Genomic DNA, 141,624 nt, shown 5'->3' on the forward strand with positions numbered 1-141,624 from the left:
GCAAGCTTGTTGTAGGCAGGGAACGTTCTACCAACTCTGTTAAATTGTTCTTTCCCAACAGCTTAGTACAGTGTTAGGCATTTATTCATTCGTTCAATCGTATTTATTGAGCGCTTACTGTGTGCAGAGCACTGTACTAAGCGCTTGGGAAGTACAAGTTGGCAACATATAGAGACAGTCCCTACCCAACAGCGGGCTTACAGTCTAGAAGGGGACAGTCTAGAAGGCACACAGTAAGCACTCATTAAATACCATGGATTGAACAACTTTGTTATATTATACTCTCCCAAGTGCTCAGTACAGTGCTCTGGACACAATAAGCACTCAATAAATATGATTGATCGAGTGACTTGTGTAAAACTGAAAAAAAAATCCCCCCACTTCAGTTTGGAACCTTTCCTGCCCAGATTTTTTAATTTTGAAGAACCAGGCTCGGCCTCTTTTAGGAGATGGGAGGGAATGGCAAACTGGTTTCTCAACTTGTGCTTAGGAAGTGCTCTGCACCCAGTAAGGTGCTTAATAAACATGATTGATGGATCGACTGTCCCAATAATATGTAGATTAAGGGCAAATTAGTATTTTCATTTATGGGGAATTAGAGTGCAAAGGGCTTTATAAGCTCTAGCTGCAACAAAAACTTCATAGCGATATCTATTATTTTCATTCATTCAATCGTATTCATTGAGCGCTTACTGTGTGCAGAGCACTGTACTAAGTGCTTGGAAAGTACAAATTGGCAACATATAGACAATGCTTTTGGTGCATTCACATGTTTTCTAAGACTGCATTTTTGAAATTTTTCACTAAATGAACTAAGACAAATTTTAAATTTCTTTATAAGAAGGAAATTATGAAGAAAAGAGTCAAGCCTTATGCTGAAACCATCATTTCTTCCTTTGTCGTCTTTGTGCTGCCATCTACGGAGAAAAGCAAAATGTTTGTTAAATGTCCTTCTAAATCATCGGTCTTCACCTGGCATCCAAAGCTCAGTCACGTTAATAAATTCTCGTTTTCCCTTTATGAAAAGATAAGCCAACAGCCTAGCCAATCATCTTCAGTGGAGTGCAGTTGGTTGTATTTGCTGTGCCCTTGCTTACTGCATGACCTTGGATAAGTCATTTAACTTCTCTGGGCCTGTTTCCTCTTCTTAAAATGAGAATTAAATATCTGATCTCCCTCCCCAACAGACTGTGAACTCCATGGCAGGACAAGAGACCACACCTGACCTGATTATCTTCTACCTATTCCAGCGCTTAGTACAGTGCTTAACATATAGTAAGGTCAACAAATACCCCCACGATTATTATTATTGAATTCTGTCAGAGTAAAATTTCTATGAAGACCTAGCTTGAACCCTCATTAGTCCTGAGATACTGAGGAGCTAATCAAAGGAATTTTTTCTTTTAATTCCAAAAGGAAAAGCATCGGCAAGATATAAGTTCCATTTAGATTTATGGCAAGTAGTTAGAGTTCAGTAAAATTTAAACACTGATTTTAAAATAATGAAATATAGGAGTAAACTTTGGGATTATGGTTGACCTTCTTTAGAAATTCTTCATTAACATTTTGGAATTTTACTCTGAAGACAAAGTACATTTCAAGAAAAGCTCACTGTTGATACAAACCTCATGGCTTTCCTCATCCACTGTAAACACTTCAGTTTTTTTGGTGTTTTTTTTTTTACTACACCAGATTAATAAAGGATCATTTGAAATCCTGCCTTAAATATACATTCTAACTGTAATGTTTTGTAGCCCACAGAAGCACTGATTCCTCTGAACTCTCGCCTTTTTCCTTCTTTCAAACAGGTATGATTTGGAGTGAGATCATCAAGGTCACATGAACAAAAAAAAATTATGTTAAAGTACTGTAGAGCGGATGGTTGAGTTCAAAATCTGACACACTAGCTTTCCTCTCAAATGGGAATTGTGTATCTGAAAATACTAGACACTCAAAGGAGATCCACAAACACCACAAGTACAGCCAAGAGAACTGTAGCAGACAGCTCTACTGGATACTGGAGAACGCAATCACACCTTCCCTTTCTTACACCTAAATTCACAAGCTATACAGTTCAAAAATGCTCTTCTACAAATTCAGAAATCATTCAGAAAGACTATGACTTAGAATGTACAAAGGGTGGACACCAAAAGGTTAATATTATTTTATTTTGGTTTCTGAATCCCAGCTCCTGGGCACACTGGCTCTCTAGGCAGAGAAAACCGAATGGCAGGTGAAAAATATCATACAGAATTCACGTTTCAATCTGGCCCCATTAGCCACTTAAAGGTAGGGGGAACTTGATATCAGAAACTTTGGTAGCAATTCAGGTTGGTAGGATTCAAAGGAATAGGGGTATTTTTTCTGAGAGATTGTGCTCTTTGCCATGTGTGTTTGCCTGATTGGCAATGCTGCACCATTCAGCGTTGTGCTCAGTAAATATCACTGATTAATTGATATCCACTTCACCGTTAGCTTCTCTCCCGTCCCCCGACCCCCAGCCCCTGGTCCCGGAGAGAGGGGTAACAAACCTATCAATCAGGCGTGTGAGTCCCACACAGGACAGGAACTGTGACTGATCTGATTATAGTGAGTGCTGGGGTAGATGCACGCCGATCAAGTCAATCAGTGCTATTTACTGAGCGCTTACTATAAGCAGAGCACTGTAATAAGCACATGGGAGAGTGCGCTACAGCAGAGTTGGTTGACACTTTATTATGGCATTTGTTAAGTTCTTGCTCTGCGAGGCACTGTACTAAGCTACAGTAGGTAGAAACTAATTAGCTTGGGCACAGTTCATGTTCCATATGGGGCTAATAGTGTAAGTGGGAGGGAGAACAGATATTTAAACCCCATTTTACAGATGAAGGAACTGAGGCCCAGAGAAGTCAAGTGACTTGCCCAAGGTCGTACAGCAGGCAAGTGACAGAGGCTGGATTAGAAACCAGGTCCTCTGTCTCTGGGGCCTGTGTTCTTCCTTTTAGACTGTGAGCCCACTGTTGGGTAGGGACTGTCTCTATATGTTGCCAACTTGTACTTCCTAAGTGCTTAGTACAGTGCTCTGCACACAGTAAGCGCTCAATAAATACGATTGATTGATTTCCATTAGGCCACACTTTTTGTCTAAGTACATTTGGGCAAAAACATGGATTTTCCGAATAAAGATTCTTTTAAAAAAACATGTTGGCTCCTCACTGACTACCGCCACAGCGAAAGATAAATACGCATGAGTTTATTCGACTTCCCTCACGCACCACCAACAAAACCTTCCAGTAACCCTCACTACAAATCATACGCTGCTCTGCATGTTAGCAAACATTGCATCAGTCTTTTGTTTTTGTTTTTTTTTTTGTTAGTATGTTTGGTTTTGTCTCCCCCTTTTAGACTGTGAGCCCACTGTTGGGGAGGGACTGTCTCTATATGTTGCCAATTTGTACTTCCCAAGCGCTTAGTACAGTGCTTTGCACACAGTAAGCGCTCAATAAATACGATTGATGATGATGGTCTGATGAGAGTCTTGAGCCTAGCTCACCAAGTTGCTGAGGCACAAGAAAGCCAAGGAGGCTGCTGCAGCTTTGGTTGTGGCTGTTGAGTTTCATTCATTCAAATGTATGAAGTGTGTGCTTACTGTGTGCAGAGCACTGTACTAAGGATTTGGAATAGTACAATACAACAATAAAGAGTAACAATCCCTGCCCACAATGAGCTCACAGTCTAGAGTAGGGGGGGAAACAGACATCAATACAAGTAAACAGACAACGATACAAATACATAAAATTAGAGATACATACGTAAGTGCTGTGGGGCTGGGGAAGAGCAAAGAGAGCAAGTCGGGGCGACACAGGACGGGGCAGAAGATGAGGAAAAGTGGGGCTTAGTCTGTGAAAGCCTCTTGGAGGAGATGTGCCTTCAGTAAGGCATTGAAGGAAAGGAGAATAACTGTCCGGAAGACTTGAGGAGGGAGGGCATTCCAAGGATGGAACAAGGCACAAGCCTTGGAGGGGGTCATTTTACCTGATGTAACTACATTGCTGTTCAGGTTCTAGGAAATTGCCTTAGGCTAACTCTCTCAATGCTGTAATATAGTCTTTAGTGATCTACTTAAAAGATTCTCATTTCTACGATTCATCCACCTGAAAGCATTAGATCTCGCTTAAGTCAGCATTACTCGGGTTTGTTCTCGAGCACGCTCGTGTTTGAAATGGACAGCACCCGAATTGGACAAGCTGACCTGGAAGAGAAGAGAGAGGTGAGGGAACAGCAGACGCACGCTTAAATCACAAGCCATGCTGCAGATATGAGTCACATGATCAACTGGTTAAGAGAACTGTATCACAAATGGAAAATAAATCCTACATAATAATCTATAAAACAATTAACTATTTCTTCTTATTTAAAAATCTATACCGGAGGGATATTCTTAGTTATAACCATCTTAGCAATCAGGAGGTAAGAGCACTCTCTCTGAGATAAACTGCAACATCTAAACCTCCTCTCCCTTTGAAGTATTTTGCCTGTCTTGAGAATGAATAAAGCCTATTTCCAATTAGCAATAAAGATAAGGATGGATCTATTTAGGAGAGATAATGATAAACCTGTTAAGCGCATGGTGCCTTTTTTCTGACTAGGGAGAGAAAGATTGCACTTTGAAAATTAAGCCTATGCACAGGCACACAAAACAAATTTAAAATTTTTCATTATAGATACACACTTATATTGCTCTTTGATCACATAATTCTGTATATTGTGATTTTTTTTGTCTGCTGTAAAATATTTACAGTGCTTTGATCCATTCTGTTAACTTACAGGCCAACTCGATAGTCAACAGGTCCAAACTTCAATATCTCATTTTCTCAACAGCAGTGCAGCTACAAGGCCTTGGCTCACCTTTCATTCCTAGTCACACCTCCACCATTCTGCTGTGCTTTCAGTTCTGATCCCATTGACTGACTGACGGACTGATTGATCAATCCCAGGCTTGTTGGAACCATTCCCACTTCTGTCCCAGTCCCATCACTATTCTCAACCTCTTCTGGCCAAGTTTCCCTCCTGCTTGGGAGGCAGGGGGTAGGGGGTTTCCTCTACTCCCGCCAGGCTCTGTCCACTGCTCCCTAAACAGCCCCTAAAAGGTGAAGGCGGTGACAATATGCACTGAATTATTTACGCGCTCGCCGGTGACCCTTTAAAAGTCCTGCCACGTTCCACGAGTAAAGACCCACACTCACCCATATGTTTGTAACAAGAGCCAATTTATTGAGGGGAAAATGGACTACTACATGGTAATTCAATTCATTTTATTGCTTCTCTTTATGTCAACCGACCACCCCAAACCACAAACCCCTAATCAGACAGGGCTATGAAATACAACAGTTGCCTGAGGATTTCTGAATATTGTCTGCAGTGGGGCCTGTTCTTTTGCTGGAATTTGACACTACCCAAAAAAGTAACTCATCTTTCATTCTGCAATTTGAAAGAACCCGGAAATCTTCCAGGAGCGAATCCCGTTAGTTGACTCTGCTGAGGCAAATTTGAGGGAAAAATGAGGCAGTCTCCAAAACATTTAAAATAAGTTTTCATTTAAATAAAGCTGAAATCTTCATTTCGCTGCCTTATTTTTTGCCCCAAAAAAACTGGAAATGCTTTTCATGCCACTCTTGTCAACCTTGGCCAGGGCCTTCTGAGCTGAAGTCATTTTGCTGTTTGTCTGTTAAATGTGCATAAGAGAGAAAAAATTGGTACATTGGGTCGCAAGAGGCTGACATCATTTATAAATCCAGTGAACAAACCCAACAAGGATTTGCACATTTTGAGGTCTAATAAGGGGAATTACCACTTTCCCGCTACACATTGCATGAATGTGTGATTACTTGACCAAAATGAGTTTTGAATTCTATTCAGATCTCAGATCTAAAAAGCAGAGAATTTTTTTTCCATGGAACCAGAAGGCAGAAATGTCTCCTCCCAGAGAATAGGATACTCCAGTCAATGGTGTTCTTTGGGGAATAATCTTGCCGTGAGCATTAAAGGCAATAATACAAACAATGGAACAGACACAAGCTGCAACTCCATCTCCCAACCGTACCACCCCATGTTGTCATGGGGCTGAATTACAGCCTTGTATTAAGGACGATGAATAATTCACACTCATTTACCATTTGTCTACTCTACAGGAAATCAAAGAAGGATGCATTCAAAAGATGACCAATATTTGTAAGGCGCGACAGGAGTCGTGGAATAATTTTCCCAGTCTTTTTTTCTGGCAAAGAAATGCTTTCTGAGAACTATGTTTGAAAAAGCGGGCCGCCAACAACCCTGCTTTTAGAATCTGTATCTTTTCTTAGTCATTTACCACTTCTTAAAACAAACATCCACAGAACTAAAAGAGCAATCAACTGTTTACTTTCACGACTTCCCAATCTCCCCCGAAGAACAGGGAGAGTCAGTGAAAAGGATGGTCTGCATTATAAAGTATACAAATAAATAACTGCCAAAGCATTTCAAAGAGAAATGGTTGATCTTGGCTCTAAAAGTCATCCTTCTAATTCTCTCGTTTATCAATGGTATTTACTGAGCGCTTACTATGTGCAGAGCACTGCACTTAGTGCTTGGGAGAGTACTACAGAGGTGGCAGATAGGTTCCCTGCCCACGAGTTTATAATTCAAAAATATCTGGAGTCAAAAAACAAACACATCTGTGTGATGAGATCTATTATGTGCCATTTCAGACCATCTATTCCAAGTAGTCAGGGTAAATCCATTCTATCCTGCTTCCACAGTGCTCTCTGGAGAGGACACAATGACTGGGCGTACCCAGCACAAAGTGAAGTGGGGATTACCTGGTGAATTTGACCTAAACAAGAGAGTTCTGTTCAAAAATCCCACTTTGGGGACTGAATCCTGTTTGGCTCATTTCATCGATCAAATAATCCAGGTAATGGTCAAATGTCCTCTTTTCTTTATGCTGGGTGACTATCTTCATGGGTAAAATTAAACTGAGAAATTGCCAGAATTCCACTTAGCCCCGTGGGAGCAGGGAAGGGTTGCAGAGGGTGGAGGGGGAGAGGGGTCAGTTTCAGAGAGCTGCCATCCTTGCTTTAACAGAGCATCCTGACTGTGGGAGTGTGCATCCACACTAATATCAAAGATGGTGATGGTCCTAGTTCTCAGGGAAACCTGGTATGGTTGCCAGGTTACCCCTTTTTCCCCCACTGTTTGGGGACTCCCAGATTGGTTGACTTTTCAAAGCCCCTTCCGATATTGTGACTGTAAAGAACAGAGGCCAGGTCAGAGTATACCTGCTCTTTATTACCACCAGCTTTACTTTAATACTAGAAGATATAGCGTACTAATGAAAGCCTCCTATGCTGTTTTATATTAACCTGATTCCATGACTCCCCTTTGTGTGCAAGTGATGCGACTCTCACAGAACCGCTAACACAAAAAGTAAAAAGAACAACAAAAATCCCCCACGGTCAAGTCTGACCTACCTTTTTGGTCTTCAAGTCGACAGTGTTAAACTTAGTATAGTCTTCCTCTGCCTGTACAGGCCCATCTGACAGCTTCTGTTTCTGCAATGTTAGAGTGATGAAGTTGTTTTGTCAAACAGGCCTGATTTATACCAGCGGCTCTGAATGCAGGAAGTGCTTCAGTTTTCTTTTGATCTGTGGGGAACTGATCCAAAAATACCGACGACAAGCAACTATGGGGTTTTTTAATGGGATCTGTTAAGCACTTACTATGTGCCAGGAACTGTACTAAGCGCTGGGGTAAATTCAAGGTTGTCACGTTGAATGCAGTCCCTGCCCCACATGAGGCTCACAGTCTTAACCCCCCTTTCACCGATGAGGTAATTGAGGCACAAAGAAGTGAAGCAACTTGCCCATGTCCACACGGCAGACAAGTGGTGGAGCTGGGATTGGAACCCAAGACCTTCTGACTCAAGCCCGTGCTCTATCCACTAAGCCAAGCTGGTGTTCAACTGTGAGATTATGAAACCATTTGTTCTGCTTCTTCATGCACATGAACAGCTAGGGACATATGGATGCCAAGTTTCAAGAATAATAATAATGATAGCATTTATTAAGTGCTTACTATGTGCAAAGCACTGTTCTAAGCGCTGGGGAGGTTACAAGGTAATCAGGTTGTCCCACGTGGGGCTCACAGTCTTCATCCCCATTTTACAGATGAGGTAACTGAGGCACAGAGAAGTTAAGTGACTTGCCCAAAGTCACACAGCTGACAATTGGCAGAGCCGGGATTTGAACCCATGACCTCTGACTCCAAAGCCTGTGCTCTTTTGCATTGAGCCACGCTGCTTCTCTCTCTCAGAAGTCACTGGAGTTCAGTGTCCACCTGTATGGTGTTCTGCTACACCTCCCAGCCCTGTCCTCTCCACGTCTATCCAGAGAGAAGAGCTTTGGAAAGACGAATGCAAAGGAGTCAGTCGAGATGGGGAAAGCTGGGAGAGCCCAGTTGCCTCAGAAATTCTCCTCACAGACTCTCCGGATGCCCTTGAGTCTTGGCCAACATCTCTAAGACCCAAAGTTCCCCTCTGACAGCCTGCTATTGTGCTCCCTAGTAGTTGATCAGTCTCAACTCCCCCAGGTATATTTGTTTATGCAGTTAACATTGAAACCTCACCCCACAGAAAGCACACTGTCAAGAGTCACCAAGGAATAACATAGACACTGGATATAAAAACATCTTAGGTCTGCAAAACGCTTTGAGGTTCATGAATAAGAGCCACAATACTGCAGGTAGAATACAGGGCACCAAAGTACTGTTCCCTTTAGTGGAAGTGGTATTAAGTTCTGCAGAATTCCCCTCTTGGCTTCTGAGCCCGCTCAGAGTGTGTAGCACCAAAACAAAGACTAAGGTATCATTTGGACAAGGTTGGTTTATTACACAACCACTTTTGGTGGTAATTTCTTCCACTTATATTTGGATCCCATATGGGTTCTCCTCACTCACCCATTATGGCTCGAGAGAGGACCCCCAACTCACCAGCTCTCCAGGAAGCAACAACTCCCAGTTAACCTCATTTATTGAGCACTTGTGTGCAGAGCACTGTACTAAGTGTTTGGGAGAGTACAATATAACAGACACATTCCCTGCCCATAACAGAGCACTGTACTAAGTGTTTGGAAGAGTACAATATAACAGGCACATTCCCTGCTCACAACGAGCTCCCAAATAAGGAGACCTCAAAACCTGGAAATGAATGAGGACACGTGCAGTAGTAACACGCCCGGGATAAAGGGCTCAAACAGGCCTTGAAAAGCATCAAGGCAGCTTGGACCACAGGAATGAACAATTCTAAAGGAAAGATCCAAAATGAGACAGGCAATTCTTCAGGCAATTCCCACTACAGATGAAACAGTATAATTATACTGTTAATAAAAGTAACAGTATAATTAATAGTAACTAATGGGTTATAAACTCTGGGAACCCAAATGGTTTAAACAAGTGCTGTCCGCTGTTCTGTTTTTTTTTTTAATTCAAAGAATATACAGGATTGGGATTAACATCCTTTACCAGAGCTTCCCCTAACAGTGCAGTAGCAAACATGCTGAAACAAATTTCCACTATGATCTCACCACTGTTTTCAAGGGCATAGAGAATGTCCTAATACTATCCAGGCAATCTGTTGTGAAGAACCTATAGTTCTCCTGGGGACTGTCCCCAGTGACTATGAAGTTTCACAGGCAAGTGGCAATAGACTACTTGGCCCTTCTTGATATAAAGGTCAAATGACCTATTGTTACAAAGCCTCCACCTCTCTTCAGTTTAAGAGAAAGAGATCAAGTAAAATCCTGGAAGTGTTGGATAAGTGGCCCTGTTTTGGATCAGCTAGTCCTAGAACTCAGAAAGAATGATGGTCTCATAGATTTAATTTTGAATCCTGGCTAGGGTCTGGTGTAGTAAGGTCACAAATGAGTTACTCCGCAGGAATGACCGTGACATGATTACATTTTCGATTCTAGTTGGGGAGGGAGAGTCCTCCAAATCAAGGAACCCCATTTTCAAAAGAGGAACTATCGTAGAATAAGTAAGCTTCAAAATGCCTACAGGCAGTTTAAAAGCACGATCTTTGAAACTCAGGTAAAATGTCTGCTACAGAAGAAGAGGACGATTAGACAGAAAACCTGCAAGGTCAACCAGTCTAGCAGACGAGGTCATCTGAGAAACAAAGAAATCCTTTTCCAAAATGGAAAGCCCAACCCAGTAGGAACAAAAAAGTCCCAAAGAGTCGTAGATCAGGTGCTAACAGAACACTTCACTAGGCACTTGGGGGACACCAAGAAATACTGAATAAAATGTAATCCCTGCTTCTCCAGGAATTTACAATCTAACTGAGAGGCCGAGCCGACAAAGTGACAAATTAATAAATTAGCTAGGGTTTTACTGGGGAAGATGTTGAGAAAGTTCCCACTTTTGTAGGCCAGACTGATAAACACATCACAGAGACTGGATGGGCCCCACCCAGGAATTCTGAAGAACTGGGAGGGGAAATTGCAAAATGCCACAAGATTGTGTAAATTTGTGTTAAACAGCCGCTGGACTGGAAGCCTGCAAATTAATGATATTTATAAGGGCCTTACTATGTGCCAAGTGCTGGAGTAGATACGAGACGATCGTGTTGGACATAGTCCCTGTCCCACATGGAGTTCACAATCTAAAGGCAGGGAGTGTATGTAGGTACTTTACCCCCATTTGAATCCATCTATAAGAAGGGCCCTTTGAAACCTGAAGGTGGTAAATTCAACACAAACAAAAGGGAAAAAAATCCAAAGAGAGTGTGCAGGCAGATACATCAAGAGTTTCAAGAGTTTGAAAAAAATAATGGACAACAGATGCACAATAGGTTTTTGAGGGAAAAGTTACTGATGTTAGCTATCTGGTGGGCTCACGGACTTCGGGACTACGACGGATATTTACAGGGATGTTAGAAGGAAGATCCCAAACGTGAAGACAGATGTCAGGACGGTAACCATCACACTGTTTCCAAACACCTTTGTTTCTAACATAAATCAACTGATCAGTGATATTTACTGAGCACTTTCTGTGTGCATAGCACTGTACTAAGGGTTTGGGAGAGTACAATATAACAGAGTTGGTAGACACGCTCCCTGCCCATAAAGCTTACAATCTAGAGGGGGAGACAGACATGAAAATAAATGACCGATGTGATCGTAGGAGATGTGGGGCTGAGGAAATCTGTCAGACAGATTTCAGGCTAATTAGACTGGTCTGAGACTCAGTAAAACATTGCTTACATTCTCACTGGTAGGTGTGCCTGGGAAGGCAAGAGAAGAGGGTAAATAAAGTCAGATTTAATAGTCATGCCATAACTTCAAAGGATCCATTACTTTGCCACCATCCGCTAGGATTAAGTGGATTACAACATTCATATACTGAGCAGGGCATTCTTAGCGAAGAGGCTCCAGAACTGTATCCGTATGGCCATTATCAAAATATAAGGTTGAGCACCTTAATACCAAGCGGCGAACTAGCCCACAATCAATAAATAGTATTTATCAAGCACCTGTGCAAACAGCACTGTGATAAGTATCTGAGAAACTGCAACAGAGTCAGTAGACATAATTCCTGCCTTCGAGGAGCGTACAATCTACTTTGTGCAGAGCACGGTAAAAAGTGTTTGGGAGAGGAGAACAAGACTTAGATCTCTGCCTGTAAGGAGTTTATAAAAGACTAGGAGACAGACTGCAAAATACATTAGATAAGAAATAGTGCAAGTATTACATGGGGGTATGGACACCCAAGTGTTTAGACGACTTGGAAAGACTGAAGTGGCACTTGGTGGAGGTACAAAATGGAGAACTGAGAAATCAGTTGCACTTTGAGGCATAATTGGAATAGGAAAAATAAGTAATAATGTTGGTATTTGTTAGGTGCTTGAAGAAGCAGCACAAAGTTTTTGAGTTGTAATATTGGAAAAACTCTTGATCATCTGTGCCGCACAATAGGCTTTTAAAAGTGAAAACATCACTTTATCTGGAAGCCCATTAACTTTTACTGATGATTCAAGACAAAAGAGTTTAAATTTACCTGAACATCTTGTAATCAGTAAGGCAAAAGTGAAAGCAAATCAGCAACCCCTCCACGAAAAAAAAAAAAAAAACAACCCAATGTATTCCTTTTAATCAATATCAGGCTAAAGCAGTGGCATTTTTCGATACACTCAAAGGAATAGGTCAGAGGACCTGCCCCAGGACAGAGTGGCTTGGTCTGGGTTAATCTACACCCACTTCAGTTTCACACAGTACGTGGTAGGTGGGGCATGCTTAAATACTTAAGCAACACAATCTCATGTGGTAAATATTCCCTATTTCCCTCAGTCCTCCAAAGTCACATTAGTCGCAGCTTCTTACCTTTAATGGAGGTTCTGATGTTGGAGTGGAAAGTTCTGGCAGCCTAAGGAAAAAGAGAGCTTTGTCAGGTTTTCACATCTCTGCAAACAGAGGGACAAGTCAACCTTTAAATTCATCCCATTTTCTCTCTGCAGTGTTACATAAGGATTGTAAAACAATTTCTGCTCAAGAGAGAGAATTCACTAGGTGTAGTGAAAAACCCAGAACCATTTCCTGGTTCACCAAATAACTTCCCCCACATATTGGAAGAGAAACAGCTTGTCCAGGGGGAAATGGCCCATCTTTCCGGCCTCCCTAACCCCCGCCCCACAAGGCTGAAGGATAAGAGTTCTTCATTTCTCAAAAAACAAAAACAAAAACAAAAAAAACAGACTGATGGTTTCCAAAATTATGCTGCGGGGCATTCTTTTCACACACAATTTTTTTTTTTTTAATTGGAATTGCAGTACCCTTCACCACACCAGTTTGCAGCATAGATTTGGATGTATTGCGAGGAAGAAAATGCTCCTTGAAACGTCGGAGGTATTTTCCTGCTCCCCCAGCACATTGCTTTCCCTTTGAAGCCCGGAATCTGGGCTCTTGCTTGGAGAGTGTCTGGCCACAACATCGGAGCAGATGCCTGGCTTCAGCGGGACAGCATTCCTCTGAAGCGACTGACAGCTTCGCTAGGCAGGCAGCACCCCCGCTCTGCTCTGAAGTGGGTCCAGGACTGTGGGATTGGAGTGGTTGCCTAGGGGCCGTATCGGTGACCCTGGGACCCCCAGTCAAGGGTCAGAAGTGGGACTCAGGCGCCTCCTCCTCCACCCTCATTTCCCTTACACTGCAGATAGAGTGGGAAATAGGGAGCAAAACAGCCTCAGCAGACTGGGAATGGGGCGGGAGAGGGAAAATCAAAACTGGGTCTCCCAAACCTGTTCTAGTGAGAGCTTACTGCAGCCTAATAAAGCCCAGATGGCCTCATCTGCATTTGCCTTCTAAACATTCTGGTAAATTTTCCCCCAGTATTTTTCATATTAAAAGTTTATTTTAAAATCTTCATAAGGAAGGGCTGATTTCCATCAATGTGGACAGCCCTGTAAATGCTAAAAAAAAAAAAAACATCGCCTACTTATCAGTAGCTAACTTCTAATGAAGTGAATGAAAGGGGCCGTAGCTGGTTTCATGTTTCTGTTTCATTTTTAGAGGGAAGAATTGTGTTCCTGTTGCTCCTACCAAGGAATGGGGGGTGGGCGGGGGGAGACTTTACAGTGGGTGAGGAAGAAAATATACACAGGAAGAAAAGGATAAGTCCCTGTCATTATACAGAATCTGAGGGGAAATAGGGCCGCGGTTCAGTGAGAGGCAGCGTCGGGAGCCGATGAGGTGGGCACTGAACCTGGACTGCTAGCCAGAGATTAGCTGAAAGTGCCCACTGACGACTTGAGCCAAAACAGGAAGCTCCTTTACTGACCTGAAAGTACTGGACAACCTCTGTGTGCTTTACATAGGTTCAGCAAAATAATAACCTCAGACAGAATATTTTTGAAGAAAACCTAGAATGCTTCTTCAGGGGGTCCTGCGACCACTCTATCCCTGGCTCCAGAGTCACTGCATTCCTCTCCCTGGTCCCATAAACACAGGTGCCGTTTTTGAGCCAAGGGACTCAGTTGCAAAAGCTGAGTTGGAGAGCTTGGGCATTTAAGAATAAAAATACCAGACATAAAGGCATTTTGGTGTCATGGCCGACACCACCCAGGAGACAGACTAGATAAAGCCGAGCAAACCGATACCCTAGGCCTGGAGAACTGGGTGTCAAGGGAGAGAGTTCCAGAGCTGCTAGCTTGTCCAGTGCCATCCCCACCTACACTTTCCCAGATGGCCCGAGCTTCCTCCCCACATCCAACAGACAATTACATTTGCCCTACTTCAAAGCCTTACTGAAGCCATCTCCTCCAAGATGACTTCCCTGACTAAGCCCTACTTTCCTCTTCTCCCACTCCCTTCTGAGATGCCCTGAATTGCACCCTTTACTCATCCTCCCTCCCAGCCCCACAGCACTTATGTACATAGCTGTAATTTATTTAATTGATGTCTGTTTCCCCCTTTAAACTGTAAGCTCGTTATGGACAGGGAATGTGTCTGTTACAGTGTACTCCAGCAAGCGCTTAGTACAGTGTTCTGCACACAGTAAACACTCAAAAAATACGACTGACTGACTAGGTTCTCTGCTAGTTAATGGAGCTTTCCGAGAACTCAAGAGAGAGCGGTGTTTTCTGAGCCCAGCTGCCAGGCCCACTCATGTCTGCACATTAACCACCCGCTTTAATACTTACTGTTTGAAGCACCAAGGTGGTTATCACAACAGCAACCGCATAAGATAGGCATGAACTATCCAATGGCTTACTCTCCTTAGTTATGGGACGCTCAGAGCCCCAGATTCCCTGGACCTTCCTTATAATGATTTCATTTTTTTCCACTGTCCTCTACTGCTTCAATCACAGGTTTTCATTTTCACTGTTAACTTTTTTACACGAAGCTAATCTTGGGAGCCAGTTAGAAAATTGAAACATACTTGGCAAATTATTTGAGCTTTTTGGAGGAGCAGAGCAATAAACATCTATCTTAGACCTGGAAGGGACTCACCACAGGCACCTGAGGAAGCCCTCTGCCTCCAGGCAGGTGAAAATCTAAACTACCCAAAACAGATGGTCAAATATTTATTTACAAAGGAGGAAATGTCTTGGTTTTGTCGCCTGAAAATCTGCTTCTACAATTTCTTATGGTAATCTGTTGTTTCTTTATAATCAAAAACTCCTTTTATGTCCAAATGAATTCTGTCACTGCAAATTAAGCTCATTTCCTCTTGTCCTGTAAAAAAAAAACCCCTCCCAACAACCAGAGGGAGCAGAAGGCATGCTAATTTTCTTTGTTAATTCAACATTTTCCTTTTAAGTGTTCCTATGAACTGATTGTTTGCCAAAATGAACCCTCCAGGTATTGTTCCAACCCCCAAACCGGATGCTTCAGGATAGTCAAATAGTTTATTAGTCCTTTCAAGTCAATCCCCCTCTCCTCTTTCACCCCCCCCACCCAAATCTCTTCCCATCTGCCCCCCTGCATAGTTCAATCCATGAATCAATGTGGTTTACTGAGCACCTGAATGCAAAGCACTACCCTAAGCACTTGCTTACACTTGGGAGAGAATGACAGCAGTTCCCTAGTCTCCAAGAGCTTGCAATCACTAGAATGCTACCTAGAGGAGCTGGGAGGGGTTAGCTCCTCCTTGGAAGCTGGGCCTTGTTCCTTAAACCAAGGGTCAGAGTCAGTGGCTGCAAGCACTCTTACCAAGCCTCCTGGGCTCGGGTGCCAAGACGGCTTAGATTACAATTTAAGTTCAACCAATCTATGATACTTACTGAGTACTCCACTGTGGACACAGTAAGCGCTCAATAAATACGACTGATGATGACAGGGATTGTCTCTGTTGCTGAATTGTACTTCCCAAGCGCTCGGTACAGTTCTCTGCACACAGTAAGTGCTCAATAAATATGACTGAATGAAGGAATGTGCAGACAGTGCTCACTGAGTGCTTGGGAAAGTACAATACAACAGAGTTGGCAGACGCGATCCCTGCCCACCACAAGCAGCTTACAGTCTACAGTCAACAAACATGAGCCTTTTTTCTTTAGTGCTCCAATTAGAACTTGGTTTCGGAGTCTTATATGGCTCATTCCACCAAGGACCCATATTTAACAGTGAATGATATTTTAACTTTCCAAAAAAATCACATAATGAGAGTGCGTCCCCATCTCCCTCCATTAAATTGTTCTAAGTCAATAAAACTTCCTTTACAAATCCTCATCCAGCTCTTTTAAAAGTCAGAAATTCATAAAGTCAAGCACGACTGCTAAACTTAATACAAGTTTGTTATTAAAAATCTAACTTCCAAAACTACTTCTCCTTAGGAAGAAAGGGTTCTTCAGGAGTGAGGTTGTACAGATCAATCAACCAACCAATGGTATTTATTGAATGCTAACTTTGTGCAGAGTACTTGTTTACTAAGAGCTAAGGAAAGTACACTGACAAAGCAGACACAATGGCTGCTCTCATCAAGGAGTTTACAGTGTAGCAGAACAAGACAAGGCTCTAGTGTAAAGAGTGCACGAGAAATTCAGAGACGAATACAATGGAAGAGGAGCAGCTCCAATTTAAAGCAGGACATTTCTGTGCAATGACAAGCAACCAAATGCATTAAAAAGCCAATCAAAACAAGAAACTAAACTTGTTTAGTTTCAGTAGTTCAGTGAGCTACATCTGCACTCATCAGAACTCATATTATCACTGTGGCCAGGGAACATGTCTACCAACTCTGATATATTGTACTCTTCCAAGCACTTAGTACAGTACTCTGCACACAGTAAGCTCTCAATAAATATGATTATTATACTCATTCCTCAGGAGAGGAAGACTGAAAGTGATCTCGTGAAAAATAAGGAACCAAGCCTTGATGGCATGCCGTGGTTCCTGGAAGGTGGTAAACACAAGGCTAGGAAGCATGGTTTTCCAGAGGTTTGGGGTGTTAAAGTAGCTGGGAATACCACCAAGAAGCAACCTTCAACAGTGAAAAGGTCTCTCTTCTCTCCCCTCCTTCCCTCCCTTCTCTCTCTCTCTTTCTCCTACACCAAGTTTGATGCTGCCCACAGACAACGAATACAAGTAGCTGTTCCCCCATGTGACTAACTGTCATGGATCCAAAAATAAGATAAATCTGTTCTGAAATCAAATGATGGAAATCCACAGATACTCTTTCAACTCAGGAAACAAAGTAGCTTGCATCACCACTGTCATGATACAGGGGAAAAATGAATCAAGTACTTATAATTTAATGAAACTTTTAAATCTGATTTACAAGCATATTTCAAATTTCAGTTTTCTTCCCTTGGGCCATCTCATGGAAAGCTACCAAATGAAATTGAAATATTGGGGTTTGGGATAAAAAAAATAGATAAAACTGAATTGATTTCTGTAAATCAAACCAATCCCCTAAATACACTCACTCTGGCCTAGAATACCAGTCTAGTAATAATCATAAGAACCGCCTCTAAACCACACAATATCTGACGAGGGGAAAATAAAATCACTGTAATCTGATAAGCAATAAAATTACATCATTCCTTGAGATGCCAAAAGAAATTTCTTTTGCAGAAAGGAGTCATAAATAAAGCTAAAGATTGAGAAGAAAGGAAAACAGCTTACTGTAAGTGTTTGGATAAATCTTCACTTAAATCTTTAGGAATATATTCGGATATCAAACCATAGGCATAACGAACGTAGTCCTCTGGAAAGAAAAAAAAAAGGCACATGTAAAGGAAGAAAAGAGAACCCGAGTGAACAGTCAGGATGGGCTAACAGGGAGGGTGCTTTCTTAAAAGTGAGAAAGAGGTAGCATGGCCTATTGGTAGGAGCACAGGACATGAAGTCAAGAGTCATAAGGATCTAGTCCTGGCTCCACCACGAGCAGGCTATATGTAAGTCAATTAACTTCCCCAAATCTCAGTTTAGTCATCTGTAAAATGGGGTTTACCTACCTGTTCTCCCTCCTTTTTAGGCTGAGTTTTGACGATCTATCAGAGTGTCTGACACAATGCTTGGCACACTGTAAGGACTTAATAAACATATAATTTATTCGAAGAAAAACTACTGCCCTGCATGGGACAGGGACTGTGTCCAACCCAATTTGCTTGTATCCATCCCAGTGCTTAATACAGTGTTTGGCACATGGGAAGCACCTAACAAATTACCACAAAAATACCACAAAATTTACCAATGAGTATATGGTTGCAAAGGCCAATGGCCACATCTAGCACATAAAAAGGTTGTCCCTTGTTTTACTCATGTTTGCAGAACTGTTTACCCTTGTTTCCTTGTCTCTTGTTCCTAAAAGAGATTTTGCTCCAAGGCCACTTCTTTCTTGATAGCAATAAGCCCTGCTAGTCTATCCTCAGTAAATTAATCTATTTTAATTCAATCTATTTATTGAACACTTAGTTTGAGCACAGCATTAACCACTTGGGAGGCCGGTTGGGGGGAGGAGGGGAAAGAGTTAGTAGATCCAATTCCTGACCACAAGGCCCACAGCACTTACGTACCTATCTGTAATTTATATTAATGTCTGTCTCCCCCCACTAGACTGTTAGCTCGTTGTGGGGAGGGAATGTGTCTGGTATATTGTACTGTCCCAAGAGCTTAGTACAGTGCTCTGCACAAAGTAAGCACTCAAATACAACTGACTGACTTCTGATTTTTTGGCAGAGTTTTCAGCGGGATGCAGCATGGCCTAAGGCTTGGTTTTACTGTGCCCTTAAAATACTTCCTCTCTACTCCTCGCTATTATTTTCCTAATTCCAGCTCTCAATACAGCTACTGTTAGGGTATCCTGCTGTTACTTACTCTCCTCACATGTCCCACCCAGCAGAGTTGAGTCAAGGTCATACTAGCTTCGATGTTAAGGAGACTATGCTCTTGAACTTCATCGTTTGTGATCCTACTCTGCCGTCTAATGCAGGGTAAGGCCTGTTTAGGATGCTGATGGAACTGCCCAGGGAGCTGGATGTGGTGCCTTTGTGCAGTTCAGCAGGTCTCATGGCTGTAGGGAAGGTTGAGCTTAATAAACACCATTATTAATATTAATGTTATATCATTTTCTTTGGCAGTTTTGCTGTAAGTGACCATCGCCCAAAATGTACTTGGTCATAGTTGGTGTCTTGTTCCTTCACTTTGTCATGATTATAAACTGGTTTTTCCCAGCATTCAAAGCCTCGGCTTTCCAGCCTGGCTTCCGCTGGACTCAAACTCATCCCATTCTCATCATTCAAAACACCATCAGTTCCTTGGAAAATCTGTTCTCTGACACACACCTAGATTCCCTTACACACCCATCCAACCCAAATAACATTAGTTTGGTACAAATGCTTTCTCCCACCATGTTATTGGATTGTTTCTTCTTCTTGTGGGACCCAAACTCCCCTTTCTCCTTCATTGTCATATATCGCTGATGTACAGAAAGGACCACTTTCTCAGAACAAAAACCAGGTGAACAGCAAGCCTGGCAATATTCATGGCTATATATAGGGAGGTTTTTCCCAAATAATTTTGCTTTTGTCTGCTCCTATATTTAATAGGCTTCATCACCACACCAGAATTAGTATTATTCTTTTAAAGAAATGAATTATTATACATACGTTTTTGGTAAGCATTTATTTTAATGGGGTACTTTATGTATTTTTTTCCCTGAAAAAACTAATAAAAATCTCCTTACAAAAGTTAAAAGCTGACGCAACGTAACACAGAATCATTAATTCTAAAGCATCTGGAGCCTACAATTATTTGGCAAAAGCTTCAGGACTAAAATACAGTTCTGGCATCTATTGAAAACAATGAGATAAGACTAAAGAATCTGTCAAAGTCTTGTACTTAATGTTACTATCTTGAATAAAATGCCAAGGCACACTAAACACCCCCAGAAAGGCAGGATACGCATTTGGAGTTACACTGATGTCTTTTAATAAACAAAAGTGTATATAAAGCTGTCCTCTAGGGTTTGAAGATAACACTACTGTTCAAAAGATTTCAGACACATGTGTGAATGTGACTAAAAGATTGGTCAGTGGGTGACTGAAAATCCCTTTCCACATCAAGTTCAAAGAGCGCCTGCCCCTTCCTGCTCAGCTGCATCTGTTACCACAGTGCCAAGGATGGTTTTGGATTTGAAGGCAGCAGTTTTCTTGAAGCCTCTGCTCTTCCAGAGTTCACTTTGTTTCTAACTCCCACGTGGCAGACTATTCTGCTTGGTTCTCAGTAAGTGCTTAATAAACGCTACTGATCGACCAAAAAAAGTTTTTGTGTTTCTTTTTTAGAATCTCCCTCCTGAACCTGACATATAAATAATTTACCTGTTCAAACACAGGCTGTGAGGGTCTTCCTTGCATTCCCAAATGTAGCTATGTAGAGGGAACATTAATCCTTTCATTTTCATCAAGACCCAGCCAGCATTAACAGAGTTAACTGGCCCATGAAGGACAATTGGCAAACTGCATTTTCATATCCTAAACCTTTCTTTACACACATCCTTATCACGGTATGAGATTTTGTTTTTAAAATCAAATGGCAAAACTATTATATTCTTTGTAGGTTTCCTAAGTGTAGATGTGATTGATCATTAATTTAATTCCAAAATATTAGTTAATTAGGTCAAGGTCTTGGAAAACCCAGCCAAGAGTTTAGTGGGAAGAGTACGGGCCTGGGAGTTAAGTGACCTGGGTTCCAATCTCGGCTCCACCACTTAGCCTCTATGTGCTTCAGTTTCCTCGTCTGTAAATTAGGAATTGAAACTTGTTCTCCCTCCAGCTTAGACTGCGAGCCTCATGTGGGACAGAAACCATGAACGACTTGATTATCTTGCATCTATACCAGAACTTAGTACAGTGTTTGTAATATGGTAGGCACTTAAATACCTCAATTACTGAAACCCTTCTTGACCATAATAATAATAATAATAATGATAGCATTTATTAAGCGCTTACTATGTGCAAAGCACTGTTCTAAGCACTGGGGAGGTTACAAGGTGATCAGGTTGTCCCACGGGGGGCTCACAGTCTTAATCCCCATTTTACAGATGAGGTAACTGAGGCCCAGAGAAGTTAAGTGACTTGCCCAAAGTCACACAGCTGGCTATTGGCAGAGCCGGGATTTGAACCCACGACCTCTGACTCCAAAGCCCGGGCTCTTTCCACTGAGCCACGCTGCTTCTCTAATTAAGTTAAGTTAAACATATATGCCCGGTCTAGTGGACAGAGCATGGGCCTGGGAGTACAGAAGGATCTGGGTTCTTCTGCCACTTGTCTTCTGTGAGACCTTGGGCAAGTTACTCAACTTCTCTGTGCCCTGTAATTAAGACTGTGAGGCCCACGTGGGACATGGACTGTGTCCAACCTGATTACCTTGTATCTACCCCAGTGCTTAGAACAGTGCCTGGCACATAATAAGCACTTTAACAAATACCGTAAGACCGTATTCCTTAACATAGTATCCTGATATTACAAACGGAAAAAATTGAAAGAACTCAGTGACCCTCCGGAACCTAAGCTCCTTTTGATCAGGTATTGTGCCTACCAACTCTTATTATATTGTACTCTCCCAAGTGCTTAGTACAGTACTGTGCACACAGTGAGCACTCAGTAAATATCAGACGGACTGATACCAGAGTTTTGTGTGTTTCTTTTGGTACAATTAACTATCTGAATTGCCAGCATATTAGACTTGGAACACTGAGCTTCAGAGTGAGTTTGGACCCGCCACCTGATTTACGCTGAACTAGGACTAAAAACAATAGGAGGCCTTATATTTAAAGCAATCCAAGGTAAGGGAAGATTTAGAAAAGCCAGCCAGGATCTCACTTCTAATCCTCCAAAGACTGCGGTATCCAATGCTGAACTAACTCTGAAACAGAATCCTAGCCAGAGTCAATGTTTAATCAAGATCATAGTTTGGAAAGAGTCAATCTATGATACTTGAGCGTTTACTCTGTACAGAGCACCGGAGGAAAGTCTTGGGAGAGTAGAACAGAGTTGGGAGACAATCCCTGCCTTTAAGCAACTTTCAAAGAATATTCACAGAGACACAAAGGCTGAGGTTTTACTGCTTGTAGGTTCAGAGACTATGGTAGAATACACAGAGTTACCTGGCTTCATGGCCAGAGGCAAAAGCTTGAGGAAGAGAGTGGAAAAGGCTTCTGACTGAAATAGCCCCAAATTTGCTGATTCTAGCCTCCTTTACCGCAGGCACAGTTTAAGCTGAGAGAAAATGCCCTCACCCCATGGAAACTTTCTAACAGAATCCCAGCCCAGAACAGATCAAGGAGCAGCTACCTGACACCATCAGAGCAACAGAGCAAACTGAGGCTTCCCCAGAAACATCCTGGAGAAAAACTCACGTTCCCCACAGAGGGGGTGAAACTCTACCTCTACTGGCAGGGGAGGTAAGCCCCGCTGATAGGTTGCCAAAGTCAAATCTACGTGCTGCTAACTCCACCTTCCCAAAGCCCCAGCTCAGAGAGCAACCCTCTTCTCTTGGCTGCCGCCACACATCAGGCTGGTCTGCTTACCGTTTGCCTTCCAACAGCCTCCTGCTAAATCACCTTGTTTGAAGCTAAGCCTCCAATGTGCTTTTTCTGGCTTCCCTGCTTGGCCGTATCCCGTTTCAGTACACCAGAGTAGTTTCTGGCTGCCCTGCTATCATCCTCCCTTCAGCCCCGAGAAGCTGGATTCCAATGAGAACTTGTCCAAGCCTGGAGAACTGAGCTCCAGAACTACACTGCTGTTAATCTCATCCTGCCATTTGAAGTTTCATCTGGTGTGGATGATGATGATGACTGGGGTATTTGTTAAGTGCTTACTATGCATCAAGCACTGTTCTAAGTGCTGGGGTGGATACAAGGCAATCAAGTCGGACGTAGTCCCTGCCCGACAGGGGGTTCACGATCTAAGTAGCGGGGAGAACAGGCACTGGATCCCCATTTTTCCATTGAGGAAACTGAGGCCTAGAGAAGTTATGTGACTTGCCCAAAGCCACAGAGAAGACAAGTGGAAGAGCCAGGATTAGAACCCAGAGCCTCTGACTCCCACGCCACTGCTTTTTCCACTAAGGCCACGTGCTTCTGGTGTGCAGGTCCCAGGGAACAAATGGCACGTGCCTTCAGTAGGTCTCACAATCATACAGGAAAGGTAGGCACTTGTTCCGTTTTGCAGACCTTTAATTTCTTACGGATCCTAACGCCCTTTCGCCTCCAACCAATGGACCCAAAGAATGCTGGGGAGGAATACTGTGATGGACCGGCCCTCATCTCATACGTTTAAAAAATAGCCCTCACCTTCTTTAACGCTTGAAGCGTGATCCCGGGTGATGAATGTAGCAGAGAGAACACGATCACCCACGCTCACACTGCTGTTTTTTAATGCTGTCACGGTCTGGTCAACCTACAGAATGGAAAAAATAAAAGGAAATCAGCAAACGCCAACCAAATTACCAAAGAGGTTAAATTGGGTTTAAACCACACCAAATGTTTTACCACGCCTGAACATAAAGAAAATTTATAGAGAACTTTAACAGAGATGCACTCCCAAGACACCTTGCAACATTGGGCTCTTCCTGTGGAGGAAAGGGAAGCAAAAAGGAGTGGGGATTCAGGGGAGACGGAATTGCGGTGCCCCTCAATTCCCTCCTCCCAGGAGAGGGCAGGCTGAAGAGGAGGAAAAAGGCAAGAGGTTTTCCTTCATTTTTTTTTTCCTTCCCTCTATGTTATATCTTTCCAACTATCAACTGCATATCTATTACACTCCCAACTACTTGTATTACTTTAACATCTAGCAATTTACATACTCTACCCTTTATCAATCAATATTACATTCATACTGGTACTGGGCAGAGCGTTATCCTAAGTGCTTGGGAGAAGCTGCATGGCCTAGTGGAAATGGAGCACATACCTAGGAGTCAGAGGATGTGGGTTCTGGCTTTGTGACCTTGGGCAAGTCACTTAAGTCACTTAACATTCCTTATCTGTAAAACAGGGATTCAGTGTCTCTTCTCCCTCCTGCTTAGACATGACACCCATGTGGGACGGGGATTGTGCCCAGTCTGATTAACTTTTACCTAATATTTGCAACAGTGCTTGACATACAGTAAGCACTTAAATGTAATACTATATAATAGCAATAATATTAACAATAGAAAATAGACACACTCTCTGTTACCCTCAAGGAGCTTACAATCTAGAGACACTTACTCATACACATATCCATCTTTCAGTTTTCTTCTTCCCCCAAATTGCAATTTTACTTTGTGTCAGTGTCCCCAGCTAGACTGTAAGTTCCTTGTGGGCAAGGATCATGTCTTTTAACTTTTCTGTTCTTTCCCAAGCACTTAGTACAGAGCATTGCACACAATACTACTGAATGACCGACTATCATACAGCCCCTTGCCCTTCTCTCTAAAATAGTGATGGTAAATCCTCTGTGATAGTGGTCCTTTTCCAGGCCGCTTAGGCCCCTACTGTGTTGTTCACTGTTCCCTGACTCTTGATCTGACAGGAACACCTCAAAGTCAGGATCTGGAAGACTTCACACTATGTTCAAGCTTTCTTCAGCTCTAGATCCTGCTCTGAAGCTTTCCTATTAAGTCTTGAGAGGAAGCACTTCCTCATTGATTTATGATCTCAATCTGCACCGATCAACCCAGATCTCTAACTTCCTCCTGACAACTCCAGTGCCCCTTCTACTGCCCTCCCTAACCTCTGATGACCTCTAGTCAACTAATTTGTCGGTGAAATAAAAGCCAACAGGCATGAACTTCCCAAGACCCTCTCTCCCCGACCTTCTTATTGCTCTACTTCTTCGATGTTTGGTTCCAGATTGTAATCCTCAACACACAGCCAACAGAGAGAGAAAAGCTGATGAAAGTGTTCAGGGAGGTGAGGAGTGTGGAAGCAAGAGAAGCAGCATGGTCTAGTGGATAGAGCACGGGCCCAGGAGTCAGAAGGACCTGGGTTCTAATCCCAGTCCCGCCACTCGTCTGCCGTGTGACCTTGGGCACTTCACTTCTCTGTGCCTCAGTTATCTCATATGTAAAACAGGGATTAGATTGTGAGCCCCCTGTAGAACATGGACTTTGTCCAACCTGATTAGCTTGTATTGCCCCCAGAGCTTAGTACAGTGCATGGCACATGGCAAGCATTTAAAGACCATTTTTTAAAAAGTGATTTTATGGACTGAGTGGGAATGGGGTCAAAGACACAAGAAGAAACGGCAGAGATAGAGCAGGTGGGAGATCAGAGAAAGTTGAAACCACACACACACACACACACACACACACACACACACACACACACACACAGAGGAAGGCAATATGCATTTTATATTTGCGTAACTTTTTTTGAGGTAATTATTCTTGTCCATCTAGTAAGGATATGCCCTTCTGGTTTAGTCTTTAAAAGATAGGCATGTAAAAGAGAAGCAGTAATATGGTACCTTTTTCTTCAGCCACTTCAATGTTTTCTCTTTGCTGAACTTGTAAAATTTCTTGCCACTAATCTCTAGGTCAAAATAAGACAAAACAGAATAGAAGATTTAATACATAAAGGAAACTTTCTGGCTCCATCCTCTAAAAGGAGGATTTTATCCCCAATTTTGGAAGCTCAATGTTCTCATCGGCAAATCCACCTGGACATCGGGGCTACCTGATACTGATTTTTTTTTGGGGGGTGGGGGGCATGGGGTTGGGGGCTTATAAATCTCCTGCAGGCAAACAACTGAGAAACTCAGTGAGAGAATAGGGCTCCAGCTGCCCCACTCTGAAGAATCGGGGATATTCTTCCTAAAGCCCAGAAACTGACACTTTAACATTCAGGTTAACTTTGTTCAATGACTAATATTATCTGAGTGTGTCTAATGGCTCCTTCCTAAAGGGACAGAGGGAACTCTGAGAGAAGCATGAATCTCAATCTCAATTAATCTCTCTCTCTCTCTCTCACACACACACACACACACACACATGCACGCACGCCCATTACTGAATCCATTTAACAAGAAGCCTCTTGTGAACTACTCCTACTCTGCACTGGGATTACTGGCTGTTTGAGGAATAAAGTCCCAAACAGAAAGCATACATGCACACCTTGTTATTATCACAAATCAATTAAGCACAAGTCAATTTGGCTTGTCAATATGGCTTGTCAAGTCAATATGGCGCATTCAATTTGCTCCCTAAAGGGGGAAAAATAGCTTTCTCTTCTGGGAAGTGACCACTTCCACCTCCCTGAACTCATGAAACAAACCTGATCTTCTGAAGTCCTTCACAGGCTTTTCTTATTAATTCTACATATTACTGTGGTATTTGTTAAGCAGTTACTATGTGTCACGCACTGTTCTAAGCACTGGAGTTGGACACAGTCCCTGTCCCACATGGGGTTCACAGTCTAAGTAGGAAGGAGTAGGATTTAATCCTCATTTGACATTTGAGGAAACTGAAGCCCAGAAAAGCTAAGTGACTTGTCCAGAGTTACACAATGGTAGTCCTCTCACTCCCAGGCCCATGCTCTTTCCACTACGCCATGCTGCTTCTTAACAATAATAACAATTATGGTATTTGTTAAATGCATACTATGTGCCAAGCAATCACTGTGTAAAGCATTGAGGCAGATCCAGGATAATCAGAATTGACACTATCCCTCCCAATATGGGTCTCACAGTATAAGGGGGAGGAAGAATGGGTACCATCCCCTATTTACAGAGGAGGAGATTTGAGGTCCAAAGAAATTCATTGACTTTCCTAAGGACACAGAGCAAGCAAGTGGCAGAGCCAGGATTAGAACCCAGGTCTCCAGACTTCCAGTCCTCTCCTCTACCCAATTAGGTCATGTTGCTTTGTTGATCTCTTTTTCACTAAAAATGACAGTATCTTCATGACTTTTCTCCCTCCATTTTGGAAGTTCCTGGTGATGGTTGTGTAAACTGCACTGCCAAACTCTAGAGAACTAACTCCACATACAGCCTGTGAAGAACCCAGGAGGAAAATTTCTTATAGTGCTAGGAATGTGCACGAAGCAGGGAGGCCTAGTGGACAATCAATCAATCGTATTTATTGAGCGCTTACTGTGGGCCTGCAAGTCAGAAGGACCTGGGTTCTAAACCCGGCTCCGCCACTTGTCTGCTATGTAACCTTGGGCAGGTCACCTCATTTTTCTGTTCCTCAGTTACCTCATCTGTAAAAGGAGGATTAAAACTGTAAACCCCAGTGTGGGACATGGACTGTGTCCAGCCTGATCAATTTGTATCTATCCCAGCACTTAGTACAGTGAAATAATAAGCTCTTAACGGGTACCATTAAGAAAAAAATGAATGGAAATTGCACGGCTAACACCACTAAATATGGCTGCACGATTTACCCTTCCATAATGCTGGAAATTCCAAAATCTCATTACTGGGCATGTCCTCCCCACTTCCTTCACTAGATTGCCAAAATTATTAGCAATTAGGCAAAATATACTGATGGATCTGATCCATCTCACTCCACTTCTTGCACACAGGAATTTGCAGCCCTACAACCCCTAAATTATTAAAAACTCCTGCTGTGTCAACCATTGCTTCCATGGGAATAAAGGGCTAGGGAGACGATGGTTTGAAAACAAATGAAACAGTGCACGGCTTCTATTACATTAAGTGAAATTCAAGAAGGCGGTGAAAAATGAAAAAGCAAGCTATCACACAACTTGATTTTTGGATACTTACCAGTGGTCATTAGCTTAAAATTACTTTCTCCTAACAATGAATTTTAAAAAGTTGCAATAGCTTCACTTTGTAATGCTAACGAAGGACTGCAAGCAGGCCTGTCAGATCCTGTCATTCCCTTGAAAGAGCACTTCTGGCGGAGCGGTGCACTACAACCAAGTCTCTATCATGCTATCGCATCTATGTTCGCCTATTTTTCCCAACAATATTGTATAATGAAAATGCGTGTGGTAGCAGAAGTGCCTAACAACATAAGGAACACCGTGAAAAATGAAATTCTGCCAGCATTTGAGGCAGTTTCTGCCTACTGGATCTTCTCTGGAAGATATTGTCCAGCAGGACAGATGTCACAACAGGAGATGAAAACAGGATTGTGTTTCCCTACATACAGAGTGCATTCCTTCCCCTGTATTCTCTTAGATGTGAGACAACACAAACACCCAACCCTCTCCCCCAAGGTGGAAAATGTTTGCAGACAAGCTACTATAGGTGACAAAGCCCCTTTTCGCAAAACGGAGGGAGTTTCAAGGGAATGGCGGAGGGAAGAGAAGCAGTGGCTTCATCAACATCCCACTTACTGAACTTCCAAGTTACATACGGAAGTCCTTAAACATCTGGCCTTCATTCAGTCCAGGAAGCCCAGGCCAACAACTGGGGCAAGTAGGTGACCTGAAATTTCAAGTTCTGCTTCTAACCCTCCCGCTACTAAAGCTGCCAAAAATCTAGAATGTCAGATTCCACTTTTTAATTTTTTTTTTTTTAAACTGGACTGTGTTTCAAGCATTTGACAAAATGCCATTTGACTGTGTCAGTATTTCTGGGTTTGGGCAGTTTGTTTCTTTTAGTCTGTAAAGTCCTTGAGGACATGGGCAGAGTCAATCTTGGTGTGGTGTCTAGTTCCCAGATCACTGTAGGCATTTATTTATTTAATCAGCTCTTAGGACTGCATCCTTCAAATGAGTTGCTTTAGGCCGAATGCAGCCCACCCCTTTCTGCTGGACTATCCAATTTCTTTCTTGATGTCCTGACAAATTCTCCCAGGTAGCAGAATGTTTTCCTTTTCCTTTTAACAAATGTGGTTATACCACAGGATTTATCCAGACTATGGAAGAAAGCCTTCAGCTTTCTCTATGGGTTTCGGCTAGTGCTCCAGTGACCTGACTATTGCCCTAAAGGTCACCAGGATGTTGAAAGTGATTTGGAATTGAACGACACCCTGTGTCCCTTTTACAAAGAGTTTAAAGTTTATCTGAGACCCACCGGTCAAGACAGCTGGCCAAGAATATCAGAAGCAGCAGTGGTTTTTTGGGGGAATTTAAAGGTGAGGGATACTGGTGTTCCATAAACATATTTTCCCCTGCTCCAGGCCCACCCCAGGAGTGCTAAAATGGTTTGCCAATTTTCACTGCGTTGAAAGTCGGAGTCAAATTCTCCAAGGTGTTTGGCACACGCTGGCTAGAGCTGGATTTCGCTGGGTAATCCGAAGCTGCCTTAGAAGATCCAAACATAATCCAGGGGCCTTCCTGGAGCAGGAGCTGGTCTACCACCCGATTCCGGGAAATGAACCCAACCTCACCAACAACCTTAGCACCAAAATTAGCTCTGGTTCTTGCTGCCCCATCACCATCCTGCTGGTACCCAAGTGTACTCTACTCAGGAGTGCAGGGAACATGTCTACCAACTCTGTTGTCTTGTCCTCTCCAGAGCACTTAGTACAGTGCTCTGCACACAGTAAGCAATCAAGTACCATTCTCTGATGTGTGCTGGTTCTACACATGCTCATTCATCTTTGTCTTTTGTTTCTGGTTTGTTTGTTTTTTATTAGTTCACCTTCCCCTGGGTGTGTCACCAATCTCCACTTATTCTTGGATTGTCCAATATTTTGGGGCTTGGGATTGTGTCTAATTCTCATCCATGTACATTTTCCCCACACTTAGTAAAAATAATAAGTCATATTTGTTAAGTGCTTGCTACAAGCTGTGGTAGACAAAGGATCATTAGATCAGACACAGATCCTGTCCCACATGGAGCTCACCGTCTAGACACACTGAGATCACTTAATAAAAACTACTACTACCTCCCCTATTTTTCTATAAGCTGACAGTGGGGGCAGGGGGGGTCATGCCTTTTACTTTTTTTGATGTTTATTAAGAGACTGATATAATGTTGTGCCTATAGTAAGGATTGGTAAAAGCTGTTGATACTGACATTAGGTTGTTCTGACTTCCCATAAAGGTACTGTTAAAGTTACTGAACAGGGCAGCCAAACCAAAAACAAACAAACAAACAAACAAAAAACCAGGCATCAGAATCAAGTCTAGAGTCAGAGAACCCAGCAGAGACAGTATTCTCAGATAAATAATAGGCACCTAGAAAAATACTAGAATCAAATTCAAGTTGGAATGACTTGAAATGTGATCCCATCAAACTTGGATTGTTAACTACCACCAGAGTCTAAATAAATATATACACATCTCATATCAAGAGTATCAACTGGGTGCCTAACAGTGTGCAGAGCTGAAAAACCTGAGCTGGTAGATGCAGTTCCTCAGCATTAGACTGCAAGCACCACTTGCTTGTAAACTCCGCAAGGGCAAGGATTGTATCTACTAACTCTACTGTCTTGCACTCTCCCAATCACTCGTATTCATTGAGCAGTTACTGTGTGGAGAACACTGTACTAAGCTCTCGTGATAGTACAATATAACAAAGGCGGTAGACACAGTCCCTGCTCACAAGGAGCTTACAGACTAAAGGGGGAGGCGGATATTAATATAAATAAATTATGTATAAGTACATAAGTGGTTTGGGGAAGGATGGTGGAGTGAATGAAGGGTACAAACTAATGAATACAGTGCAATATCACTGACTAATTGATTGTACTTCCCAAGTGTTTAATTCGGTGCATTGTACCCCATTGGTGCTCACTAAATGCTATTCCTACTGCTGCCCTCAAGGAGTTTACAATCTAGGGAGGAACAAGTTTGCTTCCTGCAAACTTTCTTCACATTGAAACACCAACTTCCAATCCAAGAGATAAAAGACAAACCACGCTGCTGTAACTGAGTTTCAGGAAGGAACAAAACTACCTAATTATGCCCACAAATTTTCCCAATCAAGCAAAGCACATAAAAAAAAAATGATTACATGCTATGACCATGGAGAGAAAACTTCCACGAAATGCTGCATGTGTGCAAAACACTGTGTTCAAACAAACAGGTTTGGGAGGTTAACTATAGCACAAACTGATTCAAAACAGATGAAAGTCTTCGATTGTTGACAATATTAAATATCTGAACATGTATTTAACATATGATGCGGATTTGCTCTTTATAAGACTTAGTGCCTGAGTTAGATAATATGAGTACGTACTGGAAAAGCTTTCCTTCCTAATGTGACTGGTGCCTATAAAACTGGCCTGAGACATCTGGAAAGATTGGGTTTGAGAAATGCAGATGGAATATAAGTGGCTCCACAATTAAATAATACGGTCAGCGATCGAGTAATCATTATGCAGACTTGGAAGTTTCCCTGATGGACTGTTGAACAAACTGCCTAAAGCACATTTTAACATCTATTTTCCCAATGTTTTTCATAACTCAGAAACTCATATGGCCCCTTTTTTCTGGTCTTCTGGGACTACAAGCTTGGCAATATTACTCGGTTATTCTAATCAGGTAAGTTTTCTTGGCTCTTCAGATTAATCACATCAGACAAGATCACAGTGCAGCTTTTGCCGTGCAGTTCGAAACAAAGTGAAATACTCAAGAACTGAAGTTCATAACCCTTTATTAATCCTTTCCATTGTCATCTTTCCACCGTATGTGAACTTTGTTGGAAAGAAATTCCCCAACCTCCCCCAGATCCAGTGAACAGAAACATGTCATTTCCTTCACCAATAAAGCAGGTGATTGCAAGGTCACTGCCGTCATCACTCAGGACAGACAGAACCACTGAAGCTCTGTCTTAACCATTAGGTGGGGGGGGGGGGGGGGGGAGGAGGAGAGGGGGACAGGGAGGAGCCATGGGGTTCTCAGAGACCTAGCCCAGCTAATGGAAACTCTCAGCCATTCCCCCTGGGAGAAGAGGTTTGGAGTTTAATGCCAAGCCCAGGATTAAGTAGCAATGGCTTAATTGTGCCTGGAAAATCACCTGCTGAGACTAGGTTAGTTAAAAATCACTTGTTGCTTACTCACCTTGTCAAAGGCCTGGCCTTTCTGAAAGAGATAATATTTGGCCACAGTTTGGGGACGGGGGTTAGGCAGGGTTGTATTTTAAAAGTTATAAGACAGATTCCTATAATGGGTCAGCATTAATTGTCTCTATGCCTTCAAGTAAAGATTTCATTTAGCTCTGGGCTTTCCTAAATTAATAAGCTTAACTCTCCCAAATTTTGAAGGATGCACGCATTTAGGTACATGGCCCATTTGGGACCAATGTATTAGAACACAGTGGGGAATTTTAACGGCATTTTAACACTTTTGCTGCATGCAATGCAGGAGAGCTGAGGGTAGAGGCCCTCTAAAACATGCAAGAATCAAGCTCCACATTGGAAACGGCTTATGCATTTTGGGACTGGTAACCTTAAATTGGAAGCAAGCCATAGTGCCCTAGGCAGTTCCTTAAAGGAAGCCCCTTTCTGCCCTTCGGAACAACTTTTTTTTCCCCCAACACTCCCAGAACTGCTTTCAAATGCAGCAACCCATCCTCTATTGGGAAGCTCTGTGCATCCCCAGGGTGAAATGCAATTGTACTACAGTGCCAAAAACAGAATTCAGCCCTACCTTTCCAAGGTAGCAAAGTACACTGCAGACAGCAAGGCATTCTGACACCTTCTGCCATCGTAAACAGGGCAGAGAATTTCAAAGGAAGAGACTCACACCTTCTCCGGGAGCCTGGCTACAGCTGGAGCAACCAGAGAGCTGAAACACTCTCACAGAAAAATCCATTCCCACACATGAGGTAGATTTTCATTTTATGGTCTTTGGAAATAGGTGGAGGGGAGCTCGGATCTACTGTGGGAAGTGGTGGGAAGTAAGGGACATAGTCCCAAGTTACTCTTTATCTCAAGCTGGGGAGAGATCCAAGAGGCTCCTCAGCCCCATCTCCAGCTCAGACAATGGGGCGACCACAGAGGAAGGGAAGCCTGGCCCACTCCAGACTTTGGGGGCTCCCTGGACTCCTTCCCAGGATTGAAAATGGGACCCAGGTGTCCCCTGTAGCCACGGAGTCTGGGCTGGGAGCCGTCTCCAGCTCAGAGAACGAGGCAGCGGAGAGCGGAGGGGACACCTGGTCTCCAGGTCTTGATCCTGTGGGCGCGGACAGGGGAGCGGGGAACCTGGGAGGGGGCCACCACTCCTGGCTACTCCTCGGCTAGACAAGAACGGGGAAGGGGGTGAGGGGGAAACTCGCTCCCAAACTGGCTTTTCAGCCAATGTTTATTGGGCTGAAATTGCATTTACACATTACTAAGGTAAGACTGCATCACGACAACGAAAGGAGAAATCATGGTGTTTCACCTTGTGGAAACGCCTCAAAAATACAAAAGCACAGTGAAACACTTAGCTTTAGCACGAATGCAGTGTCTATAATTTACACTTTTCGTTAAGCCCATCCGGCGCCCCTACATTAATAGATATTATCATCGCTTTAAAGACAAGGGACCGGGACAGAGAAAAGTCTGAGTAACTTACTTAAAAGATAGTTAAAAAGGGCTTCCTTTAGAATTTGTTCACTACCAAGCCCTGGGGCAAGATTACTGGACAATTACTGGAAAAAGAATATTAAAGTAATTATGGTATTTGCTAAGAGCTTACTATGCGCCAAGCTCTGGGATAGATTCAAGATAATCAGGCAAGACACAACCCCCCACCCCAACCCCCAGTGGGGCTCACATCCTAAGAGAAAGGAAGAACAGGTATTTAATCCTCATTTTACAGATGAGGAAACTGAGGCACAGATTTGTGACTTACTCAAGGTCACAGAGCAGGAAAGTGGCAGTCATGATTAGAACCCAGATAATAATAATAATAATAATGGAATTTATTAAGCACTTACTATGTGCAAAGCACTGTTCTAAGTGCTGGAGAGGTTACAAGGTGATCAGGTTGTCCCACAGGGGGCTCACAGTCTTCATCCCCATTTTACAGATGAGGTAACTGAGGCCCAGAGAAGTGAAGTGACTTCCCCAAAGTCACACAGCTGACAATTGGCAGAGCCAGGATTTGAACCCATGAACTCTACTCCAAAGCCCGTGCTCTATCCACTAAGCCAAGCCGCTTCTCTGAGAATGGGGTGACCGCAGACCATTACTCTCTAGACTGTTTTAGACTGTGAGCCCACTGTTGGGTAGGGACTGTCTCTATATGTTGCCAATTTGTACTTCCCAAGCGCTTAGTACAGTGCTCTGCACATAGTAAGCGCTCAATAAATACGATTGATGATGATGATGATGACTGTAAACTGGTTGTGGGCAGGGAACGTGTGAACCAACTCTGTTGTAGTCAACTCTTCCAAGTGCTTATGACAGCAGTCTACACGTAGCAAGAGTTCGGTAAATACCACTGATTGATTGATTGACAACCCAGAGGAAGGGATACCTGGTCCTTTTCAGACTCTGGGAGTGCTCTTGGACTCCTTCCCATGAGTCGGATGTCCCCTGAAGTCTGTCAGTGGCTTTTTCCACAGCTTATCCGTCTCGTCTGTTTCTTGAAACACAAGGCCTAATTTTTTACAGTGAAACTATGGCAAAAAGCCACAAAACACTAAGGGGTAAATTTCACACCTAACCAGGTGCATGCAAACATGATTTTCTAGAGATTTAACATTATTTTGGGGACCAAATTCTTCCCCTAAAGGTCACCGGACTGGATGTCAACACAATGAAAAGAAGTGGATCAAGAAGCAGTCTGGCCTAATGGAGAGGGCACGAGTCAGAAGAACCTGGGTTCTAATCTTGGCTCCACCACCTGTCTCTTGCGTAACCTCGGGCAAATCACTTAACTTCTCTGTCTCAGTTACCTCATCTGTAAAATGGGGATTAAGACCATGAGTTCCATGTGGGACAGGGATTGGGTCCAAACCTGATGATTTTGTATCTCTCCCACTACTTAGAAGAGTGCCTGGCACATAGTGAGCACTTAAATATCATTAAAAAATAATTTAATTAAACGAAATAAGGTCTCCATCCCCTTATTCAGGGAATGGGCTTTATCAAAATACATGTAAGCCTTCTTATATAAACACTCTTCCTCTACAAAGAACATAAAAGTTTGGTGTACTGGGATAACCTTCTCAGATAAGCACCTTGACCCAGAATTCACCCAATTCTGTAACAGTCATCAGACACAAGCTACTGGAATATATAAGCCAACTTCAACTCAGCACAAACAAGATCACCACGAACACGCAACCTAATGCAGGTGACAACACAGAAGCCATTCAGTTTTTTTAAAATCAAGTAATCAATCGCATTTATTGAGAGCTTACTGTGTGCAGAGCACTGTCCTAAGCACTTAGGAGAGAATAATATAATAATATAACAGACACATTCCCTGTCCACAAGAAGCTGACAGTCTACAGGATACAGATACGGCCTTTTTTTTTAAATGGTATTAGTTGAGTGCTTACCATGTGTCAAGCACTGTGGTAACTGGATGTTAATCATGTCGGACATAGTCTCTGCCTCATATGGGGCTGATTCTAAGTAGGAGGGAGAATGGGTATTTCATGTCCATTTTACAGTTGAGGAAGCCGAGGCCCAGAGATGAAAAGCGACTCGCCCAAGATCACAGAGCAGACAAGTGACAGAGGTGGGATAGAACCCAGGTCCTCTGATTCTTTCTACTAGGGTAGGCCAGGCTGCTTGAAAACAAATTACTAATAACTCCTAATATTGGCTGTAAAGGCAACTAGAAAGCTAGAAGGCAAAGGAGATTTGAGGCCCTTATTCTGCTGCAGATTTAGGGGTGAAGGAGGAATGCTGTAGGATGGTAGGGGTGGGTGAGAGAACAGACAGTCCTCTCTGAGGCAAAGGAGACTTTTTAGCTGTGTGTGTTTGCAATGTGCAGCTTATTTTCAAACACTTAAACGTGTTTTTAGAAAAGATTACTGGGAGGTTCGTGCTTCAAACAGAAGGCTGCTGACTCCACTTCCCAAGCTGTATTTCTCGAAAAGGAGAAATGAGAGCAGAGAGCCTACTGGCTGAACACTGTATTAAGTGTTTGGGAGAGTACAACACAACAGAGTTGGTAGACATGTTCCCTGCTCACAAGGAGCTTACAATCTAGAGGGAGAGATGGTCATTAAAATAAATTTTGGATAGATACATAAGTGCTGTGGGGCTGAGGGTAGGGTAAATATCAAACGCTTCAAGGGTAAAGATCTAAGTGCATAGGTGAGGCAGAAGGGAGAGGGAGTAAGGGAAAAGATGGGGAAAAGATGGAGAAAAGAAATAAATGTGTTTGGGGCTCTGATATTCCTTGTGGCAGAGAGCTTAAACCTCAGGAAGTCTAAGGAAAAAGTTCTCATTCTTAATTCCAGCCCCAGGCTCTGAAGATAGTGATGACAATGCTACATTTCAATTGCAGGAGGAGGGGAAATTACAATGGTTATCAATTTTTGATCTGAAAAAGCCCTAATGTTCACCCTTCTCCAACCCCCCATTCACTCTTTTAACACTCTCTCTCTCTCTCTCTCTCTCATCATATTACATCTGTGCTGAGTTCAAAGATGATATTACAGACAGTGAGATTCTAATGTAGCAGAGCAACTAGAAAGATTGACCGGAGACCATTCGTCCCTTTCCCACCAGGCACACGAAAGGACTGTCTTTTGTGGTGCTCCTCCATTTGAATTCACAGTGTTTAGCACTGCTTCTGAATCTGCCTCTTGCAATCTCACTGAAAAATTGACTCAGAGCGCCACTGCAAAAGCAGCGTGGGTCAGTGGAAGGAGCACGGGCTTGGGAGCCAGAGGTCATGGGTTCTAATCCCGACTCTGCCACTTGTCAGCTGTGTGACTTTGGGCAAGTCACTTAACTTCTCTGTGCCTCAGTTACCTCATCTGTAAAATGGGGATTAAGACTGTGAGCCCACATGGGACAACCTGATCACCCTGTATACCCCCCCAGCGCTTAGAACAGTGCTTTATTTTATTTGTACATATTTATTCTATTTATTTTATTTTGTTAATATGTTTTGTTGTCAGTCTCCCCCTTCTAGACTGTGAGCCCACTGTTGGGTAGGGACCGTCTCTATATGTTGCCAACTTGTACTTCCGAAGTGCTTAGTACAGTGCTCTGCACACAGTAAGCGCCCAATACGATTGAATGAATGAATGAATGCTGCACACATAGTAAGCACTTAACAAATGCCATCATTATTATTATCATTATTATTCCTGAGTGCTATCCACCAGGTGGGTCCATATGCTAGCATTACTTATTTATATATTAATGTCTGTCTCCCTCCCTAGACCGAAAGCTCATGGGCAGGGAATGTGTCTACCAGCGTGCATAATGTTCTTCCATGCTGGTAAAAGCCCATTCAGGATAGTAAGAAAACAGAGCCATCTGAAAAGAAGGAGCAGTCAAGAAACACTGTACCTTTCTCCTCGGTCACATGATGAAGTGAGTTGCGAACTTCAGTGTTGAGCAGCAGCATGACACAGCTGGGAAACTCTGGATCTACCACCACCTGCTCTAACGGCTGAAACTTCCCTTGCTGAAAAAGAACAGCCACAGGAACAGAAACACTACTGTCAACAACCAGCAGAAAGGACAAAAAAAAAAAATGCGTAAGTATTTTACAGCAGGGAGCTCTCTCCCTCTAGACGGAAAGCTCCTTGTGGGCAGGGAACGTGTCTACCAACTTCATTATACGGTACTCACCCATACACTTGGTACAGTGCCCTGCACCATAGTAAGTGCTCAATAAAATACCACTGATTGATTTTTAAACTGAGGAGTCTGAAGAGCCTGAGGTATCATGCAATGAATTTGATTTCAGAGCAACAAACTAGAGAGATTTTTAGACATTTTGCCCTCCAGAAAAGCTCTTTGCTCTGAAATGTGTGTACCTAAGAAATCCAGTTCCAAAACCATAGAAACAAACGCAAAACACAGTGGGGGTGGTGATTGGGAAGAAAGGCTTTCTGGAGGATGGCAGGGATTGAGTTTACAATAGTGTGCTTGGGCCAGTGCTTTTCTACGCGGTAACCTGCTGGCAAGAGGCCAACATCACAGCTTTCATTTGGATTCTGACTCGGCCAACCCCACTCTATCTTCCATAAAGAGTCTCAAGGGACCAGGGCAGCATACGGAGCTCAGTCCTGACTTTTTCACCTCTGGGAAGTTGGTTCCAGCTCATCCTGTGGCCCAGAGTGGAGTGGTTTTGGCACCGCTGAAGCCGCGCTGTGCAGAACGACTCCGTCGAGCCTGAGTAGGCTCCAGACAGGCATTAGAATGCAAAAATCAGGCTGTATCATTTGGCACCCTGATTACCAGCCTGCCTCTTTGGTAGACCTCAAGTTACTCCACCACTGAAAGCCTACTCGCCTCCTCCATCCAGTTAGCATGCAGCTCCCCCAAAACTGGGCAGAGAAGCAAATTCCCCTTGGCAAAAGCCTAAGGCATCCCGATAATAATAATAATAATAATTTTCATAAAAATGTGGTGTTTGTCAAGCGCTGCTGGGGCAGATACAAGGTACTTAGGTCGGACACAGTCATTGTCCCGCATTGGGCTCACAGTCAAAGTAGGAGGGAGTAGAGGTACTGAATCCCCATTTTACTGGTAAGGAAGCTAAGGCACAGAGAAGTGAAGTGACTTGCCCAACAGACCACAAATCCAAGGGAGCATCTAGGTCATGTGGTCTATGTTCTGTGCTTAGTTTACTGATTCACAGGAGTGAGAAAGGCACAGCTTTAGGCTAACGGGAACTAAATCTCAAGTTTGGGGAAAGTTATTTGAATGATGTAACAGTAAGGCAGCTATTTTGGGTAGGGGTGGTGGGGGAGACTTTTTCCTTTAACTTTTCAAAGCTGCAAACCACGAAACATACCTCTTTCTCTGCCTTTATGATGTAATGCAGAATAAGAAATAAAGGGTCCACTGGAGTTGCAAACAAAAGGCGGCCATCTTTAAGGAAAAAGGAATAAAGATCAAACATTCTGGAAAATCTGCCCAGATAATTTGATTATCTCACCCTAATCTTTGGTGCGGAAACCTTCGACTGACCTGGGTACTTACGATTCTTTATGATAATAATTACGGTATTTATTAAGTGCTTACTGGGTGCCAAGCACTGGGATATATCAGAGATTAACGGGCCAAAGTCCCTATTCTAAACAGGGCTCGTAATTTCCTACACAGAGGCAGCCGGGTAGTTTTATTCTCCTTTTACAAATGAGGAGACTGAGGTGCAGAGAGGTTAAGTGACTTGCCCACGGCCAAACAGCAGGATAGGGACAGAGGTGGGACTAGAACCCAGGTCTCTCCTCCCACTCCCATCTTGAGGTCTTGCTGCCTCAGAAGCAGAAAGGGGCCAACAACAACCCAACCCAAAGAGGTGTTGATTTATGGAAGGAGAAATAACCCTAGGACTTGATCTGGGCTTATTCCGTCACCTCCCCAAAAATCCCCTCCTGGGGAGGGGAAGGGAAGAGAGCTAAACCTACTACTGCCATCAGGAAGCAAATTTTAGAAAAGCGTTTTTATGAGAAAGCAGCCTTAGAAAGCAATTTCTGGTGCTTGGGAAGGTGCCTCTAAGGGCAGGTACTACTTCATTGGGCCTTGGCAAAGTCTAACAGCCAGCAGGTCCAGCTTCCCTCTGGCCTGGAAAGGCAGAAAAAACCCTCTAGAAGAGGGCAGGCAAAAAAAAGGAGCCTAAGAGAAAGAGCTTGGGCAAACCAGGAAATGATTCGAGGAGTCTAGCTCTCTTCCAGGGTTACAGAAATACAGTATGTTTAAGCAAACAAAATAACAAATCCCACCAAATCCTTCACTCCATGAAAAGAATCGATAACGCAACGAAGGGAAGTAGAAGGACCACTTCCCTAACAGTTTGGCCCCGCAGTGAGCTTCTCCTTTGGTCTAGGTAAATTTGGGAGGAGGGGGGAGCATCACATTGAGGTAACTGAATTTGTTCAAGGCTCCAGGGACAACCTGGTTCCCTCATTCCACTGATAAATTACTTCACCTGGGGGACGGAATTCACCCACCTCAAAATGGCTGAGCATGCTCTCCCTACAAGCGTAGGGACACTCACACACACCGCCCCCACCCTTTCACCCAGCCCCGATATACGAATCCATTTTACAGTAAGCAAGAAACTTAAGGAAGCAATTTCTTACTGTGACATAGTTTGATTATCCAAAAAATCTGGGAAAAAGGCTTAGAAAAATAACCTTATCAGAAGCATTAAGTTCATTTTACATGTGCTATCCACTACATTCATAAATGAGGAACATATTTCGAGATGAAAACAAAATCCAGGAGGGTCATTTCTTTGACAGCCTTTTTTCTTTGAGGAAGGAAACTGAAAATGGTGCAGCTAACAATAGAAGCAACTCACTATTAGTTTAGCTCACAGGACCAAACCCAAGTCCTTAATCCATTCCAGTTTTAATCAAGGTATTATTGCTGACACTTGGATAAAGCTGATCGCATAGTCATGTCAGAATAGAGTGACAAGAGTTTTTACCGTACAACTGCATTAAATGAGTGTAGACTAGAAGCAGGGGATAAGGTGGCCTCCAAAGGCACTAAAGAATTCTGACTCACCTTTGCTGAACCCCATCTTTGCACAAGGGAACAGATGTACATCAGACAGTGACATCATAAGAACATAAGAAAAACTTCTCTGCAGACATTTGCAAATTTGACCTAGTTCCTGAGGTCCCCCCTCTGGACTGTAAGCTCCTCGTGGGCAGGGAATGTGTCTACCTGCTCTGTTTTACTGAACTCTCCCAAGCACTTGGTACAGGACTCCTCACATAATAAGCACTCAATAAATGCCAATGTTTGACTGATTGATTCCTCTAACCTCCTCCATTGGTCAAGAACTACTGCATTCCCCTCGCAGATAGCTGCAAACACGGGCACCACTTCTGAGCCATGGGGTTTGGCAGGCAGGAACTGAGGGGGATGGAGGTTGAGAGTTTAAAAATAAAAATACAAAATACAAAGGTGTCCAGTGCTGTATCAGTTCCAGACCAGCTTCAGGAAAGCAGCGTGGCCTAGTGGATAGAGCACGAGCCTGGGTGTCAGAAGGACCTGGGTTCTAATCCTGGCTCCGCCACCTGTCTGTTGAGTGACTTCAGGCAAGTCCCTCCACTTTTCTGGGCCTCAGTTACCTCATCTTTAAAATGAGGGTTAAGATTGTGAGCCCCACGTAAGGCCCTACATGGCCGTGGTATAAAGGACAATGGGTGACTTGGTTTGCTAAAAATGACCACAAAATCCAGCCTCCCTTGAGCAGAGGGGCAGTTAGGTGAAGTTGCTAAATGCCGACCTTTAAGAAAAGATAACATTTTCCCTTTCCTTACACTATGGAGCACCACTGAAGAGGGTTGATCGGATTCAGTCACAGTTCAAAGTTCTTCATCAGTGGTACTTACTGAGTGTTTTTTGCATGCAGGGCACTGTACAAAATGCTTGGGAGACATGGCACACATATTCCCTGCCCACAAGAAGTTCACAGTCTAGAGGGGGAGACGGACATTAATCTGAAGAAATAATTTATAATGTTAGGGGGAAGGGAGGCAGTATTAGAATGCAAGTTATGGTGGACCAGAAAGCATATATCATGTAAAACTACATACCATGCTGAACTGTCTGGCCTATAAACCAAGAATGGTATTCTTCGTGGAAGGCTTTTACTTCTAACAGCTGCTGTGCCGGGCGATTGAACAAGTAGAGTGCTGCTTCCCCTGTTAAAAGAAATCTGTTTTGTATTTGTAACTTTTCCCAAAAAATCAAAAGACCATCCAAATGTTCTGAGGAATGTTCCTAATATGCACATAAACATACATAGATATATTCTATAGAAAGTCTAACTACAAAGAAAGCTTAGAGCTATTATACACAGATGCTTGTTTTCCAGCTCTGTAATCCCTACTGAACTTAAACCAATAAATAAAAAGTGCGAATAATTTATCTTAACGGTTACAAGGTCTTTGATTCAAACCTACATCATATCACGAGGGAAATTCCACTTCTAATCTAAACTAAAATGTAATCGCTGGGACAGACAGAGTGCAGCTGAAATGTAGGTCATGGATCTGAAATGCAGCTTGTGGCTGCACTTAAATCAAGGAAAAACAAGGCCTTGAACAGCCCTATAATTAGACCTCAGCCCTAAAGGTAAGTGTTTCTGCAATTTGTTCCATGTGAGAGCAAGCAAATGTAGTCCACTCAAGTAAAACTGCAACACAACGTGTGGTTCTGCCTCATCCTGATGGAGTTTTTTCCCCTCCCTCTAAAGAGATATTACCTGTTGCTCCCTCACACAGATTCCTAAGAGCGAATAAGATCCGTAAAATCACAACACAAAAGCCCTCCCTCATGTAGAATTCAGATTACCTCTACAGATAGGTGAGTGAATAAATACATTTTTCCCCAGATAAGTCATTTATGGATGTTCCTAAATTCAGGCTTTCAACCAGCATTTGCACTTCAGCCCCCCTTTCAAGATCTTTAATTGCCTATGATAAAAAAAGACCCCCACATTCCTGTTTGGGAAACGGCTGACCTGTCTTCATTACTTGAGCTGCGGGAGGATAATCTGGGAGTCTAAAGTGGCGCAGCAAAGTGGAACATGCCTGCTCCCCTCCAGCCTCTGGGACACCCAGCAGGGACTGCCTGCCTGCCTTCAGAATGAGCAGCCGCCCTCCCATCCCGGGCCCCCCAACCTGTAACTTGTTTTCACACGCGTCTGCCACACTAGACCCTAAGCTCCTTGTGGGCAGAAATAGTTTCTATCAATTCTTCTGTACTGTACTCTTCCAGGCGCTCTGCACACTCCATAAATCCTACTGACTGCTTGAGGCTGATGAAGTATTTGTTGCCTGTGGCTCATCTTCCCATTACAGCCTTCTTTTGGCCCAGTGGAAAGAGCAGCCCGGCTCCGAGAATCGGGACTCGGGGTCCTAGTACTGGCTCTGCAAGTTGGGGAATGCCAGCTGGAGCCATGCCAACAGGGCTGTATTTAAATATCTGCTTGCCCAACTAGGTGGTAAGCTCTTTGAAGGCAAGAATGATGGTTTCTCACTGTTTAGTACTATCCCATGCGCGTAGGGCAGTGGGTACACAATAAATACTACTGCTAGAATTGATAAACTATTGCTCGGAAACCAGAAAACACCTACAGACCTGGGTTTTCTTCAAAATCCCCAAATTTAAGAGAAAAAATTCTCACCGAAAAAATAAGGTGATAAAAAAAATTCAGAAATGTGGGCACTAGGTGAATGAGCTGACATGACCAGAGAAATCCATGGCATACCTGCTTCCCCACTAGTGATGCCTTCTCCATGTAAAAAGCAATTTGTGAAGAAGGAAGCAGCGTGGCCTGGAGAAGCAGCATAGTATAGTGGATACAGCACAGGCCTGAGAGTCAGAAGGACCTGGGTTCTAATCCCAGATCCTCGAGTTGTCTCCTGTGTGGCCTTGCACACATCACTTAACTTCTCTATGCCTGCCTCAGTAACCTCATCTGGAAAATGGGGATTAAAACTGTGTTCCCCATGTGGGACAGATAACCTGGTATCAACCCCAGCGCTTAGTACAGTGCTTGGCACATAATAAGCGCTTAAATGCCATAAAAAAAAAAGAGTTGAAGTCACCCACGTGTGCCCAACTATTATCAATACCCAAAGAATATCACCTTCTTAGCACACATATAGACTTGCCTGTAGCGGGGTTGTGAAGTCTTGTAAAGACAGGTCCATCTTCAAGTTTCTTAGGAAGATCAGTAAGAGACTCTGAAACATAAGTGATAAACTCATAAACAAAGAGGGCTTGTCTGCTAAAGTCTAGTTGGCACATTTCACCACTTTACCTCTATTTTCTAGAAGGACAGTCAATGCTTTTGAAATTCCTATTCCTCCTAGTGTCCTTCAACTGTATGTGTGCAAAACCATGTTTTGATCCAACATAACATGACGGGGTTGTAGTAGAGCATCCAACATTTTATCTGGAAGAGATAAAATGTTTGCCAATGGAAACTGTCTCTCCTGCGGACTCACATTTTGGACTTATGTGAAGATAAGGCCGTTGGAACGGGGCCACTGGGATTTTCATTTGTCTTCTGCATGTTTCTTTCAGTATGCTGTGGATGAAAGGGAAGCAGGTAATCTGTTTCTGAGGCAGTTTGACGACTGCCGCTGCTTGCAGGGAAACTTTGGCATCCCCTCCCTAGGTTCAACAGCAATAGAAGCCAGATGGAAGCAAATGATAGATGGTTTTGCGAAGCGTCCGGTCTTCCGAAAAAGGCCCATCCTCAGGTTAATGATTCAGTGAAACATTTACATTCAAGAAACTCAAGGTTAACGTTGCCAGGACAATCTTGAGATGGTCATGCCATATTTCAGAATATAGTGAATCTTTCCATAATATCAACTTTTGGACAGAACGGTGAAAACAGAACAAAACCGGTACCATCTAAGGGATAGTAAGGCAACAGACTAGCTAAGGGGCTTTAGGAGAGGAGGCATTTCTAAAAAACTCAATCCAAACAATATTAAACATTTCTGGATACTATTGTTCTGGTGTCATGAAAGCTGATGAGCCCACATAGTGAACTCCAAGGCTAAACTGGATATTCCCAGGATGAGTTCACACATTTCAGGAAGAGACAGGGACAAGGAGGTTATGATTCTAAGCTGTTTAATAAATTGGACTGCCCTTATTTCATTTTTCCACACCCAGAAAAATGTGGATAAAAACCATAGTTGGTCCTTTGGCTTCTACTCCACATTAGGCTACTTTTGGCTACCACTACTCTTGACTCCCAAATCTACCTCACCAAGACCCAACCTCTCACCTTCTTAACCATCTCACATGCCCTCTTATCTTTAGATCATCTCCACATGGATAATACCCTGCCACTAACTCAACATGGCTAAAACTGAACCTACATCTTCAACCAACATCTCTCATCATAGTCGACATTACCATCACCCTCCCTGTACAGCCCAAAAGCTTGCAACCTTGGTTCCATCTTTAGCTCCTATCTTCTCACTTTTGGGCTATATTACAAAGCAGCGTTGCTCAGTGGAAAGAGTCCAGGCTTGGGAGTCAGAGGTCGTGGGTTCTAATCCCGGCTCCGCCACTTGTTAGCTGTGTGACTTTCTCTGTGCCTCAGTTATCTCATCTGTAAAATGGGGATGAAGTCTACGAGCCCCACATGGGACACCAACTACCTTGTATCTACCCCAGCACTTAGAACAGTGCTTTGCACATAGTAAGCGCTTAACAAATGCCATCATTATTATCATTACTAAATACCGCTGCTTTTCCTCTACAATATTTTCTGGACTCACCCTTATGGCTGTCTTCCTGATTCAAGCTCTCAGATGTCAACTAAACTATTGCATCAACCTCCTCATTAGTCTAGATTATAGGCTTTTCTCTAAACTGTAAACTCATTGTGGACAGGGAATGTGTCTGCCAACTCTGTTGTACTGTACTTCCCCCAAGACTACTGGCTGATATAGATTGATCTCTGTGGCTCCAACGGCTCCCCTATTGAGTCTCTATCATCCTCTACTGTCTGGACCACCTTTTTAGTAATCACCTCCAGTGGCTACCCATGTCCCTCTGCATCAAAGAGGAACTCCTGAAACTCTTTCAAGGTGGGGAGACCCATGACTGTTGGACCTAGGGAGGGAGGGAATTCCAAGCCAGTGGGACAGAGTGGGAGCAAGGGGAAGGAGTAGAGGCAGGGCCATCAAGAGTGCGGTACAATTACATTACCTAACGGGAAACCAAGAGAGCAAGTCGGAGAATAAGTATCGGGAGAAGAGAGCAGCTAGGTAAGGTGGGATCATTCAGTGAATCAATCAATCGTATTTACTGAGCGCTTACTGTGTGCAGAGCACTGTACTAAGCGCTTGGGAAGTACAAGTTGGCAACATATAGAGACAGTCCCTACCCAACAGTGGGCTCACAGTCTAGAAGAAGTGAAGAGCTTGAAGCCAACGGTGAGGAGTGTTTGTTTCACGTGGAAGCTAGTGGAGGGTTTTGAAGAGAGGAGAGATGAGGGTCAAAAGATGGTTTAAGAAGACGATGAAGTAGAGTGCAGTTTGGGTTGGAGGTGGGAGAGACGGTGGTTAACATATGCCTGCTCGAGTATAGCCATCCAGTTCTCAGGCTGGTTAATGGACAGACCCTCATTCCTGAGGCATCTGTCCAGCCACATTCCACAACCTCATTTCAACATCCTGTTGCTCTCCAACTGCCTCAGCGAACCCTTCGCTGGCCACTCATCCACATAAGCCTAGCTAACAAGTTCCTTGAGGGCAGGACCTCTCTCTTTAATACTCTCTGTACCATGCTTGGCAAAGCACTAACTTCAGGGAGCCAATCTCTACTGTGCTTAATGGAAACAGGAATAGGGCTAGTAAGTTTTCACAGTCTCCCCTGGCACAGACTTTCTTCAAAAATCTCTAAGTTGTAGGCTTATATTACAGAAAACAAAATTTTGAAGTTTTTTTGACACTCAGACCCTCAGATCCAACAAAATTCATTTGATTTTTAAGTTTTCCAACAGCTCCCCATCTAGTTTTTGGGTAGGACTTCTTACAAGCTCAGTTAGCTCATAAAGTGGCAGCATGGTAATAACCCCCCCCAAAAGATTCCTGACTAGCAATACAATTTAGAAACCGACTGAGACACAACGGAGGGTGAGAGACACCAGACTGTATTGTCTATGAAATCAGCTTTTTTATTTATTTTTTTCTTTTTAAATCAAAGTGATGGCAACAGCTTTTCCCATTTTCATCAGAGCTAAGAATTCAGCACCGGGGCAAGAACCTACCCGTTGGGACTGCAGAGCTAGCCAAAATGCTTGAATCAAAATAGGCACAGCCAAGCCTGCAGATCGGCGAGAGGAGGGTGAAAGACAAAGGGATTGTTGAAGAGGGACTGTTAACTGGTTTTATAAACCTTCCCAGCCCAGCCCTGATGAGAAATGACAATCTCCCCTCTGATTCAACTCCTTTCATCCTTTAGGGGCCCTTTAGCAAAGATTGCATAGGGGGAAGTTCTAAACCAGAGGAGCCAAAATGCCCATTCCAATGATTCTCACCTTCTTCCTATCGGAGGAGGCCAGTGAGCCTAATTTTTTCCAGGACTGCTTGGTTTGATGTAGAAGGTCATGCTGCAGGGAAACACTAACTGCACCTCAATGTCTTATCATATAACCCTGCCTTATTTAACCACAAAATAGGAACCAAGAAAAATGACAAATGGGGGATTGACAATTCTTTTTATCTTGCTTCGCTTTGAAGGGGAAATATTGGCTCTCTCCACTCCTATACATTACAGTTTCTTTGCAGATCACAGAAGGAAACCTTTTAAAAATAAAGGAGAACCAAACTGCGTGCCTTCTCCCTCTTTTGCTCTTTCACTTATGTAACTGCCTCGCTAGCCGGGTTTTAAGGAAGTAAAGGGATATGCTCCTTTTAGTTCACCAGATGCTTTTCTCAATGAGCCCACTTCTGACCACTGCACAAGGTGAGGCTGAGCTCTCTTGAGTCAGCAGAGGGACCACCGTGAACGAGGACCTGCGAGGGAGAATGCCAGCCCCCGGCTTATAGCCCGAGAGCATCCCCCAGCCCACCTGCACAGGGTGTATGTATTTGAGAGCACAGAGTGACACGGAGGGTGGGAGAAGGGGTACTTTTTGATTCTGTCCTTCGCAAAGCCGCCGTGGTCCACTCCATCTCCCAAGCCCTGCCTTCGGACCGGTGGAGACCACAGCTCTGAGAATCGGGAGACCTGAGCCTAGTCTCTGGGGTCTGGCCCATAGGGGCGTAGGAGTCTGACCCCAAAGACTATCTAGGTAGTTCCCTGATGCCAGGCAAGAATCCTGAAAAAAAAATAGCTGGCTAACATGGGCAGCAAAGACCACACTGGTTATTAGGGCAACCGTTTGCTTGGGTTACGTGCTACATTACAGCATTAGCACTGTCAGTCATGTGTGGGTTCTGCACTCACACCCAAAAAACCCTCTTTGCCTGGACTTTGCCAGGCTCTGCATCCCTGCTCCCTTACTAGCTCGTTGCACCCCATGCCCCAGGGGTAGACAGGCAGAGAGTGTGAGTAGGGCTGCACAAATCAGTACCGCTACCGATTCCTCCATATCAGTTCTTTCTCCTGCTCCCCAGCTATTTTCCAAGAGGACAGCTTCCACCTGCACCTTAATTCCAACCCTTCTGCCTGTGCCTCTGACCCTTCTCACCTCCTAAAACAGAGGTAAGAAGCAGCATGGCCAAGTGGAAAGTGGAGCATGGTCTCAGTTCCCTCATCTGTAAAATGGGGATGAAGACTGTGAGCCCCCCCGTGGGACAACCTGATCATCTTGTAACCTCTCCAGCGCTTAGAACAGTGCTCTGCACATAGTAAGCACTTAATAAATGCCATAAAAAAAGTGGAAAGAGTACAGGTCTTGGAGTCAGAGGACCTGGGTTCCAATCTTGGTTCTGCCACTTGTCTGCTGTGTGACCTTGAGCAAGTCACTTAACATCTCTGGGCCTCAGTCACTTACTCAGTACCTACTCTATTCAGTAGAGAAGGTGCCTGGGAAGACTGTAGAATCTCCTGCCACTGCAGGTTTTTACCCTGGAAGATTTTTTCCCCTGCCTGAAGTGGACTAAGAAGAAAGAGCCCTGCAGAGGTGCGGAAGTGGTTCAGTAGGCTTCCCAAGGGGCCTTTCCAACTTCGTTGTTATATACATTTCCCCAGAGACAGTGAGGAAAGCAATTAAAGTCAAATTCTAACATTTTAGGTATATTTGTTCCATCTGGGCTTTTGACCTTTCAAATTAATGGGTGAAGTTTGTCTACAGAATGGCAGAGGCTTCAGTTCCACACATCTGCACACCCAGTTCTCACTCTATTGCTCAAGCCTTAACACCACTACTCATCTTCCTCCTCTGCCATTCATCCTGCCTTGGAGGAGAAGCAACGTGGAAGTAATTTTACAGATGAGGAAACTGGGGCCCAGAGAGGTTCCCTGAGTTGCTCGGGGCAGGTGGGTGGGGAAGAATCACAGAAAAGGTCGGGGGCAGGACCAGAGGGCCTAGAACCCAGGTTTCCAAACAAGTGGGGAAGGACTGTTGTTGAACGGAAAGAGCAGAGGCCCAGGAGTCAGAGGATCTAAGTTCTAATCCCGGATCTGCCGGTTGCCTGCTGGGTGACCCTGGGCAAATCACTTAGCTACTCTGTGCCTCAGTTACCTCATCGTTTAAATGGGGACTAAATCCTCCTCCCTCCAACTTAGACTGTGAGCCCCAAGTGGGACAGGCACTGCGTCCAACCTGATTACCTTGTATCTACCAACTGTTACATTGTACTCTCCCAAGTGCTTAGTACAGTGCCTCTGCACACAGCAAGCGCTCAATAAATATGTCTGATTGAAACCCCAGCACTTGGTACAGTACCTGGCACGTAGTAAGTGCTTAACAAGGGCTATTAAAAAAAAAACCAACGCTAAAATACCCCTCAAAAAACATACAAATAGGTTTTCGTTCTTTCCACCAGACCACACTGTCTCCTTGCTTACTCAAAGACAGAGAGGGTCAGCGACACTGACCACTGGAGGAGAGGCTAACTGAGCTCCTACTACCATCCTGTGAGTGGAGGTGGGGATACCTGCCAGACCTGGGCTTTCCACTGAACATCCTGAAAGGGTGCAGTTCTAGTAGAACCAACGACTCCCACATTGCTGCCTGTAACCACTCAAAGCTAACTAAAAGGCAAACTATATTGTACAAGAGGTAGAGTGTAATTATTCAAAAAACTTATCTAAAACGAACGTTAGAAGTTGGCAGCTTTCCAGGAAAAGTGTTTTTCTTCCCATCATAATCTGTTCTATTCCTTGCCCCTTTAAAGGTGGATGGAAGCCAATGTTTAATCTAAAAACTAACATTGCCAAAAAGATCCCCCTCCCACTCCCCCCCACCACAACTCCCCGCTTCTGAACCTGTTCTCTGACATTAAGCAAAGTTGGCTTTTTTAAGGGTGGAGAAAAAGCCCAATGGCCCTTAAACTTCATTGGAAACATCAGGCCTTCTCCTCAGTCCCGCTCTATAAACTGGGGAAACTCTTATTAAATTAGGAAAAAAAGGAGTGGGTTTAAGAACATGAGAACTGACTGGTTGTCCATCCAGCCCAGTATCCCATCTCCGCTAGTGGCAACACAACAGCAAGGCCTGGAGGCAGAGTGCCCACCTGGTCTTATTTACAAAGTTGCGCTTGCACACTAGAAAAACAAACACTACAATTGCTCATTTTATTTTTTCCCTAAAGCTAATAAAAGTCTTTCCATCTTCTACTTAAGAGGAACAGATCCTTGCGTTCTAACCTCCGTCAATAGAATTCTAAAAAACTTAGGAGCTGAATGATGTTTAAGTGTTACCGTGTACCGATTACAAACACTTATCATTAGGTCTACACTACAACCCCCTCCAAAACCCTAAGCATTTGCCAACAACAGTAAAAAATAATAATGTTTACCAGAACTCCCTCATTTTTTAATTCACAAGTGTGAAACTCCAGCCTCAAGTACTTTGCTGTACATATTTCTGGGGGCCTGATAATCATAAATTAGGTTACCTCCAAAAGAGAAGACTTCAGAGTAAACCAAGGCGTCATTGGAAAAAACCTCTGTGCTCATAGGCAGCGAAGCCTACTGGGAAGGACACAAGGCTAGGAGTCAAAAAAGGTTCTAGCCCCAGCTCTGCCATTAGACTGTAAGCTCTTTGAGGGCAGGGAGTGTGCCTTCCAACTCTCCCAAGCACTTAGTACAGCTCTCTGCACACAGTGAGTCCTCAATAAATAGCGACTGACCGAGGAAACTCAGTGATTCTCAAATAGGAGGAAGCCATCCAGGCCCAAGGTCTGAACAACGGCTTCTCAATTACATCATCAATCAACCAGCAGCAAGACTTGGAAGACAAATGTGCCACCGCAACCGAGTAAACTCCTGTGTATTGGACTGATCACTGTCTCACCTGCTCCACACTTAAGCTGGCAATACAACCCACGTAGTAAAAATAACAGCTCAGCCATCAAGATGTCAAGTAGCCCTACTGACAGGCAGAACTCCCACCTACAAGTATCAAAACAAACGCTGAAAGATGCAGGCCAAGTCTATGGGTATAGCAAGATGACAAAACTCGAACTGATTCCACGGTGACCCAGAGAGAAACTACACGCAACACGGCAAGGAGTGTGCCATCAAATTTCCCCTGGTATCTCCCGGTAACAAGAGGAGCAGCCTATAAAACACTTGCTAAGAAATGCACTCAGTTCTGCCATCATGGCAAATTGAGAAACATTTCTTTGACAACGCAAACCCATTTGGGATACAACACACTGAGCCCTTTACTTCCCCCATCTGTTCTGACCACGGACCTGGCTGTGTACACCTTAAGTACTGTCATATTCACCACAGCCCCACAGTACTTATCATCAATGTTATTTACCGAGGGCTTACTGCGTGCACAGCACCATACAAAGCTCTTGGGAGTGTAGGATACAACAGAGTCGGCAGACACATTCTCTGCCCATTATGAGCTTATGTAAATATTCTTATACTCTTGTATTTCCCTTATCCATAATCTATTTTAATGTCTGTCTCCCCCTGTAGATTGTAAGATCCTTGTGGGCAAGGATGACATCTACCTATTCTGTTGCACTGTACTTTCCCAAATACTTTTTTTTTTTAAGGGCTACTTGTTAAGCACTTATGTGCCAGGTATTGTACTACTCACTGGAGCAAATATAAAATAATTAGGTTGAAAACAGTCCCTGTGCCCCATGGGGCTCACAGTATAAATAAGAGGGAGAAGAATTTAATCTCCATTTTACAGATGAGGCAACTCAGGCACAGAGAAGTTGAGTGACTTGCCCATGATCGGTTACCCACGGTAGAGCTGGGATTAGAACTCAGGTTCTCTGACTCCCATGCCCAAGCTCTTTCTGCTAGGCCATGCTGCCCACCGTGAGGTCCTCTCCATGGTTGCTGGGGTGATTGAAAAGACCTGCAGATGAGAAGTCACTCCACTTTTTCATTTAGTGGTATTTATTGAACACCTGCGTGCAGAACACTGTAATAAGCTTTGAGAGAGTGCAGTGGAGTTAGAGAGTTGGCCTGTGTCCAACCTGATTAGCTTCTATCTACCCAGTGCTTAGAACAGCACCTGACCCGTAATATGCACATAATGAATACCGTAAAAAAGGGGAAATATTCCTGAGAATGACAGGCATTCACATTTCTCCAACAGGGAAGCAGCACGGCCTATGGCAAAGAGTTAGGTTTGAATCCCGGCTCTGCCACTTGTCGGCTGTCTGACCTTAGACAAGTCATTTAATTTCTCTGGGCCTCAGTTACCTCTCTGTAAAACAGGAATTAATACTCTGAATCCCATGTGGGACAGGGACTATGTCCAACCTAGCAACCTTATATCTACCCCAGTGCTTAGTACAGTGCCTGGCACATAGTAAGCTCTTAACGAATACCATGAAAATAAAAAGAGCGCTCAGGCCCGAGACTCAGAGGCTATGGGTTTAATTCAGTTCCTTCATCTGCAAAATCATCATCATCAATCGTATTTATTGAGCGCTTACTGTGTGCAGAGCACTGTACTAAGCGCTTGGGAAGTACAAGTTGGCAACATATAAAGACAGTCCCTACCCAACAGTGGGCTCACAGTCTAAAAATGGAGACTAAATACTTGTTATTCTTCCTTCCATTCCCCCAAGTGCATAATTTAAATAACTTTCTCCCATCAATGACTATCAAAAGGCTTTTGCACTGCTACCTGATAGCAGAAATGAACCACTCTCTTTTCTTTGGAGTTTTGCTAAAAGGGACAAAGCTACCAGGACTCATTTTTCACCTGCTTTATTAAAAAAACACCACTAAACCTGATAGTAAACTTAAGATGCTAGTTCTCTGATGGTTAAAATATTGGACCCAAGCAAAAAAAATTAAGTTCTCATTGATATTACTTACAGGTCCCCAAGTTACACTTCTATTCAGAGAGTGGGAAGTTAAACTAATTAAACTTCAACTGCATCTATCCAACTAAAGTGTCCGTTAACTTTTGCTTTTCTGCTTAAAAGATTCACCACTTAACGGAAATCAAACCCGGAGAAAACAAATCTAACCGTCTGTCACTTTCTGATTTTTAAAGCTGTTTCCTGCCAGGTGCCTGCAAATAAAGCCATATTGAAATCATCACATTAAAGCTTTAGTGTCTGTACAATGATTACCAATTCCACGCTCATTGTGACATCACTGGAAATGAAATGCATATTTTGTTCTTGGGGCACTTGATCTTTCCATTAAGAAATGACGCAACTTCAAGTGCCTGTTTGCAAAATTAGGCGCAACCAACTATATAAATGCTAGGCAATCATGTCGAGCCTAACATTTCGTGATTTATTTGAATCACTTTCCACTGGTGTTGATGCAGCCGCACTCAAAATAGTTCAATGAAAGGAACGGAGAAGAGAAAGAGGGAAAGAAAAGGAATAAGAATGGGCTCTAACAGGGCAGGAGCCTGAGAGATAATGTACAAATTATATATGAAAAAATGTACAAAAATAATATATATGGAGTGGGGCTCAGAAAGTTAAGATGCTCATGGAATGATATACACCTTCCCTCCTCACCCTGACTCTCACAACAAATTCACATCACAAGCAAAAGAGAAGCAGCATGGCTCAGTGGAAAGAGCCCGGGCTTTGGAGTCAGAGGTCATGGGTTCAAATCCCGGCTCCGCCACCTGTCAGCTGTGTGACTTTGGGCAAGTCACTTAACTTCTCTGTGCCTCGATTACTTCATCTGTAAAATGGGGATTAAGACTGTGAACTCCACATGGGACAACCTGATCACCTTGTAACCTCCCCAGCGCTTAGAAGAGTGCTTCGCATATAGTAAGTGCTTAATAAATGCCATCATTATTATTATTATTAAACTCACATAGTATTTGAACTTAAGTCGAGAAGCATCAGGGCCTAGTGGAAAGGGCTCTGGGCTGGGAGTCGGTCAGGAGACATAGATTCTCAGCTGTAACCTCGGACAAGTCACTTTATTCTAGGCCTCAATTTCCTCATCCATGAAATGGGGATTAAATACCTAGACTCCCTCCCGCTTAGACTTCTCCATGCAGGAGAGTTGTATCTGACCCGACTGCCTTGCAACTAGTACAGTGACTGTCACATAAATAGTCAATCAAATTTATTGGCACTTACTGTGTGCAGCACACTGTACTAAGCACTTGGGAGAGTACAGTATAATAATAATTGCAGTATTTGTTTTGCACTTACTAAATGTGAGGCACTGTACTCAGCGCTGGGGTGGATACCAGCAAATCGGGTTGGGCACAATCCCTGTCCCACGGAGGGCTCACAATCTCAATCCCCATTTTACAGATGGGGTCACTGAGGCCCAGAGAAGTGACTTGCCTAAGGTCACACAGCAGACGAGTGGTGGAGCAGGAATTAAAACCCATGACCTTCTTACTCCAAGGCCTGTGCTCTATCCAGTAGGCCAGACTGCTGCTCAATATAATAACAGACACACGCCCTGCCCCTGAAGAGCTTGTACTTCCCAAGTGCTTAGTACAGTGCTCTGCACACAGTGTGTTCAATAAATACGATTGATTGATTGATTGTACTTCCCAAGCGCTTAGTACAGTGCTCTGCACACAGTAAGTGCTCAATAGGATTGATTGTACTTCCCAATTGCTTAGTACAGTGCTCTGCACACAATAAGCGCTCAATAAATACGATTGATTGTACTTCCCAAGCGCTTAGTACAGTGCTCTGCACACAGTAAGCGCTCAACAAATACGATTGATTGATTGATTAAAGCCTATAAGGGGAGACAGACATTAAATAACGGATTTGTACGGAAGTGTTGTGGGCCTAGGAGGGGATGATGAATAAAGGGAGCAAGGCAGAAGATAGTAGAAGGTGAGGAAAAGAAGGTTTAATCGGGGAAGGCTTCTTGGAGGAGGTGTGCCTTCAGTATACAAATCTTCCATTGATTGATTGATTGATTAAAGCCTATAAGGGGAGACAGACATTAAATAACGGATTTGTACATAATGTTGTGGGCCTAGGAGGGGATGATGAATACAGAGGGCAAGGCAGAAGAGAGTGGAAGGTGAGGAAAAGAAGGTTTAATCGGGGAAGGCTCCTTGAAGGAGGTGTGCCTTCAGTATACAAATCTTCCATTGATTGATTAAAGCCTATAAGGGGAGACAGACATCAAATAACGGATTTGTACGTAAGTGTTGTGGGCCTAGGAGGGGATGATGAATTAATGGGGCAAGGCAGAAGAGAGTGGAAGGCGAGGAAAAGAAGGTTTAATCGGGGAAGGCTTCTTGAAGGAGGTGTGCCTTCAGTATACAAATCTTCCATTGATTGATTAAAGCCTATAAGGGGAGACAGACATCAAATAACGAATTTGTACGCAAGTGTTGTGGGCCTAGGAGGGGGTGATGAATAAAGGAGGCAAGGCAGAAGAGAGTGGAAGGCGAGGAAATGAAGGGTTAATCAGGGAAGGCTTCTTGGAGGAGGTGTGCCTTCAGTATACAAATCTTCCATTGGTTGATTGATTAAAGCCCATCAGGGGAGACAGACATTAAATAACGGATTTGTACATAATGTTGTGGGCCTAGGAGGGGATGATGCATAAAGGGGGCAAGGCAGAAGAGAGTGGAAGGCGAGGAAAAGAAGGCTTAATCAGGGAAGGCTTCTTGGAGGAGGTGTGCCTTCGGTATACAAATCTTCCATTGATTGATTAAAGCCTATAAGGGGAGACAGACATTAAATAACGGATTTGTACGTAAGTGTTGTGGGCCTAGGAGGGGGTGATGAATAAAGTGGGCAAGGCACAGGAGAGTGGAAGGCGAGGAAAAGAAGGTTTAATCGGGGAAGGCTTCTTGGAGGAGGTGTGCCTTCGGTATACAAATCTTCCATTGATTGATTAAAGCCTATAAGGGGAGACAGACATTAAATAACGGATTTGTACGTAAGTGTTGTGGGCCTAGGAGGGGGTGATGAATAAAGGGGGCAAGGCAGAAGAGAGTGGAAGGCGAGGAAAAGAAGGTTTAATCGGGGAAGGCTTCTTGGAGGAGGTGTGCCTTCAGCATACAAATCTTCCAACTGTCCCTGACTTCGGCCAACCACCGGCGGGGGGCGGTGATTCATTCATTCATTCATCCAATCGCATTTACTGAGCGCCGAGCACTGTACTAAGCGCTTGGATAGTCCAAGTTGGCAACGGTCCTTACCCAACGGGGGGCTGACAGTCTAGAAGCACAGGGTGCCTTCCGGACTGTCAGCTCGTCGAGGGCAGGGATCGGGCCTACCAGCGCTCAGCACAGCGGGAGCGCTCAGCAAACCCCACGGCTTGACGGGGACCTGAGTGCGAGTTTTACCTGGCGCAACGAGCACCCACTGGGCGCTGCGAGGCTGGGCAGGCCGTTTCTTGTGAGGGAGCATAATAGCCGCCACCGCCACACCTCCTTTCTCCTCAGAAAGACGCGCGGAAAACGGCGGCGCGCGGGAGCATAATAGGCGCCACCGCCACAGCGCCTTTCTCCTCAGAAAGACGCGCGGAAAACGACGGCGCGCGCCGCCGAAACGGCCCCCCCCCCCCAAAAAAATGGCGGGAGACGGGTCCATTCCTGCGAGCGGGGGGGGGGACGGTCCATTAGAGGCCAAACCCCTTGCGGGGTGGTATTGTCGGGCCAGATACTAATTCTCCACATTTTCTAATATCTGATAAATTGAGAAAAGGTCGGTAGACGACGTCCACTGCACGACCTCGTCCTCAAAAAGAATAATAAATGAAGCGAGCTGCGCTCCGCCCCCCCCCGCCCCTGTCAGAAAGTGGTAGGGTCCGAGCCGGGCGCGAGCAGAGCGACTTTCATTCATTCAGTCGTATTTATTGAGCGCTTACTGTAATAATAATAATAATAATGGCATTTGTTAAGCAATACTATGTGCAAAGCACTGTTCTAAGCGCTGGGAGGGGATCATCATCATCAATCGTATTTATTGAGCGCTTACTATGTGCAGAGCACTGGACTAAGCGCTTGGGAAGCACAAATTGGCAACATATAGAGACAGTCCCTACCCAACAGTGGGCTCACAGTCTAAAAGGGGGAGACAGAGAAAAAAAACAAACATACTAACAAAATAAAATAAATAGAATAGATATGTACAAGCAAAATAAATAGAGTAATAAATATGTACAAACATATATACATATATATATACATATATACAGGTGCTGTGGGGAAGGGAAGGAGGTAAGGGATGGAGAGGGGGACGAGGGGGAAAGGAAGGAAGGGGCTCAGTCTGGGAAGGCCTCCTGGAGGAGGTGAGCTCTCAGCAGGGCCTTGAAGGGAGGAAGAGAGCGAGCTTGGCGGGTGGGCAGAGGGATTGGGGGCATTCCAGGCCCGGGGGAGGACGTGGGCCGGGGGTCGATGGTGGGACAGGCGAGAACGAGGCACGAAAAATATGGAACGCTTCACGAATTTGCGTGTCATCCTACCTTTACTTAAAAGAAAAGTAGTGGAGATCAGGTCCGATTATTTGGGAGGACATTTGAATAGTATAGAAAATTAAACTGATTAATGCAGCGGCTCTTACCAGGAAGACTCCACAGCTCACGTGGTGGCTCCTCGCACCTGAATCCCAGCGGCCAGGCGTCTTTACCCCATAGGCTTTCCACTCCTTCTGGGGTGGTGGGGTTCTGTGATCCTAAAGGAAATGTACTTGCTATGTGTCCCTAACTGATAACTGACTTTTCTACTGTGCAGATTCCCCATGTCACACAGGGCTCCAGTCTAAGAGGGAGACAGAGCAGGGATCATAACCTCATTTTACAGAGAAGAAAACTGAGGCCCAAAGAGGTTAAGTGACTTGCCCAGGGTCAGACAGCATATCACTGGCAGAGTTGGGACTAGAACACAGATCTCCTGACCCTCATATCCATTCTCTTTTCCACTAGATCACATAACTTTAAATTTGCATTACTGTTTGTTTACCTTTTAATTTAAATTGGTCTTTTTCATACTAAATTTGCCTGAATTGAATCTTGTTTTGCTGCTATTTTTATTACACTGAGCTTCTAATTCCTTCACATAAATTTGCCAAAATCCACCAGAATGTTTTCATGCTTTCACCTTTTAAAATGTTAGGTTTTACCTTTCCCTATTTGCCTTTGGCATTTGCTATGCGGACTGTATCAGCTTAAACCTATCTTAAGCAATCGGTTCCATTATCTTTCTTTTCTTTCAAAAAAGAAAGCAAGATAAGGAACATAAGCAATGCCTAAAGTAGCCTAAATGCCCTAAAATTATTTTGGTGAGTTTCTAAATGATGCATCGCCCTTGCATTTGCATTTGCTCCCTTTATTCACTCCACCAGTCCCTCAGCACCTATGTACATATCCATAAAGTATTTATTTATATTAATACCTGTCTTCCCCACTAGACTGTAAACTTCTTGTGGGCAGGGAATGTGTCTACTAACTCTGTTTTACTGTACTCTCCCAAGCACTTAGGACAGTGCTCTGCACATGGGAAGCACTCAATAAATATGATTGATTGGGTGTGGCTCATTCTCCTGTTTAATTGTCCTAATCCTGGGATAGTCACCTCTGACTCTATTGACTTTTCTTTGTTTCACCCTTCCATGTCACCTAAACACTTAGGGAATATAGGAGGTTTGGTAAGGAAGGTGATTTATGTGGAATGGAGGTTCTGGACAGTGGTGTATAAGGGACCTCAGGTCAGTGAGGAGAGGACAGGTGGTGGAGGGCCTGGAAGCTTGTGATGGTGTGTTTTGTTTTTATTCAGAGAGGAATTTGGAACTATCGGAGTGATCTGAGGAGGGGAGTTAAATGGTCTGAGCAATACCTGCTGAAAATTATTTTGACAGCTGAACTCTAGTGAGGCGAGAGGGGAAAATTGGGGTGATCGTAGCTGATAATTTATCCAGGCTATAAAGAGGTGGAATTTTACTTCAATTATTACTGGGATTAGCTTCCTTTAACATTACACCTGCGGCTCGGAGAAATTTGCACATGGCACAAGGATGGGGAAGAGCAATGTGTCCTAGTGGATGCAGCACGGGCCTTGTCTGCTGTATGACCTTGGACAAGTCAATTCACTTATCTGGGCCTCAATTCCCTCATCTGCAAAATGGGGATTAAGACTGTGTACCCCAAGTGGGACATGGACTCTGTCCAACCTGATGGGCTTGTTTGTAACTGCCCCAGCACTTAGTACAGTGCCTGGCACATGGTAGGCGCTTAGATACAAACAGAAAAATGCCCACAGATCGGGCAACTTACGGCTCACACGCAACCTTTCCTCAGACACACACTCCTTTCCTCTGTATTCACCACCAGCAACAGCCTCTCATCCTTGAAATTTACATCCATGTACAAAGCAGCTCCACTCTTAGGTGTGGATGCCCCAGAATTGCAGCTCAGAGACACTGCCATACCTGCCAAAACTCCTGGTGGGGCTGTGATTAATGCCACTGTTCCAGAAGAGGGAGCAAAAAGCATATGAATGAAATCTGTGGATGGCACTCGGTAAGGAGATGCTATAAATGCTACTTGGGACAGAAATTCATACAAATTAAGTCCAATGAGATTTTTTCAAAATGTGCGCAGGGAATAACAAAACGAGATTTAACTTGGAAAACTCAACCTGATATGGTTGAGGAAAATTCACTGTGAACACAGAGAGTTAATAGGTGGGAGAATATTGGAAAACAGCGGTGCCAAAGCATTTCAGAGTTGATCATGGAAAGCAAGTGAGTTAGCTGTTCATAACAAAATAGGGAACGAAAGACATCTAATGTTAAGAACTGACCTAAACAGCAAGAAGCCAGCTAGGTCAAAGTTCACCAAGGTGTCTTCATCTCCACATACTTATAAGACACTATATTCAAGGTGAGATACTTTGTTCCAAACTTGGAAATTGTGCAAAGAAGAATCAAATAAATGCAGGGTTGGATTTAGGAGGAAACTAAAGGGCTTAGTACAGTGTTCTGCACACAGTAAGCGCTCAATAAATAAGACTGATTGATTAAAGACGATAAGTACATGTTTCTTGGCAAAGAGACGGACTTAAAGAGTGTGGGACTTAAAGAGTGTGGAACATCCTGATGGCATTGACACCATAAAGGAAGATGAATTACCTTGGATGGAATTGGAGGCAGAGTAGAAGAACAAAAATCAGGTGAACACAAAAATTCATATCTCCCTGTTCCATTCATGAACTTCCCGTACTTTTCAAATGGTACTGGAAGTGTTAAGTGTTGAAGGACCTTGGGAAAGTCATTTAACTTCTCTGAGCCTCAGTTTCTTCATGTGTAAAATTGGGTTTCAATCTCTTCTCCCTCTTACTTAAAACGTGAGACCCAGGTGGGAAAGGGATTGAGTTAAACTTGATTACCATGTGAATACATGGTGTTTAGATCAGTGCTTGACAAATAGTAAGCTCTTAACAAATACCACACTTACTATTATTATAATAGTTATGATAATAATAAAGCATGAAAGAGAATGAGGGATTACTGTTTCTGAATATTCAAGGAAACTCCCATGCCCAGCTAGGACCTGGTTGATTTTTTTTTCATTTTTTTTTAAACACTAAAAACCTTTGAGAAATGTGCTTCTAAACTTCACCACTTCCCCTCATCCCTCCTGTCCCCAAATACAGTAGTTTTAGAAGCGCAGAAAAATGAGTTCCTGGATCTGGAGATTTTCTTCATGACTTCCAAAGGTAGATAGAAATGTCTCCTGGAGAAATACTGATTTTGATCAATAACCTCTCAGGAGTGGAAGCACCATCTCTTGAAAACGTTTGATTTACATTGGCTAAAGCACCAGAAGAGCTGATGGTGTAAATGACCAATTAGATCTTTTCTCTCTCTCCCAATTGAACTGCAGATCTATTTGCAGATCTAAATGGAGTCCACATTTAGTTTATTTCTGTGTTTTAATCATCATCATGAAGCTGCATGTCCTAGTGGAAAGAACATGGGCCTGATAATCAGAGGACCTGGGTGCTAATGCTGCTTCCACCACATGCACTGCTGTATGACACTAGGCAAGTCATTTAAACTTCTCTGTGCATTACTCAACCCCACGGCACTTATGTACATATATTTAAATTATATATTATCAATTATTTATTGTCTGTTGTCCCCTCTAGAAAATAAGTTTTGGAGGGCAGAGACTGTGACTGACAACTGCATTATATTGTACTCTCCTAAGTGCTTAGTACAGTGCTCTGCACATAGTAAGCACTCAATAAATACTATTGATGATGACGATGGTGATGTAACCTATGGTTGCAATATCTGTTCTCCCTTCTACTTAGGCTGAGCCCCAGGTGGAACAGAGACTGTGTCCAAATTGATTATCTTGTATCTGCCCCAACACTTAATACAGTTCTTGGCACATAGTAAGTGCTTTAAAAATACCACAATTATTATTATGAAAGAATAGTTAACATTTAAGATTCAAAGTCAGAACTTTCTGTCTTTACCCAATTAATAGAAGACTGAATCTTCCAGTCCCAGCCTTCATTGCAGGCTGAAGGTAATTTATTTCAACATGTGGTTGCATTTTCACCATAATTAGGTACTTAATGATGTACCAAAAATATAGCTAATTTATTTGCATAGGAAGTAACCATGATTTATTCAAAAGATGACACTTTGTGATGTGATGGTTTCAATTTCCTCCTAATCTAATTGCTGAGGCCTCTACCTTTTGGGGAATATGCATGGAGTAGTGGAAAAGGGAAGGAAGGAAGAATGCAGAAAAAGGAAGGAGGGAAAGAGGTGGCCAAGGAAAAATAGATACATTCAAACTTGAGGAAAAAGGGACTGCTAAATACTCATGTGCTACCAACTGCTCCAGGTGGTTGATTAGAGAGTTACTAGTTGACTTACTTGAGCAATTAACAATTCATGCCAGGCTGCTGAAAATAGAGCAGAAAATCATTCTGGCCTCATTCCCAGAGAGGGCAAGTTGCTACAATGGTCTATGTGGGCTGGTAAATGTTTTGTGTTCCATACATGTCTGGTTTCATTCAGTCCTTTAGAATTTGCTATGTCACGAAATTGAGCTACGTGCCTCTGACAAAAGTAAATCCACTTGCCCAGTCCCAAAGAACTTTCCCTTCGCCAACAGAGGGGGACCCAGATTGTATAAACCTATTGAGGCCCATGCTTGGCTAGGCTGGAGTCCAGGATTTTGGAATTAAACGGTGGAGAATCCTGGTCCCAAAGCGGAAGTGGGAGAGGAGGCCCCACCCGGCTCTCCCCTGCCCCTCTTCTAGGGAGGTTCCTGTTTTGGGGGACTGAGCCTCAGGCTCGGGTCAGTAGAAATAAGTCCGCTCAGCCAGCCAGCCATTCCTACCTTCCTGGTTCTCCCCACTCATTTTCTAACAGCAACAGTACATTCCAGTCAGCATTAGTGAGGCAACTCATGGCGAACTCTGGCTCAAGTGAGTCAGTGACCGGTCCTGGCCTGTGTCAAGAAGCTGGGATTCTTCAGTCATATCCTGCTGAGAAGAGTCAGAAAACCTGCATAAGAATCACAACTGTGAGCCCCATGTGGGACAGGGTCTATTTCGGACCCCAGCGCTTAGAATGGTGCTCGACATACAGTAAGCGCCTAACAAATCCCATAAAAAACTGCCCAAGTTCACAAGTGAGAACAATTTGAGGACACATATTATTGAAATATGCAGTAATTGGAGAAGAAATTATTGTCATGAACTTTTCTGATTTTAATGGGCCATTGTTCGTGTCTTCAAACCAAAGAACTGTACTGGCAAGCCTAGGGATATCATCAGTGGCGTCACAAAATAACTACAGGACTGCGCGGTTTTTCTGGGGATGGGATGGATGCCAGTAGGGAAGGCATAACCACATTTTTTAAAATGATATTTGTTAAGAGCTTACTATGTGCCAGGCGTTCTACTAAGCAAAGAGGTAGATACAAAACAATCAGGTTGAACACATTCTGTGTCTCACGTGGAGCTCACAGTCTTAATTCTCATTTTACAGGTGAAGTAACTGAGGCACAAAGAAGTTAAATGACTTGCCCAAGGTCACACAGCAGACAAGTAGCCGAGCCAGGATTAGAACTCAGGTCCTCTGACTCCCAGGCCCATGCTCTTTCCACTAGGCCTACTGAAAGCTCACCTCCTCCAGGAGGCCTTCCCAGACTGAGCCCCTTCCTTCCTCGACCCCCTCGTCCCCCTCTCCACCCTCCTCATCTTACCTCCTTCCCTTCCCCACAGCACCTGTATATATGTATATATATTTGTACATAGTTATTACTCTATTTATTTATTTATTTTGCTTGTACATATCTATTCTATTTATTTTATTTTGTTAGTATGTTTGGTTTTGTTCTCTGTCTCCCCCTTTTAGACTGTGAGCCCACTGTTGGGTAGGGACCGTCTCTATATGTTGCCAACTTGTACTTCCCAAGCGCTCAGTACAGTGCTCTGCACACAGTAAGCGCTCAATAAATATGATTGATTGATTGATTGATTTACTGCCCAAATGCTCAATATACTGCATTGCTCCCAATGAATGCTCAATAAATACTATGACTCTCAAGAGTTATGCTCTATCCAGTTGGGCCATGACATTGGAAGAATGGTCCCTGATTTCACTATTGTATTCTGGCCCGACCAAGTGAATTGTGCTTGGCTTTCTTCCACTTTGCACACTTTTTCATGGAACCACTAACAATGCAAAACTGCGAGTCCCAATACTCTCTCCCTTTTAGGAGCTGTCCACAACAGAGCCAGTGGGAAGGAGAGTCAATGCAATTGCCTCTAACTCCCTACGGGAATAAGTAGATTCCTTCTGAGGTTGGGAAAGAGGGATGATGGGGGAGACCACATTCCTTTCCGCAATTAGGGCATGTTTGATAGCCATACAACAGCAGCCCTCTCTCATTCCACAGTGGAGCAGTATATACTGGATGGATGGACAGATGGGAAAAGCTAGCAATCATCTTGTTGGGTATATGTATAGTTCAACAAAAGAAATGGGCAAGAACAGGTACAAATTCAGTATATGGAGCACTTGTGAAACTTTCCATAGGTCTGATTTAATTTAATAGTACATCTGCAAGCCTAAACTAATAACTCAAAGGGGAAAACAAAGCTCAAAAGGGTTAGAGATAAGACCAGGTCTCCAGTCCTGATTTAAAGAGTGAGGAAGTGGCAGCAACCTTATCATCTCCAGGCAGAAACTTTCAAGATGTTTGTAAATGGCTGAGGCAGCAGATGTTCATTTTTGGCAGTACCCAGAAACTGGGGAGAGAAGCAGGCCAGCATCAGCTGACCTTTATCGGGCTTAGTGATGACCAGAGCGGAGAGAGCTTGAACTAAGATTATGGAAAGCTTTTTCTTTTCTACAGATTATTAAAACCATGTGTGATTGCCTGTTTCAGAATGGAAAAGGGAAACTGCTGTTGCTTTCATAATGGAGGAAATCACACACAGAGAAAAGCCACTAGCTACCTTTCCAGGACAGACAACAACATAATTACTTCTACTGCTAATGATTAATAATAATAAATTATAATAATAGTATTTGTTAAGCACTTACTAGGTGCCAAGCAGTAGTGGAGATACATCAGTCAGGTCAGACAGAGTCACTGTCTCTCATGGGGCTCACACTATAAGTGGGAGGGAAAATGAGTATTTAAATCCCCATTTTACTTATGAAGAAACTAAGACAAGTTAACAGACTTACTCACACATCAGGCAAGAGCCAGAGCCAGGATTACAGCTAGGCCTCCTGACTCACGATCCTGTGCTCTTTCCACTAGGCCACAACGATTCTCCTTGCAAGGGAGGATGCACTGTGGGGAAGGGGGGAAAATCAGGGGCCCATTTGGGATTGCACCTCTATAAAGAATTGGCTTTAAAGCATTCAATCAGCTCACCCCCTCTAATCTTACCTCGCTGATTTCTTACTTCAAACCAGCCCACAAGCTTCACTCCTCCAATGCCAGCCTACTCGCCGTATTTCGATCTTGTCTATTTCACTGCTCACCCCTTTGCCCAAGCCCTCCTGCTAGCCTGGAACTCCCTCCCACTTCATATCCAACAGATGATCACTATTCCCACCTTCAAAGCCTTATTAAAATCACATCACCTCCAACAGGTCTTCTCCAACTAAGCCCCCGTTTCCCCTACTTCCTCTCAAATCTTTCTAAAACAATTTCCAGGATTGCATTCCCCATGCCCTGATGGCCACTTAATGCAATAGCAGAAGTGCTCTAGGCCCACCTCTTTCTGGAATTTTTCCCTCATTAACCTCACTATTAATAATAATGAAGGTATTTCTCAGGCACTATGAGCCAAGGGTTGTGCTAAGTACTTGGGCACGTACAACATAATCAGGTAGAATAATAATAATTAGTTTATTGTTATGGCATTTAAGTGCTTACTATGTGCCAGGCACTGTTCTAAGCGCTGGGGGGGATACAAGCAAATCAGGTTGGACACAGTCCCTGTCCCACATGGGGCTCGCAGTCTCAATCCCCATTTTAGAGATGAGGGAACTGAGGCACAAAGAAGTTAAGGGATTTGCCCAAGGTAACACAGCAGACAAGTGGCAGAGCTGGGACTAGAACCCATGACCTTCTTACTCCCAGGCCCATTCTCTATCCACTAGGCCATGCTGCTGATCAGACACTACTCTCCTACCTTTCTGCATAATCCCTAACCTCATTCACCTTCTTATCAGTATCTGAGCAAGGTTAATTTGCACCCCTGTCCATCCTATTCACTCGTTGCTCTCCGTTTGGAAACATGGTCGGCAGGGTTTTGGGTGTGTGTATGGTGCTGCGTAAACCACTAGCACTAGAATCAATTCCTTCATGCAGATTCTATGTTAATTTATCAATCAATGGTATTCACTGAGCACTTATTGAGTGCCTAGCACTGTATACTATGTGCTAGGTCCCAAGTCTCACCCATCATTTCCAATGGGAATCTTCCATTGTCTTCATCGCTAGGGACTTCACAAGGCCTGCTTGTTCCAAATATTGATACCACATGGCTGCTACAACTAGGATCTCCCATTGATGCTAGCCATCACCCATTAACTGCAGCTGATCAGTATGATCAGGATGAACACAGGGAATCCTGCCAAAAACTCTGCAAGGGAAAGGGAAGACAGGAAACAGTGTTCCCACTTCATTATGCTACTGAAACCAATTGGCTAAGTCCCGAGGATGGATTCCTCTAAAATATCACAACCAGGGAATAAAAGGACTGAGACGACCACTCACTGGATGCTTCTCTCTTGTTTCTTAGACTTGATCATTGTGCTAGCTTTACTGCTATCAATATTTTCTTCCATGGGCATTCTTACCTGATGAAATCTGAATTCCATCTAATTCATTGTTAAAAATTAGGATTAAATTTAAAAAAAAAAAAACAACAACCACAGAAGCCAAACATAAAAATCCCCAGTGGGCTGTACTAAGAGCATGGGAAGTACAAAACCAAGTGACACTTTCTCCGCCGATAAGGGGCTTACACCCTAATGGGGAAGACAGATGTAAAAATACTTACACTTGGAGGACTCTAGCAGAGCAGTATTTTTACTTCTGCCTTTGGGTTTAATGATCTCCCCAAATTGTTTGCTCTAAAAGAGATGCCCCATTCCTGAAAGTTGTTTACCATACTACTGTTGTGTAGTACTGTTATGCCCCAGTAGTCCCAACTTTGCTTCATTACCTGGGGTTCACTGTTTCTTTAAAACTTTTCTTCTGGCCACATAGCATGCCTTTCAGCCAGAGAAACTGTGATGCAAGGAGCCTTGCTTTGAACTTGGCCTTGTTTATGTTCCTGTCATGCCATTTAATGCTGAGGATGATTCAGAGGAACTGCTCAACAAGTCAGATATGCTATCAGTGGCAGGTTATGTATGGTATTAATTAAACACCACCTACCTTTGAAAACACTTTGTATAAATAAAAGATAGTCAGATCATAGCGCCTGTCTCACACAGGGCTCATGGTATAAGAGGTGGGGATAGTAAATACCTTATCCCCATTTTACAAATGGGGAAACTGAGCCACAGAGACAATAACTGACTTGCCCACACCACGGGCTGGAGTATAGCAAAGACTACCAGAACCCAGGTCTCCTGACACACAGTCCTATTTCTTTCTCCTAGGCCATGCTAGATTCAGGTCTTTTAGTCATGGATAAGGTTGGAACACTCACTATGCCTATTCTGAAGCCCTTCTGTTTGGTACTGGATTCTGTTGTCATCAATCAATTAATGGTATTTGTTGACTGCTTACCGTGAGCGGAGCTTGGGAAAGTACAATATGACAGAATTGGTAGATGCGATCCCTGCTCACAAGGAGCTTCTATCAGCCTCCCAAGTGATACGCTGGCCTTCTTGATTTAGTAGTTTTCCCCTGGAGTCCTTGCATTTCCAACTCTCTCAGGACTAAATAAACACCCTGGTTGTAAGTTAGGTCCCTTTGGAAGCTTCATTTACTCTCTCAGCTCTCCAGACGAAGATTCAGGACCCGGAAACCGTAATTTTCGGCCTGCAGTGATATGGTTATTGAACAGTGGCCTAAAAGAGTTATTGCAGCTTCTGAAGGTGCTAAACTTAGAACCAGGGAAAAGCTCAGACACTGGGAATTTGGCCTGACATTCTACTCATTAGTCTGAAAAACCAGAAAGGTCAACAGAACCATAAACTGGGTTATGAAGTGCTGTGTCTTCACTCATGAGGGACAAGAGACCAGTTACACCCTACGAACTGTAAGAAAACAAAATTGGGGGCTCCTCAAAGCGGATCCCTAGCTGGCCCGAGGAACTTGTTCATTATAGCACCAATCACCATAATGCTTTTAGAGTTTAAACAGAAGTGGTGAGAGATCAGTGCTATTAAAGCGCCTGTAATTCCACTATTTTTAGTTCAAACTAAAGGCACGGACAGAACACTGAATCAAAACCTCTAGACAGATGAAGAACTAGTCTTTTCTCTAAACTTTATCAAGAACATCATACTCAAGATGAAGAATTGGCAGTGAAGCGTCCCTGGGATTGGAGCTGGGAAGAAACCAAACAGATTAAAAGAGAGATTTGTAAATTGATTTAAAATGTGAAAGAGAAGTATTAAACCTAAAGACTTCAGGACTTATTCCATAGCTTTGGCAATGATTGGTTGAAAAGTGACTAGTCTATAGTTTGAAACAGACTTTTTATCATCTGCCTTTTGGATGAAAACAGTCCAGGCATGTTTTCATTTATTTAGAAGCTGGCCTTGAGCCAAAGAAAGATTAAAAATATGAGCAAGAGATGGTGCAATGGTTCTGGCTGAATAGTTAAACACTAAGGTTGAAGGGGGTTCTAAAAGTTGAATTTATGTTCAGATTATTTGGAATATATGTACAGTTTTTTTGGAAGGCTGCGAAGTGGGGAAGGAGAAGAAGCAAGGAAGGCTTTTCCACATTATGCTTAACACGGGTGGTGTAAAAAATAATGAGCTTGCCTCTCTATTTTGAAGAGTTTATAAGTTCATCTCTGGGTGACTGCAATGGAGAAAACTTTAATAAACTCACCCAGGTCATCACTTGGTTCTCATTTATTAGGTCTCTTTACCACACCAAAACACGTACCTGAAGTCATACAACCTTCAAAATTTGGATGAATGGAAACTGTACACAGATAAAGCATGACACTTAAGAGGGGTACTGGATGATTGCTCATTCTGGATGGAGACAAGGGGTCGTCAGACTTTTGGAAACTGTAAAACTCTTTGACGTTAATGCCACCAGGCCCCTATCCACTGTTGGAATGAGAGCTGGAAGGATTGGAGGGGACCTGGATTAAACAAAACTACCATTTCCCTCATTTCTCATAAAATACCCAAGTTCCCACTCAAACCCTGCAGGAAGATGGGACGTGTTTTGAACAACCCTTCTGAAAACAAGTGTGAACTTGCTACAGTTGCTTCCCATAAGGTGGTTGTTGTTTTTTTGTGATTTTCTTTGCCTTTTACCCCTGATAACTAAGATTCCCTGAACAGGAGTTACTTAAGGATTATCTACTTAGTAAGACTTCACAGTTTGCAAAGTCCAGATTTGGATGTAAGTCCTGCCCCTCTGCTGAAAACCAAACAGGAATTGTTCCTGGAAGAAGGCTGATGGGATCCAAAAGTCAACTGTGGACCATGGTCAACAAGAATTGTGGAAGGTAAACTGAGGAAGGTGACTGGATCGGTTTGGGAACACTTGAGGGTAACAATGGTGTCTCCTTGTTGGCATCCCCTTGGGTTGCTTGTCTAAGTGATGCTAGGGCCAGTAGAGCCCCCAGAATCTGAGATCCCTGTGGCCTCCTCTAAGACATGAGAAGCAGCATGGCCTAATGGATAGAGCCTGGGACTGGGAATCAGAGGACCTGAGTTCCAATTCGAGCTTTGCCACTTGTCTGTTGCGTGACCTTGGGAAAGCCACTTAACTTCTCTGTGCCTCAGTTACCTTGTCTGTAAAATGGGGATTAAGATTGTAAGCCCCATGTGGGACATGGTCTGTGTCCAACCTGATTAGCTTGGATCTACCTCAGCAATTAGTACAGTGCCTGGCACATAGTAGGTGCTTAACAAATACTATGAAAAAAAAAGAGGGGGTTGAGTTGAGGATGAGAGATAAATTAAGTACTAGGGTTAAAAATCAGAAAAAGGATTAAGGCAAATTTAGAGATGAGAATATGATCTGTATCTGAAATGTTATCGGCATTTGGGAGGCTTCCTGATCTAGCAGAAAGGAAATGGGACTAGAAGTCAGGAGACCCAGGTTGTAGTCCTGGTTGTGCCTCTGGCCTGCTGGGTGACTTTAGGCTAGTCACTTGGCTTTTCTGCCCTTCATTTTCTTCATCTGTAAAATGGGGATAAGCCAACTGCTCTCCTTACTTCTTATAAGAGTGAACAGTGCTTGACCCATGCTAAGTGTCTAATACATATCATAATTAAATTAAATCTGATCCTCAAGCCATCATTTTTTTGCAGGCAGATAATTGGTTATGCTTGAATGGGGCCCATTTATGAACCAGCCTCAGTGGTGTCCGTCAGCTTCAACAGGTGATGGGTAGCAGGATCCACCCCCCCCCCCCTTTAAGATCAGAGAAACGGGAATGAGGAAACTACTCCCTTCCAAGGTAACTCATTGACTCAGCTAAAGCTGGGAGCAAGCTGAGGTTTCCTGGCTCTCATTGCAGGCTTTGATCCACTAAGCTGTTCAGGAAACAATTTGGTTGCCATCAAACTTAGCCTACATCCAATTTTACTCCTTTATTCTTGAATTCTTACTCCACACTTCATGTTGTGTGTAATTTTTCTTATTTTGGGTCACATTTTATATTGAGATGAATGGGAACGGTCAGCAGACATTCATGTTTGACCATTTAGTGCAGCCGTGTTGTAAAAGGCTATGCCTACATATTAGCCTATTACTCACCTCACTTTTTTTCTCTTCTTTGTAGCCCTTTGTAACCCCATGGAAGTGCACTGCAGGGTGCTTCTAGGTTCAAGGGGAGCCTCGTACAGATGTACCAGTCACACACCCCAGTGAAATCTGCTGGGGCCCAAAGTACAAGGGGCCTGGCCACGATGGAACATTGGTGGCTCCAGCACTAGAAAAAGGTCTTCCTTCTCCCACCAGATCCCATCTCTAGTTTATCTCTTTCCTTCCCTCCCCATCTCTTTCTTTCTGTTCCTCCTCTCCTCTTTTCTCCATTTCCTATCCTCACCCTTTTATCCCCTTCTCAATCTTTCCCCCCTCCATCTTGCTCCTTTCCCTCTCCCCTTTCCTCTATTTTCTCTTCTACCTGCCACCCTCTTCCACTTTCATCCTTTCTCTTCTGCTTTCTCTTAGACTCTTTGTTCCTCATCCCCCAAAACCTCTGCACCTTCTGGCTCCCATCTCTTTAAGCCATAATCCCCCCACACCCACCCCCAGCCAGAATGTGAAGGCCAAACAAGGATGGTCTTTGTCTTTCTCCAGTCGAGAAAGACAAAGGTGGAGAGGGCACATGATTGAAATTTACAAAACCTTGAAGTGGGTGGATGGGGGTGAACATGAAATCGCTGTTCACTTTATCTGGCAACAGTACGATGTTGGAGTCCCCACTGAACCTTGAAGCTAGTAACCCCTAAACCAATGGAAAGAAGCACTTTACACACAGCAGGGTGTAGATATGCAGCCTTAGTTACCACAGAAAGCCTTGGAGGAACAAAAATACCATTAGGAATAAGAACGGTTTGGATGGATTCATGGACAAGTGATCCACAATGGGCTACTATATAGAAAGCTAGGGAAGCTGAATGGCACATATAGAAACACCTGAAAGGCTGACAAGGACGGCAACAAACATCGTTCACATACACACATATGCACATGTGCACACACACCAAGAAGAACCACACCACTACCATCGCTTGGGGATATTCAGTAGTTGAACAGTTCATACTGGAAAGAACTATTCTTTATCTCAGATATGTCTGTATCTCATCCATGTACTTCTTTCTCAGTGAAGAAGTGCTTTGGTGCTTTGCACATAGTAAGTGCTCAATACCATTGCTTGATTGACTGATAAATACTCTTACTACTACAAAGCCTTAAAATCAAAGGATTATCACCAGCCACTGAAAAATCTTCAAATATAGCTCTTTCATTTCTTTCCAAAATATTTATTTCCCTCCAAAACAGTGGAGGAGGGAAAAAAGTTATATTCTCCATGGGAAACTGAGAAATGAGCTAAGGAATGACCAGTGGATATGAAAATAAGAAAAGAATATTAATAATAACTGTGGTATTTGCTAAGTGCTTACTATATGCAAAGCTCTGCACCAAGCACTGGAGGTGATATGAGAATCACATCAAGATAATCAGGGCATAGACCCTGTCCTACATAGGGCTCAGAGTCTAAGGGGAAGAGAGAACAGGCATTTTATCCCCATTTTACAGGTGAGGAAACCGATGCTAGGAGAAGTTAAGTGACTTGGCCAAGATCACAGAGCAGGCAAGTGGCAAAGATAGGATTAGAACCCAAGTCCTCTGACTCTCAGGCCTGTGCTCTTTCCTCTAGGCCACTCTGCTTTTCAGGGGTAAAAAAAAGGAAGCTGCAGGGAAAAAAAATCAAACAAACAAGCAAAGAAGAGGAACAGCATGGCCTGATAGAGCATGGGACTAAAGTCAGAAGGACCTGGGTTCTAATCCCACTCCGCCACTTATCTGCAGTGTGGCCTTGGGGAAGACACTTAACTTACCTGTGCCTCAGTTATCTGTAAAATGAGGATTAAGACTACCAGCCCCATGTGGGACATGGACCGTGTCCAACCTGATTAGCTTGTATCTACCCCAGCACTTAGTACGGTGCCTGGAACACAGTACGTTCTTAACAAAGACCATAAAAAACCAAACAAGCAAAAAGATAACAAAAATCAAATGATATTATTTTCTCTTCTTTCGTAATGTTTATTCTATGAGCCTCTCATATTTGGAAGTCATTGTGGGCAGGAAACGTCTTCCAACTCTTCTGCTTCTAGACTGTGAGCCCGTTGTTGGGTAGAGACATCTCTATATGTTGCCTACTTGTACTTCCCAGGCGCTTAGTACAGTGCACACAGTAAGCGTTCAATAAATACGATTGAATGAACTCTGTTGTACTCTTTCAAACCCTTAGTAACGTCCTCTGCACACAGTAAGCGCTCAACAAATAGCATCAATTGATTGATTCTCATAGCTCTTGCTCCCACAAGTCCTAGGGAGGCAGTGTAACCTAATGTAAAGAGAATGGAATTTGGACTCTGGAAGCTTAGGTTCTAGCCTCAGCCTTGCCATTGGCCCTCTGTGTGTCCTTGGGCAAGTCACTTAATCTTTCTGTGCCTCAGTTCCCTCATCTGTAAAATGGGAATAAAATATCAGCTCCTCTACAAGATTGTGAGCCCCAGGTGGGACAGGGACTGTATCTAATGATCAGTCCTTGGCATAGAGCAAGTGCTTAATAGTTACCAAAATGAGGGGGTGAGATTGGAGTGATGACCTATTTTAATGGTCTCTGTTGACACTAATCAGTTTCCCATTCTCTTCTATTGCTCTGCAGCTAAAATTTGTTCTCCTGGGCAGCTGAAGGGAAGACCCAAACTTGAGAAAAGATAACAAATAAATGAGATCAGAAACCATACAAAAGGCATGGAGGCTGAAAATGCGGGCCTACAATCTGGGTGAGTGAAAACTCAAAAACTCCATCTGGACAGGCCTTTGGGGACCTAACAAAAAGGAAAGCATTGCTGCTCTCTAATTCATGGTATAATTTTCACTTAAAATCACAAGCTCAACAATGCATCTTGATGGGTGGGTTGAGCAGCAGGAACCTGGGTTTGGCCCCACCCCTGCCGATGGTATCATTTTAATGTTAACGTTGGTGGATGGGTGCCTTCCTTTCCCTTTCCACCCTGAAGCTGATTAAAAGTGTTGATGTTTCAGTGTACCAAAACAAACAAAAAAACACACAAAAAAAACTTTGAAAATCTGGCTTATGATTCTATGAATCTACCTTGCATGTCAAAGGAACGCTTGGCCGTGGCAAGATTGAGTTGCTATGCACACAGAAAAGTGTGGTTTCCTGATAAGGAATATGGAATCCTGCCTACACATCATTATAAGTCCGACTTGCAGGCTGGCTTTGTTACTGTGAATCTGGCACATACGGAACAATCCGATTCCTACTCCGAATGAAAAAAAGTTAAATTTACGTTACACGTCTGTAAGGCATTTTAAAGTTAATCGGGCCCTTTGGGTCTAATTTAATTTGTGTAAGATTGCTGTTGATGATTAGAATAGCTATTTAAGATTTTTGTTAACAGTCTGTTACATGGACTTAATGGAAAGATTCCAATAGCAGTCTGTTAGCTTTCCCCTGTCAAATTCAGGTTACAGAGCCTTCACAGATGTTGTAAATAGACATCAATACTAAAAGGGAATATAACACAAATTAAAATCATAAGTCTCCTCAAACTGCCAGCACTGAATTTTGGTTAAAAACATCTGTCACATAAAAGTAAACATTTAAAGCCATTATATTTATAACCATCATTTTTATTTTTCATATCTTTGGCATTTTAGCCTTTTTGGTGGTTGTTCACTTTATTTTTCTTCTAAGTGGTTACTTCTTCAACATCACTGATTTTCCAACAATCATCACCCTGAAGGGTTTTGTCCCCATTGTGGTAGGGGAACTGTAAGATTCTCCTAGAATTTCAAGTCAGTGGATCATCACAGACCTCATTCTCTAGAGAACTTAATGAAAGTAATATACTTTTCTGATTGAGGCAGGTATCCACTTGGACACCTGCTCGCTGAACTCCATGTAGGAAGCTATTTCCCCATCAGTTCAACATGAGCTGTTTGGAAAGAGAAGTCATGGATTGGTCATTTCAGCCCATTGCCTTACTTTACAGATCGCAACAGGCCACAAACAGGTCCCATGTGAAAAATGGACAGAGCCACTGGATTTGTATGCTCGCATATGAATGCAATACACTCTTTTATCACCAGCAATCTTTGCTGTTGCAGTTTCAAGAACATCCTCTTTTAAGTGAAACTTCTTTTTCCTTCTCCTCCCTGAATGTCTTCTCCTTCTTCTTTGTTCTTGGCTTTTCCCTTCCCCTTTACTTCCTGCTTTATGGAAAGAAGTCCTATCCTTTCTCCTGTTTTATCTTCTTTTTCTCTTTGCTCTGCATCTCTCCTACCTCCACTATTCCCCCTCCTCCCCTTTTCCACTTTCCTTCCTCTCATTTCCTATTCCAAGAGAGAGATTTCTCAGAAAGAATGTTAAGTGCACTGTGCAGAACAGCTAAGCACACAAGCACCTGAGCCAAAAGCAACTGGACAGATTATCGTCTCCTCCACACAGCCCCCCAGCTCCACTGCACACAGTGGACTATTGATTTCATGTATGCACGAGAGGTAAGGCTGCCTACAAAGATGGCAAAATAAATCGGTTACATGAACGGCATTTTAGTTGCGAGCAAGGTTGGAAGTGGTCTTCGCTAAAAGACCAACATTAATTCTAACTGGATTTTTTTTCCCCTCATATTGTGAGAAGTCATGACGGTGTAATAAATTTAAAAAAAATCAGGATAGATGTTTTGGGAATTTATATGAAAAAAGTATTTGCTTAGGTGTGCTTCTGGCTGAGTCCTTAGAAATCAATAATACTCTATGTTCTAAAATTCTGGAAAATGTCCCTTGCTGAGAACATTATAAAAAGGATTCACGCTATAACTATTCCTTTAATGACATGAGAAACATTCCGCAGGCAGATTAGTATAAATCCCTTGTTTAAAAGCACAATGAGTAATATTTATATCTCCAATCAGGTGGCTAACTCAAGTCACGAACAAAATCAGACTTTTTTTTTTTTAAATGAAGAAGAGGATTTTCCATGGGTTCCCCCTAATAAATTCCACTTTGTTCATTACCATATTCCCTGACTGTTTATTTCTCATCTGTACTACATAACTGATTCTGCCTCCTTTTTTCATTCAAAACTAAAGCCTGTCTTAACCAAAGGGAAAATGTTCATTTTTACAGATCCTGAGACTCAAAATGCAAAGTATCTGAAACTGTAAACGTTTTTCCCCCTGTGACCCATGTAACTCTATATACATGTTAATTACAATTTCTTGGTCAAACCTTTTACCCCCTTGAAATCCTGGACCTTCTGAAAGAATTTTCAAAAGCTAACCTTTCGCCTGTGAGCTGTGTCAGTAATGGTAAAAACACCTCCCCTCCATGTCTCTCACATTTTTCAATACACTTGATGAAAACATATGAGATCACTGGGATTAATGTAGGAAGATTTGGCAGCCTTTTCCTATTTACTCAGACTGTGAAGATCTAATTTGAATTTGGGCTCTCTTCCTGAGGCCCTGTCCCCACTTTAGAACCACACTGTACTAGCAATGACCTGAGCAAAAGCTATGCTTGCTTTTTTGCGGCAAATCTGTGATGGTGGGCGGCGAGACTGGAGAACGCTTTCTCCCAATTTTCTCACCTCATTCTCTTTCAAGAGGGGTCTGCTCTAATCCATGCCGGAAAATTCCAAATTGGGACAGCATTTTAGTCGCTAGCAGTGTTTTTTGAAGCCCACCAAAGATGTTAGTGGGAATTTCAAAATCTCTCCTTGCAAGTTGTGAAGTCCCACTCTATGGTCCTTCAAATCCTGTTGTGATTGACAGCTAAAGCTGAATCGATGCTATTTTCCTTCTTCATGGTACATACACACCTTGGACACTGATCTTGCTGCTAGTTCTGGTTTCCCTTCCTATCAATGGCATTTATTGAGCACTAAACTTATGAAGAGTACTGTACTAAGCGTTTGGGAGACTACAATACAGTTGATAGATGTGACCCTTGCTCTCAAGGAGCTTACAGTCTAGCTTCCTGTATGAGGGCAGTGACCCTGCTGGCAAACAAGAAAGAAACTAATGAAGTACAACTTTTCTTATGGACCAGCTCAAGGGGGTTCAGCTGGGATTCTAAAGGTACGTTACTCCCAATTTAGCTACAAAACTGCACATAGGCATTGTACAGCCCCCTCCCACCTTCAAATGTCACCAGTTATTGATAATAATAATAATAATAATAATAATGTTGGTATTTGTTAAGCACTTGCTATGTGCCAAGAACTGTTCTAAACACTAGGGTACATACAAAGTAATCAGATTGTCCCCTGTGGGGCTCACAGTCTTAATCCCCATTTTTAAGAGGAGGGAGCTAAGGCCCAGAGAAGCAAAGTGACTTGCCCGAGGTCACACAGCTGACAAGTGGCGAAGGCGGAATTAGAACCCATGACCTTTGACTTCCAAGTCTGGGCTCTTGCCACTGAGCCATGCTGCTTCTGGCGGTTGGCAAATCTGAACCCTTCCAAGATGTTTACACTATTCAAATGACATGCAATTGAAAAACAAAATGTATGAACTCTACCAAATGCTTAGTAGTGCTCTGCACACAGTTACTGCTCAGAAAACACCATTAACTGATTAACAGACAATATGACATTTTCTAAATTTTTGTTTTTAGCTGAGTGGAATTACAAGTGAGTTTGATCAGTCAGAGCTTGCTAGTGATGCCAACCCCCCCATAAAAAAACAAAACAAAAAACAAAAAAAAAATTAGACCAATCACTCGTTTCAGTTTAGATTCCAGGAACACTTATGAAAATAAAGATTAATACCTATCCAATCACTTACTTACCATGTGATTGGAGAGTTGGGGCCCATTAGAGAAAGGAAGGCTACAGAAGAAGGGCAGTCAGAAGTAGGAGTAAAGTTTCTGCAACTTTTCAGATGTAGAGGAGGGTTTCAGATACTCTCTGTTGGTCTTCCTTCCCACCAGGCTAACTGACGATAAATACAGTCTGACCATTGTAATCTCTTTGGTGATTTTTTTTTTTAGAAAACTGAGGAGATACAAATATTTTCTCTTTGGATGATTTAAGCAAGTTATAGGTTTTTACTTCAAGCTTTTTAAAATAATTAAAATTCCCCTAAAACCTGTGTGTTGATGATAATGCTCTCCAACTGCCCAGAATTTTTGTCTTCCGAAGGAATAGAGGTAGTAACAGTATTAAGTGCTTACTGTGTACAGAGCACTGTACTAAGGGCTTGGAAAGTATATAGAGGTGGGAATTAGACACAGTCCCTGGCCTTAAAGGGGTTCACAATATAAGAATATAGCCTAGGTAGACAAAAACTCAGGATAACGACTGCCCTTATTTCTGAATGCCAGCCCCTTACAAGTCGAGCAGCTTTTCTTCAACATATATTATCATCATTATCATCATCATCAATGGTATTTACTGAGTGCTTTCTTTGGACAGACCATTGTAGTAAGTGCTTGGGAGAGTACAATATATAAATAAGTACCTCTCACACTCACACATATTAAAAAACATGTTCAATTAAACTATAGACAGTGATCAATATTAGTTTAGTTTGTATTTTTCTGGTACTAAAGTGAGTTTAAGCTAAAGCTATACAGAAAAACCAGGCTTAATCGAAGTATTTGAGGTTGTAGGTTTCTAGCTCTCTATCTAAGGTATGAAACCACATTGAGGTTTCTGGAGAGAATGATAGTTAACATTGTTCTTCAGGAGTCAGCTGAGGAGGACTCTGGCTAGATCAGGGGAATAATAATGAAACAAACCCTGGGATCTCTGCAACAGGAGTAATTTGCCATGAAGGATCCAAGGAAATTTATAAAAATAAACACACGTACATACAACGCCAACCGAAGAGCAGGTTTGTTATTACTGTGGTTGGAATTAACATGGAATTGAAATATAGACCTAACACCCTGTTCTGTTTCCAGGTGATGAATTGGGAGGGAATAATTTGTCTTTACCCAAATTGTGAGCATCAGCAACATACATTTGTATAACACAGATGACAGCCTCCTGCTTACAATGAGTCCCAAGCATTTAGTTGCCAAAGAATCTTCCTGGTGACCAAAATTTCATCTTCTCCAGCTCTGGGAGAGATTTTGAACGTTCTTGGCATTAAGTGTTTCTACCCAGGCCAACTCTATCATACCGTACTCTCCCCAAGCACCTCGGACAGATGTGTAGCACTTGTCAGCTGTGTGACCTTGGGCAAATGACTTGACTTCTCTGGGCCTGAGTTACCTCATCTGTAAAACGGGGATGAAGACCATGAGCCCCATGGGGGTGATGGACTTTGTCCAACCTGATTAGTTTGTATCTACCCCAGCACTTAGAACAGTGCTTGACACATAGTAAGCACTTAACAACTACCATTATTATTATTGCAATGCTCTGCACACAGTGAGCACTCAATAAATGCCACCTATTCATAGCGTTTTGATCTTCTCAAAAGTGGCAGAGAATTCCTATCGGCTCCTTCTGTACTAAGGAGCTGGTAAAGAAGCAGCGTGGCTCAGTGGAAAGAGCACAGGCTTTGGAGTCAGAGGTCATGGGTTCAAATCCCGGCTCCACCAACTGTCAGCTGTGTGACTTCGGGCAAGTCACTTAACTTCTCTGTGCCTCAGTTCTCTCATTTGTAAAATGGGGATTAAGACTGGGAGCCCCACGTGGGAAAACCTGATCACCTTGCATCCCCCCAGCACTTAGAACAGTGCTTTGCACATAGTAAGCGCTTAACAAATACCATCATTATTATTACTGTACTAAGCGCATGGGAGAGTACAATATAACAATAAACAGACACATTCACATTCCGTGCCCACAACGAGCTTATAGTCTAGAGGGACTATAATATACAAATCCTGACAATGTGCCAATAATGTTAATAATAATGATGATAATAATTGTGGTACTTGTTAAGTGCTTACTAGGTGCCAAGCACTGTCCTTAGTGCTATGGTAGATACAAGGTAATCATGCCCCTGTCTTGTATGGAGATTACAGTCCAGGTAGGAGGAAGAAAAGGTATTGAATCCTGAGAAATGTGAGGCATAGAGAAGTTAAGTGACTTGGCCAGAGTCAAACTGCAGCAAAGTGACAGAGCTAGGATTAGAACCAAATCCATTGATATCTCTATATGCCCCCTACATGCACATGTGTGCGCGTAAACACTCTCTCTCTCTCTCTCTCACACACACACACACCTTATACTTGCTTTTGTACACTTTCTTTTGTTGAGCCAATCTTCAGCTCCAAAGGAATTTCTTGAGTTGTTAAATTGGGTACAGTGTAAATTAACCGTGATAACTGTGATGAGTGACAATTTATAGGGGACAAATAAACATTCCCCAGCCGAAATGTTTAACGTCTTTTCCAACCACCATGCCTCCCCATAAGATATGCTTTCTCATAGCCTGGGCTCTTATACATGACAAATTAGTACAGAATCTTTCAGGGTGTACTCATTCAGAACAAGTAATTTTCCCTTCGACGTGCTCTGTGTTACATATGATGTTCTGAAACAATTTCGTCAGATGAAGAATCATCTTAAATTATATTAGCAGCTTCTGTTAAATGGTTCTAGATTACTTATTAAGTGAGAGCTATTATCCATATTTTATCTGTCACAGATGAAAAAATTACGTTTAGAGGCAAGTGTAATCCATTCATTAGTGTGAGGCCCCAGAGAATGGCTCCCATCCACATGCAGGTTTTGAGAGCTGGTGTCTTGCATGTGGATCTCAGATTTTGCTGAAAGATGTGCAGAAACTCATGGAGCCAGACAGCTCCCTATTGGCTACACATCTGTGGAGACTCAAGAGCATTGTTTATTCCAGCAAGGGATCTGGACTAAATTATGCCTAATAAATTGGCTCCTGAAATCACTGCTTCAAATGATAGCATATGAAGGACTCGTCCACTGTGGGAGCCAAAGCATCTTATTTCTATGAGAGCCCCAACATCGATACGGGGCTTGGGAAATGCTTGTTTTCGAGGTCAGAAGAGAGCTTTTAGCTCTTTGACATTTGGGATGGAGGCCGGGCCCGCTGACTCAACCGCTTTGCTTACTTAACAATTCTTTTCCAAGAGATAGTATTTCCAGGGGAGGACAAGTGTCAAAAGTGAACTCAATGATCTGTGCTTAACCCTCGAGGTAGAAGGGCAAGTTTATGGGTGCAAAAATCATAATGATGGTATTAGTTAAGTCTTTACTATGTGTTAAGCCCTGGGATGGATACAAAAGAATCAGATCAGACCCAATCCCCATTTGAACATGGGGCTCACAGTCTAATATGGGGAGAGAACAGTTATTTTATCTCCATGATACAGTTAAGCACTTAGTACAGTGCTCTGCATACAGTAAGTGCTCAATAAATACAATTGATTGATTAAGGAAACTGAGGCACCGAGAGGTTAAGTGACTTGCCCAAGGGCACACAGAGGGCAAGTGGCAGAGCCAGGTCAAGAACCCAGGCCCTCTGGCTCCCAGCCCCATGGTCTTTCCACCAGGCCTTGTAGCATCCATCTATCCATCAAATTACCTCCATTCTGCATAGTCAGAGATGATACCTCTGAAACAGAATCACTAATATGGGTTTGTGGATTTGGCTAAAGAGACATCAGTCTCTTTCACATCACACATGTAAATGCAGAACTTCTGTTGGTGACTGCAGCTGCTGTTTTCTGCTTGACCCCTTTTTCAACTCTAGCTCCTCAACTGGTGGCAGTAATAATAATAATAATATTAATAATTATGGTATTTAAGCATTATTATGTGCCAGGCACTGTGCTAAGCAAACTGGGCCAGACACAGTCTTTGTGCCACGTGGGGCTCATAGTCTCAATCCCCATTTTACAAATGAGGTAACACGCACAGAGAAGTAAAGTGATTTGCCCAAGGTCACACAGCAGACAAGTGGCAGAACCAGGATTAGAACCCCTTACCTCCAGACTCCTAGGCCCGTGCTCTAACAGCTACGCCATGCTGCTTCTCAACATCTTTCCAACATCTTCTCAACATCTACCCAACATCTTCTCAACATCTATCCAACATCTCTGTTGGGGCTAATCGGATGTAAGGGTAGAATACAAGACATTGAATCAGCCACGCTTTATGGACTGTCATTAAGCCTGAGGAAAACCAGGCATCACTGGGCCAAATACAACCTAAATTTTCTATTTGCAACACAGAGCTAAATTCAGTCACAGAATTTTGTTACTGAGGCAGCACAATGACCAACCACACAAAGAGAGATAAGGAAGCAGCAAACCAAATCAAGAAGACCAGAATATCCATTTCATTATGCGCAGGGAACCTATCTGCTAATTCTGTTGTACTGTCCTCTCCCAAGTGCTTAGTACAGTGCTCTGCACATAGTTAGTGCTCAATAAATGCCGCTGATTGATAGAGACTGGAGAGTGTGGTGACGGCAAGGCATCAGCCTGCAGACCAAACCAAAAGTCAAGGTGGTGTAGTGTTGTCCAACCTTCTCTATGACTGCGACCTGTGGACCCCAACAACAAGCGTCAGGCCTAGCTCCTTGAGCTGTTCCCTCAGCGTCATTTGCAGGTTATTCTCAGAATAAGACAAGCCAAGATCTCAAAAAATAAAGTTCTGGAGCATAGGCAGCTTCCCAGTCCCAAAGCTAGGCTCACCTCAAGGAGGCTTAGCTGGGTGAAACATATGAGAACAATGAACAATAACAGGAGACCCAAATAGCTGCCCTATAGAGAGCAGAGATTGGGAAGCTAAATGCAAGGAGGGCAGAAAGAACATTTTAAAGACACAGTGAAATGAAGCCTCACACAATGCTGTATCCCTGCTGAAAAGTGGAATGTATTGCTGAGGAGAGACCAATGGCACAGTGCTATCAAGGAAGGCCTGACTCTCTGAGCAAATGCTTTGCAAGAAATGAGAGGCAAAAAGTTAAGGAGAAAAAAGGACCACTCAATGCAAACAACAAAACTGCCAACACAAGGGTCGGCCTTTTTGTACGCACAATGTGGCTGGGAACGAGTGGCCCGGCGTTGGCCTTTTCAGTCACACATGCACTCGTGGGTCAATCTCACTGTCAGTTGTGTGTCTACCCCAAATACAAAGGACAACAACTGACAACAAAGGGGCCAGAAATAACGCTCTTTAGTGAGTCATGCATCCATGACATTTCTGGGGGAGATCTTTCTGTTAGTCTGCAGCTCTCTCCTTAGTACCAAGCACATGTGGACTTATAAACCCAAGTCATCATCTTTTTCAATCATCAATCAGTCGGATCACATTTATTATCTTTTTAAGGGGATGGGCATACCCATTGTGCTTAGACCGTTTGCCTCAAACAATTCTTTTATCAAACACAGAAAATGAAATACCATGTAGTTTATTTTTATTAGCAATAGGCAATCCCATGTGGTTCGGGAAAGGTTGGATTCAGAGTTTTGAGCCCACTCAAACACTGTGGGTTTGAAACTTCTGAACACAACTGAAATCACTGGGGTTTATGCTCTGAAACTGGCAGGGTTCTGAAGGATGATTTGTTCAATGTTGTTTCCATCCTTTTTCAAATCAGCCAAGATGTGTTTCAAATCTTATAATATTGCAATGCAAAAGATCCAAGAGGTTTTTTTTTTTTTAAGAGGAGGATTACTGGGAACCTGAAGTGAATGTTTACAGCACATATTTTCCTCATTTTGGGTTAGAATCTGTAGAGTTTAGCCCATAATCCAATTTATTACTTTGGACATTAGCAGCATCAGTAACTTTGCAGTCTTACTCTTTCTTCTATTATTTCACTTCAGAGGTGAAGAAACATGAAACCTAATAACATTAATGTTAGACAGTGCAGAGGAAATTGTTTAACTCTACAAAACAAATAGCAACACTTATTTCCTGCCAACAATATACTATCTACAACCATCTAATGTAACGTGTGCTTTCACTATGCATTTTGGATAGAACACTGTTTGGAATTAGGGAGCATTCTTCTGACAACGCACATCTGTCTGGATAGAACAAAATGCTGTGTTGGAAGGAACAGTTGTGCACCAGGGTGCAGTGTTGATCAAGAACATAGCATACAACACAAGTTTTCCTCAGTAAAAGTATAACTATTCAGTGTTCCACGTAGACTGTGGGACACAGACTGTGTCCGTGGGCTCACTGTGGGCAGGGAACGTGTCCACCACCTCTGTTGTATTGTACTTTCCCAAGTGCTTAGTACAGTGCTTTGCACACAGTTAAATGCTCAATAAATACCACTGGTGATGATGTGTCCGATCTGATAGACTTGTATCTACCCCAGAGCTTAGAATCAATCAATCAATCGTATTATTGAGCGCTTACTGTGCTTGACACATAGTAGTACTTAAGAAATGAGATAATTATTATACACAGTTCTCCTATAAATTATTCCTGAAGAATAAAGATTGTGTAGGCTTGCATTTTTATTTTGCCTTTCAGAATTTCGTTTTATTTAGGGGGTGGATTATCTGAGTTTAAATCTCGTCGGTTTAATCATTACAAACCAAAAATAGAAAATTAACAAGGACCATTAGATTTCTTGTTGATGACTCTTTTTGTCATAAATCTTTCAGGGCAGGGATTGTGTCTACTTACTGTATTGTGCTCCTCCCCTAGAGTTTAGTACAGTAGGTGCTCAATAAATACAATTGATTGACTGGTTGAGATTGCCAACGATTTTGTTGTTTTATTCCAGTGAAGAACTACTGTGTACAAAAGCATCAAGGAACTGGCTTTACTTTCATCTATCACTACATAAGATATTCCTATTGCAAGGCCAATGGATAGTATTAATTGAGCACTTACTGTATGCACAGCATTGTTCTAAGCACTTGTGAGAGTAAAGTACAAACACCCAGTATCAAGAGAAAACAAATGTGAGATAATTCTGTGGTGCTTTTAAAGTTATCTAAGATGTTAAAAGTCTCTCCAGCTGTTATTTTCACTGGAATACAAAGTGCATCGTGGGTGTTCCTGCAGGATTTATAAATAATCACCCCAATGCCTCAAAATAACCCTAAGCGTTTTCTTTCCCATAAGAAACTTGTTTCAAAGCAAATCCTCTTAACGGTAGCTTTTACTGCCTAAAATCCTGTTTATTTTACATCTAGAATGCTATCGCCTATGAATGCCATGCATGAATGACACCTCGGTGGGAGGAAAAAAAAGTCCTTTTATCTTTTCTGGTTCCTTTCCGCAAAGTCCTTGACAATATTAACTTTTAAGACAGCCAAGAAAATAAGCAAAACCCTAGTGGCCCTGGCCTAAAAGAAATCAGGCAGGGGGCACAAAGGAAATAATAATAGCCCCTTTCCCTGTTTTCTAATCATCATCATCAATCGTATCTATTGAGCGCTTACTATGTGCAGAGCACTGTACTAAGCACTTGGGAAGTACAAATTGGCAACATATAGACAGTCCCTACCCAACAGTGGGCTCACAGTCTAAAAGGGGGAGACTCAGTTATGCTTGTTTCCTCGGAAAATGTAACTAGTTCAGCTTTTATGGGAAGGGTGTGTTTACGTAAGAATCTTGATGTATTTTCCCAAGCACTGAGTACAGTGTTCTGCATACAGTAAGTGCTCCATAAATTCCCCTGATTGACCGACTGATTGTTTGATTGAGTGTTTAGGGTTGTCAGACATCAGTTCTCATGTTGTTAAGTGTGGGGCACTCACTTCTACGGTAAAACCAGTTGAAATCTTTGATGCTTACTTACTACAGTGTTACATAATCCAAGGTGGAAATGTCATATAATAGATTATGACTTGGGTGAACTGAGGAAGTGGTGGGAAAGGGGAGTGGAGGGGAAGTTCTACCCTGGTCCCCCAAATACTACACTTAGAGGGGCTCCCTCCTCCACTTGGGGGGATGAACTGGGTGAACATAGCCACATCAAACACATATATTCCATGGGACACACAAGTTCTCAAACTCCTTTCTCCCTGCCCTCAAGGAGTTCACAGTCTAATAAGGGAAGACTCAACTCTCAGTAAAAATATGCATATAAATGCCTAACAATATAACCATTTAAATAGTCTGGATATTTTTCTGTGATGGATTTGACAGCCACTCTATTTCCTTTACCCTGTTAATGACCATAGTTGTGGATATAATTACTGAAACAGTTAAATAATAATAATGATTTTAGGACACTTCTAAGCAGAAGAATGCAATACACTGAACATTCTGGCCTGGATGACACTAAAAATTATCTTGGTGATTAGGTCAAATAAACTACACTTGCCTAATGAACCAGATCATTTGCTAATGTAGTGATGTTATTACTACAAACAGGTCCATTTGGTTCCTGGCAGAGCTCTGTGGCCTAGTTATAGAGCATGGGCATCTAAGGACATGGATTCTAATCCTGGCTCTACTACATAGCTTCTGGGTGACCTCTGGGCCTCAGTCACCTCACCAGTAAAATGGGGATTAAAACTGGTAGCCCCATGTGTGACATGGCCTGAATCCAACCTGACTGGCTTGTATCTACGCAGAGCTTAATACAATGCACGACACATAGTAAGCACTAAACAAATAACAAACCTCTCACTCTTGCACCACTCCCAGCCCCCCCGCCCCAAAATAACTCCAAAAACAGAAAAAAAAAAAACAAAAATGAACAACCCTTTCTGCACCTGGGAACATGCAGTATAGTCTTGCTGAATTGATGCACACATTTTTTTTGTGTGTGTGTGTGTGCCAGAATTTTGGTTTTCAAGTGGGAAGTGCCATCAGGAATGAAGCTCATAGCATATGATTTCTTTAACAAATGCTTGAGATATGGTAACTTTTCTGTTTAGTCTTTACTTGCCTGGGCAGTCAGCACCTGCATGACATCACAGGGTACCTCTGTACAATGCAGACAGTGAAAAATCAGTGAGGCAGAGGCCGAAAAGAAGCTTTTCTTTTTTTATTAAAACCAGCAGAATCATTCTTCACTTCTCTACAACCTAAAGTTTTTTATAGCTAATCCTATTCCGCCCAATAAATTTTGTCATCTCTCCCTGCCTATGAATCATCGTATTTTTACAAGACTAGAATTTGATTATTTCGATATCCCAAATAATGCTTTAATACAAAAAGGTGATTTAAAAAAAAAATCACACCAGTGAAGTAAACAAATCTGTGTGTCTCCCATTTTCCTATCATTCATTCATTCAATCGTATTTATTGAGCACTTACTGTATGCAAAGCACTGGACTAAGTGCTTGGGAAGTACAAGTTGGCAACATATAGAGACAGTCCCTACCCAACAATGGGCTCTAGTCTAGTTTTCCTCCCACAGCTTCATACCTTGTAAAGTCCAGAGTACATCCAATTTTGATCTGCTCGGTTGGATAATTTTCCTGGGCCCTGACAAGGGGTGGTGTCCACGAGGTTGGAGGACTCTTTCGTTCATTAATAACATCCCAGGGTTAGTCAGAACTTAGTACAGTGCTCGACACATAGTAAGCACTTAAATATCACACAAAAACAGGGTTCCCCTTGCCCCATCCTCCACCAGGTCACAGAGTATTTCCTGGAGCAATTTTAAAATTGTTTGATTCCCTTTCCCCCTAACAGTATTTCCCAGGTCTACCCACACAAACAAATGTGGCAAGAAGGAACAAATGCTTCCAATAGACTGTAAGCTTCTTGATGGCAGGGATCATGTCTACCCACTCCATTGTACTGTAGACTCCCAAGAGCTTAGTTCAGTGCTGTGAATACAGTAGGTGCTCAATAAATACCATTAATTGATTGACTGATTGATTCTGGCTACAGATAGCCTAATTGCCTGCTTTCAACCTAGAAAGTGGCAAGGAGGCAGGTCCTCAAGTGGAACGTAAGTGGAGGTCAAGTCACTTGACCTCTCTGGGCTTAGGTACCTCATCTGAAAAAGAAAATGGGAAACAACACCTGACTCTCCTAACATCATAAGAGAAAATGGGGTATTTGGGGAAAATAAAAGCACTATACAAAAATCAACGTTTTTCTAACAGATAAAAGAAGTGACCATATTTTCAGACATTCATTCAAGGTGGCATTCTCCACTTTGGAAATGCAGACAGAGATTTGTGGACCTTGAAAACGCTTGGCAGTACTAGCAGTTCCAAATTAAGTCCTTTTGATACAATCACAAAAAACAAAACAGCCATTTCCATTGTAAAAATACTTTCTGGCACCACACAGATTTCTATTCATTGAAAAAGAAATCGGGGTACTTGCTGTCTTAGCCAAAAAGTTTGCTGCCAAAAGAAAATCATTTTACTTGGAAAATTCTGGTTTTGTGTTCTCTTTGGGACTCAACAGTGGTTGGACTAGGAGAAACAAGAAGTTCATCACGTTAGTGGTGTTAAACAATCTTTTAAAAACCTCATCTTTTCCACGTCCAGTCTCCCATATTTCCCCTTTCTTCACCTTAAATGGACAGGGGAATAGCCATAGCCACCCCAGAACAGTAACTCTGGTAAGTTTAGAAGAACCGAATCAGTCATTCATTACAAAAAGTATTTTGGTCCTTTTCAAGACTCACCTTGGCATGTAGATTACTGTAGCATATATTTTTGGCAAATAGATTTAAACTACAGTTTTGTGTTGGAAAATAAACAGTTAACTGGATTTTCTCTCATTTCCTCTCAACAGTTGCAGGTTCTTAATGGTTATATACATCTTTGCATATTGTTCTATCTTTTTTAGCATCTGTTTCTCTTCAATCCAAATTTTTATGCGATAATAATTTCCTTCTTCCCATCTATCTTTTGGGTTGGTGGATGCAATGTTTTGTTTTTGCTTTCTTTCTACCTCCCGGGGTATCGTGGAGGTTAATGATGCCAGTTCTAAAATGGTCTTGGATCTCTTCAGAAGAAAGAGGCCAGAAGAACTTAAGTGGTGCTTGAATTCAGCTGGGTTGAGCCAAAACTTTCGCAGCTCAGCTGCACCACACCCATTCCCCTCCGTGGCCCAGCTCCATCACAGTCCCGCCGGTATAGCCAGAATTAGGGGTCGGCACCCCAGGCCGCTGTGTGTGGTGCAGTGGAGTCAGAGGAGGGGGTGGTGCTGACTCAGGAAAAGAAAAGATTCAGCTCTCCGGACCTTTATGTGCTTATTCATCTTATGTGAGGGGGGAATCTAGCAAGCATGCAGATAATAATAATAATAATGGCATTTATTAAGCACTTACTATGTGCAAGGCACTGTTCTAAGCGCTGGGGGTATACAAGGTGATCAGGTTGTCCCACAGGGGGCTCACAGTCTTCATCCCCGTTTTACAGATGAGGTACCTGAGGCCCAGAGAAGTTAAGTGACTTGCCCAAAGTCACACAGTTGACAAGAGGCAGAGTCAGGATTCAAACCCATGACCTCTGACTACAAAGTCCGTGCTCTTTCCACTGAGCCACGCTGCTTCCATGCAGATGGAACGTGGGCAAGGAAATAAATCTAAAAACATGGGATTCCAAAGTAGAATGCTTTGCACCGAGGTGTTGGATAAGGGATGACCATAACTCACAAGTGAGTTATAGAGTTGACCAATCACAGATGTTTCAACTTCATAACATCACACTGCATACACCACTGGAATAATTTCCTTATCTACAATCCTCTTCAGAGGGCACACCATTTCCAATCAGCTCAGGACAAACAGGTCATCTCATTTCCACCTGTCTGAAGCTCCTCCTGTTTGATTCTTTAACTTACTTTGCTTGCTACAGTGGGGCTTCATGCTAGGCAAAGTTTCTGCTGTTGAGTTAATTAGTGTTGTCAGATTTTTTGCCCTTTAACCTGCTTCCAAGCAAGGTCCAAGCCCCAAAACTGCAACTACTAATCAGGTGGCATTCAGTGAAGCTGGTGTATCAGGGTTAACAGTGGGGAAGTTAGGGGGAAAAAAAAAAATACAGACCCTCCAAGCATTTCTCAAGCCCTAAGAAGCTCAGCTTCAGAAGTCTAGTCTAATACTCATGGAGAGAAAAAGGGGAAAGCTGAACCAGATCCACATACTTGCATTACTTTAGATATTCAGGCTTCGACACATATCAAGGTACAAGGACACAAATTCAAAAGCAAACTTTTCTAAAAGCAAACTTTCTTGGAAGCAGAACCCTCAGCCGGCCTTGACAGAGCGTGACTCGGAAAGCAGGAAGAACAAGAGCATGAGTTCTCTCTCGCTAATGTGAAGGCTTTGCCCAACTTATTGATTGCGGCTTGTTCCCAAAGGATTCTGGGAAATATAGGCCTCTGGGAAAAGTAGTTCATGGGCAGCAGGTGTGTTAGTCCCTGATACCACTGTTCCACCTCCCGTGGTTTACTGTTTAGGTGGGCTTTCAGAAGCCAGATGTAGAAATTAGTATCGTTTACTGGGAAGTAGACTCAAGACCATAACTTCCAACCTCATATTCCACTAGGACAACCCAAGTGGATCATCTCTGCTGACAGAGCAGAGAACGAATGTCTGTGGAGAGAAGGGAAATGGCCATGCTTAAGTAGAGGCAGGACCCAGAATAATATTTCACTGCTTGCCCATGACAGCCCTGCTTATGCAGAATGACCAATGTGAACTCTGAGAAATTTGACTTAGCCAGATCCCTCACTACCACCCAGGGAGTACACAAACATATCCTAGTCACCGTAGACTCTTGCCACTGGGAAATATTCAGGTGCCAAATAACCCTGGCATCAAGGAGCTGGACTGAGTAGGGGGAAATCAGAAATGCTGGTTTCCAGAGCTGTCCGGTGGGGGAGGTGCCAGGTTACACAGCTTTCACCCTACCCGGGCTGTGCCACACTAGAGGTTCTAGTAGTGCAAGGCAGATCCAGTGGAACGATAACAGCCATGTAATCAGAGATGGGCGAATCTGAGCCAGGCAGTCTTAAATTTACTGAACAAGAACTGACTTTTGCAGTGACGTGATTAAAAATGGTAAAATGAGCTGACAATCCTGATCAAAGCAAAGTTCTTTGCTTTTTAAAGAACATGAAAACATGCCCTAAAATTTAATTTGTGAGCAAGAGGCATGTTTAGATAAAATTATTCCAAATAAAGGAAGGGGCAGACCATTAAGGGGTGTTTCTAAGCCAAAAACTGTTAAGTTGTTGGAAAGGGAAAAAACAGGGGAACTGGGAAGGAATCAGAGAAGGGCCAAGCCTGGGATGCGGCTTCGAGACTTGCTCCCCTCCAATTTCTTTATATCATTTTTCTTAAGCACAACACACACCACTGGTTTCCCTATCTATCAAAGCATAAAATTGCCAGTCCTTTGACCTAACTTAAATCAAGGAAGTAGCAATGTTGGGTTTAATTAAAAACAGCAAATATTTGTACAGCTGTCCATGGTTTCCCAGCCTGGAAATGGGTTTAGCATCAGCTTTTGCAGTTTTGAATCCTTGGGGAACCACCTACAAAAACATATAGGATCTTTCTAGCTCATTCTCTGTGCCAGGAATGCCTCTTTCGGAGTTAGTTCAGGTGCGGCCCTGTCCCCTTTCCCATTTCCAATCCCTTCCTCTTTGAGTGCAAGTTCTCCCTCCCCCTCCCCCCGCCCCCCATCCTTTATTAACGTACTGGCAAGAGTTAGATTTCCAGATGCAGTGGGATTTCAGAGAAATGGAGATAAAGCTGAACTCGGAGTAACACATTTCTGCTTGCAGAACTGTTTTGATAGGCTGTAAATAAAGATTCTAGGGATCCTTCCCAACTCCCACAAACCAACTGGGCTGGCCTCATTCTCCTGTCATGCATATCTCCGGGACAGTGCTAAGTCACCATGACCGTGCACTGAGGGATCTTGAATAAATGCCCCTCTAGAGAACTTATAAAAATAATAGTAATAATAATAATGACAGTAATAGTATTTGTTAAGTGCTAAGTACGTGCCAAGCACTGTGGTAGATTTAAGATGCTCAGATCGGATACAGTTCTTCTGGACATGGGGCTCACCTTTTAAAGGGGAGAATAATAATAATGGTGATCCGAAGTGCTTACTATGTGCCGAGCACGATTGGACATAATCCCTGACCCTCCTCTGGCTCACAGTTTCAACAGGACAGAGATCAGGTATTGAGTCCCACGGCACTTAATGTACGGAGGGGTAATTTATTGATATTAACGTCTGTATCCCCCTCTAGACTGTAAGCTTGTTGTGGGCAGGGACTTTGCCTACCAACTCTGTCATATTGTTCTCTCCCAAGTGCTTAAAACAGTGCTCTGCATGCTGTAAGCATTCAGTAAATATAACTGATGGACTAACAATCTCCATTTTACGGATGAGGAAACAGAAGCACGGAGAAATGACTCGCCTAAATCAATCAATCAATCAATTGTATTTATTGAGCACTTATTGTGTGCAGAGCACTGTACTAAGCGCTTGGGAAGTACAAGTCGGCAACACATAGAGACAGTCCCTACCCAACAGCGGGCTCACAGTCTAGAAGGGGGAGACAGAGAACAAAACCAAACATACTAACAAAATAAAATAAATAGAATAGATATGTACAAGTAAGATAAATAGAGTAATAAATATGTACAAACATATATACATATATACAGGTGTTGTGGGGAAGTCAAGTAAAAGGCAAGTGGCAGAACCAGGATTCAAGCCCAGGTTCCCTGACTCCCAGGCTTGTGCTCTGACCCCTAAGCCACTCTGCTTCGTCACTTCACGTCTCTGTGCCTCAGCTCCCTCATCTGTAAAATGGGGATTAAGACTGTGAGCCCCACGTGGGAAAAAGACTGTGTCCGAGGTGATTAGCTTGTATCTATCTCAGCGCTTGGCACACAGTAAGCGCTTAACAAATACGAGACGCAGTGTGGGTCGGTGGATACAGCACAGGCCCGAGAGTCAAAAGGTCATGGGTTCTAATTCTGACTCCTCCACTTGTCTGCTGTGTGGCCTTAGGCAACTCACTTCACTGCTCTGTGCCTCAGTGACCCCATCGGTAAAACGGGGATCGACTCTGAGCCCCATGTGGAAGAGTGACTGTGTCCAACCCGATTTGCTTGTATCCACCCCAGCGCTTAGTACAGTGCCTGGCACATAGTAAGCTATTAGCAAATACTATTATTATTATTATTACCCCACCTCCGCCAGTTGTGTGCTGTGTGGCATTGGACAAGTCAATTCTCTTCCCTGGGTCTCAGTTACCTCATCGGTAAAACGGGGATCGAGACTGTGAGCCCCACGTGGGGCAGAGACTGTGCCCCCCACGTGAGACAGTGACTGTGCCCAACCCGATTTGCGTGTAGCCACCCCAAGCGCTTAGTAAAGTGCTTGTCACGTAGTTAACGCTTAACAAACTGAGAAACACCGTGGCTCAGCGGAAAGAGCACGGGTTTTGGAGTCAGAGTTCATGGGTTCAAATCCCAACTGTCAGCTGTGTAACTTTGGGCATATCACTGAACTTCTCTGTGCCTCAGTTCCCTCATCTGTAAAATGGGGATTAAAACTGTGAGCCCCCCGTGGGGCAACCTGATCACCTTGCAACCTCCCCGGCGCTTAGAACAGTGCTTTGCACATAGTAAGCGCCCAAGAAATGCCATTATTATCATTATTAGAACAGTGCTTTGCACATAGTAAGCGCCCAACAAATATCATAATTAATTTCCAAATACTGTTGTCACCGCCCAGACGGCCCCTCTTACCTGTTTCTCTCCTAGAGTCCGAAGAAAAAGAGGACTGTTTTCCGGTTGACTTGAAGATGCAAAGACCGTCAACCCCCCCGCCCCCCCAGCTGGAGGCGGGGTCCACCCAGCAACAGGGCCTCGGCCTGCGAGTCAGAAGGTGGTGGGTTCTAATCCCGACTCCACCCCTTGTCTGCTGGGTGCCCTTGGGCCACTCACTTCGCTGCCCTGGGCCTCAGTTTCCTCCCCTGTAAAAGGGGGCTGGGGAGGGGGAGCCAGACTGTGAGCCCACTGTTGGGTAGGGACTGTCTCTATATGTTGCCAGCTTGTACTTCCCAAGCGCTTAGTACAGTGCTCTGCACACAGTAAGCGCTCAATAAATACGATTGATTGATTGACTCCAGCGCTTAGGGAGGGTCGGAGGTCAGCGGGGGGCCCCGGCCGGGCCACGTGCGCTCCAAGCGGGAGGAGGGCGCCGATCCCTGACCTCTGACCCCTGACCCTTGACCCCGACCACCACAAGGACCCGGACCGGGCCTCGTCCAGCGCAAGGTCAGTCGTGCTTCCCTTTCTCCTCCCTGGAGGCCGCCGCCCCCCCTGACTTTTGGGGGTGAGGGTGTGCCCGAAGCCGGAGGTAGGGTCCCGAAAAAAGAGCAGGACACCCGCCCATCCCCCGGCATCAAGTGACTTACTGCGCTTCAGGCGGTGTAGACGGTTTGCTTGGGGATTCGTTCATTCAGTCGTATTTACTGAGCGCTTACTGTGTGCAGAGCACTGTGCTAAGCGCTTGGGAAGCAACGTGGCTCAGTGGAAAGAGCACGGGCTTTGGAGTCGGAGGTCGTGGGTTCCAATCCCGACTCTGCCAATTGTCAGCTGGGTGACTTTTTAGACTGTGGGGTAGGGACTGTATATGTTGCCAACTTGTACTTCCCAAGCGCTTAGTACAGTGCTCTGCACACAGTAAGCGCTCAATAAATACGATTGATTGATTGACTTTGGGCAAGGCACTTCACTTTTCTGGGCCTCGGTTACCTCAACTGAAAAATGGGGATGAAGACCCCCGTGGGAGAGCCTGATCACCTTGTAACCTCCCCAGCGCTTAGAACAGTGCTTTGCAATCAATCAATCAATCAGTCGTATTTATTGAGCGCTTACTATGTGCAGAGCACTGTACTAAGCGCTTGGGAAGTACAAATTGGCAACACATAGAGACAGTCCCTACCCAACAGTGGGCTCACAGTCTAAAAGGGGGAGACAGAGAACAGAACCAAACATACCAACAAAATAAAATAAATAGGATAGAAATGTACAAGCAAAATAAATAAATAAATAGAGTAATAAATATGTACAACCATATATACATATATATATACATATATATGTATATATATACATATATACTTTGCACATAGTAAGCGGTTAATAAATGACATTATTATTATTATTATTCCGGTGGGGTGGGGGGAACAGGCCCGGGGACACCCCCCCCCCCCCTCCTCCGGCAGGGCAGCCCCCCTGGCAGGCCAGCATAGAACAGGCCGGCGTGGCCCCAATCAGGCTGTCACCTGTGCCAACGCGACTTCACCTGCAGCCTCCTCCCGTTTTCCCACCGTCTTCCCTTGGAGGAGGAAGAGGAAGATGGAGGTGGTCGAAAACATACCCGCTCCTCACCGGTCCCTAAGAGTGTGACCGCGGCCACGGTATTTATCAATCAATCAATCGTATTTATTGAGCGCTTACTGTGTGCAGAGCACTGTACTAAGCGTTTGGGAAGTACAAGTCGGCAACACATAGAGACAATCCCTACCCAACAGCGGGCTCACAGTCTAGGAGGCCCCAAACTCTGAACTCTCCTTCTTTTCCAGTTATCATTCATTCTTTTTAATCATCAGTATTTAGGGGATGGCTTTTTTAAGTGGCATTTGTTAAGAGTTTACCATTGTGCGGGGGGGGGGTTAGATAATAATAATAATAATAATATCGGTATTTGTGAAGCGCTTACTATGTGCAAAGCACTGTTCTAAGCGCTGGGGGGAACACAAGGAGATGAGGTTGTCCCGTGTGGGGCTCACAGTCTTAATCCCCATTTTACAGATGAGGGAACTGAGGCACAGAGAAGTGAAGTGACTTGCCCAAGGTCACACAGCAGACATGTGGGGGAGGTGGGATTCGAACCCATGACCCATGAAAGGATGTAGATACATCCTTTCCAGTTATTCATTCTTTTTAACCGTTAGTATTTAGGGGATGGCTTTTTAAAATGGCATTTGTTAAGAGCTTACCATTGTGCGTCGGGCGGTAGATATAAGGTTCGGTGGGGAGAGTATTGCGCGAAGTGTGGCCTAATGGAAACAGCTCCAGAATGGGAGTCAGACCTGGGTTCTAAACCTGAACTCATCCCTTGCCTGCTGTGTGACAAGCAAGTCATTTAACTTCTCCCGGTCTCAGGTTCGTCATCTGTAAAATGGGGTTTAAGTATCTCACTCCCACCCCCCTTAATCCATTCATCTATCGATGGCCTTTATTGAGAATTTACTATGTGCAGAGCACTGTACTAACCACTTGAGAGAGTACAGTATAATAGAGTAGGTAGACACAATCCCTGCCCACAAGGAATTTTCAGTCAAAAGGAGAGACAGACATTAAAATAAATAATGGTTTATTTTATGTTCGGATCTGTATGTAAGCGCCGTGGGGCAGGCATGGGGGGTGAATACCGAAGTATGCCAAGTGCAGAAGGAAGAATTTAAACAGGGAAGCAGCATGGCCTAGTGGAAAGAGCACCAGTGTGGGAGACAGCCTGGGTTCTGTTACTGGCTCTGCCACTTATCTGCTGTGTGACCTCGAGCAAGTCAGGGAGTGTCCAATCGATCAATTGTATTGAGTGTTTACTATGTGCAGAGCGCTGTACTAAGCACTTGGGAGAGTACAATACAACAGAATTAGCAGGTATGTTCCCTGCCCATAATGAGCTTACAGTCTAGCAGGGAGACAGGCATTAATATGAATAGCTAATTTATAATATGACATGTTTATGTCATTTATAGATCATCATCAATCATCAATCGTATTTATTGAGCGCTTACTGTGTGCAGAGCACTGTACTAAGCGCTTAGGAAGTACAAGTTGGCAACATATAGAGACAGTCCCTACCCAACAGTGGGCTCACAGTCTAAAAGGGGGACAGTCTAAAAGGAAGTGAAGAGACTTGCCTAAGGTCACAGCAGACAAATGGCAGAGCTGGGATTAGAACCCATCACCTTCTGATTCCCAGGCCAGGGCTTCATCCAATAGGTTGTTAAGTGCTTAATATATGCCAAGTAGTGTTCTAAGTGGTGGGATAGACAATAATAATAATGCAATTTATTAAGCACTTACTATGTGCAAAGCACTGTTCTAAGCGCTGGGGAGGTTACAAGGTGATCAGGTTGTCCCACGGGGGGCTCACAGTCTTAATCCCCATTTTACAGATGAGGTAACTGAGGCCCGGAGAAGCTAAGTGACTTGTCCAAAGTCACACAGCTGACAATTGGTGGAGCTGGGATATGTACATAAGTGCTGTGGGGTTAGGGGTAGGGAGAATAGCAGGTGGCCAAAGGGCACGGACTGAAGTGCATAGACGATGCAGAAGGGAGAGTGAGCAGGGGAAAAGAAGGCTTAATCAGGCAAGGACTCTTGGGTTGATGGTGGTAAAGAAGGACAGGGATGGAGTGATTAGAGGGAGGTGATTGAGTCCCCATGAGAATCTGTGAGTCCCCAGGTGGGATAGGGACGGTGTCTGACCTAATTGCCTTAGCACTGTGTGTGGCCATATAGCAAGTGCTTAACAAATATAATAATGTTTTTGATTAGTGTGATTATGCACTGGGGAATCAATCAATCGTATTTATTGAGCGCTTACTGTGTGCAGAGCACTGTACTAAGCGCTTGGGAAGTACAAGTTGGCAACATATGGAGACAGTCCCTACCCAACAGTGTCTAACACTGTCTAAAGAGTTCAGCCCCCCCGCCGCCTTACCTCCTTCCCTTCCCCACAGCACCTGTATATATGTATATATGTTTGTACGTATTTATTATTCTATTTATTGATTTTACTTGTACATATTCTATTTATTTTATTTTGTTAATATGTTTTGTTTTGTTCTCAGTCTTCCCCTTCCAGACTGTGAACTGTCTAAAGAGTTCAACCCCCCCGCCTTACCTCCTTCCCTTCCCCACAGCACCTGTATATATGTATATATGTTTGTACGTATTTATTATTCTATTTATTGATTTTACTTGTACATATTCTATTTATTTTATTTTGTTAATATGTTTTGTTTTGTTCTCTGTCTTCCCCTTCTAGACTGTGAACTGTCTAAAGAGTTCAACCCCCCCACCTTACCTCCTTCCCTTCCCCACAGCACCTGTATATATGTATATATGTTTGTACGTATTTATTATTCTATTTATTGATTTTACTTGTACATATTCTATTTATTTTATTTTGTTAATATGTTTTGTTTTGTTCTCTGTCTTCCCCTTCTAGACTGTGAGCCCACTGTTGGGTAGGGACCGTCTCTATATGTTGCCAACTTGTACTTCCCAAGCGCTTAGTACAGTGCTCTGCACACAGTAAGCGCTCAATAAATACGATTGACTGATTCATTGGAGGATAAATCAGACATGATCCCTGGTTTAGGAAGTAAGGGGGAGAGGCAGTGAACACCCCAAGAAAGATCGAAACAACAAAATAACAGGAAAACAGTAATAAATTCAATTCATCTCTGTGCTAGACAAGGTTGAAAAAAGTACATTCAGTATTAATATGAAATGTCATCGAGTCTTTTGCTCCTGCCTAAAAAAAAAAAAAAAAGTCAATGGCCCTATCAGGGATCCCATTAACAGGTAACAAGTTAAACTCTGTTAACCAGAATGGAAAAGACCCAGGCCAGCCTGGATGTATGCCTATCTGGATAATTGAGGGTTTTTCCTATTTAGAAACTCATTTATCATAATACAAGTAAGGTCATGATATGCACAATTCAGCACTACCAACTAAATTTTCTTTTGAAGTGAAGCACCATCAGTACTGAACTCGGCAATAGAATCCAAATCTGCGACTTTTTATACCTTCTAAAGTGTTTGTATTGCCCCTTCCCTACTTGGGTTGTAAACTCCAGGAAGGCCAGGAACTGGCTTTTACTGCTATTGCATGTTTTCAAGTGCTGAGCAAAGTGTTCTAGGAAGTGATGCTGTTGAAATTCAAGTGTGCCGAACTGCTTTACAAAGGCTAACCTGCATTTCTACCTTTCTATGGAGCATGAACTGTCCTAGCCATTTTGACCCTCGTGAAGAGGGATCACTGAACACAGCAATAGCAAGCAAAGTGAATGTAGCAAGTTGAGAGACTGAAGTTAGCTGGGTTAGTGGATGTTTACCTTTCCTTTGGGAAAAGCCCCCTGAGCTCTCTGGAGGAAAAACACTAAATAAACTCCGCAAATCAATAAAGTAGCAAAGGATTTTCCTTGACCAGAAATAGCCACAGAGAAATTAAATTGAAGATGAGGAGAGAAGGTGGTGGCAAGGGTTTTTTTAAATCTTATTTGAAAGCTAGCTACTCCCAAATCTGGGGATGTTAATGCAGAATGTGCCCTCTTCCCACCTATCTGGAATGGTTTGAAGCACTCTGGGGTGATCATCAGAGATAAAAGATGTAATATAATTTTTTAAAGGTATGTCCTATTAGCATTATTGCCAAAAAGGGTGTTGACAATAATCAGTGTCCTTGTTAGACTCAGAAGAGCCTCACACTGATTCAGCAGGGAAACTGACAAAATCGTTTACTACTTCATTCAGGTATATCAAGACCTTTCAGGAATTTAAGTTCTTCCCATGAAAAAGGGTTACCTTTCAGTTAAGAGTAATAGTACTAGCAATCGTATTTATTACTCATTTACTATATAATAACAACAATAATAATGATGGCATTTATTAAGCACTTACTATGTGCAAAACACTGTTCTAAGTGCTGGGGAGGTTACAAGGTGATCAGGTTGTCCTACGGGGGGGCTCACAGTCTTAATCTCCATTTTACAGATGAGGTAACTGAGGCCCAGAGAAGTTAAGTAACTTGCCCAAAGTCACACAGCTGACAATTGGTGGAGCCGGGGTTTGAACCCATGACCTCTGACTCCAAAGCCCATGCTCTTTCCACTGAGCCATGCTGCTTCTCTGTATGTTGCCGACTTGAACTTAGTACAGTGCTCTGCACACAGTAAGCACTCAATAAATACTATTGAATTTAGTATTAATTTACTGAATTAATTTATTGAATTTGGTATCAATTTAGAATTGAATTTATTTACAGTGCAGAACATTGTACTAAGTGCTGGTAGAGAATATGCAGATGGGAATTAGATATGGTCCCTGTCCCTCACAATCTAAGAGTGTCTGGAGACAGACACATCATGAATGATGAAACATTAAAACACAACACAGGCAAATATACAAAATAAAACAAAATCAAGTAGGATGCTGTGACTAGAAGAGCAGAATTTTGGGTTCCTTGAGCCACAGAATTCAGGGTATACTCTAGCCAGAGAAACTACTTAATCTTTCTGGGATTTTTGTGGAGGCCCCTTTTTTTTTTTAAAAAAAAAAAAGAAGGTATTTAAGCACTTACTATGTGCCAGGCACTGTAATTTTCTGTGGGGGTAAGTACAAGCTAATCAGGTTCAACACAGTCCATGCCCCACAGGGGGCTCAGTCCTAATCCCCATTTTATAGATGAAGTAACTGAGGCACAAAGAAGTTAAGTGACTTGCCCAAAGTCATGAAGGACAAATGGCAGAGCTGGGACTAGAACCCAGGTTATTCTGACTCCCAGATGGTGGACCTTGTGCTGCAGGTGCTGATCTCTTCCCCATTGGTTTGGTGGAGGGCAGAATGGATTCTCCTTGACTCCTTATTAGTTCAGAGGTGAGCCCAAGTTGCCAATCATTGGTATTTACTAAGCACTTACCATGTGCAGAGCACTGTACTAAGCACTTGGGACACAAACCATGCCCTTAAGGACCTCAAAGGCAGGGCAGACAGACATCAGTGTCATTCTGGGAGATGGAGGACTCTCCTCTGGGCTGTCATTCTAATGTCCATGGTGAAGTCCTAGTACCTTTGGATAGGGAAAATAGCGTCTGTGTTGGAAGTGTACTGTAGTGATACAAATACAGTGAATAGTAGTGATTAAAGAGTTCAGTAATGATGGAAGCATGTCTCGAGTTGGCACTTAGTACAGTGCTGTGCACACAGTAAGTGCTCAATACCATTGTTCGATTTGATAGCTGATAGACTATAAACTCCATGAGGCAGGGATCGTGTCTATTAACTGTACTGTATTCTTCTAAGGGCTAAGTACACAGTGAAATCACACCTCCTCCAGGAGGCCTTCCATGATTCTTCATTTCTAAACCCATTTTGTTTGTTTCCCCCATATACTACCACTTCAACACTTCTGTGTCCATCTACGCACTTGCAGCGTGGCTTAGTGGAAGGAGCCCAGGCTTGGGAGTCCGAGGTTGTGGGTTCTAATGTGGCTCCATTACTTATCAGCTGTGTGACTTTGGGCAAGTCACTTAACTTTCTCTGTGCCTCAGTTACCTCATCTGTAAAGTGGGGATTAAGACTGTGAGCCCCACGTGGGACAACCTAATTACCTTGTATCTACCCCAGTGCTTAGAACAGTGCTTGGCACATAGTAAGCGCTTAACAAATACCATCATCATCGTCAACATCATCATCACCCAAGTGCCTGAATACTTATCTTCTCCCAACCCCCTGTAGCACTTCCGTCCATATCTTTAAATTCTGTTGCTTACCCTCCTAATTTATGTTGGCAACTGTCTCCCCCATTAAAATAGTGGCAAAACTTTCCGACTTTCAGGAATAGTTTTCCTGAAAATTCATAAAAATGCACATTGTTTGCCTTTTCAGGAAGCATATGGTCTGTGACTCCCATTGCAAACTGAGCTCATTTATGAGCATACATAATTTAGCTAATATTGACAAAAATGGTTTCCAGGATCTTTGTTGATCACTGTTGCTTTCATGTTACCTCCTCCATGTGCTCGCTGGCTGTATGCGCTATTGGGTTTGGCTTTGAATTTCCTGCTAATATCCACAACAAACTGCAAGTGTGAATATTAGGTGGCTCTGAGAAAGTCTGACATTGATAATGAACATGGTTAGTATTTATTTTTGAGTGAGGCCAATTTCTGGAAAGTTGTATCTCCAGAAATCATTATGACATCACAAAGGAAATACAGGGCCATTATTTCATTACCTTAACAGTATCCACACACTGAGGATTACTCTGTACTGAGTATGGATCTGTGTTTTCTGCATTAGGAAGAGACTTGGTGACGAACTACAGAGAGACGATTGTGCTTTTTCCATGTGCGTGGTGACTGCTTTACAAGAAACTCATTTATAGCGCTATAATTCCCTGTGACCTGAATGATATGAAAAAAGCTTCCCCAAATAAAAATGTTTGGAAAGAATATTGTGAGGCGGCCCTAAAACAAAGCCATTTATAGATGACAGATTTCAGTGAAAAGGCCCACAACTGCATTCTCCTTTTTGAGCCTTTGTCCAAAGAATGTCACTGAATGGGTCATTTGCCATAATAAGGCCTGGAACAAGGACAAACTGCTTTTTTGATTTCTAAATAAAAATGACATTGTACTGGAAGCAAAGCCATTGCCACGCAAAGCCCTTGTAAGCAAGTTGATGCTCTCTCTCTCCTCCCATATATATATATCACAAAGTAAAAAAAAAATAATTTCCTGTGGCAATAGGTTTTATGGTGATTGGCAGCTTTGGGGGGTTCTTCATTGGGTGTTTTATTAACACACTGCTACTTATCTAGAGTGCGTGGACCTCGGGTTCAAGCCACATAACCGGTGGTGGCTCTGAGCCTCTGCGAGGGAGCAGACAGGTCACGTAGATTTTAATGAATCAGTGTTGGGGGGATTTTATAGTAGAGTATAATGAGTAAAATTCCATGGCTTCCCAATACTCAGTAAAATAGGAAAGTGTGATTTCCATTTTATGGGCATCCGCCAAATAAGGGATCTTTATGAAAAGTAACCAGATTGCCCAGCGTGAACTATGAGCCAGGACTTATATTGGGGGTAGAATCTAGTGTATGCACAGAGAAGGAGAAGGAAGACCGAGGCAAGCGTAAGTGGCAGATGTGAGGGAGAGACTCACACGGGGGAGAAAACCGACACATAGAAACACGCTCGGAAATGGCTGTGGAAGGGAAGAAAAGGACTAGTCTTTGGCCCTTCTCTGTGGTAACTGCCACAGTTAATCCATCAGTGGTATTTATTGAGCAACTACTGGGTGCCAAGCACTGTATTCGGCATCGGGAGTGGGAAGTTCAGTTGAGTTGATAGACACACGATCCCTGTCTTCAAGGGGCTTACAGCCAAGGAAGGGACTGACACTAAAATAAATTACTGAGAAGGGAATGGGAGAGCATAAGGATATGTACATAAGTGCTGTAGGGGTGGGATACAGCTCCAGCTTCATAGGCGGCACAGAAGTGGACCAGTAAGGTGAAGAGTCACATTTGAATGAGATTAATACCTCTTGAAGAAGTAGTTGAAGGTAGTGGTAATGATATTTACTGAGTGCGCATTGAATGCATTGCGCTGTACTAAGCACTTGGAAACGTTCAACAGAAGCACAGAACACATTCTCTGCTCACAAGGAGCTTACAGTCTAATGGGGGAGACCCAGAGAAATATTTATGAACAGTGAAATCAGAATAAATTGAACATTCAATCAAAGATTTATATTATATGTAAATTATACTCACACACAAGTGCAAAGGATGGGCATAAATCCATAAATACGTTAAGTGCTAGAGGTGGCTGAAGGGTTCGGGGAAGGCTTATTGGAGGGGTGTCTCATAGCCTTTATAGATGATTATCATTACCATCATCAATAACAATAATATTAGTGTATAGTTATGGCATTTAAGTGTTTGCTATGTGTCAAGCACCGTTCTAAGTGCTGGGGTAGATGCAAGTTAAACTGGTCAGACTCAGTCCCCTGTCCCACATGGTACTCACAGTCTTAAGTAGAAGAGAGAACAGAAATTAATTCCCCATTTCATGGATGAAGAAATGGAGGCACAGAGAAGTTATGTATTACCAAGTTTACACAGCATGCAAATGAAAGAGTCAGGATTTGAACCCAGGCCTTGTGACTCCCAGGTGAGTGCTGCTTCTGGTGTGTTCTTTCTGTTTAAATCTTGTTTGAAAATGACCAGGTCCCCTGAGGTGCTGCTCTTGGCCAGTGAAGCCTGATGCTCTTTATGGGCAGAGAGTGGGTCAGTTTATTGTTGTAGTGTCCTCTCCCAAGCACTTAGAGAAGCAGTGTGGTTCAGTGGAAAGAGCACGGGCTTTGGAGTCAGAGGTCATAGGTTCAAATCTCGGCTCTGCCAACTGTCAGCCGTGTGACTTTGGGCAAGTCATACTTCTCTGTGCCTCATTACCTCATCTGTAAAATGGGAATTAAGACTGTGAGTCCCCCTTGGGACAACCTGATCACCTTGTAACCTCCCCAGTGCTTAGAACAGTGCTTTGCACATAGTAAGCGCTTAATAAATGCCATCATCATTATTATTATTACTTAGAACAGTGCTCTGCACTCAGTAAACACGATTGAATGGAATGATGCCCCCTGCAGAAACAGGTGAGGTGCTATGCCAGCCTCTTGACCCACAGATTTGTCCATCTCCTTCCTACCCACTGGAGCAAGTAGGCGTTCTTTAAACAAGAAACTGTGCATTGTGAACTTGGAAGGAATAGGTCTTTAATATTCTGAGGGACATTCCCTTGATTTTGAAAATGGAAGCTCTTTCCAGATCCGTACACATGTGCAGAACTGGGACACACCAAGATTCTAAGTTCCTGGAAGGCAGGAATCTACTGATTCTGTTGTATTCTCCCAAGCACTTAGTACCCTATTCTGCTCACAATAGGTGCTCAATAAATAACCATTGAAATGTAAGCGCGTATGTGAAAATGCATTTGCAGTTTCTTGCTTTTAATGAACATCTGGGAAAACAGAATTTAAATTTCTGTTTCATTTGCCAATTTACCCAAGGCAATAAGACCTTGTTAGCTAAAGACAATAGTGCATATTTTGAAACAGAGCGTGCTTTTATTCCTTGCTTCATAATGGGTTGGGAATAGGGCAGCACTAACTGATACCAGTACCAATTTGCAGATTTTAGTTTTACCTCCTTAGAAGTAATAGTGTTCGTTAAGCATCTATCAATCAATCAATCGTATTTATTGAGCGCTTACTGTGTGCAGAGCACTGTACTAAGCGCTTGGGAAGTCCAAGTTGGCAACATCTAGAGACAGTCCCTACCCAACAGTGGGCTCACAGTCTAAAAGGGGGAGACAGAGAACAAAACCAAACATACTAACAAAATAAAATAAATAGAATAGATATATACAAGTAAAATAAATAGAGTAATAAATATGTACAAACATATACAGGTGCTGTGGGGATGGGAATGAGGTAAGATGGGGGGGGATGGAGAGGGGGACGAGGGGGAGAGGAAGGAAGGGGCTCAGTCTGGGAAGGCCTCCTGGAGGAGGTGAGCTCTCAGTAGGGCTGTGGGCAAAGCACTATACTACCTTCTTGGGGGTGGGGAGGTGGAGAAACACCGCTTAGAAATAAACAAAGTTCCTGGCCCACGAGGGACTCACAATTTAAGAATAAAAGGGGGGAGAAGGGGCGGGTGACAGACACATAAGACAAGAGGAAATGATAAAAATACAAAAACAACATCAAGGACAAGGACTCTTCCCATCTTTCTTCTAGGCAGCCTGTTGTGGACCTGGCTGCCGGGCTCTGGGGAAGTGGGTAGAGAGCTAAAAGCAGCTTCATTTGTCAGGGGTGGGGGCTCTGTGGAGTCTCAGCCCCCCACCCCCACCCCACCCCCGATTTATGGGCCTGGAAGTTACACCATAGTGCGGGGTATTCCGAAAGGAATATCCCTGCGAACTAAATTATACTGGATTGTCAGTATATCTGCTAAAGCATTTGCAATGCTGTATTGGTGCTTTAGGGCAGAGGGACAGGAGGAGGAAGTTGAATTGGGGTATGGAGGAGCAGGAAAGCTCCAAGGAACGAAGGAAGAGGGTTGGTGGGGAGGGTCATTTAGGTTATAATTTTTACTTACCTGCAAGACCCTGGCTGGTTTTGGACTGGAACCTAACAATGCATGTTCAGACTTAAGGGAGAATGTATCCTATGAGGGTCATTTAGGTTATAATTTTTACTTACCTGCAAGACCCTGGCTGGTTTTGGACCGGAACCTAACAAAGCATGTTCAGACCTAAGGGAGAATGTATCCTATGATACATCTGTGTTTTTGAGGAAGAAATCACAGCTGTAGTTTGGTGTGTGTTTGCAATCAGTGTGGCTAAACTACCCAGGGGCAGAGTGAAAGCTAACATTTACCTCCCTAATCAATTGATCAGTGGTATTTATTGAGCACTTACAGTGTCCACAGCAGTGTACTAAGCACTTGGGAGAGTACGGTACAATACCTTTTTCGGGGCCCAATAATTTCTACAATGGAAATAATTTTCCTACTTAACATCGGTATACAGAGTAGATGAGGGCATACCCAGCAGATTTCTGGCATAAGAGGGCACACAAAGGTCTGCTGTTCCTTGGCCTCAGATGGTGCTCATATTGAACCAACCACCTTGCAGGAGATGCTGTTTGTTATAGGGGGACTGAGGAAAGAGAGTGTAGATGACAGAGTAATAAGTAATTAAGGTAGTAATTGTATTTAGTAATAATAGTGATAGTTAATCTTTTATCATGGGCAGAGGACTGTACTAAGCATTGGGGAAGAATATATAGGTGGGAATTAAAATATGCTTCTTGCCCCACAAGGGAGGGCTGGGGAGGCTCACAGTCTAAAAATAATGGGGCCATTTGTTAAGTGCTTCCTGTGCATCAAGGGCTCTGCCACTTATCAGCTATATGAACTTAGGCAAGTCACTTAACTTCTCTGTGGCTGTTACCTCATCTGTAAAATGGGGATTAAGACTGTGAGCCTCACGGGGACAACCAGTGCTTAGAACAGTGCTTGGCACATAGTAAGTGCGTAACAAATACCGTCATTATTTGCAGTTGCTTGCTCATGTTTATCATTTGTGTCTATTCCCTTATTTTTGCCACCTATTGTATAATTGGCAATTTGTGTCAGCCTGTCTTCCCATTAGATCATAATTGGTTCAATGGTAGGGACTTTAGCAGCATGGCCTAGTGGAAAGAGCATGTGGGAGTCAGAGGATCTGGGTTCTAATCCTGTCCCTGCCATTTGTCTGCTCTGTGATCTTGGGCAGGTCACTTCAATTCTCTGTGCCTCAGTTTCCTCATCTGTAAAATAGTTATTCAGTACCTGTTCTCCCTCTCCTTTATACCCTGAGCCCCATGTGGGACACTGACTGTCTGGCCTGTACTTACCCCAGCACTTGATATAGAGCCTGGCACCTAGCGCTTAACAAATACCAACATTCTTCTTACCTATGGCATGTTCCCAAGTGCTCTTTAACCATACTTCGCCAATAGATGCTCAGTAAATACTGCTACCACTGATGGTGGCAGAACAAAACAGCACTCAAATTGCCTGCAGTTTTTATGTATATACCAGCTGTGTATTCCAGTCCCTAAAGCTCAAGGTTTAAAACCCAATCTAGAATTTTCAAAACCCATAGAAGGTGCTAAATCCCAGTGTTAAAATTGTCCTAGACTCTTGAGCTCCAGAGATCTGATTTGGCTAGGTGCTAACCCTGCCCTGTGGGGTATTAACTCATCTGTGGGAGCATATGGGATTTAACAAACAAAAGCTGCTGGCAGGATATATTTTTGCATTGAATGGAAAACATGCTCACAGACTCCATTGTTCTCCTTTATATAAAACAGCAGGAGATTGACTTGGAGCTGTTTCCTCAATTGCTCAATTGGTTGGTTTTCTGTCTTGGGGAAATCAATCAATCAATCAGTGGTATTTACTGAACACTTAATATGTGCAGAGCACTATACTAAATGCTTAGGAAAAGGACCATCACTGGCTTTTTTTTTTCTGCTTCAGGCACCCCTATTCCCAGGGAAATGGTATTCCTGCTAATTTGTTTTCTTTAACCTTTAATATATTTAAGAAAGGATCGAAAGGAAATATCAAAGTAGTAAAATAAAGGAACTGCAAAACTAGCCAGAGACCCAAAGTTTACCTGGGGCCTTTGGGACCTATAGAGTTCAGCGGCTGGATTTTTATGGTGTTTATAATTTTCCCTGAGTGATTTCTCTCATGGTCGTGTACAGCAAAGATGGAACTCTGTGCTTCCCAAGGGCCCAGAGGGACCCATGCATATGGGTTTAAAGGAATTCTAATCTATTTGGGTGATGAATACCCAGCTTGCTTGTGAGGCAGAGCCAGCACACATTTCCATCAATAGTTATTTCCTTTGCATATCACCTTTGATCCATCCAGTTCTCAGGTTCTGATGCAGAGTTGAGGTGAAAGAAGAACAAATTAACAATTTGCATCCTCTTTCAACACCGGACCCCACCCTAGGGAGGGAAACCCAGGCAGAATCTAACCGACATGACTTCAGCCTCTCGGCTGCACGTCATCTAATCGTACTTGTGGGGTTTGCCAAACCCTGTACTAAGTGCTGGGGTAGATACAAGTTCACCAGGTGGACACACTTCCTGCCCTAGAGGGGCTCCCAGTCTAAGAGGGAAGGAGAACAGGTATTTAATCCCCATTATACTGATGAGAGAACTGGGGTACAGAATGGCAAGCAAGTGGTAAGAGGTGGAACTGGGATTCCAATAATTCCCTGGCAAGCTAACCTAAGATTGGGGACTGTAGACAAAAAGAACAGGAATTTTGGATCTGATCAAGCCTCTGATCAGATTTATCTGTGCACAGGAGTAGTATATGGCTAAATGGGCCCTCCAGCTCAGGGGAGGAGACTAACAGAGGTGGAGACAGGATGCCTATCTAGCTGATGCCTCTTCTGTCAATAAAAAGGGTAATAACACTGTTCTGGTTTAAACCTAATAAACGACTGTTCTGGTATTAAACCTAATAAATGCCGTGAGTTACCAGGTCATATGTTAAGGAGTAGGTGGTTCCCATGTGGTTCTAGGGTTGGCTTAAATATTAGTAGCACGTGGGGAAATATAGATTGGCTCATATTTCACACCAAAGTTTCCTATTTATGAAATGAAACATTTTATTCTATTTCCATATTCCACATTAATCTACATAAAAACTTTAACGCTATCACTCTTATTTTCTGACAAGATTTATCTGTTACCTCCTGGGGGGATGTGTTCTATTGCATGTTAATTTGCAGTCTGCTGTTTAAGATGCCAAGGGTATGATGTTTCATTTATTAACTGATTTGCCTAAGAGACCATAGACTTACTGTTGCTTTTTCACATTAGAGAGGGATCACATCTACTAACTGTAGCGTGCTTGCCCGAGAGCTTAGTACAGTGTTCTGCACAGGGGAGGTGCTCAGGAAATGCCATAAATTATTATTGTGTTGCCTTTTGGGATGAGTTGTTCTCTTTATGGGGACAGTCGGGTCTGATCCTTTCCAGAGTTGATTGAGGCGGGGAGGAGGGTTATATATTCAGGCTTGTAAGTCCAAGAGTAAGAGGTTAATTTTTACTCCAAGGCTACCCCAAACAAAATCAGATAAGAAATACCTAAACTAACTAAGAAGTTCTGGTCAGGGGTCAGACACAATCTGGTCTTTCAATAATAATTGTGATATTTGGTAAGCGCTTACTATGTGCACAACACTGAGTTAGAAACAAGATAATCAGGGCAGACACAGTCCCTGTCCCACATGAGGCTCACAGTCTAAAGAGAAAGGAGAGCAGGTATTTAATCCCCATTTTACGGATGAGGAAAGAGAGGCACAGAAGAGACTTAGCCCATGCTCATTCAAAACGCGTGTTGACACTAGTACTTTCACAGCCAGGAGAGTCCAGGGGCACACCCGCCCTTCCCCTCTAATCCGGCTCATGGAGTGGTGGTTTTTGCCTTTGACCAACATGTTGCTTTGATGGGTCTTTGTTTTCAGGATATTGTCAAATCTCGGAATAGCTGCAGTCATACAGCACTACAGGTGGAAGGGCAGGAGTTCTGCCGGAACTTGAATGCAGCACACTGATGCCTGAAGATAGTCATCAAGAAGCTGATCCATCTGCTTGTCTTCTTCCCTCTGAGCCACATGCCGCGGCTCGTGCGTCCCTGAGCCAAATCCTACCGAACCTCCCTGATGTGGGAACCCCGAGGTCACAGGATTAAAGCTGTGTGACGCTTACATCTGCTGTAACATCTGAACTCAAGAAGCCCAGGTGGTAGGTGTGTTTTTAATTGATACTAGTGGAAAGTAAAAATGAAGAGCATCAATGGGCTTCTGAATTAAAGGGAAAACTTTATTTGCATTGAGTGGGGAAGCAGACTGAATTAGTGAAAAATATTCATTGTGAAGTATTAGGTCATTGTAAATTTTCAAACTGGAATGCTCTTTATACTTTTATAAGTGTATTTCCTAATTTTTTTATTTTTTGGGGGGGGGTCTCTAGCAAGAAACTGGGAGTCAGGAGGCCCTGGTTTTAACACTTGCCTGTGGGGTGACTTTGGGCAAGTCACTTTTCTGAACCTCCATATCCACTTTTGTTGAATGGGGAGAAAATATTTGTTCTCCCTCACTCTTAGATAGGAAGCCCTGAGGGGACGAGGAACTGTGTCCAATCTCTTGATCATAACAATAATAATAGTAATAATAATAATGGTATTTGTTAAGTGCTATGTGCCAGGCACTACTCTGAGCGCTGGGATAGAGACAAGATCTTGTCTCTATCCCAGCCTTCAGCTTGGTACATAGGAAGCACTTAATAAATGCCATCATTATCAACTATTTGTCTCTTTGTCTTTTTAGAGTTAGATTCTAAGATTTTTAAGGGCAGGAATTGTCTTCTGCCTATTGTACTCTTCCAAGTGCTTAGCAGAGTGCTGTGCACATGAGTTCAGTAAATACTTCTGTGTGTTTCCCCTATTAGATGAATCTCTCACTGCCTCTCCCTATTTTCCTGCTGCATATTAAAGTTGATCACAAATTCCAGATTTGTGGAGCCTGAATGAGGTTTACTGCTAGAAGTGTGTGTATACATATACACCTGCATATAGATATTATATGTGTGTGTGTGTGTGTGTATATATATATATGTGTATATATATATACATATATATATATATATATATATATATTTGAAGTGAAGGTATTAAACTAAAAAGATTTTTCAGCTTTGGTAACTTGTAGGATGGAAAAAATGTTACTGTACTTTGTGGGGGAGTAATAATTGAATGATAAAAATATTTACTATTTAATATTCTTTTAGACCTGTTTATGTCCTGCTGTTGGGCCACTGGAAAGAGCACAGCGCTGGGAATCAGGAGACCTGGGTTCTAGACCCAGCTGCGGCAGCAGGGCCTATGCCATAAATGGTGAGATTACCCTGAAGTACCACCTAGAGCATTCCTCAAGGTAGACCTGCCCAGCAAGAATCCTGAAAAAGCAATGGTTAACATGGCTGGCAGTCAAACAATCAATGGTACTTATTGAGCCCCTATTGTGTGCAGAGCACTGTACTGAGTGGTTGGTAGAGTACCATTCAATAGAGTTGGTAGACATGATCCCTGCCTACTTGGTTATGGTGTCATGGCACATTTGGCACTGGGCTGCCATGCTGAGATTGTAAATGGTTTGTCTAATTATTTTTTTAAAAAGTGTGCACACTTAGCAGTGTGCTCTGCCCACCTAATAGCTTGCTGCAAAATTGGCAGGGATGAGAGAGGGTGAGCGGCACTGTAGACACCATTATTGCTGTAATCATTATTAAAGACAGTAGTGCACTATTGTGATAATAGTGATTTACTCAATCCCTTCACACAGCTTCTGGGTCACAACGTCTCAGGTCATTCATTCAATCATATTGAGCGCTTACTGTGTGCAGAGCACTGTACTAAGCGCTTGGGAAATACAAGTTGGCAACATAAGGTCAGAAGCTCCCCCTTTGTTCTTGACCAGAGATCACCCACTTCAGCTGTAATTACAACCTAAGCATTTTTCACAAAGCAGATCTGGTGTTGCGGTGGGGGCGGGGGGAGATACTGTACGTAGGTTCTGGTTCCGTTTGTAACTGATTACATTTTCCGCATTATGGATGGAGTGGCCAGTTTTCGGGAATGCATTCTTGGAGTTCAAGGACAAGAGGTGGGTTCAGCAGTCCGGACTTGCACTTCTGGTTTCCCCAGTGACTCGCTGTTTGACTTCAGCCACCAAATTGCTTCCACATTCTGTTCCTTTGTTTCTCCATCTGAAAGGAGGGAACAGAATTCATTCCTGAGAAGCGCTTCGAATAGATCGTGCTAAACTTTTAATGTCTGGCGTAAACATTTCCAGCTACTTTATTGTTTCTAGGCTCCCAGTTCCAGGCAGAAGCCTTGTTAAAGGGAGGAGTGAGTATATGCTGGCTGGAATCCCAAAACTTTTCCTGCAGAGAAGAGAGAGGTAAGACTAGTTTCTTTTTTCTCGACGCACCGATTTATTCAAGTTGGAGAAAAGCTAAATTTCCTGCTGTTCGAGGCTGACTTGCAGTTGCTTGGTTTGTTTTGCTTCCATGTGTTGAGAACAGAGAAAATTTAAACACAGCTCCCTCCTCACAGAATGAAAAGAAACAGCATCGTGTCTAGGGAGAGGGTAATATATTTCTGTCTGCTGCTCTTTTTATGACAAAGGAGGCAGATATTGTTAACTGGGAGAGAGCCTATTAGAAAAGTTACTACTGGGGCAAAATTTGGGAATCTATTTTTACTTTTTTAACATTATCCTGAGCCAGTCACTAAAATCAATCAATCGATCTCTATCTCTCTCTCCCTCCCTCCCTTTCCATCTCCACAAAACAAGGGAAGGTATACCTACAGGCTAAAGTTAATGCAAAGAATAACTTGTCCTTTCTCAGCATATTAGAGCATAGAATTGCTGAAATATCTGTCTCAAACTAAACCACCCCGAACTTGGTACTTTTTACTATGAATCCTCCCCCCTCTACATAGAAGTAGTGAAAATGATGTTTGAGATTTACCCTGCACGGGGCACGACATTCTCTCCTAAGTGCTTGTTCTCAAAGTCTTTCCTTCCCTCAAAGGCACAACAAAGGGATGGAGAGAGGAACATGGGAGAATGTATGGTCTAACTGTTAGGATCCTGGGTCTGGGACTCAGGAGACTTGGACCCTACTCTCAGCTCTGCCCCTGGCCTGCTGGGTGACCTTGGGCATATCACAACCACGCTGGGCCTCAGTTTCCCCATCTGTAAAATGGGGATAATAGTCCTGTGGATAATGTGAGATAATTGACTGGAAAAAATAAAAGCACTCACACAAAAAATAAATTATGTCCTTGGGCAAGGGACTGTAAACCCCTTAGGGGAACAAGGCCCAGCGACTCAACCTCAGCCTATCTTCAGATCCTCCCAGAATGAGGAACAGGAAGTCCCTAGGGGAGTTAGGAAACAGGGTAGTCCTCATCAATCTGGCTGAACTGCTCTGCTTTCTACTCTCAAGCTGAGAGTATTCTCCCATCTAATCTGAGACTGAGGAATCCAGAGCACCCCTCCACCCTACACACGTTGCTGCCTCACACATACTGTTGTCTCCTTCACGGAGGAGGAAAGACCTTTCACAACACCCACAGGTAGAAGAACTCTCTCCTTACAACCCCAGCTGCCCGATGTCTTGGCTCAGTGGTTCATCCCTTTGGGCTCCTAGGGGAGGGTAGCTGTGGCTGCCCTCTGGGTCCAGACAGCTGGCTTCACCCCCGGTAAACCACCTGCCCATCCTGGAGGGGACCTGGCATTTACGTAGCCTTCTTTCTCCTGTCCTGAGACCCTCCAGTGACAAAGAGAGAGAGGGGCTTTTCTGACCTCTGTGTTTCAATGACACAGATGAACAGTTTGCACTCTTACCAATTAGTATACATTACAACATTCCCTCCTAACTGGCCATATTTTATGTCATCTCCTTCACCTAGAGACTTCAAATGACGACCTTATGGACTGCAGTCCAGTTTTAGTGGTAGAATGGTGGTAGGAGTCCGGTGACAGGCCAGACCAGTTTTCCATCTCTCCATTGTTCTCCTCTCAGTAGTGCCTTGATTCTCTCTCTCTCTCTCTCCTCATTCTACCTTAGACGAGAGAGTCCAGGGGATTCCTCCTCTGTTTCAAGTCACATCTAATTTAGTGATGGAGCTAATAGGAATCTGGGTATCATCATCGGTGATCCCAGGGCACCACAGCATCGCCAAAGAATGTGGCCGTGGTCCTGGTTTCACTTAGCTACGCCCAGAGTTTAAAGCTAGAGGTTTGGATGGCTGAAGCCATGGCATGTGTTACTGGAGAGACTTACCTTCATCTAACATAGCTTGTTGACTGCTGGACTCAATAGAAAGGATACTTAAAGCAGAGATATAGTTTATGCATTTTACTTCTTGACAAGCTCATATCTCCCTCCATGTTTATTATTCCAATTGAAGAGACATTGTCAAGGTCAGGAGAAATCTGACCCAGGCAAAAAGTAAGCCTAATTAGCTCTCCTTGTCTTTATGACCCCCCCACTCCAGAATAGCCCAAATCCATGATCATTATCAAACGTTACAAGAGGCCTGCAAAGCATTTCTGTTAGAAAAACATATTCAGTGACCCTGGAAACACAAATGTAGCTTTTTCTAAGTGCATGCAGAAGAAGAGGGGGGGGTTTTGCAAATTATATTCTTTTCCTGTGTGAGTGAGCATCCAAATTTCCATCTACGTGGACAAGAGGAGCAAGGTCTAACAGGTGTGTCCTGAGCTCCAAAACATGTTTAGGATGGAAGGAAAATTAGTTTTATAGGGGCCATCTAGGGCATTCATATTTTTTCTAAGGTCATTCACATGGCTCAGACACTTACCATCATTTTCAATAAATGAGGTATCCATGTTGTTAATGGTATCAGCATTTCAGGAACCCTTTTGAATCAGAGACAGTCAACAATTAGCAACCTGTCCATAACTGACCAGGCATAATAACTCTATTGTCATATCAAGGGATAGAAAACAAAGACCACAGATGAATTCTCCTATTTCCCTACTAAGTACGATGGTACTATCTTTCAGCGTATTCTTAGCAAATCTGTGCTATCTCTTAAGTGCATAGTGCAGTTCTTTGCACTGGATAATGAATACTCGATAAATACTGTTGATTGATAGGAATTACCTTAGGTTGGGGGAGTAACCAGGATGACAGGCAACTGGACTAATAGTGAGCTAATTTTCTTTACTCTTCAGAGCCACGAAGAAGGTTCCCTGGGCACAAGTTCTAAGTTTTATTAATACCACAAACAAGAGGGGATTGTCCATTTTTCTCACTGTGGAGTCAAAATACAGAGAATGGAATAGAATCCCATGGCAGGGATCAAAAAGCCAACCATCATTCCTGGTAATGAGGTTGACAGGAGAAAAGGAAGATGATTCATTCATTCAATCATACTTATTGAGTGCTTACTGTGTGCACAGCACTGTATTAAGATGATGAACATGACTCACAGTTTTGTCTTAAATTCAGTGTTAAGGGTCTCTGAGGTCTCAGTGCATCCGTGATTATAGGATGTTCCAAATCGTTGAGCAGCTTTAGGAGTACTTCCAACTGCACACATTAAAAAAAAAAAGATCAGATACCATTTTACTCACTGACAAGTTTATGAATTTTCTATCTCATTAGTGAAGGGACCTCATTAGTGAAGACCATTATGAGCTCTCAAGCCAGCAGGGTTAGAGTTCTGCCCTGGGGTTAGGGCTACAATTGATTCTGCCCATCACTTTGAATGCCATAAGTGTGCTGTCATTAATTCTGCTTTGAAGTGTTATGATTCTAATCCTACTCCAAAGCAGAACTGTTTCCAATTTGCCAGTTGTATCTGGGAAGCCATGGACCCACTGGTCCACAAAGGTTTGTTTTGTCTGGTACAAAGCATAAGAGCGGCTGTGGGAATTGTCTCTTTCTTACCAGTTCCCAAGAAAGAGGCCTTTTCTTCTCCTTTGGAATCACTAGGCCCCAAAGAGAAGACAGCAGCAGGGAAAAGAGAGGACTGAGAGGAGGAGGAGGAGGAGAAATTCAGAGGAAGTTTGCTTTTATCAATTATGGGAGTCTCAGAAACATAGAATTGTAGAATTATACAAAAGTAGACTGGATACAAAGCTGAACAAATGTTGGCTTAGGTCACCAGTTAAACAAAAATACCATTCATCAGATACTCTTTGCCTCTGTATGTGTGTGAGTGTGCTGTCTTTGGCTCATCGGTTTGATGGTTTGTTTGCTTTTGTTGGTTTGATGTTTTCTTTCAAAACCTCCCTGTTGAACCTGCTGAGTTTGCTAATTGCACCAAAGATTAAAGGGGCAGCTCACTAGCAACCTTGATTTTTCACTGATTTGGACACTGTCAAATCCCCCCGCCCCCCCCCCCCCCCCCCACATAAACACTACAGCTCCCCAATTTACAAGCATGCTGCTAGGTGCTGGGACAGATAGAAGATAATCCAGTTGGACTCAGGGTCATGAGTAGTGAGGTCCCGCAGCACCAAACACACTACAGCTTTATAGGGTTAGACACATGAGAAAAAAGGATGAGTCTACTGGCAATAAGAGCCTAACCAGGTGTACAAGTGTGGTTGACTAAAAAGACTAGGATGACTCACCTTGCTGCATTATTTCAGCCAGAGGATAGAGCCTTGCTGCGTGGGTGGGTTTGTTCCATTCAGGGCCTGTCTCTGTTCTCAAGCCTGCATCCTGGCATCCCGATCCTTGTAAAAATCTTAACTCAAGGAGGGTAACCCCTTTCCCTATTGCTCTCCGCCACTTCGGTCTTTCTCCTGAAGTGGTCTCCCACCAGGTCACTGCTATTTTGAATTGTTGGCTTTACCATGTCTCTATATTGTTTATTTTACTCTGCAGGCTGGCAGGTGGCTCCCTTTCCATTCTTTTAAAGAATGTTTTTTGTGGTATTAGGCGCTTACTCTGTGCCAGGCACTATAATAAACGCTGGGGGAAATACAAGCTAATCTGGTTGGACACAATCCCCATCCCACATGGAGCTCACAGTCTTAATCCTCATTTTACGGATGAGGTAACTGGCAAAGAAAAGTTAAGTGACTTACCCAAGGCCACACAGTGGACAAGTGGCAGAGCCGAGATTAGAACCCAGGTCCTTCTGTTTTCCAAGGCCATGCTCTGTCTACTAGGCCATACTGCTTCCTTGCCCAACAGCTCTTTTCTACTGGTACTTGTCAAGCACTTCCTTTGTGCCAAGCAATGTATTCATTCATTCATTCAATTGTATTTATTGAGCACTTCCTGGGCGCAGAGCACTGTACTGTTTGGAAAGTACAATTTAGCAACAGATAGAGACAGTCCCTACCTAACAACGGGCTCACAGTCTAGAGGATGGACTGTACTAAGCACTGAGTAGATATAAGTTAATAAGTCCCTGTCCCATCTGGGGCTCACAGTATAAATAGAAAGGAGTAGAACTGAAGCCCCATTTTATAGATGCGGAAACTGAGGCCCAGCAAAGTTCAGTGACTTTCCCAAGGTCACACAGCAGAAGAGTGGCAGAGCTGGGATTACAGCCCAAATCCTCTGACTCCCAGCCCTGTGTACTTTCTACTAGGCCATGTTGGTTCCCTGCCTTCTCCCTCCCACCCACCCCCTTTTAAAGAAAAAAGAAAAAAAAAATGATGGTTCTCATGCTTGGAAAGGCAGAGAGGCACATGAGGACTAGCAATGAGAGTTGGGTGACTGTAGCAGCAGGCAGACTGATCTATTTTCTAGCGACGGAGAGGTACAATTATCTGCAAGCTAAGCTTTCGAGAGCTTCACGGAACAAGGTAGAAGAATCACATAGCAAATGTAACCACCCAGCTAAGGATAATCACTGTGTGTGCCCAAGGTGAGAGGGACATTCACTAGACCATTGGTCTTCTCTGCCATACCCACCCAGAACAGTAAAAACAGTTCTATAAGACTACATTGTTATGTCATTTTCTGTTGTTATTTTAGATTGAGCCTTGCTAACTCACTCCACTGGAAATGAAACACATTCGTGAAGCAGAGGCAATCCTTAGAAAGTCAGAATCACTAGTACTGCGGTCAAATAAATAATCCAAGCACTGCTCCTAGTTAGCAGTTGACCTCCTGAAGCATTGAGAGATGTCATCTAAGATAAACTCCCGACTGGAAGAGTGAACTGAGAGAGAAAAAATGAAAAGATGTGTACTGATGCCATAAGAGTATTTTTTGAGTGATTTCAGTGAAATTCATTACTTACTCTAATGTCCCTTGAATTTTTACTCTGCTGGTAAAATCTGCCTAAAAATAACATGTATAAATGCTGTGTTATCTTTGGGGAAGTCCATGTGTAAGATGAGGGGGGATGCTTGGAAACCCAAGGAATTATCTGGGACAAGCTGGATGAGGGCTTCTTCTAGACTCAAATTCCATCTTCCATAGTCCCAGGGGGCTGGCCTGGGCTGACTCCTCCCCTACTTTGGAGATTTACAGACCAGACTTGCTATATATATATACATCTATCTATCTATCTATCTATCTATCTATCATCTCTCACCCCCCCACACACACACCCCACCCCCACCTCCACATCCCTGTCCTTGGGTGAGTCTAGTACAATTCTGCAGAAGCCTGTGGTGGACTCAATGGGTATGAGATTGCCAGAGGCCATCCTGAACTTTGTCTACAGCAAATACCAAACCCCATGTGGGCCCTAAATAGTAATAATAATAAATAATAATAATAACAATAATGGTATTTGTTAAGCACTTATCACGTACCAAGCACTGTTTTAAGCGCTGGGGGCGGGATACAAGGTAATCAGGTTGTCCCACATGGGGTTCACAGTCTTGATCCCCATTTTCCAGATGAGGTAACTGAGGCACAAGAAGTTAAGTGACTTGCCCAAAGTCACACAGCTGACTAGTGGCGGAGTCCGGATTAGAACCCATGACCTCTGTCTTCTATGCCTGTGCTCTTTCCACTGAGCCACACTGCTTTTTTAAAAGAGTGTGGGTCCCTGTGGGGTTCTCTGCCCGAGGGGAAGAGGGAAATAGGCCTGACCACCAGAGGCCCGCCCTGTTCCAAACTCCCTTTCAAGGCCAGGGAGGGAATTGACTACTGCTTGGTAATAATAATGACAACAATAATAATGGTATTTTGGTGCTTATTATGGGCCTTGGCACTGTACTAAGGGCTGGGGTAGACACAAGTTAATCAGGTTGGACACAGTCCTTGTGTCACACAGGGCTCACAGTCTAAGTAGGAGGGAGAACAGATACAGAATCCTCATTTTACAGCTGAGGAAACTGAGATCCAGAGAAGTTGCTTGACTTGCTCAAGATCAAACAGTAGGCAAGAGGCAGACCTGGAATTAGAACCCAGGTCCCCTGACTCCCCGGGCCTATGCTCTTTTCACTAGGCCCCAGTCTTCTGTCTGAGTGAGGCAGGACATGGCATCTAGGGTGCCCACTGATGAGGCACTCAAGGCTACCAGGCACAGAGCTGCAGACATCAGAGGTCACATGCATTACACCGGTCCCCCAGCACACATAACAGAATGATGTCAAAAGTGCCAATTTGAGAAAGGCCAAATGTGCCCAAACCAAGAGCATGTTCCCAGAAGGACCCCCTCAGCCCATGATGCCCATGAACCCGGGCGCCATTTCTGAGCTCTGGAGTTTGGTGGCAGGAGTGGCGGTGGAGAGGCTGAACACCAGAAAGGAAGCAGTGTGGCCTAGTTGAAAGAGCACAGGCCTGGGAGCCAGAGGCCCTGGGTTCTAATCCTGCCTCTGCATCTTGCCCTCTGTGTGACCTTGGGAAAATCACTTCACTTCTCTGTGCCTCAGTTTCCTCAACTGCAAAATGGGAATTCAATACCTGTTCTCCCTCCTACTTAGACTGTGAGCCCCATATGGGACAGGGAGTGTACCCAGCTTAATTAGCTTGTATCTACCCCAGTGTATTAAACAGTGCTTGACACATACTAAGGGCTTGATACCATAAAAAGAAAAAAAAATGAACTTAAAATGAAAATACTGGGGAGAAAGGCGCCAGATCCTTACCCAACAAGGGACTAGATGAAAAGTCTGATAACTCCACTCTGCAGTGACCAGGACTCCTTTTAACTCGAATGTCTCCAACGCTCATCTCCCCACATAACAGATCTTTTGTGTCGGTCTCTGGCAGCCCTGCCAAACCAGGCGGCTGCCTCTGACCAATACTCCTGTCAAGATTCTGGTGCTTGAGCTCTAGGAATTAAAGAACAGAAGATGACTCTCTTACTCTGTATCGATAGAGTGAATTTCCACATGTGAATTTCTTTTTCCCAAGTAATTTCACGAAGATCATGAGCTAAATATTTCCAAGGGTGACTCTGTCCTTGTAAGTGATTTCCCACATTTTCTGTCCACAGGAGACCCCTTAAAATATTATAGTGGTGACATTGACCTCGCTACAGTAAAGGCATCAGTCTTTTTCACTTCTAAAATGTTTTTTTCTGGTGGTGTTCACAACCAGACTGAAATATCGTTTGGGCTTGAAACACTGCTTATCGGGACTCTTGCCAGGTGTAGCAGATAAAGTTTGGTTAGTTTGAAGAAAATCACATACAGTAGTTCTGCCCCAACTTAAAGCTAGTAAGAAAGGTTTTTTTTTTTAACATATTTAGCAAATGGATTTGGAAAATGTTGCTCTCAAAAGAAGACAAGTTACAGAGATGATTTCGCTGGGCTTTCTAGTCAAGTTCTATCTATTTAAAAAAAAAATCCAAAATTCCACGTCTATGCTGTCTTATCCAAATGAGTTCTTTAAAAGAGAGTTCTGAAGAATGTGTGTGTTTGCCAACAAATGGGTTTTGGGGAGTGGATAGTTCTGGCAAGATAGTGCTGAAGGATCCCACTGAATGTTCTAGCTGGTGGCAACTGACTCCCTGGGAGCCTTGTCCAGGTTTGCTAATGTCTCCACTGATATAGATCAAAATGCAGGTGGGGTATTTTAACCTGAAAATAGATAGTAAAACTCTAAGTCTCCTCCACAACCATGGATGGCCTAATGGAAAGAGCACGGGCCTGGTTTCTAATCCTGGCTCTGACGTTTGCTTGCCATGTGACCTTGGGCAAATCACTTAACTTCTCGGTTCTCAATTTCCTCACTTGTAAAATGGAGATGAAATATCTCTTCTCTCTTAGACTGTGTCAATCAATTGATGGTATTTATTGAGCACTTACTGTGTGCAGAGCACTGTACTAAGTTCTTGGGAGAGTACAATATAACAGTTACTAGGTTCCTTCCCTATCCACAAGGAGCTTATATGAGCCACGTGAGGGCCAGGGTCTGTGTCTCACCTGATTATCAGATGTCTACACCTGTGTTTAGAACAGTACTTGGCCCATAGTAAGTTTTCAAATGCAGCTATTAATATTATTATTGCCATTATTATTAAGTCTTCCCCTACTATACTTTAATTCCTCGAGGGAGGGGATCATGCCTACCCACTTTATTTTATTATACTCTCCTGAGCACTTAGTAAAGTGCTTTGCACACTGTAAGTGCTCCAATAATACCAGTGAGTGATAAAACTGCCCTGGGAGGTCTTCTGATGGCTTTTGATAACATATATTTGAATACTGACAAGGATAGTTTGCTTTAAAATGATCTTACTAGTAGAATCCTACATCTGCCACCACCCCACACTGAACTGCTTTGAGACTTCCGGTCTGCTTAAAGCAATAGCGAGAGCCCCTTCTGTCTTTTATCTTTCCACTCTACAGCATGGTGGGGATTTGATCATTTACAGAACTGTTTGGTTTCTGAGTTTACCAACGGATGCTTGACTAGTGGTCTACAGAGAGCATCTGCTCAACCTAGGAACTGAACATGAAAAGAGTTGGAGGTCTGGGGCCAGGCCTGTTTCGCTTTTAAACGCCTTCCTCCTTCTGCTCTTGCCCCTCTTTCTTTTGTAAGTCCCTTACGTTGGGTCCCTGTCGATTTGTCCTTGGGGAACAAGGGGCCGGGGGTGACTGAAGAAGAGGCGGGATGTGGTTTGCTGCTTCATGGGGGGAGGAGGAAGCTTCAGCAATGGGGGGAAAGCTTGAGTGATGGGTTGAAGAAGAGAGAGGTAAGAGCAGTGGACAGAAGAGCAGAGCACACTGGTAGGGGGGAGAGTTGAAGGAGAAGTGAGCAAATAATTAAGAGAAAGACAACTGATAGAGGCACTATCACTCTCCCCATCCTCAAAGCCAACTGAAATCATATCTCCTCCAGGAAGCCTTCCCGGACCAAGTCTTATCCCCGCAACCTTATTTTCCCCTTTCGCCTCTGCCGGGTGCTTAGTCGCACACTCACCAAACTTATGTAACCTCTCTCCTGTTAGACTAAGCTCCTTGAAGGCAGGAGTACCGCATTGTACTCTTCTCAGTGTATAGTACAGTGCTCCACACACAGTAAGTGCTCAGTAACTACCAATGATCTCAGGGAGGCCCACTCTTTTCAACAATGAGTTGTTACCTGTTCCTAACTGTATCCACTTTTCTGTTGTCATGGAAACACCCATCTCTCCCGTCACCACACACACAGAATTAAAGCAGACCAAATAGGAAAATACAGGGACTTCTAAGGATGAAGGATACTTCTCTCCCCAGCCTCCCCCAAATTTCTCAGACCGCATTACAAACACTGGAGTGTTAAAGAAATATGAACAGCATATTTTTTTTTTTAACAAAAATCGTTCTTTGACAGTGTCCTTTTACTGGCACCATTAGTTATATTGACAATTTCCAGAACCCTGCTTTCCCTGCACCATTCCTTTTTAAAATGAATTTCTAGGGTCAAGGTCATTAAAAAGAAAACATCATTAAGCTCTTTGAAATTCCACTGGGCTTTAGAGACTTAAGAATCCCCTGGGATCACTTAATGTAAATTGTGCCCAAATATTTAAAGAAAACTGAACCCTTCATAACAGGAGAAATTCAAAGCGCTCCCAGCATCGCTGGACCAAAGATAATGACAGAAGAATACGAAGCAGTTCTGCATGAGATGAAGGCAAGCAAATATCTATCATTTAGTAGCTTGTAAGGTGGCTGCTGAAGGCATTTGAACATACCAGATATGGAGGGCCTTGGAATGTCTTGTGCATTATGCAGCCATGCAGCAAAGCGTACTGATGTCACATGCAACCTTTTGCCAAAAATCTGTCCCAAGCATTTTCCTGGGGCAAGGAAGGGGAGAACCTCTGACCCTCCCATTTAGTCCTGAGCCAGTGCACCACCCTCCCAGCCCCCGTTTCCTCTCCCAGGTCTCTCTGAACATTGGTACCACTACTGAGCCCTGGATCTCAGCAGCAGGACTGTCACAGAGCGGAGGCTGGATGTTGAAAATAAAACTATAGGACATAAAAACGGCTCGTGGCAGGGGACTGACCAGCTAAGAACCAGACTGCCCTGGATAAAAATCAACCGCTAGTATTTATTGAGCACTTACTGTGTGCAGAGCACTGTGCTAGGCGTTTGGGAGAATACAGTACGATAGAGTGGGTAGGCATGATCTCTGCCCTTAAGGAGCTGGTTGGCCACTCTAGTTGCTTTGCCCTTGAATGCCAGATCAGTCCCTCACCTGGAGGAGCACCTAGGTCATGTCTATTTGCTAGATATTTTGTGAGGTTGAGTTAGCAGAAGCACATTTTCCCTACCCAGCTTCATTTGCTAGTGTAGACACTACTGCTTCTGAAACGAGAAGCATGAAATGTGAACTTCAAAAGTATTTGCTGCCCCCAAAATAGCGTGAGAAAGCTGCCTCCATTGATCTATTGTTGTGCCTGCTGGCTCAAAATATCACGGAGTATGACACTGTGTCACAAACAGAGCCCCCAAAGTGTTTACTTCTTTATGACAAATACTATAAATTCTCTTCTTGTAGTGAATAAACATTGTTTACGCAGCTGTGATTTCTTAAATGAATCCTGACATTCTGCTCTGATACATCTCTGTTCAAAGACACTTATCCATGGATTCCCCCCCCTCCCTTTTTTGTGGATTTTTCAAATAAGATCACCTAATTAAATGCAATTGTTGTGCTTGAGATCCGCAAAATCAATTCGTTTTGCCTGGTTAAATGTTTCCATCTTTTGTTACAACTGCCAAGCCCTTAAAGAACCCTCTCCTCCTGTAAAACCTTTTCATCAACGTATTGAACGTAAAATTGAAATGCTGTGGTCCAGCAATGATCACGCATGGATTTTCAGGAAATCTTGAATCCATGGCCAGCTCCAGGAGGCAGAGAGAGATTACATTCTGGACTTATTGCATTTGACTAGGCTGGCAATTTGTTGACTGATAGACTTTGTTGACTGTGTCTTGTGAAAATAAATTTTAGTTTGGAGAAGCATATTAGCTAAAATTGCTGCTTGATTTGCATTATTCCTTCTACAGTGGCTTTATCTCACTAGGATCTTTTGGAATGGCACCAGACTTTGAATGTATAATAGAATGGTCAATGGTTTCTAGGGAGAGTTGAGGGCAATCTCTCTTGTCAGTCTGGTACATGAGAATTTGATTTTACTTTCTTTTTTGCCTTTGATATTTAAATCAGCTTGCCACGCAGGAAGTAAGGTGACTTTTGCTAAGTTTAAATGCCTTGAAACAACAATGCTACCAGTTCTAGGAAGGTTCGAGTGAGTCTTTTAGTGCATCATCTGCCACAATATCCCCAATCCCCGCTGCAGAGAGCCAAACCAAATTTAACATATTGGAACCTAAACCTGCTCTAGTGAATTTAGGGGGATGGGAGATGGGTGGTCCCAAGGTTTTGGTTTGCAAATCACCACCCCCTTGGGGAGTTCCCAGGGGAAAGCAACCTAGTAGGTGCTCAATAAATACCAATGGGGTGATTCATTCATTCATTCAATCGTATTTACTGAGTGCTTACTGTGTGCAGAGCACTGTACTGAGCTAGTTAATGCTCGTGCCACCCTTTTTAGCATCTACCTCCTGCTCTCCCACTCTTCCTGCAGCCTGTGCTCCTAGGAACCAACTTACTCTGGAACGTGGCACGCCAAGCTGTTTCTGAGCTTTCTCACCTTCAACTAATTGGAATATCAATAACGACTGGTGTGAATCACATTTGCTTGCTGTAAGGCTAAAAAGGGGAAGGCAAGTTTTTCTCTCCTTTTTGGCCCTCCCTCCCCAGCTGGTCCACAGTTTGTGACCACCTGACTCCAGGATAGGGCACTGGAACCAATACAATAATACTTTCCTTCTTCATCCAGCATCACATGGACTTTCACAGCTTTTCTCTGAAAACTGGAAACATCCTACTTATATCCCTCTGAATTTTTTTTTAATAATTACTTTATATTTTTGCTTCTCTTAATTTTATCCCATTTTTTATTGCTTTTATGTATTTGCAATAGCCTAGCTAATATTTTTTTCTGAGGTTTGGGTTTTAATAATAAGAATAAGAATATTTAAGCAATTACTATAAGCCAAGCCCTGGGGTAGAGAGTTTTTATTTATAGGTCACTCTTCTGCCTAAATTCATTCATTCAATTGTATTTATTGAGCGCTTACTCTGTGCAGAGCACTGTACTAAGCGCTTGGGAAGTACAAGTTGGCAACATATAGCGATGTTCCCTACCCAGCAATGGGCTCACATGCAACAGAATGTAGAAAAGTTCCATATCTGCCCCTAAACAAGTAATAACCAGTGGCATTATTATTGGCAGGTGAGGCGTGGAGGGTTTTCATTTTAAAAAAACTGGAGATGGGTTAAAGGGAGTAGAGAACAGAGTATGAGGTGAAAGAGAAGATTTCATGGCATCACTTTCTGTGGCTTCATGGGGAGGGTATGAACTAGGAAACTATGAATTTAGTACAGTGCTCTGCACTCAGTAAGCACTTAGATACGACCGATTGGCAAATCCATAAATGAAGTATACATGCAAGGAAAAAAGCACACTTTAAAAAAAAATCATAATGTCCCTGAACACAGTGGTATTGGAACAAGAACCTGAAATACTAAAATCCTATGAGAAGAGCAATCTACATAATTCTCAAGCCAGTGTAATTCCTTGATATTTAGGAAATAGGAGAATTAATGTGTCCACTTTTAGTTCTTGCTAAAATGGTCTGTTTCTATTGTCTGGGGTAGCCAATATTAGGAAAAAGCACTGATATCTACAGGGGTGAATTTGGAATGATAAATTTCCCATTAATTAATTAATTTCCATTTAATTATTTTAAAATAATTCATTTATTTTTCTAGTGAGCACAGATATTTAAGGAAATTATTGGATTCAATGGCTGGTTAACTGATATTTTAGGATAGCCAGAGCCCATCTAATCTCAACAGAGAAGTTGACCTAAAGCCCGTTTCTCGCAGTCCACGGCCTTTCTGGTATATCAGCAGTGCCTCCACTTCTGATTGTGATGTTTACCCCATACCAGATTAACTCTTAGAAATTCAGAGGGTCAACTCACTGCATTTTGGAGTTCTCAATGTCTCAGATTTCCAGATTTTCCACACCCAACTCATCCAACCCCATTTAGAAAATCCTTTTGGGGTAAGACATTTTGGGCTGATCTTTGTGAATGTGACAAGGCTGCCTGCCAATATTACCCCACCTTCATCATACAGACCCCTGGGGACAGTGAACCCCAGGAAGGGTGCCATTAGTAGGCAAACATCCAGGTCCTGACATGGCTTATTCCTCCCGGCAACTGCCAGGGAGAAGAGAGACGATACCTTCTCTCCTTGCTCTCAGGCTTGGTTCTTCCAATGATAATAACAACTGTGGCATTCATTTAGTGCTTCTTTTTGCCAAACACTGTATTAAACACTGGAGGTAGATACAAGATAATTAGGTCCCACTTGGGGCTCACAGTCCCAGTAGGAGGGCGAACAGGCATTGAATCCCCATTCTGCAGATGAGGGAACTGAGGCACAGAGAAGTTAAGGGACTATCCTAAGGTCACACGGCAGACAAGTGGCAGAGTGGGGATTAGAACCCAGGTCCTCCGACTCCCGGGCTCTTTCCACTAGGTACACAGTTTCTCTAAAACATAGCTGACTGGCTCAGGGTCCCAGAGGGCTTCTGCCTTTTTTTGTTCAGGACAGAGTCCTCCAGAGATGAAAGGAGGGCCAGGATCCAGTGGCTCAGGTGCAGTTCTGGAGATAAAGCCCGCATTTCGAGCAAGCAGCAGCAGCAGCAGCAACATTTCTATAGAGGTCTTTAGAGGTCTGCAGTGTCTGGGCATCCTCTGAGAGGGGCATTCCAAGAGGCCTGACTACAAGTGCCAGTTTGAGCCTGCTCCTTCAGATAAATGAGCAGATGAACTGAGTTGGCACTGAAGGTGCTAGGGTGGCGAATCTGGACAGCGGGCACCTCCCCGATTAGCTCATATCATCCCATCGGCCACCTCTAGCACTGCACTTTTAGTTATACCCTTCCTTAACCCCAGGGGATAACACACAATCAGCTGAAGAGCCAACTTATTTGGATTGCTGTATTTGTAATTTTTTGGTCTGCCACCCCCTCTGGAATGTTAGCTCCCTGTGGGCAGGCAATGCATCTTGGGCATCTGTTGTACTTTCCCGTGAAATCAGTACATTGCTGTGTGCACAATAAATACCATTATTACTACTACACTAATTTTGGATCTGTTAAGCGCTTATTGTGTGCCAAACACTGTGCTAAGCATTGAGGTAGACACATGATGACTACTACTACTACTCAAATACTACCAAGAGTTTTCTGTCTTGGGCTCCAGCCCTGTTGGTAGCAAGACTCACTAAATTGTAAGCTCCTTGAAGGCACGGGCCAAGTCTACCAATTCTGTGCTATTTTACTCTCCCAATCACTTAGTATGGCGTTCTGGGCTCAGTGGTGTTTATTGAGCACTTGCTGCGTGCAGAACACTGTACCTAGTGCTTGGGAGAGTACAATACAATAGATTTGGCAAATATGATTGCTGCCCTCGAGGAGTTTACGTCCAGTGGAGGAGACAGACATTAAAATAAATTACAGTACAGCTGAGTGTGAGGTTATGTACTGAAGTGACATGGAGCTGGGATGGGGAGAGTATCAAAGTGCACACAGGAAGCACTCAGTAAATACCACTGATGGTCTGAAGACTGCTTTCCAAGTGCTTAGTACAGTGCTCTGTACGCAGTAAGTGCTCAATAAATACGACTGAATGAATGTCCTGGCCACATGAGGTACAAGCGAGACCAATGACCACAAAACCAGGGCCGAAGGGAAGGAGGGGTTTACCTTGGTTGCGGTGTTCGTGGCTGCTTTCTGCCATTTATCGAGCAGCTGACAGCACCGGCTGCCCTGCCTCCGGGCCAACACTGCCCTTGCAGACAGCGCCAGGCCTGAAGGCCACTTGTACACTGGTTTCCTAGCCGATACCGCCCGGAGCAAATCTCTGGGAGGCAGCACACGGTCAGACTGAACATCTACTACCGCTTCCCTAGACGGCATCCTAAACCCCAGCACCCAAACTTCAAACAGGTCCACACCAGGATAGTACAGCCGGAGCCAGCGAGTCCCAGCTGGCCCCCGGGGTGCCAGAAAAAGCTTTCCATGCTCCCAGTGACAGTCTTTCAGGCGGTCTCCAGCTCAGCGCAGGGGATGCTGTCCCGAAGCTGAATCTGTCACCGCTTTTGGGTACCATAAAACTCTCAGCCCCGGCGTTTCAGGAGAAAGGAAACCAAGGGCTACTCACGGTCTTTGCTCCTCTGGCTGACTTCTGGTGAGGGGCTTGCAGACAGTACTTGGGCGGACAGTGGATGTCACTGTTGAGTCACTGATGCGTGGGCCTTTGCTGTGGCAGCCGAACGCAAAACAGTAGGATGGTTCCCCCTCATGAAACGGAGAAGGAAAAGAGGCTTAAAGATGAAAAAAATCAATAAATACGATTGAGGATGATGATGAAAAACGTGGAGGGTTATGACACACTTTAACGCATACACAGCAACTGCACATGGCTATGGAATGATCACTCTGGAGTAGTAGTGTTTGGACTGTTGTCTTAAAGTGCTGACGGTAAAGTGTGAAAGTGAATAAAAAAGACGACTTGGACACCTAGACGAATTCTATCATCAAATCTACTTCAAGGCAAAGGCTCTGGGATGCAAGTGGAAGCATGATAGTTTGTTGATTAGCTCTGTAACGTCCGCCCATCTTGCCTCCTTCCCTTCCCCACAGCACCTGTATATATGTATATATGTTTGTACATATTTATTACTCTATTTATTTTACTTGTACATATCTATTCTATTTATTTTATTTTGTTGGTATGTTTGGTTTTGTTCTCTGTCTCCCCCTTTTAGACTGTGAGCCCACTGTTGGGTAGGGACTGTCTCTATATGTTGCCAACTTGTACTTCCCAAGCACTTAGTACAGTGCTCTGCACACAGTAAGCGCTCAATAAATACGATTGATTGATTGATTGATTGTCCGAAGAAAAGAACAGGAAGCTGGCCTGCTGAAGGCAGAGGGCTCAACTGTAACTTTTTCAGAGCCACAAGGGTCTCTTGCTTAGTGGAAAAAGTTTATTGTCAAGCTTTCATTTAAAACTCAAAACCCTTGGCTCTGTTCATCGCTATTCCCCTTAAGGTGACCATGTGATCTTTGTTAAAAACAGGGACATCAGGGCACCAGCCCAAGCTCTCTCGCCATCCCCCCTTCCCTCTTGGGGACAGGGTCCCCCCTCCCCCTTACTTTGAATTCTCTTTATAACAGGGGCTGTGTCCAACCTGATTCTCTTGGATCTTCCCCGGAGCTTAACACAATGCTGGTCACATGGTAAGCGCTTAACAGATGCCACAATTACTATTATTCTTAATAATAATAATAATAATAATGGCATTTATTAAGTGCTTACTATGTACAAAGCACTGTTCTAAGCGCTGGGGAGGTTACAAGGTGATCAGGTTGTCCCATGGGGGACTCACAGTCTTAACCCCTATTTTACAGATGGGGTAACTGGGGCCCAGAGACGTTAAGTGACTTGCCCAAAGTCACACAGCTGACAGCTGATGAAGCCGGGATTCGAACCCCTGGCCTCTGACTCCAAAGCCCGTGCTCTTTCCACTGAGCCATGCTGCTTCATATCAGCAGCAGCAGGGTCAGGGACGGGAGTCCGTGTTTTAGTTAAGGCAGTGCCCATTTCTGGGATGTGTGCATTTTTCAAAAATTGCTGGGTATCGTCCTAGCTCAACTGAGGCATGGGGTCAGCCTGGATTTCCACTTGATTGCTTTCAAGTGGAAATGGGGAAACTATTTGCAATCAGGATGGAGACTGTAAGCTTATTGTGGGCAAGGAAGTGTCTACTAGATTATACTCTCCCATGAGCTTGCAGCACGCAGTAAGCAGTCAATAAATGATTGACTGAAAGGAGAGAAAGCAGGTTCCTTCCTTTCTGCCTCCTTTCTTGGCCACTTCTAGTTCACGCTCCCTTGACAAGTTGGTGTGCTCTCTTCTTCTGAAGCCCTGAGGAGAAACCATGAGAGGCCATGAAGAGTGGAATGCTGTCCAAATCACAGGTGCATGCCCTTTGAGCTTCACTTATCACTATTATTTTGGACTTAGATATTTCTTGTTAAAAGAAAATATCTCTTGTTAAGAGAAGCAGTGTGGCTCAATGGAAAAGAGCCTGGGCTTTGGAGTCAGAGGTCATGGGTTCAAATCCCGGCTCTGCCAATTGTCAGCTGTGTGACTTTGGGCAAGTCACTTAACTTCTCTGTGCCTCAGTTACCTCATCTGTAAAATGGGGATGAAGACTGTGAGCCCCACGTGGGACAACCTGATTACCTTGTAACCACCCCAGCGCTTAGAACAGTGCTTTGCACATAGCGCTTAATAAATGCCATTATTAAAAAAAAGGAATTTGGCTCTCCTGGGCACAGTTCTGAAAGTTCCTGAATGCAGGAAAACAGAGCCTACTTTCTTAAAAAAAAAATCTTTCAAGTAGACTTGTTTATAATACTTAACCCTTCAGGTTCTTATGTACTTATCACCTATGTGCTTATATCAGAGGATAGAGAAAGCAGAGGTACAGAGAATCTTTATGTTATGTTCTAACTCCTTGAGGTTTATGTAGCAATTATTCATATAAAACTATACTTAGGTGTTATTTGGCTTTTTGGGGTGTGACTCCCTGTTCAAAGTCTGAATAAGCAAATGATGCTTTTAAAAATGGGTAAACAGGGGAAATCACTTACCCTTCACTAGAGGTTTGTGGTCTTGGGTTTTGTTTTGAATATCTTACTAGCTGCCTCTCTCCTTCCTTGTCACTCTCATTACCCGGGGACTACCTGGACATCAAAGGGCGGTGACAGCTGTGATCTCAACACTAGGGTTATCCAGTAAGATACACTCCAGAACACAGGGGATCCTCACCCAGAGTGCCAGAGTTACTGGCTTTCTAAAGTCAAGTTGCATCCTCTTGGCTCGCTTTGATCTAGTCCCGCTGGGCGGTGCCCTTAATGTTCGCAGGTTGTTGGCAAGTCTTTTCCTGCCTCTGTCAGTTGAAGCTGCTGTTGAAACAGACCAAAATTAACTAAATAATTTCTTAAAGTCACCCTTTCCCAGTCTCTCCTTTCCCACTTTCATTTTTCCCCCAATTTGACTGTGTGGTATTTGTTTATAATTGTGATATTTGTGAAGCGCTTACTACTTAATGAGCTCTGCACTAGATACGATATAAGCAGATCAGACACAGTCCCTGTCCCCCATAACGTGCATAATAGTGGCAGGGTGAAAAAGCTTCATGGCCTCCACCGGAATTTGAATCTGAAATAATATCTGATTTATTCGCTTGGTAAAGTTAGGGGGATCTGGAATCAGGATTTTGGGGGAGAAATTCAGCATGAAAGTGTAGGAAAGGATAAGGCTGATTAGCCCGGACTGTACTGTTTCATTGAGATTGTGTCCGTCCACCAGACACAGGCTGAGGACAGAGTCAGGAGGTGGGCTCTTTTGTTTGCTGGACACACAAGGCTCCCAAATCCTGGGTCCTCTCTGCACGGAGCAATCATCAGCGAGGCTAGGTCAGAGTGCCCCAAACAGCTCTAGATTTAAAAGGTGGAAGACCTAGAGGAAAATGATCTTCCCAAAATACATCTGGCCCGTATGCATGGCCAGGGGCACTGGAGGCTTTAAAATGTACCAGCTCTCTGTCTGGGCCTTAGAAAAACAGCCTTGAAACCAGATGCGAATAACTTTATACTTGAATCCCCATGGCCCCCTGACCAAGTCAGCAGGCATATTTTGGTTTTGGTCTGAATGGGCATAGGAGCAATCTAGCCTTGACTTAGACTGTGAGGCATGTGTCGAACAGGGACTGTGTTGGACCCGATTATCTTATATCTACTCCAGCACTTAGCATTAGTGCTTCGCACAAAGTAAGCACCATTATTATTATTATTATTATTATCATCCAAACACTTGAGGGGGTCAAGTTGTGCAGGCAGAGGTAACGTTCTGGGGGTCTGGAACCCCCTGTCCTTTCTCCAAGCTGCTCGAGGAGCCCTCAATCAGTGGTATTTTTTGAGTGTTTATTGTGTGCAAAGCACTGTACTACAAGCTTGGGAGAGTACAGTATGGTGGAGTTGGTAGACATGATTCCTGCCCCAGAGAGCTTACTGTCTAGAAGGGGAGACTGACCTCAAACTACGATGCCATCTTGCCCACCTGCTTGACAGGCTGCACTTCCAGCATGTCTCCAGCCCAGCCTTCCTACACAGCTGCCTCCCTGGGGGTTGGGGGTTAGGTCTCTTCAGAAGTCGGACAGGGCCCTGGTCAGGGTGGGTGGGGAACCTTTCATTCATTTAGTAGTATTTACTCAGCGCTTTCTGTATGCCAACCACTGTACTGAGTGCTTAACGTTGTTTCTCAACACTCAAATTGCGCTTTTCCGGCCATCCAGAGGCTGCAAACCCCAAATCTAAATGACAGACCCTCAGCAGAGAACAGGGAAGAATCTCTACTCTGCTGCCTCCCGGTATCAACTGTCAGTTACACCAACTCCCAGGCCCATGGGAAACCACATTTGATGATGCACTGCCTCAGGACAAAAAAAAAAAAAAAAAAAAATAACCTTCTCTGGTACGACTCCACCTTATGCTTTCCAGCCACAGATTCCAGATTCTGGTTGTAAAGAAGATTGCTAATGTTTGATCGGTTCAGTCAATTTTGCCCTCTTCCCCCTTGCCCCCTGCAAATTAATGTTTGGCCCACTGTGGACCTGGACATAATACACAAGCAATCAGTGATAAGCCTTCCAATTATCTCCAAGGTAGCTTGGACCTCACAGGTCTAAAAGAGCCACCAACCCCATTGTTTGATGAGATTGGAGAGGTTGGGTAGATTCCCTGGGGAGGTTCCAGGCATATATATATCCTAGGGATCCTTTTTACTTATCTAAAGAAAAAAACCCCAGCAACTTCAAGCACAACTCCACTTAGCTTTTCAACTGAGTCTCCTTTTTGCCACTGTGAAATCTAATCTTAAAATGATGTGGGATCTTTGGACAGCAGTCGAATCAGTAATTTTCCCTAAAATCATTCCTCTCCAATCATGGCTCCTAATACAATCCCGGCCTCTCTCAAATTCTCAGGGTGGCTCTTTTCATTTCCTACTCTGTTCTTTAATTTCATCTCATAATCTGAATCATTCAATTGAAAGTATTTCAAAAAGCTCTCTGATGGCATGCATTTGCAGCTGACCTTTAATAATAATAACAATAATCAAGGTATTTGCTAAGTGCTTACTATGTGTCAAGCACTGTTCTAAGCGCTGGGGTAAATACAAGGTAATCAGATTGTCCCACGTGGGGCTCACAGTTTCAATCCCAATTTTACAGATGAGGTAACTGAGGCATGGATAAGTTAAGTGACTTGCCTAAGGTCACAAAGCAGACAAGTGGCAAAAGCGGGATTAGAACCCATAACCTCTGACTCCCAAGCCCGCGTTCTTGCCACTAGTCCATGCTACTCCTTTACTTTTATAAATTATGATTCTTAAATTCAAATTTACAAAGTTGGGGAAGCCATGAGTTCTGAGCACCAATAACATGACGATTATTTTTCAGGCCCTCCCCCTAAAGATATCCAGTACTTGAGATTATGAAATCCATCCCAGTTTAAGCATATAAAATATTTTAAATTTATGGGTCTAATCCCTCAAATTGGGATTTATTCTCTCCTTCTGCAGTCAGACCTGTGGCCTCCTCCTCCTCTTCCTCTGCAGTCTCCTCAGTCAATTAATCATATTTATTGAGCGCTCACTCTAGCCCAAGCAGTGTACTAAGGGCTCGGGAGAGTACAATATAATAGAATTGGTAGATACGGTCCCTGCCTACAAGGAGCTTTCAGTCCAGAGGCCAAGACAAACTTTAATGTAAATGAATAAATAATAATTATAATAACAAATATGATATTTGTTAAACACTTACTATGTGCCAAGCACTGTTCTAAGCACTGGGGTAGATACAAGGTAATCAGGTTGCCCCACATGGGGCTCACAGTCTTAATCCCTATTTCACAGATGAGGTAACTGAGGCACAGAGAAGTTAAGTGGCTTGCCCAAGGTCACAAAGCAGACAAGTGGCGGAGCTGGGATTAGAACCCAGGTCGTTCTGACTCCCAGAATCGTGCTCTTTCACTAGACTCCACTGTTTCTGGCTCCCAGCCAGTGCTCTTTCCAGTAGGTCAGGCTGGAGATACCATCATTATTGAACATGTTATGTAGCACCCACTGGGCACTTGAAAATGGATGAGGTCCTATCAGGAACCATTAGGGTGCGGTCCTCAATCAAAAATGCTGGGTGGCCTCAAGTCAGATACATAGCCAAGAGGGCCAAGCTTTCCAGTCGGAGAACTGGTTCAGTTCGGGAAGAACTCTCTGAGGGTAGGAACAGCTACTGAAGTGACTTCTTAAAAATGCCTACTCCCCCAGCCAGCTTAATATCTAGACTGCTAGAGGGTGGAAGTCACAGTCCTGGAAAAGCAGGGCCTCAGCCCTTAAGAGCCTTTGCCATGTTGTAATAGTAGCAGTGCTTATAGGACTAATGTGTCCAGCCCGATTAGCTTGAATCCACCCCAGGGCTTAGTACATTGCCTGGCACATAGTAAGGGCTTAACAGATACCGTAAGTATTACTATCACATCCACAAGATAAGCCATTTGGTTAGATTGTTGCAGAGCATGATGGAGTTATTTAAAAAACAAAACAAAACAAAAAAACCCCAAACAACCCACACACATATTGGCAAAAGCACAATGCTTACCATTTGGTGCTTAGCATCCTATGCATCCGGAATACCTTGCAAACTCCATCATCCCCTACATCCTGCTCAGGGGTGGATGGTTGGACAGTGTTCCAAACATCAAGGTACTGCAGGGTCCAACAAGGCACAGTAAGGTTAAATGTCTTGACTATGAGAAATGTAACAGCTGCAGGGAAAAAAAAAAGAAGTCCCACCCGAAATTTGGATTCCGGGGCTCGGACTGTAACCCAAAGATCACACTTCCTTCCAGGCCCCCAAAACAATCTGAGCATGGAGCAGCCTGCTGACAAGTCACCTGAATCAGTCACAATCCTTTGGCAGTCGGCTTCGAGACACCAATTACCCTTATGCAAAATTTCATACAAAGCAGACAACCTTCTGGTGCTGTTGACATATTGCGACGAGGCTCTGTCTGTTTGGCAATATAACTACCCTCCAGATGTATGTTTTCTGAAATTAAGACCATTTATTTACAGACACACAAAGGAAAAATAAACCTCAGTTCGCCTCAGACGACTCAGTAGCTACTACTATCTCCTTTTATGTAAGTCAGACTCTCCAACGGTTAAGGTTGCTTATAGAGTTCAGTTGTATGTGGTGGCAAACTTGACATTCCATAGGATTCACGGGGAGATATGTGTGTGTGTGTGTGTGTGTGTGTGTGTGTGTGGCGAGAGAGAGACTGAAGAGCTTGTTCTCAGCTTTTCTGATTTATCCACCCTTGCTCCCATTATCCCCATGAGACGCTTCATGAACTAATTTTTAAAATTAAGATGTATATATGTACATATATATGCATGTGCACACACAGACATCTCCCCCTCTGGACTGTAGGTGTCTTGTAAGCTGCGAATTTGTCTATCAACACAGTTATATTGTAGCCTCCCAAGTTCTCAGTACAGTGCTCTGCAAACAGTTAAGTGCTGAATATATTTCATTCATTCAATCATTTATTGAATGCTTACTGCGTGCAGAGCACTGTACTAACCGCTTGGGAAGTGCAAGTTGGCAACATACAGAGACGGTCCCTACCCAACAACGGGTTCACAGTCTAGAAGGGGGAGACAGACAATAAAACAAAACATGTGGACAGGTGTCAAGTCATCAGAATAAACTGAAGTAAAGCTAGATGCACATCATTAATAAAATAAATAGAATAGTAAAATAGAGTAATAAATCTGTACAAACATATATACAGGTGCAGTGAGGAGGGGAAGGAGGTAGGGTGGGGGGAGGAGGAGAGGAAAAATATGATTGACTGATTGATAGGGGAAGTTTCCTTTGTTTTAGGGTGGTGCCCTCTCTATCAAAGAAAAGGCAGTACCACTTCAACAGGCTTCTTAGCATGCCTGCTACTGCTGTATGAAGAGCAGTTTTCCTGCCAGCATGTGAAGACACAGCTTGGACTCCAACACTTAATGAAGTCACCACTGTAGTTAGTCATGCAGGATGGCAAAGCTCCCAGATCTTATGGTATGCCAGCCCAGGTCAGCAAACCGGGAGGGGAATATGATGCCTAGTCTTCTGCTCAGTTCCCCCGCAACATATGGCACACTGAGGAAATGCCATAGTATTTCAAGGTTATCCCCACAACCCCATCTGGGGAAGCTATTTTGGTATGTCACTGCTCAGCACTGCTGGTAAGCTGCTTGAGGGCAGGGAATGGGTCTTCCAACTCTATTGTTTTGAGCTCTCCCAAATGCTTAGTGCAGTGCTCTGCACACAGTAAGTGCTCAATAAATGCCACCGATTGATTCTTGGGTCGCTTAATGATTAATAATTCACAACCATGACCCTATAACACAATTCCAGTTCTCCCAGATTTATAACGTCGCTTCAGTGGGGCCTCGACCACATGGTCTTTACTTTCCTTTAAATACAGGTGAAATTAAGTGAACATCATTAAGACTTGTACACTGCGTGTCCATAGACCTTACAAAAGCATTCGATGCCATCAGTGGACCACGGCTGCCTTGGGGATTTTATCGAGATCCTTGCTGAAATTGGAGGGGGCCTTGTCTGATCTTTGCCTCTCACCACTGGAGTAATGCAAGACTGTGCACTACTAGGTCAGTTGATTGTATTTACTGAATGCCTGCTGTGCTCAGAGCACAGCAAAAGTAAGAAATATAGATCCGGCCCTCCAGGAACTTACAATTTAATAAGGACACCTTTTATGATGGACCCAAGTTATTTGCAAAGATGTGGAAGTAGTCTGGCCTAGTGGATAAAAAAAAACAAAACATGAGTTTGGGAGTCAAGAGGACCTGATTCTAATTCCAGTTCCACCTTTGCCTGCTCTGTGACCTTAGGTTAGTCAACGCAGCTGAGTCTCAGTTTCCTCTACTGCAAAATGGGCATTAAATACCTGTTTTCCCTTCCACTTAGATTGTGAGTCCCAAATAGGACAGGGACTGTAGCTGACCTGATTGTCTTGCATCTACCCCAGTGCTCAGTACAGTGTTAGACACATAGTAAGTGCTTAACATATGCCACAATTATTATTATTATCATTATAAATTAACAACTCTCTTCCACTCTTATTCAACTGATTTTAGGCAGTCATGTTCCCCCAGACTGAGCCCCCTTCTCTCCTCTCCTTCCCATCCCCCCTACCCTACCTCCTTCCCCTCCCCACAACACCTGTATATATGTTTGTACAGATTTATTACTCTATTTATTTTACTTGTACATATTTACTATTCTATTTATTTTGTTAATGATGTGCATCTAGCTTTACTTCTATTTATTGTGATGACTTGACACCTGTCCACATGTTTTGTTTTGTTGTCTGTCTCTCCCTTCTAGACTGTGAGCCCATTGTTGGGTAGGGACCGTCTCTATATGTTGCCAACTTGTACTTCACAAGCGCTTAGTACAGTGCTCTGCACACAGTAAGCGCTCAATAAATATGAATGAATGAATGTTCTAGTCGTGTCCAGGGAATCTAGGATTTGGTGTTAGAATGTGATTCTGATCTTCTGGGAAACCCAAAGTAATAACCAGAGGCTGGAATTAGATGACAATAAGTAGGGAGGAAAGAAGAAACCCTGCTTTAAGGATCCAAAAAAGGAAAATTGCAAATGATGTGGCGCAGGCACAGACAGCAGAGACAGATTTCCCGGATGGATGAGAGCCCAGATCATCTGACTCCCATTCCTATGCTTTCCCTCAGACTCCTCTACACCCAAGGGCTAGTCAAACAATGCTTGATAGCGAGAGTCACAGTACCACTTGCAAATTACCTATTGACCACCAACAGCCTCCAGCCAAACACAACTGCAGCCACTCCCTCAGTCAGACATAAGTGACTGTATATAAACGCTCCTGGCCTGCCTGCTTTTCCATTCCTCTATTCTTAGACTACTTTCTCCACACTCTATTTAGGGAGCCGGAACCTACTGGTGACTTAGCAGCTAAGTTTGGCACCTTGGCTAGGAAATGATTACTAAACTCTTCCTCTTACCTGAAGCAGCATGGCCTAGTGGAAGAAGAAGAGGAGTATGAGTCACAGGTCCTGGGTTCTAATTCTAGCTCTGCCACTTGCCTGCTGTGAACATTTTGCTTCACTTCCCTGTGCCTCAGTTCCTCATCTGTAACATGGGGGCTAATGCCCGTTCTTCTCTCGTCCCTAGCTGTGAGCCCCATGTGGGACAGGGACTGTGTCTGATCTGCCTAAATGGTATCTACCCTAACACTTACTATTTACAGAAGTCCTTAGCAAATAGCAGTCATTATCATCAACAGGTCCCTGGCTCCAGTGCATCAGCAGGTTCTCAACTGGCCCAAAGGAGTTAATCCTCCTCTAAGATGCTGAATAATAATAATAATGATGGCATTTATTAAGCGCTTACTATGTGCAAGGCACTGTTCTAAGTGCTGTACGTGTATGTGAATGTACGGGAAGGGAGTCGCTAGCTCTAGTTTCTGATCCAAAAAGAGGGGACTGAGCAAGGTTATAAATATAGGGAAGAAAAACTCCTCCCCCAGCCACTCCTTTTACCATCAGGCTAAGCATCTCCAATAGCAAATTCCACAATGGTTGGCCTTGAATTACAGGAATAATTTTGGGAAGGGAAGACGGGAAAGTGCCATAATCTCACTGAACCGCAGAGACAGAAAGTGCCTCCAGAGACCACCCAAGCTCCCAAGTCAGCTGGTTGTCCAGCCTGTCCGGACAGAGCCACTGGACTGGAGAACATCCGTGTTTGCCCAAAGCTAGATTAGACAAATGTATCTTTTGGGCAACAGTTGAAAGACGCCTAGGGCTCAGGAGCTAAATGTATCTCCTTTGAACGAAAGCAACCCCTCACGGAAATCTGAGCAGCATCCCTCTTCTAGATTGTCACCTTCTCACTGTTGACCAACTCTTACTGTGTCAAGTGATTAGCGCAGGGCTGTACTTCTATGCCCTGGCTCTTCTAACGTGAGAAGGCAGTGAGGCCAAATGGTGAGAATCAGGAAATTTGGGTTCTAGAAACAATTTGTCCAGGAACTGGCTGAATGACCTCGGGTGAGTCTTGTGCCTCTCAGGTGCTAGTGGTAATAATAACAATAATAATAATAACAAATAAAAATCAATGGTATTTATTGGACACTTACTATGTGCAGAGATCTGTACTAATTGTTTGGAAAAGTATGATATAATAGAGTTAGTGGACATGTTCCCTGCCCATAATGACCTTACATTAGAGATAATGATAGTATTTGTTAAGCACTTACTCTGGGGCATTGGGGAGGAGAGGTGATCACTGGGGTCAGGAGAGAAAGTGAGAGGGCTTTATTAGAAATCTTAGATGGACAGTCCTCTAGGCAAGAACACTGTTTACTAGATTCTGGAGAATGTGTTATATTCATACTCTCAATGAATATAAACGCTGCCACATTTTTTCAGGGGCACATGGCTGCTTCATTATGGAAAAAGATATACAAATATTTTGCTCTAAAACCACCATAAAACTCTAAGGCTTATATAATAAGGGAATCCTGAGCTATAATCTGATTATTATATGATAACGTGTTGACTGTGAGCCCATTGTTGGGTAGGCATTGTCTCTGTTGCCAAACTGTACTTTCTGAGTGCTTAGTACAGTGCTCTCTGCACACAGTAAGCACTCAATAAATACGATTAAATGAATGAAGTTGCAGTAACAGCAAAACACTCCCCACAGTAAGTCTTCCCGTAGATATTTGTGAAGAATCATGAGGCACTGGAGATAAAAGAAAGTGACCTTTGGCTCTGAGAGATGCAGCTTTAAATCCAGCCTAAAGTTTTGGAGAAATGATGCTTGAGGGGGCTCAGCTTTGCCAAAAATTTATCATTTTACCTGATCCCTCCCTGTCACATAACAGGGGTCCAGGAATGGGCCATATATCCAACAGGATAAATGATGGCCCTTTGGCTTTAGAGTCAAGTAGTTATATCTGAACATTAGACCAGCATGGCTTATGGCCATCGAGAGAGGAGGAGCTGTCTAAGAATTGCGAAAAATGGAGGCAAAAGAGTCAACGGTGCCAGACCCGGGTCCACCCGGGGTCCGCTCCAGGCAACCTTTTAGTGTGCCCAATGTGGCCGGGCCTGTGGATCCCGCTTGCACTTCTAGGTGAACGTCACCATCAGTGGTGTTGTCTTCAACTACGGAGGACAACTACGAAACAAAGAAAGAAGAGGCCGGGAACTGGAAGAAAGAGGCTGTGAAGTGCAAACTAGGCAGCCTCCCGGACAATCAGAAATGGCCTGAACATAATTTCCTCATCAGCTTCTGCCCACCAAAGACAGAACCCAACCCTTTTAATCTGAACCCAAGGCGATTCTAACTTCATAAGGCTTCGGTCTCCATTTTTCAGTCCTGTTTCGGTGAAGATGAAGGGAATTCATTTGTGCCCCTTTGAAACTTCAAGGGTCAGTGTTTATTTAGACTCTGGTGTGGGTTTGTCCCACGTAGACACAGCACCGATCTCCTGAGGCTCAGGACTGACGGTTTAGGAGTTGGCCACAGTAAATGGAGCTGATTAACACAGTGGGGACTAGTGGAAAGAGTGCAGGACTGGGACTCAAGAGTCCTAAGATCTGGTCCCAGCCCTGCCACACTGGCTTTCTGTGGGACCTCGGCAAACCACTTAACCTCTCTGGGCCTCACTTTTCTTCTCTGAGACTGTGGGGGCAATGGCTGTATCCAATCCCAGGGCTAATCACAATATTTTGGAGTAAAATACATGCTTAGTAAATACCATTACTAGTCCTGAGCTCCGGAATTCCTTTAGTATCTACTGCTATCAAGAAAGTATAAGCAAGGGAAGGGAGAGATCAGGCAGAGAGAGGCAGATAGAAAAAGTTCTTCCATAAAATTCCTCTACCAGGCAAAAGTCATTTCTCTCAGCTAATGCTGAGCCCGACTCATGTTTTCCGTGTTTCTGGAACTTCCTAAACCTCAGGGAACTGGAGAACTCTAACAAGGCTAGGAAAATGGTGATGCAAAGAGGAGGTAATGCCCTGATTTCTTTACTGTGACTCAATCGGTATAGGTAACGGGGTATGTTTTATGCCAATTACAGAAGTCAAATGTTGGGCAGTGTTATCTGAGCCAAATGACATCTGTTCTGCTAATAGAATGAAACCTATTTTTAACAAAACTACAAACAAAAATCCCCCACATACAGCGAATTCCAAAATTCCATTGGAAAATCCCCAGAGGGACATACAAACCACATCAGACACAAAAGAAATTAACCACCCTCTCCCCCTACCAAAAATAAAATAAAATAAAATAAAGACTTCTCAACCTCTTTGAATCCTCATCACAAACATTTTCCCTCAATTCTCTCTCATGAAAATGACCTCATCTTCTTCCCCCTCCTTTCCTACTGTTATCTCCTCACCCCTGCAGCGGCCTCCATCTACACCCACCCCTGTACTTATCACATCCTGCTCTTCCTCCTCCTCGCCATGTTCAAGT

At 43.4% G+C, this 141,624-nt stretch overlaps 1 protein-coding gene across 1 annotated transcript; it reads right to left on the minus strand.

The window, feature by feature from the left end:
- Positions 1–5,230: 5,230 nt before the first annotated feature.
- On the minus strand, positions 5,231–56,581 carry RNASEH2B (ribonuclease H2 subunit B). The gene is made up of 11 exons (XM_038761851.1): positions 56,386–56,581; positions 43,616–43,687; positions 41,531–41,638; positions 38,770–38,846; positions 37,314–37,431; positions 25,451–25,515; positions 23,299–23,404; positions 17,628–17,709; positions 12,393–12,435; positions 7,488–7,568; positions 5,231–5,704 (listed from the first exon to the last, which is right to left on the minus strand). Exons 1-11 carry the CDS (start codon positions 56,447–56,449, stop codon positions 5,597–5,599), a joined length of 924 nt encoding a protein of 307 aa, XP_038617779.1. The 5' UTR covers positions 56,450–56,581; the 3' UTR covers positions 5,231–5,596.
- Positions 56,582–141,624: the final 85,043 nt, after the last annotated feature.

The sequence above is a fragment of the Tachyglossus aculeatus genome, chromosome 20 (assembly GCF_015852505.1).
Source record: "Tachyglossus aculeatus isolate mTacAcu1 chromosome 20, mTacAcu1.pri, whole genome shotgun sequence".
In the NCBI taxonomy this organism is placed as follows: domain Eukaryota; kingdom Metazoa; phylum Chordata; class Mammalia; order Monotremata; family Tachyglossidae; genus Tachyglossus; species Tachyglossus aculeatus.

Bases quoted from the DNA above. Each gene is read 5' to 3' on its own strand.
- RNASEH2B (XM_038761851.1), bottom strand. From the start codon at position 56,449: ATGCTCCCTCACAAGAAACGGCCTGCCCAGCCTCGCAGCGCCCAGTGG. The intron at 12,436-17,627 runs GTAAGCTGTTTT...CTTTTTCCTTAG, and splicing joins GATTTATCCAAACACTTACA to GCTGCCAGAACTTTCCACTC. The intron at 5,705-7,487 runs GTAGGTCAGACT...CACATTTAACAG, and splicing joins TCGACTTGAAGACCAAAAAG to ACAAACAGCAAAATGACTTC.